The sequence below is a fragment of the Dasypus novemcinctus genome, chromosome 9 (assembly GCF_030445035.2).
Source record: "Dasypus novemcinctus isolate mDasNov1 chromosome 9, mDasNov1.1.hap2, whole genome shotgun sequence".
Classification (NCBI taxonomy): Eukaryota; Metazoa; Chordata; class Mammalia; order Cingulata; family Dasypodidae; genus Dasypus; species Dasypus novemcinctus.
This window is the reverse complement of record NC_080681.1, coordinates 12505383-12649561: the sequence shown is the minus strand read 5'-3', so window position 1 is coordinate 12649561 and position 144179 is coordinate 12505383. Positions and strand designations below refer to the sequence as shown.

Here is a 144179-nt window from a genome sequence, read left to right as displayed (position 1 = left end):
TTGAAATGAGAAATCAAATCATTAAAATATCCTTATCATCAACTACATTAATCTGATTATGAGACATTTCTAATATCTTTTTCTGTTTATTCTATTTCTAATGATATATTACCTTTATGACCTATCAAATGATTTTTAATCTTTTCCCAGTCAAACATAGAATTATTATAAGTGGAGTAATACAAAAGTTACTTTCATTCCAATCACATTTCAATCCTCTAAGTAGATTTAGGTTATATACTTGATATCCCAGATGTAAAACTGCCTATTCTAAATCATTAACTCTATTGTTTAATTCTTCATCAATATGTTCTTGACTATGCCATAAGTCACTAGCATTCTTATGCCAATCATGCACGTATTGTTGAGTTTGCACAGTCTCATGCAAGGCCACGATAGGTGCAGCAGCAGCTGCAATGACACCAATCAGTCCTAACATGCCAGCTATTAGCAGTCCCACAAATTGCTTTGAGCACTTCAGGATTTCTTGAGCCATATGGAACAGCAGTTAACTCTCAGGTGACAATTGCCAAATTTGGTTCAGTTGCACTGGGATCCACATTACCCACCACCTTCGAGCCATTGTAATGAAATCTCCATTCCGTAAAATGTTCTCAAACAGGTATGCAAGGCCCCACTTTTATAAAATAGAGCATTCTCAGTTATAGTTAATTTTCCTACCACAAACATGTAAGGATCTCTTACACATGCTTGAAAATGATGAGTTTGATCGAAATGCAGATATTGACCATTCTTACTATTATTCCCAATCCATTCTATAGTAGGAGCTATTCCTAGAAAAACTTTGCACAAATTCTTCTGTTTATGTATAGATGTAATGTTACACCATGGAGAAGGGATCCATTTCCCTTTACACTTCCAAACACTATTATTTTTAGTAAAAATTATTTTTTCATTCAATTCAAGGGATTCATGAAAGGGATATTGCAAATTACTAACTTGCTGTCCTTTACTATTTAACCCACACCAAATAAATCTGCCATTATATTTAGTGGGACTCCCCATAGGGGCACTTTCCCACACTATTCCATAGGAATCATTAAAAATGACAGATCCTCTTCCTATATGGCACTCTTGCCATCCTTCTTTATCCCTACTGTCTTTTTGTGGACAATCATAAGTAGGATTTTCAGTCATCATAAAATTGTAAGAGGGAAATAACACCACAATAAACTGAGTATTATTATTTTTGAAGGTAATCATGGTCTGATTTTTAACATACTACAGGAAGGATGGTTACTAATGCATAAATGTTGATAATCAAATGGTAATATGAGATTATAGATTCTTTGTCCTTCCTCATGGGGTTTAATTGGTAACTGATCATCAATTGGTCCAGGGAATATATGGGTCTTATTCAGATAAATAGGAAAGAATGGATCTTTCCAGGTTAACACTCTAAGTAATGGGGGGTTAAGTATATAGGCCCAATAGTGTAATTACTTGCAGCTTCCTCATTACTTATGATCACCATCATCAGAAGTTGTAGGAGACTCCATCTCTTCATTCCGAGGTTTAATCCTCTTTGCAGGTAGCCAAATTTGCTCTCCATTTTCTGAAATGACAAGAGCATAGCTTCACCCCCATACTTTGATCCTGCCTTTTTTCCATTCATTGCTTAAAATATCTTTCCAGAAAATTGGTTGATCTTCATTTCCTGCATCCACTGTAGATGTTTGACATTTTCCAAAGTGACATTCCACAGGTGTCAATGAATTATAAACATTAAGAAAATTTAAAGTAAATAAAGCTTTTGCTAATTGATCTTTTGGTGTTATAATACCATCATCTCCCCCTTTTTGTTTTAAAAGCATAGTTTTTAGGGTATGATGGCTGCGTTCAACTATGGCTTGACTGGTAGGATTGTAAGGAATGCCCATAACATGCACAATAGCATACATAGAACAAAAGGAAGTAAAAGACTTACTAGTGTAAGAAGGGCCATTATCAATTTTAATTTTCAAGGGGCATCCCATCACCACAAAAGCAGACCACAAATGGGAACGAACATGATGAAAACGTTCACCACTTTGTGCAGTAGCCCACAAAAAATGAGAGTAAGTATCAATACAGACATGGACATATCGTAATTTACCAAATGATGGTATGTGAGTAACATCCATCTGCCACAGTTAATTAGGAGCCAGGCCTCTGGGATTAGTCCCAGCCTGAAAAGGCACTGTGGTTAAGGGTCCACAGGTGGGACAGGTGCAAATAATTTCTTGAGCTTCATGTTTTGTTAATTGAGGAAATTTATGTCTAAGTCCCTTAGTATTAATATGAGTCAATGCATGATATTTACTGGCATTTTGCAAACATCATACTAATAAATTAGCTCTTGCATTTTGGGTAGCTAGAGGACCACGAAGGGAAGAATGAGACTGGATATGAATAATATATATGGGTTGACTTCTTTGCCGAATGAGTGCTTGAAGGTTGGCAAAAGTTGAGACAATTCATCAGTAATAAAAGTATGAGCTGTTTTCAATGTGACCTACAGTTAAACACACATACTCGGAGTCAGAGACAATATTCAAAGGCTCTTGAAACATTTGTAAAACCTTAATGACAGCTGAAAGCTCTGTGCGTTGAGCAGATGAATAAGGAGTCTCAAACCTGTTCTTTTTGAGAGGTAACATATACTGCTTTTCCATTACTACTACCATGAGTAAATACTGTACATGCATTTTCAATAGGAACAGTTCTCACAATTTTTCGTAAAATCCAAGTGGTTCTTCGTAAAAACGTTAACAGTTTGGAAGTAGGATAATGATTATCAATAATGCCTTGAAAATTACTGATAGCAATTTGCCATTGAGGATTAGTTATATACAAATGTTGAATTTCTTCATGAGACAGATCACAAATAATTTTATCTGGATCAGACCCCTTTAATTGTTAACAACCTCACACGGCCTTTTGCTAGTATAGAAATAATTTTTGGGAGATACGTTTGCAATCTCTTTTGTTTATTATTAGGTAAAAAAAAAACCATTCCAATATACCTTCTTGCCAAAATAAAGCTGTAGGAGATTGAGGGGTTGAGAAAATAATTAAATCAACAGTTTCGTCAGGGTCTATTTGTATTAATTGCCCTTGAGAGATTCGATCCTCTATCAACGCCAATTCTTTTTCAGCCTCTTTAGACAAGATTCTAGGGCTAGACAGATCAGAATCTCCTGTTAATATTTGAAATAAATGAGTTAACATATAATTAGGGATTCCTAATGTTGGTCAAATCCAATTAATATCTTCTAGCAAATTTTGGAAATCATTTAGAGTATTTAACTTGTCCCGGCATATTTGCACCTTTTGTGGTGTAATACGTCCATTAGCCAATTTCATACCCAAATAACAATATGGTGCATTCCTTTGAATTTTTTCACGGGCAATTTGCAAGCCATACTCAGGAAGAATTTGTTCAGCATACTGAAATAACTGTTGCAGTTTGTCATTTGAAGCATGAGCAAACAATATATCATCCATATAATGAATAATCATTGCTTTTGGAAGTTTTGCTCTCAATAGTTCTAAGGGTTGATTACAAATAATTGACATATAGTGGGGCTGTTCATCATACCTTGAGGCAACACACACCACTGACATCTTTGCATAGGTGCTTGATTATTTATAGAGGGTACTGAAAATGCAAATTTTTCTGTAAGACAGATGTAATGGAATGTTTTAAAAAAAACCTTTAAGTCTATAATAATTAAAGACCAATCTCTGGGAATCATAGAAGGTTGTGGTACCCCGGGTTGTAATGCACCCATAGGGCTCATAACCTTATTTATAGCTCTTAAATCAGTTAACAATTTCCACTTTCCTGATTTTTTCCGAAGTACAAAGACAGGAGAATTCCAAGGACTTTTAGAAGGTTCAATATGTTTTTGAGTTAACTGTTCTTTCACAAGAAGACAAAGGGCATTAAGTTTCTCTATTGGAAGGGGCCATTGATCAACCCATACAGGTGTACCAACCAGTGAGCCAAGTTATCGGCATCAGGTAGCCCTTCCATTCAATGGCCCCTATGGTAAATTTTCTTGGCTGGAATTTTGTTGATTCAGGTCAAACCCAAGTCCCTTATGATCTCCCTTTTTTTCTAGTATTGTATTGCATGTCCATATAAAAAGCTTTTGCTTGTTCTGACAAAGTAGGAATTTGAATAAAAGCTCCCCATTGGCTAAGCAAATCACATCCTCATACGTTAAGACCCATATCAGCAACATAAGGTTGCAAGGTAGATTTTTGTCCATCCAGACCCAACATATCAAATATAGTTGTACTTTGATATACATCAGTCATTGTCCCAATTCCAGTAAACACAGTGGGTACTTTTTGCAATGTCCAGGATTGAGGCCAATAGCGCTTAGCAATAATAGATACATCCGCACCCGTATCTACCAATCCAAAGAACAGTTTCCCATTAATGGTAATAGTGGTTTCTGGTCTATCATCACCCACAAAAGTCTGACAATAAATTTTACTTCCTGTCGATCCAAAATCTCCTTTTCTATTAAAAGGAAGGGTGGGTGGCTTATAGTACGGGAGCAGCAATAATTGAGCAATCCTTTGTCCCACATTAATCTGAACTTGGCTTACAGATTGCACCATAACATTTATCTCTTCTTTATAATCACTATCAATGATTCCAATCTGTACTAACAGTCCCTTCATAGTCAAACTACTTCTTCCTATTATAAGACCAACAGTCGCAGGAGGCAAAGGCCCTCTTACTCCAGGAGATATAGTTTGCATACCCATTCCTGGTGATATAAGCTTAGTTTCCATAGAAGGAAGATCTACGGCAGCACTGCCTCTTGTAGCAGCTCTTAATTCAGAAATTGGGATGCATGTTGCTGGCCATTGCTGATGGGATATTGTTCGGCCAGGCTCATGTTGTTTGTCTAAGGGCCCTGAGCTAGGCCCACAAAGCAGTTTCCTGACCCGATTGGAGTTCCATTTTTATGAAATTTAGATTTACAGTCATTAGCCCAATGATAACCTTTCTTACACACAGGACATATTTTAGAGGGATTCTGTTGTCTTTTACTATAAGAAGATCGAGTTAAGTAAGATCGACATTCTTTCTGATGGTGGCCAGGCTTTCCACACTTAAAACAATTCCCTTTTTAACTCTCTTCCTTTGCACTACCTTTAAATGCTGCGGCCAATACTGCCATCTGATGAGCTTAGAGGTAGTATCTTGGCACGCTTTAATATAATCTTGAATTGAACCTCCCACAGCCTTTAATGGTCAGATTGCTCTTTTACATTCATTGTTAGCCTGGTCAATAGCAAGTGTTAACAAAATTAACTCTCTTGCTTCTGGTATCTCAATTGTTTTCATCAAAATGTCAGTTAATCGGGCTACAAATTCTACATATGGTTCATTAACTCCTTGGATCACTTTGGCAAAAGATTGAGTAGGTTTGGCAGGTGCACAAATCCACTTTCATGCTGCCAAGCATGAATCGCGCACCTGGGTTATGGCTTGATCATCATATTGGAGCTGACTTTGAATTCCAGACCAATTACCTATACCCAATAACTGTTCAGCAGAAATAAGAATGGGAGGATTCTGTACTGCATTATGACGTGCTAACATGTTAGCTTCATCTGTCCACCATGTTTTAAAATTGCAAAAACTCAGCAGGGTTTAAAACAGTTCTAGCCAACATGTCCCAATCCCAGGGGATAAGTCAGTCAGTTTGAGCCATCCCCTGCACTAATCCAAAAGTATATTAGTTCCAAATTGTGCACAAGCTTGTTTAAGTTCTTTCAAAATTTAAATGGCAAGGGTTCATGATGAAAATTATATCCCCCTTGAGAGTTATCTACATCCGGAGGAATTTGTTGGATATTTACTGGAAAAGCTGTCAATAGTTGCATTGCTTCTGGATCCCCCTCCTGAGATCCTTGTAACAGGCAATGCATCAATGGAGTAGCTGGAACTGGATTAGGTACAAATATATATTTTGTATATGGACTGGTATCAATGGCATCTGTGAATATTCCTGGGGCTGTAGGCATTGTAACTGGTGGGACTGTAGGAGCTACATTACACAAATTAGGGTAAATGCTAGCTTTAGAAATACTCAATTTAGACATTTGCTTAGGCAGAAAGGGGTTAGTTTCTTTTTCATCAAGATTGCCCGTGTCATGGGGCTCTCTAGAAAAAATGGTAATTTCTTCCTCCTCTGCTTCAGACTGCAGAGGATCTAAGGCTGCTGCAATCTGTTGCCCTAAAGCCCACACTGACAGTGGTATAGTTTCTCCTTTTTGGTATGCTCTACGTAGTGCCTTCATTACCTGTTTCCACTGTTTAAGATTTAAAAGATTCTTTCCTTGTGGCTGAAACCAGTAACAATGTTTTTGTACTAAAGCAAAAAGTTCAAGTAAATCAGCAGTTTTTACTGAGACTCTGACAGTATTTAAAAGAGTTTTTAGTACCTGTGAATATTCTTCCAGATGTCCTGGTTGATAACCCATACCCTGAAGCTAGTGGAAAACAAAATTAATTAAGATTCTTACCACTCTCTTCTCAGACTCAAGTCACCTTCCGATGGACGTGTCAACCTTTCAGGACGGTTTTCAGTTTCCATGTTCCAGACACTGCCGTGGAAGAATCTCTGTTGTAGTCACTGCTTCAGGCCCCATGTTGGGTGCCAGATGTCAGAGTCGCGGACCCAAAGGGTATCAGGAATGAAAGACAAAGAGAGATTGGGATCAGGGGATCTGAGAGCATTGAAGTCTCAAGCTCATCAGATGAATTTATTGGTCTCAGGGGCTTCCTTATATACCCCAACAGATCATGAGAAGCAGCAACTATTCTAGATAACTATTACCATTATCTTATTCTTAATAACACAGTGGATTAGATAGTAACCAACACTCACAATGTTCTATTATGTTATTGAAACAAATACACTCATAAATCTTGTTGCCCAGGTCATTCCATTCTAGCAAGTCCTGGTTCCACCAGAATGTTACATCTCCCTGAGAGATTTATGACCTGCACATATATCTCTAGGGACAGCATGACCCAGTGGTCAAGGAAGTAACTTGCTATTATGGAAACAACATGCCTTTGTTTCCCACAGTCAGTGGCACCAGGAATCTGTGTCTCTTTTTTGTTGCGTCATCTTGCTGCATCAGCTCTCCAAGTGTGCGGCACCACTCCTGGGCAGGCTGCACTTTTTTTTGCACAGGTGGTTCTCCTTACAGGGTACACTCCTTGCATGTGGGGCTCCCCTACGTGGGGGACACCCTTGTGGGCAGGCACTCCTTGTGCACATCAGCACTGCATGTGGGCCAGCTCATCACATGGGTCAAGAGGCCCTGGGTTTGAACCCTGGACCTCCCATGTGGTAGGTTGTATGCGCTTCCAGTTGAGCCAAATCTGCTTCCCAGCAATCACTTTAGTACCTCTTGTAAGTCTAGTCTTTTGTAAGACCTCAAGTTTTGTTCGTCTGTGAAGGCTATACTTCTTTGGTTAGATTGATTCCTGGGTGTATTAGTCAGCCAAAGAGATACTGATGCAAAATACCAGAAATTGGTTGGTTTTTATAAAGGGTATTTATTTGGGGTAGAAGCTTAGAAATACCAGGCCATAAGCATAAATTACTTCCATCACCAAAGTCTATTTTTCACATGTTTGAGCAAGATGACTGCCTGAACCTTTGCAGAGGTTTGCAAAGGAACCCAAGTTTCCTGGGTTCCTCTCTTCCCAGAGCTTGCTTCTTCCTGGGCTCAGGGTTCCTCTCTTCCTGGGGCTTGCTTCTCTTTCCTCTGTGAGCTTACTTCCCACGGCTCCAGCTTAAGGCTTCAGCATCAAACTCCAACATGAACACTCCAACATCAAAACCCTCCAACTCTATCTTTTGCCAAACCTTTTATCTGTGAGTCCCCCACCAAGGGGTGGGCCTCAATGTCCTAATGGTGTGGCCCAATCAAAGCCCTATCATAACCTAATCACACCCAGGTACAGACCAGATTACAAACATAATCCAATATCTATTCTCGGAATTCATAACTATATAAAACTAGTACACTCCACCCTCTGAATTCCAAAAAGACATTACAATATTTGAAAACCCTTAAATCAAAAGCAATGCAAGTACTAAATCATGTCACAATCAATTTAAAGAAATACAGTTTGTCTTGGGGCAAAGTCCTTTCTGCTATAGAACTCTGTATACAAAAGAATTAATCTGTTTCCAAAACACAAATGGACAAAGGATAAAGGTTTTCATTTCAATATGGAGAAATTGTGTTTTTTCCCCCTCATCATAGGTCCTAAGAAGATGAGCAGTGATAGGGCTGAGCGGAAAAGAAAATTACTTTGTACCACCATTGGGCAGCAAAAATGAAATAATAGGTAAAAATGAGAGTCATATTCACTTTACTGATCTTGCTAGGGAATATGGTATGCCTAGAACAATGGTCTCCACCATCATTACGAGTAAGGAAATGATTAAAAAGGCTCATTTTGCAAAAGGAGTTAAAGTGGTAACAAAGCAGCATTCTCAAATACTTGAGGAAGTTGGAAGGCTGCTGTTAATTTGGGTAAATGAATAGCAGTTAGTGGGTAACAGTGTATCAGGAGGCACTGTGAAAAAGAGGAGATGTGAAAAAGTGCAAGTGTTGTATGCCAATTTTTAAAAAACAAACCAGAACCAAGTGATGAGATTGTTGAAGTTTTTAAGGCCAGCCAGGGCTGGTTTGATAATTTTAAAAAGAGGACTGGCATCCATAGTGTTGTGAGGCATGACAAGACAGCGAGTGCTAATAAAAAGGCAGCTGATGAATTCATCAGTGAATTTTAAGACTAGTTGGAGGCTGAGGGTTTTATTCCCACCAAGTTTTTAACTGCGATGAGACTGAAGCTTTTTAGGGAAAAAAATGCCAAGTGGAACCTACATCACAAACGAGAAGGCATTACCAGGGCAATCCATGGGTCTGGAGATTGATGCTGCTGATGAGGTGTTAGTGGAGGAACATCCTGAAGAGCTCAGCACTGAGGAGCTGCAGGAACTATAGAAGGAGCAGCAATAAGAGGTGGCTGAAGAGATTTATTCAGGTGAGGAAGAGATAAGGGAGGATGTCCCCAGTTCCTTGATAAAAGAAATGTATGCAAAATGGGCAGAAGTTCAAAATGTTGTGGAGAAGGACCATCCAGACAAAGTTCTGACAAACAGGAATGTGAATTTATTGAGTGACCAATTTCACACTTTCAATGAATTCTGAAAAGAAGACAGAAGCAGTCCTCATTGGATAAGTTTTCAGTGTAGGTGATAAAGAGTATGTCAGAATCCGTGGTGCAAGTTGAAGAAAAGACAAAAAAAAAAAGAAAACCTGAAGAGCAAGTGGCCAATGTTCTATTGGAGGGGCACTCCAAGCAACACTCCATGTAGCCTTTCTTCCTCACCACTCTCCTCCCACAATTCCATTAGGCCAGGGACTCTTGTCAGTACAGGTAAAGTACAGTTTTCATTTTATTTAATCTAGTATTTATTAATTTTTAGGCTTATTTCTCATAGAAAGTAATGATATACAACCCTATCATTTTACATATTGCCTTAAAAATGTGCATTGTCTTTGATTTGGGAACATATTAAATTTATTTACATTATTCCTTATAGGATAAATTTGTTTGGTACTTGCCGTTTTTGGTACTCATCATGCCTCCCAGAACCAATTAACAACTACTATCAAGGTACCACTGTAATGTGTTTTTTTTATCTCACCTATCATGCCTTTCATTCCCATGATCTCTGTTACCTTTTCATTCAGGTTTTCAAATTTTTTGTGCTTTTTCATGGTCCTCTCGATGTCCTTCCTTTTTAGCCATATTGTCTTCAACTCATTAATTTGATTTTGGAAATTTGTGTGTATCTCATTGTCAGTTGTCTCAAATCGTATGTCTCTTCTGGGGCTTTGATACATTCCTTTTCTCCATTTTCTTAGTACGGCTCATAATTTTTTCCTGATGTGGGCATCTGATTAGGGCAGTGAGTTTACTCAGATACTTGATTTCTCTCTCTTTCATAGGTTTATAATGTTGGGAGGCTGTGTGTTACTGTTGATTCTTGATTCAACTTGTTCTGGGTCTTCAGGATTGTCCCTGTTAGTTGATCAAATTTGGACCCTGGACCCAGTAATGGGTTGCAGACCTACTTCCTAGGGTTTGGGGAAGGAGGCTGTAAAGGCCAGAAAAAGGCCTCTCTTACTTTTAATTTCCTCATGCGCAGTTCTTTGGTCTGCCAACAATGAAGTTTTGTCCACCCTTTCAGTTCAAAGCCTGGTCAGAATGTTTGTTGCAACATGGACAGAATCAATGTGACAGGCCCCTACCTGGAGGCTAAGAGCCTCGTAATGCAAACTTTCTCAGAGGCTATTCTCCAACCTTTGTTAGCAGCCCCCTCCCTTTTCCCAGTAGGAAGTAATTCCACTCCCTCTGTGTCCTCAACTACCAGTCCTGGTCAGTAGAGAGATTGAGAGGGTCAGATCTCTTTAGTCCCTTGCTGGCTTCCAAGGGAAACATAGCATGGCTCCACTCAGCTTGGATGTGCTCATGGGACACCACAGACCAAATTCATGGGTCAAAAGCTGAGTCAGGCTTAGGGTGCCTCTTTCTCTCCCCTTTCCTGGAGAGGTGGATCCCTGAGAACCCCTGTGCAGCTGCAAATCTCAAGGTCTGAGAATTCAAGACTATCTATAATGTGAGGGAAGGTGTCAGCTTTTGCATCTACAGCTTTTAACTCACAGTTTTGCCGTTGAGATTCTTTTCCTTTGCCCCTCTCTCCTCTGGGCAGTACCCAGACTTCTCCTGGTGTCCTAAATCCTAGAAAAAAATTTCCAGGCTGTATCTGCTTGTTCTCTAGCTATTTTTCTGGAAGAAAAGAGAGTCCTGTGTCGTTCTAGCCCACCATCTTCCCAGAAGTCTTCTCTTTGATTTTTATTTCAATTTGTCCTAAGTCTTTAACATTTCCAAGCTTACATTATCAAACAGGGTCAGGGCCTCACTAATAGGGTGTAGACAAGCTCAGGGGGACAAACGATACCTAAAAGTGTTTTTTCTCCTTGCAGTTTCCTAGTCAGTTAGCAGATGGAGCTAATCTGAGAATCTTTCCACAGAGGTGACTCTTTAAACCTCTACTTGACAGTATTTCTGGACTGGCCAAAGTCGAGATTCAAAGCTGGCTCTGCTGGCCAAATCCACTGAATAGAAACCACTCTTCATCCTCCATCACACTCTCTCTCTTCCCAGGGAAGATGTCTATTCCCCCTCTTAGCAGCTGCAATAAACCACAGGATTTATCCAGGCTGTTCACCTTGAGGGTGGGAAATTGGTGCCATTCCCAGCTGTCAAGGCTAGTAACTCATGGTTTTCATTTCAGCTTATTTGTTTCTTTGTCACTCACCCTACTGGTGATATGTGAAGAACTCTCCTGGTCTGCAGAGCCCCCAAAGCAGTACCCTAGACGAGTTTTCTGCCCATCTCCGGTGGTTTTCATGAGAAAGTTGTGCCCTTCCTACCTATGCTGATATCATCTTCCCAGAAGTCTGTTCTCCTCTTTATTTTCTGATATTAGTAAATTTGTGTCTTTTCTTTCATTTTTTTTGGTTAGCCTGGCTAAATGTTTATCATTTTTACTGATTTTTTTTAAAAGGATCAACTTTTGGTTTCATTGATATTTTTTATATTGATTTCCTGCTTTCAATTCCATTGATTTCTGCTCTAAGTTTTATTATTTCTTTTATTCTGCTTGCTTTAGGCTTTTATTGCCCCTCTTTCTTTAGCTTTATAAGGTGGGCATTTAGATTATTAATTTTATATCTTTCTTTTACTCATTTCTTCAATGCTATAATTTTTTCTCTAAAAAATTTTTGCTGCGTCCCCCAAAGTTTTATTAGTTATATTTTCATTTAGTACAAAATATTTTTAAGTCTCTCTTGAGACTTCTTCTTTAACCCATGTTTTTATTTAGAAGTGTTTTGTTCAATCTTCAAATATTTTGGAATTTTCCATCTCTCTTTCTATTATTGGTCTCTAGTTTAATTCTGTTGTAGTCTGAAATCATACTCTGTAGGCTTTATAGTCCTTTAAAATTTTTAGGTGTTTTACAGCTTCCAATATGGTGAATGTTTCATGTGAGCTAGGGAAGAATGTGCATTCTACTGCTCTTCAATTATGTATTTTATAAATACATAATTTGAGATCCAGTTGATTAATGGTGCTGTTCAGTTCAATTATATCCCTACTGATTTATGCTCCAATTATAAGAGTGAACTCATTTATTTCTACCTGCAGTTATATCCCTTTTTACCTCATTTTCTTGAAATGTTGTTAGGCAAGTTTAATGGTGACAAATTCCCTTTCTTTTCATTTGAGAAAGTTTTTGAAGGATAATGTCACCTGATACAAAATCTAAGTTGGTGGGGTTCTTTCTTTCAACACTCAACATTCTCTTCTTGCTTGCATGATTTCTGAAGAAAAGTCCAATGGATTTCTTACATTTGTTCCCCTGTAGATAATTTTTTTCACCCCTTTTGCTTCTTTTAAGGTTATTTCCTCTCTGGTTTTCTGCAATTTGAATATTAGGTGTTGGGGATTTAATTGTACCCCCATGAAGACATGTTCAAATCTTAACCTGTGTTCCTCTGGGTGTGAACCCATTTGTAAATAGGACCTTGTAACATGTTATGTTATAAATGCTTATATTTTAAAAGAAGAGCTAAAATCAAAGACCTAACTGCACACCTAAAGGAACTAGAAAAGGAAAGAAAAAGCTAACCCAAAAGGAAGTAGAAAGAAGGAAATAACAAAGATTAGAGCAGAACTAAATGAAATTGAAATTTAAAAAGCACTAGAAAAAATGAAATCAAATGCTGCTTCTTTGAAAAGATTAATAAAATTGATGAGCCCTTAGCTAGACTAACAAAGAAACAGAAAAAAAGAGGGAAGTTGTAAATACATAAAATAAGAAACAAGGGGCAATATCACTGCTGACCCCACTGAAATAAAAAGAGTATCATAAGATGATATTTTGAAAAATTGCATGCCAACAAGATGGATAATTTAGAGGAAATGGACAAATTCCTAGAAACACACAAGCAGCCTACACTGACAAAAGAAGAAATTGATGAACTCAACAGACCAATCACAGGTAACTAGACAAAATTAGTCATCAAAAACCTCCCAACTAAGAAGATCTCTGGAGCAGACAGCTCCACAGGTGAGTTCTACCAAACATTCTGGAAAGAAATAACACCAATCCTTCCTAAACTCTTCCAAAAAAATAGAAGTGGGGGGAACATTGCCTAACTCATTTTATGATGTCAACATCACCCTAATACCAAAGCCACACAAAGACACCACAAGAAAGGAAAACTACAGACCGATCTCTCTGATGAACCTAGGTGCTAAAATCCTCAATGAAATACTTGCTAATTGTATTCAACAACACATGGAATGAATTATACCCCATGACCAAATGGGTTTCACCCCTGCTATGCAATGATGGTTCAGCATAAGAAAATCAGTCAAAGTAATACACCACGTAAACAGATAGAAAGGAAAAATATCACATGATCATCTCTATAGATGCAGTAAAAGCATTTGATAAAATATAGCACCCTTTTCTGATAAAAAACACTGCAAAAGATAGGAATAGAAGGAAACTTCCGCAACATGATAAAGTGTATATATGAAAAACCCACAGCTAACATCATATACAGTGGTGAAATCCTAAAAGCTTTCCCTCTAAGATCAGGAACAAGACAAGGATGCCCACTTTCAGCGCTCTTATTTAAGATTGTGTTAGAAGTACTGGCTCGAGCACTTAGTCAAGAAAAAGATTTAAAGGCATCCAAATTGGAAAGGAAGAAGTGAAAATCTCACTATTTGCAGATGACATGATCCTATACCTCAAAAGCCCTGAGAAATCTACATCAAAGCTTCTAGAGCTTATAAATGAGTTCAGTAAAGTGGAAGGTTATAAGATCAACGTGCAAAAATCAGTACCATTTCTGTACACCAATAATGAGCCATCTGAGGAGGAAATCAAGAAAAAAAATCCCATTTACAATAGCAGTTAAAAGAATCAAATACCAAGGAATAAATTTAACTAAAGATATAAATGACTTACATGCAGAAAACTATTCCTTCTTTTAGGAATCAAAGAAGAATTAAATAAATGGAAGAGTATTTCCTGTTCATGGATAGGAAGACTAAACATCATTAAGACATCTACCTTACCCAAACTGACTTACAGATTTATTGCAATCCCAATAAAAATTCCCACAGCATTTTTTATGGAATTGGAAAAGCTAACTATGAAATTTTTTTGGAAGGGCAAGGGGCCCTGAGTAGCCAAAGATATATTGAAAAAGAAAATTGAAATCAAAGGACTCAAACTACCTGACTTTAAAATATACTACAAGGCTACAGTGGTCAAAACTGCATGGCATTGGCACAAGGATAGACATAATGACCAATGGAATTGAATTTAGAGTTCTGATATAGATCTCCACATATAGTGTCATCTGATATTCCACAAGACCATCAAGCCCACTCAACTTGGAAAGAATGGCCTCTTCAACAAATGGTGCTTGGAGAACTGGATATCCATATCCAAAAGATGAGAAAGGATTACCACCTCACACCTTATCAAAAAATTAACTCAAGATGGATCAAAGATATAAATATAAGAGCTAAGACCATAAAGCTCCTAGAAGATAATATAGGGAAGCATCTACAAGATCTTGTATGAGGAAATGGTTTCCTGAATTTTATACCCAAAGCATGAGCAATGAAATAAAAACTAGACAAATGGGACTTCCTCAAAATTAAAACCTTTTGCACCTCAAAGGAGTTTGTCAAGAAAGTGAAAGGCAGCCCACTCAATGGGAGAAAATATTAATATTTGGTAACCATATAGATGACAGGGGCTTAATATCTGCATATATAAAGAAATACTACACCTCAAAAATAAAGACAAACAACCCATTTAAAAAGTGGGCAAGTGGTTTGAATAGACATTTCTCCAAAGAAGAAATACAAAAATGGCTAAAAAGCACATGAAAAGATGCTCAATATGACTAGCTATTAGGGAAATGCAAATCAAAACTACAATGAGATATCACCTTACACCCAATAGACTGGTGGCTATTATAAACACAGAGGACTACAAGTGTTGGAGAGAATGTGGAGGAATGGGAACCCTTATCCACTGCTGGTGGGAATGTAGAATTATGCAGCCACTGTGGAGGACGTTTTGGTGGTTCTTCAGGAAACTAACTATAGAACTGCCATACAATCCAGTAATCTCACTGCTGAGTATATACCCAGAAGAATTGAAAGCAGGAACATGGGCAGATATAGGCACATTAATGTTCATAGTGGCATTATTCCCTATTGCCAAAAGCTGGAAAAAACGCAGATGTCCATCAACAGATGAATGGATAAGTAAATTGTGGTACATACATACATGGGAGTTTTACTCAGCTGTAAGAAAGAATGCAGTATTAACACCAGGATAACATGGATGAATCTTGAAGACCTTATGTTGAGAAAAGGAAGTCAGGAACTGAAGGACTAATATTATCTGACTTCACTGATAATAATTAAGCAACTTGAGGAGGTTCACAGAGCTAGAGTCTGGAAGATAGGTTTACAGGAGACAGAAAGGGAGAAGGTTGTTAGTCAAGGACCATATGGCAAAAATAGATAAGGTAGAAGGGTGTAGTTGTGCAATGAATGGGCATAACAATGGTGCAGTGATGCTATTGGGCTGGGCGGTGCTATTTTGTGAGGGAAATATAATGGGAAGGGTGGGTTAGACAGTCCATGGAACTGGGGTGAGTGTTGGGGGGAGGGAGCAGGTGAACTCTGGGGATATGCAGGTATGTGGTTGAAACTACAATGCTGGGACCGTGGGGTTTTTTTTGGCAAATATGGCTGGGGCCAGTTACTGGTTTAAGGTGTTGGATGTGGGGGGCATGTGGGACAGGTAATACCTGGGCAGCCTTCTAGGGAGTGTGTAGCATTCATCTTGACAATGTGACAATGTGTTGTCCAGGAGCTGGAGACTCACATAATGAGTGGGAAGGTATTGAGCTCCCGTCCTGGGGAGTCCTGCTATGATCTCAAATAGAGGGGTGGGAGTTTCTCAAGAGCATAGACTGTCCCTGATAGGGAAGGACAGGTCAGTACATTAATCCCTCAATTATGCTGCAATAACTATGAATCTGGTCTGTCAATGAGTTGATCTTGGTAGTTACCATGGGTTCCAAGGGGAGAGGGAGGGAAGAATAGAATGGATGGAATTGTTCTACATGATCCTGCAAAGGTGGATACAGGCCATATCAAATTTCATGAAAATCTAAAAAAGTGTACAGTCCAAAATGTAAACCACAATGTAAATAATTGTCCATGGTTAGTAATAATGTTTCAGTATTTGTACATCACTTGTAACCAAAATACCATCCACATATAAAATGTTATTAATAGGGGAAAGGGGGAAAGGGAGAGGACATTGAGTGTATGGGGATCACCTATATTCTGTATATGACTTTTCTGTAAACTAAAGCTTTTTAGAGGTCAAAATGAAAAAAAAAAAAGACATTGGGCAAATAAATGTAAGCAAAATATCACTGTACATACAAGACAACAGCTCTTACGGTGATGAAAGACATAATGCTTAAAAAATTAATTTTATATGTTTATATTTATATTATTTCAAAGTTTTTAAAATTTTTCATATTTTAGTCATTATTTTTAAAGTCATCATTATTATATAAATTTTCCTATTAATTGTATTTTTTTAATTGACTTTGTAATAATATTACATTAAAATATATATGTGAGGTCCCATTCAACCCCACCCCCCCACCCCCCCTCTTCCCCCCCCCCAACAACACTCGTTCCCATCATCATGACACATCCATTGGATTTGGTAAGTACATCTTTGGGCACCTCTGCACCTCATAGACAATGGTTCACATCATGGCCCATACTCTCCTCCATTCCATCCAGTGGGCCCTGTGAGGATTTACAATGTCCGGTGATTACCTCTGAAGCACCATCCAGGGCAGCTCCATGTCCCAAAGACGCCTCCACCTCTCATCTCTTCCTGCCTTTCCCCATACCCATCGTCCACCATGTCCACTTTTCCCAATCCAATGCCACCTCTTCTATGTGGACATTGGATTGGTTGTGTCCATTGCACCTCTATGTCAAGAGGAGGCTCAGATTCCACATGGATGCTGGATGCAATCCTCCCATTTTCAGTTGTAATCACTCTAGGCTCCATGGTGTGGTGGTTGTCCTTCTTCAACTCCATCTTAGCTGAGTGTGGTAAGTCCAATAGATCAGATTGTAGGTGCTGGAGTCTGTTGAGGCTCAGGACCTGGCTATCACATTGTCAGTCCAGAGATTCAAATCCCCTAAATATATCTTAAACCCCAACATTAACTGCACCTCCAGCACATTAGCATGAAAGTCTTATGAAGGGAGATCCCATCTGAGTCCAGATTCATCACACATAAACACCATTTCCAAAGAGGGGCCATCTGCCCTGGTAGTTAACCCCATCGGCCATGACCATAACTCCCATGGGTCTCTTTAGCCCTCAAAGGAACCAATATCTGGGGGTTGTATCTGCTTTATCTGTCTCTCTGACTCTGCTCAGTTGTGCATGAGGGCAATCCTTCTGCCAGCCTCCAGACTCTTTTTTAGAAACTCGTAGCCATATAAACTCATTTCTCCTTTCCATTTCCCCCTTACTTTAGGTCAAACAGCATTTTAAAGTCATGGTATTTTATGTAGACGTGGATATTCTGCTGATCCGCATTGAACCTTCCGTATAAGGTCATTTTCCAGTTGCATCATCAGTTGGTAGTTGATAGTGGTCCCTCGTTGCCAGGGAGGCTCATCCCCGGGTGTCATGTCCCACGCTGGGGGGAAGGCATTGCATTTACATGCTGAGTTTGGCTTCGAGACTGGCCACATTTGAGTAACATGAAGGCTGACAGGAGGAAATTCCCAGGCACAATGTTGCTCTAGGCCTTGTTCTTATTTTAGGTTTATCAGCTCACAAGCATAGTCATTAGCATCAGGGGCTCACTGTTGAACACTCACTCCCTCCCGGTCCCCACCACTGTACCTGGGAGACTGTTGCTGCTCCCCTAGGGACCACGACAGAGCACCACCGGCCAGGAACCCAGTAACCCCCCTGCTGTGGTTTTTAATTGTTGCAACTATGAGTATATCCAAACATTACCATGCACCCTGAACATATGTTCTGTACAGCTCCCTGTCAGCCATATATCACCTGTCATTGGTATCCCATACCAGTATCCCTCCATTGCCATTGTTGAAACACTCTGTGATCCAGAACTCCCCGAAATTTGAAGCCCAATATAATGTCATGGTCCCTTACTAGGGAATGGCATATAGCGATGGGTTTAAAGGATAGATAAAGAACTTGGATAAAGTTAGATAAAGAATTTAGATAAAGAATGTTGACTTGAAAAAATTCCACATCCTATCTTTTTCTTTTTTTTTTTTCCCCCCCCCCTAATTATTCAGCTTTTCTTCACAGGAGTCCTAGACCACAGCAATGTATATATATAATATACAGCACTCCCACACATCCACCAGAAAACCTTTTCCCTTCCACAGTGATACTCTTACGCCCTATTCATATCATATTTACTTAAAGTGATGTACAGAGTCTGAGACATTAGCTTTCTAACAAGGTAACATCTGTGCTTACATTATGGTGCATACTTTAGGATACACAGTTCTTTACATTTTTAGTTATCCTATGTTTTACATTATGGTTTACATTATCAGTCTGTCATCTCCTATATGTTATGGTGTAATATTACATGTTTTATATCCATCCTTGTGTACTCTCAAGAAACTCCTCTCTTACCCCCCATTTACTTTGGTTCCACACATTTAACGTCCATTTTCCCTTCCACCTTGGTGCCCACAGTGACAGCCAACCTCCGTTTCCTGAGGAGCCACTTCCAGAGATAGATGGAATAGTGTTCAGGGCCTAACTTGCTCAACTGCCCCAATGCCCTGGGAGCCACCCTTTCTCTCGAGGGATACAGTTCCCTCTATTTGATGGCATTAGTCCTCCCCAGGATGTGGGTCCACCCCCACTCTCACTACTTGGGTTTCTACCCCATGGTGTCACCCACTCTGGCAGAATGAGCATTTAGACATTCCCCAGGAGCCCGTCCTGCATCAGACCCTCCCCTCCGAGCATTCTAAACAGGTAACCCTCTTTATTATATTTTGATATGATTTTCTCGGCATTTTACTCTCCACCAACACCTGACCCTCTCCTGTGTTCGTATGCTACCCCTCCCTCCCCCCACTTTTGGGCAACATTACCCATCCGTCCCTCCCCAGCCACCCTCAAACCCGCAAAGCCCCAACCAAAGGCAACCCCTTGCCCCCCTTTTATCTCTTCTTTGTGTTCATACTTACTACCATCTCGTCTTAAATTCCACCCTTGCAGACATCGGCTCATATCCTTCCTCCACCCTCCGATTTCCTGTAAGCCTATCGTTCAGTCTCTTGCTATCTAGGGCAGCTTGTTTATTTCATATCATTGAGGTCATGTAGTATTTGTCCTTCAATGTCTGGGTTGCTTCACTCAACATAAGGTTCTCAAGATTCATCCACGTTATCACATGTGTTTGTAGTGTGTTTGTTCTTACAGCCGAGTAGTATTCCATTGTGTGTATATACCACATTTTATTGATCCACTCATCTGTTGATGGGCATTTGGGTTGATTCCAACTTTTGGCAATAGTGAACAATGCTGCTATGAACATTGGTGTACATATATCGGTTTGTGTCCTTGTTTTCAGTTCTGCTGGGTATATACCCAGCAGTGGTATTGCTGGGTCATATGGCAAATCTATGGCTAGTTTTTTGAGAAACCGCCATACTGTCCTCCAGAATGGTTGGATCCTTCTGCATTCCCACCAGCAGTGGATGAGTGTTCCCCTTCCTTCACATCCTCTCCAGCACTTGTATTCTTCTGTTTTTTTCATAGCTGCCAATCTTATGGGTGTAAGATGGTATCTCATTGTAGTTTTGATTTGCATTTCCCTGATAGCTAGAGATTTGGAACATTTTTTCATGTGCTTTCTTGCCATTTGTATTTCTTCTTCGGAGAAGTGTCTGTTTAAGTCTTTTTCCCATTTTTTAAATGGGTTGTTTATCTTTTTGTTTTCAAGATATAGGAGTTCTTTATATATGCAAGTTATAAGTTTCTTATCAGATATATGATTGCCAAATATTTTCTCCCACTGTGTGGGCTCCCTTTTTACTTTCTTGACAAACTCCTTTGAGGTGCAGAAGGCTTTAATTTTGAGGAAGTCCCATTTATCTATTAGTTCTTTTGCTGCTCGTGCTTTTGGTGAGATATTCATAAATCCATTTCCTATTACAAGGTCCTGTAGATGTTTCCCTACACTGCTTTCTAAGGTTTTTATGGTCTTGGCTCTTATATTTAGGTCTTTGATCCATCTTGAGTTGATCTTTGTATAAGGTGTGAGATGGTAATCCTCTTTCATTCTTCTACATATGGCTATTCAGTTCTCCAGACACCATTTGTTGAATAGGCCACTCTCTCCCAGTTGAGAGGGTTTGGTGGCTTTATCGAATATTATGTGGTTGTACATGTGAGGTTCTATATCAGAGTTTTCAATTCGATTCCATTGGTCTATGTGTCTCTCCTTATGCCAATACCATGCTGTTTTCACCACCATAGCTTTATAGTATGTTTTGAAGTCAGGTAGTGTGATTCCTCCAATTTCGTTTTTCTTTTTCAGTATGTCTTTGGCTATTCGGGGTCTCTTTCCTTTCCAAATAAATTTCATAGTTAGTTTTTCTAGATCCTTAAAGAAGGCTGCGTTGATTTTTATTGGGATTGCATTGAATGTATAGATCAGTTTTGGTAGGATAGACATCTTAATAATGTTCAGTCTTCCTATCCATGAACAAGGAATAGTCTTCCATTTATTTAGGTCTTCTTTGATTTCCTTGAACAATCTTGTATAGTTCTCGGTGTATAAGTTCTTTACCTCTTTAGTTAAATTTATTCCTAAGTTTTGATTTTTTTATTTACTATTGTGAATGGTATTTGTTTTTTGATTTCCTCCTGATCTTGCTCATTATTGGTGTACAGAAATGCTACTGATTTTTGCGCATTGATCTTATAACCTGCGACTTTACTAAACTCATTTATGAGTTCTAGAATCTTCGTTGTAGATCTCTCAGGGTTTTCTATGTATAGGATCATGTCATCTGCAAATAATGAAATTTTGACTTCTTCCTTTCCAATTTGAATGCCCTTTATTTCTGGTTCTTGCCTCAGTGCTCGAGCAAGTACTTCTAAGACAATGTTAAATAGGAGTGGAGACAGTGGGCATCCTTGTCTTGTTCCTGAGTTTAGAGGGAAGGAGTCTAGGATTTCTCCATTGTAAACAATATTGGCTTTAGGTTTTTCATATATACTCTTTATCATGTTCAAAAAATTCCCTTGTATTCCAATCTTTTGCAGTGTTTTTATCAAGAAAGGGTGCTGTATTTTGTCAAATGCTTTTTCTGCATCAATAGATATAATCATGTGATTTTTTTCCTTCAATCTGTTTATATGGTGTATTACGTTGATTGATTTTCTTATGTTGAACCATCCTTGCATACCTGGGATGAATCCCACTTGGTCGTGATGTATAATACGTTTAATGTGTTGTTGAATACGATTAGCAAGTATTTTGTTAAGTATCTTTGCGCCTAGGTTCATTAGAGAAATTGGTCTGTAATTTTCCTTTCTTGTGATGTCTTTGTTTGGCTTTGGTACTAGGGTAATGTTGGCATCATAGAAGGAGTTGGGTAATGTTCTTTCTGTTTCGATGTTTTGGAATAGTTTCAGCAGGATTGGTATCAGTTCTTTCCGGAATGTTTTGTAGAATTCACCTGTGAAGCCATCTGGCCCTGGGCTCTTCTTAGTTGGGAGATTTTTAATAACTGATTCTATCTCTCTGCTTGTGATTGGTTTGTTAAGATCATCAATTTCTTCTTTTGTCAATATGGGCTGCTTATGTGTTTCTAGGAATTTGTCCATTTCCTCTAGATTGTCATTGTTGTTGGAATATAGTTTTTCAAAATATCCTCTTATGATAGTCTTTATTTCTGTGGGGTCAGTGGTGATATCGCCTTTCTCATTTCTTATTTTGTGTATTTGCATCTTCTCTCTTTTTTTCTTTGTTAGTGTCGCTAAAGGTTTGTCAATTTTGTTAATCTTCTCAAAAAACCAGCTCTTGGTCTTGTTTATCTGTTCAAGTGCTTTCTTATTTTCTATTTCATTTAGTTCTGCTCTTATCTTTGTTATTTCCTTCCTTCTTCTTCCTGTTGGGTTACTTTGTTGTTTTTTTTCTAATTCCTTCAAATGTGCAGTTAGTTCTTCAATTTTTGCTCTTTCTTCTTTTTTGATATATGAATTTATGGCTATAAACTTCCCTCTCAGTACTGCTTTTGCTGCATCCCATAAATTTTGGTATGTTGTGTTATCATTATCATTTGTTTCAAGGTAGTCATTGATTTCTTTTGAGATTTCCTCTTTGACCCACTGTTTTTCTAAGAGTGTGCTGTTTAATTTCCAAATCGTGGTGTGAAATCTGGGCTTCTGTCCCTTGCAAATCTCCAGCTTGACTCCACTGTGGTCAGACATAATGTTTTGTATGATTTCAATCTTTCTGAATTCATTCAGCCTTTCTTTGTGGCCTAGCATATGATCTATCTTGGAGAATGATCCATGTGCGCTTGAGAAAAATGTGTATCCTGCTGTGTTTGGGTGTAGCAATCTATATATGTCTATTAGGTCGAGCTCCTCTAATATACTATTCAGATATTTTGTTTCTTTGGTGATTCTCTTTTGAGATGTTCTGTCCAGAGTTGATAGTGGTGTATTAAAATCCCCCACTATAATTGTCGATGTATCTATTCTTTCACTTAGTTTTTCCAGCGTTTGCCTGACGTATTTAGAGGCACCCTTGTTAGGGGCATAGATATTTATGATTGTTCGATCTTCTTGACAGATTTTCCCTTTGACTAAAATGTAGTATCCTTCTTTGTCTCTCACAATTGTTTCACATTTAAAGTCTATTTTGTCTGATATTAATATAGCTACTCCTGCCTTTTTTTGGTTATTGTTAGCTTGTATGATTGTTTTCCAGCCATTCACTTTCAATCTCCATGCGTCTCTGGGTCTAAGATGTGTCTCTTGTAGACAGCATATGGATGGGTCATATTTCCTTATCCAATGTCCCAGTCTCAATCTTTTGATAGGTGAGTTTAATCCATTGACATTCAGTGTTATTACTATCAAGGAATTATTTGTGTTAGCCATATTTTGATTGGATTTGTGTTTGTCATATTTTGTTTGTATATTTTTTTTTGTCTTTTTTGTTGTTGTTGTTGGTCTTATACTCTCCTCCAACTTTGCCTTTCCTGTTTTTTCCTTTCTTCCTGCAGAACTCCCTTTAGAATTTCTTGAAGGGGAGGTTTCTTGTTGGTATACTCTTTCAGTTTCTGTTTGTCTGCTAATATTTTGAACTCTCCATCATGTTTGAATGCTAGTTTAGCTGGATAGAGTATTCTTGGTTGGAATTTTTTTTCCTTTAGTACCTTGACTATATCATACCACTGTCTTCTTGCCTCCATGGTTTCAGAAGAGAAATCAGCACTTAATCTAATTGAGCTTCCCTTGTATGTGATGGTTTTCTTTTCTCTTGCTGCTTTTAGGATTTTCTCTTTGTCTTGAGCATTGGATAATTTGACAAGTATATGTCTTGGGGTGGGCCTGTTGGGGTTTATGACTTGTGGAGTGCGCTGTGCTTCTTGGATATGTACATCTGTCTCTTTCAGTAGATTTGGGAAGTTTTCAGCCATTATTTCCTGCAACACTCCTTCTGATCCCTTTCCCTTCTCTTCACCTTCTGGAATGCCTATAATACGTATGTTTGAGCATTTTGCATTGTCATTCAGGTCCCTAAATCTGTTGGCCTCCGCTGCGGCACTGCAGGCGGGTCACTGCAGGCGAGTCGCTGCCGGGGATCGGGCCTACGCCACGGCCTGACCGGGGCGGCAGCGGGCGGCTCAAGGCTTGGTGGGGACGCGCGGTTCGATGGAGGAAAAACCACGGAGACGAGGTCTATGCGCAGGTCTGATTTTATTCGGGAAGTACATGGGGTTTTATAGTGTCATGGAGGCGGGGAGGTTGTGGGAGGGGCATGTCCACGGGGCAGCTGAGGATTGGCTGCAGAGGCAAGGGCGGACCTGCGGTTTATGACGTAAGCCATTGATGGCAGAGGGGGTTGTTTCCGAGGTTGTGCCGGGGCGGATACGGGATGAGGGCGGTTGAAATGAGGCGGGGAGAACAGCGATCGGCTGGGAGGGGGAAGATAACAGTGGCTGGGAGGAGGGGCAGAGGGAGGCAGCAGCACAAACTGCTGCTGAGAAGGGCCATAATGCAGGGAGGTTACGAGGAACAGGCGGGCAAAGTGTAAGGAAGCGAAAGGCAGGGTGGGAGCAGGGGACATAAATCCTAATTGGATTTTTTCTATCTTCTTATTGACCCCTTCTACTATCTGTTTGATTTCTGATGTACTGTCTTCCACATCACTAATTCTCTGCTCTGTCTCTTCTAGTCTGCTGATATTTGCTGCAAGTGTATTTTTGATTTCTTGAACTGTGGTGTTCATTCCCATCATATCTGTTATGTTTTTGTGTATGTCTGCAATTTCCCCTCCAAGTGATGTCTTCATGTTGTTAACCTCTTTCATTACTGCATCAAATTTGTCGGTGATAAATGTTCTGAGATCTTTCATTGCTTGTGCCAAGTTTTGCTCCCCTTCGTGATTATTGGTTTGTTGATTGGATTCAGCCATGTTTTCCTGATTATTGGTTTGGTTTGTAGATTTTTGTTGCTTTCTGGTCATCTCTTTATTTTGACGAATTTAATCAGTTCCTTAGCTTCTTTGTCTGCTCTTGGAGGTTAATTAGTTGTTATTTTTGCATAGGTGTTATCTCTTCTCTTTGTCACTTTTTTCTTCTTATTCTAGTTACTTGTTGTTGGTTAAGTTCACTTTAGAGGAAAGTATTAGTGTTGGGGAAAGGCAATTGTGTAAGCAAGGGAAAAGTGTAAAGTAGTATTGGTGATGTATGTTAACAAAGCAAGAATATGAGATCTGGGAGGATGGAGGTTAGATTCATGTAGATTGTATAGAGTTATAGCTGTAGGTAGAGTACCTTTTATGAAGTAGATGACTGAATATGGGAGGAATATGGTATGAACTACAAAGCTATTGTTTTCATGAGAGAGGGAAAAAGAAAAGAAAGGTAGGAGTTTCAAGAGTGGATAACAGACAGAAAACAGAACAAAGGTATTAGAAATTAAGAGTTAGACACTTTGTGGATCAAAGAACGGGAGGTGGGGGGTGGAATATAGGAGAGACAGTAGATGATAGTGGATATCAAGATGCAGGGGAAGGGGGATAGTGTAGGTAGCCTAAATCAGTTCACACAGAAATGAGGCAGTGGAGGATGGGAAAACCCAGCAAATGTGAGGTGTTCCCTGTAGCACCTATTGTATACTTGAATTAAAATAAAATAAGTGGAAGATGAGGGACAAGAGGGAAAGAGAAAACCGAAAAAAAAAAACTAATTATAATAAAGAAAAAAAGAAAGACAAGAAGAAAGGAAGAAAGAAAAAGAGGATGGGCAAACGGTGGGGAACGGATAGGGGGAAGAGAGATACAGGTATACACGTGTCACAATTGCAACACTATCTAAAACAACAACTTCCCCCTGCTTTGCCCTAAAACCCCCTGTCTGTCTGCCCAAATGGGTCTGCAAGCACCTCCCTTCCCACAAACCCCCAATAGGCCGCCCAGGGCCCACGAACTCCCCAGTACTGCAGATGCTCCAAAAAAAAAAAAAAATTAAATAAAATAAATTAAAAAAAAAAAAAGAAAAGAAAAAAACAAAGAACAGAAACCCCTCCACAGGCCCGGCTCCGCCCGCCGCTGCCCGCCGCGGAGGCCTGGACCGGCTCTGCCCGGCTCCTTACGCCGCCGCGGCCTGGCCTGGCTCCGCCCGGCTCCGCTCGCTACAGCGGCCCAGCCGGCTCCCGCGTCCACCTCCCGCCGCTGCGGCCTGGACCGGCCCCGCCGCGGCCTGACTCGGCTCCGCCTGGCTCCACTCGCTACAGCGGCCCGGCCCAGCTCCGGCATCCGCCTCTCGCCGCCGCGGCCTGCACTGGCCCCGCCTGGCTCCGTACGCCGCCGCGGCCCGGCCCGGGTACGCCCGGCTTAGCTCGGCTCCGCTCGCTACAGTGGCCCAGGCCCGGCTCCGGCGTCCGCCGCCCGCCACCGCGGCCTGAACCGGCCCCGCCCGGCTCCGCACGCCGCCGCAGCCCGGCTCGGCCCGGCTCGGCCCGCCCAGCCCTGCTCGCTGCCGGCGCAGCCCAGCCCGGCTCCAGCGTCCGCCACTGCGGTTCGGCCTGGCTCAGCCCCACCGAGTGGGGCTAGATGCCTCGTCTCCGCCTACCCAAGGAGGGAATCCTCTACAGGTAGCTGGGATCTCCGTGTATATTTCACAGACGGATCCTCTCTGTTACCTTCCCTCCAAATCGATGTCCAGACACCTCCGGACCAGCAAAATTCCGAAACAATCCGGTCCCAAAGAGTCTCCAACGCCGCCCAGCCGATTCCCTGCAGAAGACCCCAACAGGGATGTTCACTCAGCCGCCATCTTGCCCCCTCTCCCCTATTAATTGTATTCAGTTGTTTTGTTGGCTTCGATTTTGAAGAAGTTTTTGGATCACAGAAGGGTTACAACTTGGCAGGGGAGGATCATTCATGTGGGATGTCAGAGATGGTACTGCATGGGAGGAGGGTTACCTGGGACATACCTATAAGGCATATGAATGTGTTCAAGTCTTCATGGAGCATTGTCACAGTGGGTGGAGATCCACACAAAATCAAAGACATATCGAATTCCCATCCTGAAGCTCTGCCACATTCTCTAATGGGACAGCAAGAATCCCTGAGTACCAGGGCAGCGACAACTGAAAGAGGATGGACCATTGATGGGCCCTTGATTGTGATGACTGTACTTATGAATATTTATTTTTGAAATGGAAACAGTATAGTATTACAGGGTGCCTAAGTATCACTTCCTGAGAGCCTCCTTGTTGCCCAAATGTGGCCTCTCTCTAAGTCAAAATTCAGCATATAAATGCATTACCTTCCCCCCAGTGTGGAACATGACTTCCAAGGATGAGCCTCCCTGGCCCCAAGGGATTACTACCAAGAACCAACTAGCAATGCAGTTGGAAAAAGACCTTTACCAAACAGGGAAAAAGGTAAAGACAAATGAGTTTATATGGCTAAGAGACTTCAAAGTAAGTTGGGAAGTCATTTCAGAGGTTGCACATATGCATGCCTCAGCAGTTATTCATTGACTGCCAGAGTAAATATTACCTCAACTAGCAGTGCTCTTGAGGGCTCTGGAGACATCCAGACACTATATGCAGGGCAGACAGCTCAGGAGTCTGGCCTTCTGCCAGTGGGCCCTACTTTGGAATTTACACTCCCCAGTGCGATAGAGTTGGAATCAGTTGTGTTTTCCCTGCACATGGCTCTTCTGCCTCTCTATTTGAGCCTAGAGTTAGCACTAGAGTTGATAGCTGTGTGTTCAAGAGAATTAAATCTTTGGGCTGTTCATGTGCCAGACAGGGCCTGAAACTCTACAGACTTGCAACAGCTACTCTTTAGTTCATTGGCCTCACCCAGGACAACTAAGAAGATGATGACTGACAACAACCATCTCAAGAAACAGAGAGAGTCTGCAACTGTAAGCAAGAAAGTCCCATCCATCTGCCCCATGGAATCTAAGCCCCCTCTCAATTAGAGATGGAGTGGGCATCACCATCCAAGAATCCTCAGGATTGGGGAATGGATGATGGACTAGAGTAAATTTACAGTTGTTTTATTGTAGACTTGTGATCCTAGCAATGGAAGAACTTTTATCATGGATGTGGAGGCAGTGGCCACTGGAGGTTCTGAGGAGAGGGAAAGGGAAAAATAGGTGTAATTTGGGGGCATTTTTGGGACTTGGGAATTATCCTGAATGACCTTGAAATGACAGATATAAACCATTGTATATCTTGCAATAATTTGCAAAAATGTGTGGGAGAGAGTGTAAACTACAATGTAAACTATAATTATTGCTCAGTGGTAATGCTCCAAGATATGTCCAGCAATTGTGGCAAATGTACCACATTAATAAAGGATATAATTGATATGGGAAAATGTGGGAGGACTGAGGAGTGGAGTGTTTGGAATCCCCTATATTTTTTTGTGTAACATTTATGTAATCTAAGTTTCTTTTAAAATAAATAAGTAAAAAAATAAAATAAAATAAAAGCTCAGACCCTTGTCTCTGCCTAGTAGCCCCAATAGGTGATGGGTTTGTTGAGCGTCAAGCCCCAGGAGAAATTTACCTTGAAAAAGGAACAGGATCCAAAGCCAAAAAAAAAAAAGATATTGTGATATTATGTTATTAGTTAAGGTGCAGACTCATTTGTGAATAGAATCTTCAAATAGCTTATTTTATATGAAACCAAGTTGATTCAAGGTGGGCCTTAGTCCATATATCAAGAGGCCTTATAAAGGGAAGATTTGGATGCAGTCATTCAGAAGAAACAAGTGAAAGCCAGAGGCCATAATAAAGGAGTGAGAGATTACCATGTGATGAAGGACTGACATCACCATAGTCTCACCAACCCCAGGAGAAAACATGGCCTTGCTGACATCTTGATTTTAGTCTCTAGTCTTCAAAACCATGAGACAATCAATGCTTGTTTTAAGCCAACTTGTTGTAGGGTATTTATCATAGCAGAACTGGCAAATTAAGCACTAAGTGTATATTTTTAAAGTATTCATTATATTTGGTTCTCTCTGAGATTCCTAGATTTGTGGTTTTGTTTCTGTCATGAATTTTGTAAAATCCTTCACCATTGTTATTTCAATTATTTCTTCTGCTTCTTTTTGCCTTTTTTCCTTCTTCTTGAATTTATCTTACATGGATGTTACACATTTTGTAACTGTCCCACAATTCTTGGACAGCTTATTCTATCTTTTCCATTCTTTTTTCTCATTACATATCATTTTTTAAAATTTCTATTAACATATCTTCAAGTTCATTGATTCTTTCCTTGGTCATATCTAATCTGCTGATTAATCCATTGAAGGTATTATTCATTTCTGTTATAGTGGGTTTTTTTTTTATCTCTAGCATTTCTTTCTAATTCTTTCTTAAAGTTTCCATCTCTGCTTACATTGTATATATATCCTGATTTTTAATATTATGGATATATTTTGCCTTTTTGAGCTTTATATGCCTACAATTATACATAATATTGTTTTAACTTGGCTCATTTTACTCAACATCATGCTCGCAATATTGCATGAGGTAATAGTTACTTTTATTGCTATATTATCCTATTGGTGAATAAAAAATAATATGAAAATATTGTTGCATGATGTAATGTTACTTTTATTGCTATATTATCCTATTGGTGAATAAAAAATAATATAAAAATATATTGTTTGACATATTAAAAAATTCTCTTCTTGCACATATGCATAGATTTCTGTTGAGTAAATACACAAATGTTCATTTCTGAATCCAAGAGTATTTGCAACTTCAACTTTAGTAGAAAATGCAAACCTATTTTGCAATGTTGTACTAATTTACAATCACACCGGCATCTGCTCCACATATTTGCCAACGACTTGTCACTTTGTTTAATTGCAGTCATTCTTATGTGTGTTCTGGTATCTCCTTGTGGTTTTGATTTTTTTATTTTCCTGATATCTAATGAAGTTGATTACCTTTTCAAATGTTCACTGGCCATTTGGGTTCATGACTTTCAATTTTTATTAATTTATAGATTGTCTACATACCCTGAGTATGTGCAAACATAAATGACATTTTTACTGTCTTAAAAGGTATTTTGTTGAACAAAAATTATTAATTTTGAAGTCTAATTTATGATTTGTCTCTTTTGATTAGTGCATTTTGTATCTTGTGTATGAAATCTTTCCTATATAAGGTCATGATGGTCTTCTCCATTTTATTTTTAGGACAATTTTTGTTTTACCCTTAATATTTAGATCTTAAATTTACCTGGAATTGATAATTGCAGATGGGGAAAGGAAGGGTTCAAGAGTCTCTTTTTTAATAGCATATCTTTTGACACTGAACTGTTCGTTCTTTCCTCATTCACAAGGGTCATAAAATCAACTGTCTATATGTGTGAGTCTCTGTGTAATCCTATTCTGTTTTACTGATGTTTTTGTTTATCCAAGGGCCAATGCCAAATTCTCAAATATTTTATGTCTTTATATTTTGTGGAATAAGTCCTCCTGTGGTATAAGTCCTCTTACTACTTTAGTTGAGGTATTGATTCTACAGATTTGTAAAACATAGACAGTTTAGAAATAGTGAGTCTCCAATCTATGACTATTCCTCAGTCTATTAAGATTTTAAGGGAAGCAGATGTGGCTTAACTGATAAAGTGTCTGCCTACCATATAGGAGGTCCAGGGTTCAAACCCAGGGCCTCCTGACCTGTGTGGTGAGCTGGCTCATATGCAGTGCTGCAGTGCACAAGGAGTGCCCCACATACAAAGAGTGCACCCCACAAGGAGAATTGCCCACATGGAAAAAACACAGCCCTCCCAGAAATAGCACCATACACATGGAGAGCTGACACAGCAAGATGATGCAACAAAAAGACAGATTCCCAGTGTCACTGACAAGAATCAAGCAGACACAGAAGAACACACAATGAATGGACACAAGAGAGCAAAAATGGGGGAAGGGGGAAGGGGAGAGAAATAAATAAAATAAATTTTCAAAAAAAAGATTTAAAAATCTTTCAAAAATGGTTTATAGTTTTTTGGTTAGAGTCTTGTATGCTTTTGGTATATTTCTTTGTTTTGTACCTTTTTATTTTTTAATAATATTTATGCAAATTATTTTTCTATAGTGATCTTGCAAATTTCACATCATTTATAATAGTTTATTTCAAGGTTTTTATTTCTAAATATACAATCATGTCATGTGAAAATAAAAAATTTTGTTACTTCTCCACCAATGTGATATATTCCATCTGCTTTTCTTTCTTGTAATTATGTAAGGATTTTCAGCATAATATTGAATAGAAGTGGTGATATCAAATACAATTATCTTGTTTCTGATCTCAGACAGGAAGCTTTCAACATTTTAACATTGAGAATGATGTTTGTGGGAGTGTTTTGAATATACTCTTTATCACATTAAGAAAGTTCCCTTCCATTCAAAGGTTGCTAAGAATTTATACCAGGAATTGATGTAGAATTTGTCAAATGCTTTTTTTCACATTTATTAATACTATTTAAATGTCTCCTTTTTTGTATCAATATGGTGAATTGTATTGACTTTTGAATGATAGCATGATGTTGAATTTAAGGAATTTCATTGTAATGGAACTTTATGTAGTATTGGATTTGGTTTTTTAATTTTTTGTTTAGGAAATGTGTGTGAAAAATCACAAGAGAGATTGCCTAATAATTTTCCTTTCCTGCAATGTTTTCCATTTTTTGGTAACAAGGTTATGTTGTCTAATAAAAGCATTCAGGAAATGTTTCTTTTTCTAGCCTCTGGTAGACTAAGAATGTTATATTTTTTCCCTTAATTACATGATTCCTGGAAATCTTAGGATCTGGAATTTCCTTATATAGGGAGATTTTAAATTTTTGAATCAATTATAGGACTATCATATGTTTAATTTCTTCCTGTTTCAGTTTTGGTAAGTTACGCATTTCCTGGAATTTTTCTATTTCATATAAATTTTCAAATGAGTCCTCATTAAGTTGTTCCTAATATCATCTGTGACAGTTTGAAGTTCTTTTTGAATCCCAAAAGATTATATTCTTAAACTAATCTATTCCCATGTATGTGGGGCCCTTTGTTTGCATTGAATTCAGTTAAGGGACCTTTGATTAGACTATTTAATAAGATCCATTTAGGATTTCTGATTGGATGTCAGTGAGGTGTGAGTCAGCCTGGGTCTCTGCCCTCTTGCTTGATCTGACATAAGTGGAGAGAAAGAGAGAGAGAGAGCAAGTGAGAGTGTGAGAGAGCCATATTGATCCTGGCATGAGAGAGGACTGAAGGAAAACAGAGAAGCCCCAAGAGGCTGAGAGAGTCCCAGAGTCTGGAAAAAGCAGAGCACAGAGGCATGAAAAGAGGTCCCTGAGGCGCTGGGCCCACAGAACAGCTCAAGGCTGAGGAGACAAGCCCTGGTATGTGGCTGATTGCCATGTGGCAGGACACCAGGATTATTGGTAGCTGACTTTGGTGAGAAAGCATCTCTGTTGGTGCCTTGATTTGGACATTTCACTGCCTTGGAACGTAAGCTTTGACCCTAAATTCCCATTATAAAAGCTAACTCATTTCTGGTACATTGCATCAGCAGCTCTGTGGAAAACTAAGACATCATCTAATTTCCATTTTAATGTTGGAGATCACTAATGATGCCCCTTTTTATTCATGATATTGGTTATTTGGGTCTTCTTTCTTTTTATCCATTTCCCCAGATGTTTATCAATTTTATTAGTCTTTTCAAAGAATTAAGTTTGGTTTTGTCAATTTTTCTCCATTTTATCTGCTTTTTCTATTTCATATTTTGTGGTTGTATTTTTAAGTTTCCTTTCTTCTATTTTATTTTCTTTTTGTTCAATTTGCTATTCTTTTTCTATGTTCTTGAAATGGATGCTTTATTGATTTTCTAATATATGCATTGAAGCCTGTAGTAGCAGTTTGATATTATTAATTCCAAAAAGAAATATTGGATTATGTTTATAACCTGATCTGTACCTGAGCATGATAGAGTTATGATTATGGTATTGAGCCTCCACCCCTTGGTGGGTGGGGACTCACAAATAAAAGCCATGGCAAAGAACAGAGTTGAGGTCTTCTGATGTTGGAGTTTTGATGTTGGAGACTGATGCTGAAGCTGGAGCCCCAGGAAAAGAGACAGAGCTGTTCACCTGATAGTCTACAGCTAACATTGTGGAAAGAGGCAAAGCCTAGAGAGCTTCATAATCTACAGTTGACCTTGTGGAAGAAACAGGAGCTGAGCCCAGAGGGCCTGAACCCTTGCAGGCATCAGCAGCCGTCTTGCTCCAACATGTGGAAATAGACTTTGGTGAGGGAAGTAACATGCTTTATGGCCTGGTAACTGTAAGCTCCTACCCCAAATAAATACCCTTTATAAAACCCAGCCAATTTCTGGTATTTTGCATCAGTACCCCTTTGGCTGACTAATACAGCTATCAATTACCAGTAAATACAGCTTTAGCTGCAACATGTAAGTTTTAATATGTAGCATTTATATTGATTCCATTTGTTTCTAATTTTCAATATGATTCCTTCTATGATCCATGCATATACAATATAATCTGTAAATTATATTGCTTGATTTCCAATATTGCTTAATATTCTTTTAGTTAGCTCTTTACTATTGATTTTTAGCTGTGGTGAAAGAATATACTCTATATTGTTTTAATCCTGCAAAATTTATTGTAATTCTTTTTTTTAAGATTAATTTTTTATTTATTTCTCTCCACTTCCCGCCCTCCCCCAGTTGTCTGCTCTCTGTGTCCATTCACTGTGTGTTCTGTGGCTGCTTCTATCCTTATCAGAGGCACCGGGAATCTGTGTTTCTTTTTGTTGCATCATCTTATTGTGTTAGCTCTCCATGTGTGCGGCACCATTCTTGGGCAGGCTGCACTTTCTTTCGTGCTGGGCGGCTCTCCTTATGGGGTGCACTCCTTGTGCGTGGGGCTCCCCTATGTGGGGGACACCCCTCCGTGGCACGGCATTCCTTGCGTGCATGAGCATTGTGCATGGGCCAACTCCACACGGGTCAAGGAGGCCCAGGGTTTGAACCGCGGACCTCTCATGTGGTAGATGGATGCCCTATCCATTGGGCCAAGTACGCTTCCCATATTGGAATTCTTTCTCACCCAATATATTGTTTGGTTTGGTAAATGTTCTATGTGCACATGAAATGAATGTATATTCAGAAGTTGTGGAATTCAAGTTATTTATTTCTATCTATCTCATTGTATTTGTAAAATAAGTTGTTCAAATATTCTGAATCTTTATTTTTTTGTCTGCTCATCACATCTGTAACTGAGAGAGATATGTTGAAGCCTATGATGTGTTTGTCTATTTTTCTTTTCAGTTCTGTCAAATATTATTTTATGTATTTTGAAAATATATCATTGGCACATACGAATTTGGAATTATATTTTCCTATTGAAATTCACCTTTTATCATTATGAAATGTCTTTCTACAACTTTTTTCCTTTAATTCTACACTCTCTGATATTAGATTTATATGCTTAATTTTGATTAGTTTTCTTGATTTACACTTTTGATTCCCTCTTCTTTAAACTTTCCTATATCACTGTGTTATAGTGGATCATGTATACACAGCATATCATTTTTTCCCCAGGCTGACAATCTGGCTTTTCTGGGGAGCAGAAATTGTTTTATAAAATGTCAAACTTGCACTTACTCATTTGCACAATCCTAGAACACACAGAAAGTGGTTTCTGAATTGGAATCTCACACCACTTGCAAAAAGAAAACTTATGATCTGAAATTTGATAATTTAGGAATCTTTCATTTTTAGGGAAAATTTACATCCAGTGAAATACATGCATTTTAAATATCCAGTTTGGTGAATTTTAACATTTAATGTAATCCACAATTCTATTAAAATATAGGCTATTACAAATACACAAGAAAATTCACTTGTGTCTCTTTCCAGTTGAACCTCCACCAGAGGCCACCACTTCTCTGATATTTTTAATAGATTAGTTTGCCCACTTTATAATTTTATATTTATGAAATCATAACATGTGCTTTTCTGAGTCTCACTTCTTAGAAAACACCATTTTTGAAGTTCAACCATGATTGTGCATCAGTAGTTTGCCACCTTTTATTGCTCAACTTTATTTTAATGCATCCATTTCCCTGCTGATGGATATTTGGGTTGTTTCTATTTTTAAGGTATTATTAACAAAATTGATATGGATAGTCCCGTACAGTATTTTTGTGGGCCTATGTTTTCATTCTCTTGGGTAAATACTTAGGAGTGGAATTACTGGATCATAGGTAGGTATATGTTTAACATCATGAGAAACTGCCAAATTATTCTTCAATATGCTTGTAAAATTTTACACTCCCACCAGGAGTGTACACAAATTAAAGTTGCTCCACATCTTCATCAATATTGGTGTCAGTCTTTCAAATTTTAGCCATTTTAGTGGGTATTAGTGGTGCCTTATTTTTAAAATTTGCATCCCATATTAATTAATGATGCTGTACATTTTTTCCTATAGTTTATGGGACATTCCATAACTTCCTTTGTGAAATTATCAATCAAATTTTTGCTAATTTTTCTAACATTGTTCACATTTCTATTATTGAGTTTCAGACTTTGTTGTTTAATGAGAAAATTTATTGTTCATATTTATATAATTATTCATATTGGGTTTAAATCTATGAACAAAAATATATTCTCTTTTTCTCTGTATTGTTACTTTTTCAGTTCTCTTGCCTTCTTTGGGCTTAGGAATTTTATTCTTCCATTATTCCACTTATTAGCTTTTATTTATGCACTTTTGGGAAACGGACTTCGGCCCAGTGGTTAGGGCGTCCGTCTACCACATGGGAGGTCCGTGGTTCAAGCCCCGGGCCTCCTTGACCCGTGTAGAGCTGGCCTAAGCGCAGTGCTGATGCGCGCAAGGAGTGCCCTGCTACACAGGGGTGTCCGCCGCGTAGGGGAGCCCCACGCGCAAGGAGTGCACCCATAAGGAGAGCCGCCCAGCGCGAAGGAGGGAGCAGCCTGCCGAGGAATGGCGCTGCCCACACTTCCCGTGCCACGGACGACAACAGAAGCGGACAAAGAAACCAGACGCAGCAAAAAGACACAGAAAACAGACCACCGGGGGAGGGGAGGGGAATTAAATAAATAAAAATAAATCTTTAAAAAAAAAAATGTATGCACTTTTATCAATCTCTTTGGGGTTCCATAGAGATTCCAGCACACACCCCTTGACTTATTAACATCAAAATCTTGTATCCATTTCCTGGGCCGTTTAAGGAACTTCAATGCTTTTAACTCTATTTATCCCTTCCTTAATTTATGTGTATTTTTCAAGTATTTTTATTCTACATATGCTTTACACTCCAGAAGATACTATTATTATTTTATACAGTCAACAGACATCCATTTATTTTTCCATTCTATTATTGTTTACTCTTTCCTAATGTACAACAGTATCTCTGGGATCCTTTTCCTTTTCTCTGAGCACCTCCTTTACTATTTCCTTTAGAGTAGGCCTAATGGTAAAAAATAGTATCTGCATTTGTAGATCTAACATTTTCATTTTTGTTTTGCTTTGATAGTTTCACTTGATACAGCGATTTATATTGACATTTTTCTCTATTTATTCTCTGAATACATTATTCCAATATTTCTGTTGAGCTGTAAATTTTTAAGTCTTATTTTCCCTCCTTTAAAGATGTGCCTATTTTGACAAAGGGGTTGATGTTGGATATGTGGGAGTACCACATATTGTATATGTGAATTACTGTGATCTAAAACTTATGTGAAGACAAACTTAATAATTAGAAAAAAAAGAAAGGATGTAGACACTGAGGAAGAAATGGAAGAAATTGCCTTGCCACTGTACATACAGGGCAACACCTATAGCAGTGATGTAAGGCAAAATGTCAAAAACAAAGCTTTTTCATTTTTTCATTTTTTGATACCGCAATTTATTTTTCCTTTATTTAATTTTTCTAAATTACCATGTATTCTATATCTAACCTTTAAACCCATCACTATATTCCATTTACTCTTAATGGAACCTGGCAATATTTTGGGCTTCCCTTTTGAAGAAGTTTTGAACCACAAAGAGATTCAACTATGGTGGGGAGGAGCACTTGTGTGGGGTGTCATTTGTGGGGGTACATGGTTGGGAGGGAGTTCTCCAGGGCAAGTATACAGGGTATATAGAAAGGTTTGGGTATTTTCATAGTGGTTTCAGTTGGAAACGACAGCTGAGAGAGTGCTGAGTTCCTGGCAAGGGGAGCTCTATCACATTCCCCAATGGAACAGCAACAATCCCCCAAGTGCAATGGCAAAGACCAACAAAGACAGATGGTCCAATGATGAGCCCTTGATGCCGATGGCTCTGATTATGAGCCTGTCTGCCCAAAATATGAACTAGGCCTAAAGCTGTGGGGTGCCTAAGAGTTACCTTCTGAGAGCCTCCATGTTGCTCAGATATGGCCATTCTCTAAGCCAAACTCAGCATGTAGATGCATTGCCTTCCCCCCAGCATGGACATGATGCCTGGGGATGAGCCTCCCTGGTGCCAAGGGATTAATACCAAGCACTGGCTGATGATGTAACTCAAAAAAGACCTTGAATAAAGGGGTCAACTCAGACTGGCAGACTATCTCAGCCTACATGTAATATCAGGTGTTAAAAACTGCTTTTTGACTTTGAATAAAAGGGGGAAATGGAAAGGACAAGTGAGTTTATATGACTGTGAGTCTCCAAAAAAGTTGGGAGGTCATCAGAAGGGTGATGCTTATGCATGCCTCAGCAGGGTACCAGAGACCGCCAAGGTAGATGGAAACTGAGGTGCTGGTTCTCCTGAGGGCTGCAGAGACCCACACGTTCTATGGTCATAGCAGATGGCTCTGGAGTTCAGGGCCATGTCAGTTGGCCCTACTTTGGAGTTTGTGTTCCTGAGTGTGATGGAGTTGAACTCAGATATGATCTTTTTACACATGCCTCTTCTGTTACTTCTACTGGACCTGTGGTTGGCATTTCGATTGGTGTATACTCAGTAGATCTGAATCTCTGGACAGTCCATGTGATGGCCAGGCCCTGGGCCTCAGCAGACTTGCAGCTCCTACCCTCTAGTTTGTTGGACTTACCCTGGCCAGCTGACAGGGAGTTGAAGAGGGTCAACCACCACACCAGGGAACCAAGAGTGCTTACAGCTGCAAGCAGGAGAATTGCATCCATCATCCATGTGTAATCTAAGGCCCCTCCTGATGTAGAGTGTGACTGGACATAACTATCCCAGGGTCCACAGGATGGAGGAATAGAGTATGGATTAGAGTGGACTTACTGGTGTTCTGCTAGGGAACTATTGTGATTAGTAAGGGAAGAAATTGTAATAGTGATGTGGAGAGGGTGGCTACAGTGGCTGCTGATGGAAGGGAGAGAGAAGAGATATGGTGGGGGAGCAATTTCAGAATTTGGAGTTGTCCTGGGTGGTGCTGCAGGGATGGATGCTGGACATTTTGTGTTCTGCCATGGCCCACTGGGTGGACTGGTGGAGAGTATGGACTACAATGTGGACCACTGACCATGTGGTGCAGCAGTGCTCCAGAATGTATTTGCCAGGTGCAGTGGATGTGCCACAATGATGGAAGAGGTTGTTGATGTGGGAGCGTTGGGGTGGGTGGGATGGGGGTTATATAGGGACCTCATATTTTTTTAATGTAACATTTAAAAGAAAATAAAGAAGAAAAAATATTTTTAAATAAAGGTGTCTGTGCACATGTATGCACACACACACACACACAAAGATGTGCCTATTTTGCCTTTGCAGTCATTCTCCTTGTCATTGATTTTTAGCAATTTTACCAAAATGGTTGTCGCTGAATTTATCCTGCTTTGCATTTTAAAAACTTTTGAATTTGAGAATTGATATCTTTCTTCAGTCTTGTAACCTTTTTTAGCAAGTATTTTTAAAAATATTGTTCAATCCCTTTCTTTCTCCAACATCCTTCATCACTGGAAATACACATTAGTCTTTTCACTATATTCAATGCATATCCTATGCCCCTTCCTCTAATATCCATCATTTTGTCTTTCTTTTTTTTTTTCAAAGTATCCATTTTTAAAAATTTTATTTTATTTATTCACTTTTTAAAATATATTACATTCAAAAAATATGAGGTCCCCATTCACCCTCACTGCCCCCAGCCCACCACTACCCCCACAGTAACAATCTCCCCCATCACCATGACACATCCATTGCATCTGGTGAGTACATCTCTGGGCATCGCTGCACCCCATGGCCTGGGGGCCACACCACAGCCCACACTCTCCCACATTCCATCCAGTGGGCCATGGGAGGACATACAATGTCCAGCAATTGTCCCTGCAGCACCACTCAGGACAACTCCAAGTACTGAAAATGCCTCCACATCACATCTCTTCCTCCCATTCCCCAAACCCAGCAGCCACCATGGCCACTTTTTCCACACCAATGCCACATTTTCTCGATTATTAACCACAATAGTTCATGAATAGAATATCATTAAGTCCACTCTAATCCTTACTGTATTCCTCCTACCTGTGGACCTTGGATTGTTTGTGTCCATTCCACATCTATGTCAAGAGGGGGCTTAGATTCCACATGGATACTTCATGCAATCCTGCTTTCAGTTGTAGGCACTCGAGGCTCCATGGTGTGTGGTTGACCTTCTTCAACTCCATGTTACCTGAGTGGGGTAAATCCAATAAATCAGAGTGTAGGAGCTGAAGTCTGTTGAGGCTCAGGGCCTGGCTATCATATTGTCAATCCAGAGATTCAAATGCCCTAGATATATTTTAAACCCCAGCATCAACTACAATTTCAGTAAAGTAGCATGAAAGGCTGGTGAAAAGAGATCACATCTGAGTCCAGCTCCATCATGCAGAAACACCAGCCCCAAAGAAGGGCCAACTGACAGGGCAGTGAACTCCATCTGCCATGCCCATAGAATCTGTGGGTCTCTTTATCCCTCAAAAGAACCAATACCTGGGGTTGTATCTACTTTATCTGTCTCTGAGACTGCTCAGGTATGCATAAGGGCAATCCTTCTGACAACCTCCAGACTCTTTTTTAGAGACTCATAGCCATATAAACTCATTGGTCCTTTCCATTTCCCCTTTACTTTAGGTCAAACAGTATTTTTAACTCCTGTTATTATATGTAGACAGGGATATTCTGCTGGCCCGCGTTGAACCTTTAATTCAAGGTCATTTTCTAGTTATGTCATCAGCTGGTACTTTGTAATGATCCCTCGGCGCCAGGGAGGCTCATCCCCAGGTGTCGTGTCCCACGCTGGGGGGAAGGCAGTGCATTTACATGCTGAGTTTGCCTTTAGACTGGCCACATTTAAGTAACATGGAGGCTGTCAGGAGGGAACTCTTAGGCACAGTGCTGCTCTAGGCCTTGTTCTTATTTCAGGTGTATAGGCTCACAAGCATAGTCATTAGTATCAGGGGCTCATTGTTGGACCCTCATTCCTTCCTCATTCTGGCTGTTGCACCTGGGGGACTTCTGCTGCTCCCCTAGGGACCATGACAGAGCCCCCCCCCCCCCCCCGGCCAGGAACCCAGTACCCCCCCAGCTGTTGTTTATAATTGTTTCCACTATGAGTATATCCAAACATTTCCATGCACCCTGGACACATGCCCTGTATAACTCCCTGTCAACCATATGTCCCTGTCAAGAACATCCCATACCAGTATTCCTCCACTGCCATTGTTGAAGCACTCTGTGGTCCAAAACTTCCTGAAAAGTGAAGCCCAATATAATGTCAGGTTCCCTTAATAGTAAAATGGAATATAGCGATGAGTTGAAAGGTTAGACATAGAATACATATTGATTTGGAAAAATTCTACATCCTATCTTTTTCTTTTCTTTTTTCCCTAATTATTGAGCTTCTCTTCACAAGAGCCTTAGATCACAGTAATTCATATATACAATATGCAGTACTCCCACATATCCATTACAAAACCTTTTCCCTTCCACAGCGATAATCTTTTAACTTATTCATATCATATTTACTGAAACTGATGTACAGATATTGAGACAGTAGCTTTCAAACAAGGTAACATTTATGTTTACATTGTGGTTTATACTTTAGGCTATACAGTTTTCTAAATTTTTAGTTATCTTATGTTTTACATTATGGTTTACCTTATTAGTCTGTCGTCCCCTATATGTTTTTGGTGTAATATTACATATTTTATACCCATCCTTGTGCACTCTTGTGAAACACTTCTTTTGCCCTCACATTTACTTTGGTTCCATCTATTCAATATCTATTTCCCCCTCCCCTTGGGGCCCACAGTGACAGTCAGTCTTCATTACTTGAGAAGCCATGTTCAGAGATACTTGCAACAGTATTGAGGGCTTGACTTGCTCAACTGCCCTAATGCCCTGGGAGCCATCATTTCTCTTGAGAGATACAGTTCCCTCTATTTGATGGCATTAGTCCTCCCCAGGTTGTGGGTCTACCTTCACTCTCATTATATGGGTCTCTACCCAATGGTATAACCCGCTCTGGCAAAATGAGCATTCAGATATTCCCTAGGAGTCTGTCCTGCATCAGATTATCCCCTTTGAGTATCTTAAACAGGTAACTTTCCTAATTATATTTTGAAAAGGTTTTCTCAGCATTATACTCTCAACCAACACTGACAATCTCCTATGTTCGTATGTTGCCCCACCCTCCCCCCAATTTCTTGGGCAATATTACCCATCCGCCCATCCCTAGCCCCCCTAAAACCTCCAAATCCCCACCCAAAGGTAACCCTATGCCCCCAGTTTATCCCTTCTTTGTACACATACTTACCTCCAGCTTATCATAGATTTCCCCCATGTAGATGTCAGCTTACATCCTTCCTCCACCCCCCAATTTCCTGCAAGCCTATCTTCCAGTCTCTAGCTCTCTGAGGCACCTTCCTTATTTCATATCATTGAGGTCATGTAGTATTTGTCCTTCAATGCCTGGGTTGCTTCACTCAACATAAGGTTCTCAAGATTCATCCATGTTATCATGTGTGTTTGTAGTGTATTTGTTCTTAAGCCGAGTAGTATTCCATTGTATGTATATACCACATTTTATTGATCCACTCATCTGTTGATGGGCATTTGGGTTGATTCCAACTTTTGGCAATAGTGAACAATGCTGCTATGAACATTGGTGTGCATATATCGGTTTGTGTCCCTCCTTCAGTTCTACTGGGTATATACCCAGCACTGGAATTGCTGCGTCATACGGCAAATCTATGGTTATTTTTTTGAGAAACCGCCAAACTGTCCTCCAGAATGGTTGGATCTTTCTGCATTCCCACCAGCAGTGGATGAGTGTTCCCATTTCTTCACATCCTCTCCCGCATTTGTATTCTTCTGTTTTTTTCATAGCTGCCAATCTTATGGGAGTAAGATGGTATCTCATTGTAGTTTTGATTTGCATATCCCTGATAGCTAAAGATTTGGAGCATTTTTTCATGTGCTTTTTAGCCATTTGTATTTCTTCTTTGGAGAAGTGTGTTTAAATCTTTTTCCCATTTTTTAAATGGGTTGTTTATCTTTTAATTTTGAAGTTGTAGGAGTTCTTTCTATATGCAAGGTATAAGTCTCTTATCGGATATATGGTTGCCAAATATTTTCTCCCATTGTGTAGGCTCCCTTTTTACTTTCTTGACAAACTCCTTTGAGTTGCAGAAGGCTTTAATTTTGAGGAAGTCCCATTTATCTATTTGTTCTTTTGCTGCTTGTGCTTTTGGTGTGATATTCATGAAGCCATTTCCTATTACAAGTTCTTGTAGATGTTTCCCTACACTGCTTTCCAAGGTCTTTATGGTCTTGGCTCTTATATTTAGGTCTTTGATCCATCTTGAATTGATCTTTGTATAAGGTGTGAGATGGTAATCCTCTTTCATTCTTCTACATATGGATATCCAGTTCTCCAGGCACCATTTGTTGAATAGGCTATTCTCTCCCAGTTGAGAGGGTTTGGTGGCTTTATCGAATATTATATGACTATATATATGAGGTTCTATATCAGAGCTTTCAATTCGATTCCATTGGTCTGTGTGTCTCTCCTTATGCCAATACCATGCTGTTTTCACTACTGTAGCTTTGTAGTATGTTTTGAAGTCACGTAGTGTGATTCCTCCAATTTCATTTTTTCTTTCTCAATATGTCTTTGGCTATTCGGGGCCTCTTTCCTTTCCAAATAGATTACATAGTAAGTTTTTCTAGTTCCTTAAGGAAGGCTGTGTTGATTTTTATTGGGATTGCATTGAATGTGTAGATCAGTTTGGGTAGGATAGACATCTTAATAATATTTAGCCTTCCTATCCATTAACAGGGAATATTCTTCCATTTATTTAGTTCTTCTTTGATTTCCTTGAACAGTCTTGTATAGTACTTGGTGTATAAGTTTTTTACATCTTTAGTTAAATTTATTCCTAAATATTTGATTTTTTTATTTACTATTGTGAATGGTATTTGTCTCTTGATTTCCTCCTGATCTTACTCATTATTGGTGTACAGAAATGCTACTGATTTTTGCACATTGATCTTATAACCTGAGACTTTACTAAACTCATTTATGAGTTCTAGAAGCTTTGCTGTAGACCTCTCAGGGTTTTCTATGTATAGGATCATGTCATCTGCAAATAATGAAATTTTGACTTTATCCTTTCCGATGTGAATGCCGTTTATATCTGATTCTTGCCTCAGTGCTTGAGCAAGTACTTCTAAGACAATGTTAAATAGAAGGGGAGACAGTGGGCATCCTCGTCTTGTTCCTGACTTTAGAGGGAAGGATTTTAGGATTTCTACATTGAAAATGATGTTGGCTGTAGGTTTTTCATATATACTCTTTATCATGTTCAAAAAATTTCCTTGTATTCTGATCTTTTGGAGTGTTTTTTCTATCAAGAAACGATGCTGTATTTTGTCAAATGCTTTTTCTGCATCTATAGATATAATCACGTGATTTTTTTCCTTCAATCTGTTTATATGGTGTATTACGTTGATTGATTTTCTTATGTTGAACCATCCTTGCATACCTGGAATGAATCCCACTTGGTCATGGTGTATAATTCATTTAATGTGTTGTTGAATACGATTAGCAAGTATTTTGTTAAGTATTTTTGCGTCTAGGTTCATTAGAGAAATTGGTCTGTAATTTTCCTTTCTTGTGGTGTCTTTGTTTTGCTTTGGTACTAGGGTAATGTTGGCATCATAGAAGGAGTTCGGCAATGTTCCTTCTGTTTTAATTTTTTGGAAGCGTTTCAGCAGGATTGGTGTTAGTTCTTCCTGGAATGTTTTGTAGAATTCACCTGTAAAGCCATCTGGCCCGGGGCTCTTCTCAGTTGGGAGGTTAAAAACTGATTCTATCTCTTTACTTGTGATTGGTTTGTTGAGATCTTCAATTTCTTCTTTCATCAATATAGGCTGCTTATGTGTTTCTAGGAATTTGTCCATTTCCTCTGAATTGTCGTTTTTGTTGGAATATAGTTTTTCAAAGTATCCTCTTATGATAGTCTTTATTTCTGTGGGGTCAGTGGTGATATCTCCTTTCTCATTTCTTATTTTGTGTATTTGCATCTTCTCTGTTTTTTTCTTTGTAGTCTCGCTAAAGGTTTGTCAATTTTATTGATCTTCTCAAAAAACCAGTTCTTGGTCTTGTTTATCTTTTCAAGTGCTTCCTGATTTTCCATTTCATTTAGTTCTGCTCTTATCTTTGTTATTTCCTTCCTTCTTCCTGTGGGATTATTTTGTTGTTTTTTTCTAATTCCTCCAAATATATAGTTAGTCCTTCAATTTTTGCACTTTCTTCTTTTTTGATGTATGAATTTATGGATATAAATTTCCCTCTCAGTACTGCTTTTGCTGCTTCCCATAAATTTTGGTATGTTTTGTTATCATTATCGTTTGTTTCAAGGTAGTCATTGATTTCTTTTGAGATTTCCTCTTTGACCCACTGTTTTTTTTAGGAGTGTGCTGTTTAATTTCCATATCTTGGTGTGAAATCTGGGCCTCTGGCCCTTGCAGATTTTCAGCTTCACTCCACTGTGGTCAGGGATATTATTTTGTATGATTTCAATCTTTTTGAATTCATTAAGACTTTCTTTGTGGCCTAGTATATAGTCTATCTTGGAGAATGATCGATGTGTACTTGAGAAAAATGTATATCCTGCTGTGTTTGGGTGTAATGATCTATATATGTCTATTAGATTCAGCTCCTCTAATATACTGTTCAAATATTTTGTTTCTTTAGTGATTCTCTTTTGAGATGTTCTCTCCAGAGTTGATAGTGGTGTATTAAAATCCCCCACTATCATTGTAGATGCATCTATTCTTTCACTTAGTTTTTCCAGTGTTTGCCTCACGTATTCAGAGGCACCCTTGTTAGGAGCATAAATATTTATGATTGTTTGTTCTTCTTGACAGACTGCCCCTTTCACTAATATGTAGTATCCTTCTTTGTCTCTCACAATTGTTTCACATTTAAAGTCTATTTTGTCTGATATTAATATAGCTCCTCCTGCCTTTTTTTGGTTATTGTTTGCTTGTAAGATTGTTTTCCAACCATTCACTTTCGGCCTCCATGAATCTCTGGGTCTAAGATGTGTCTCTTGTAGACAGCATATAGTTGGGTCATATTTCCTTATCCAATGTCCCAGTCTGAATCTTTTGATAGGTGAGTTTAATCCGTTGACATTCAGTGTTATTATTTTCAAGGAATTATTTATGTTACCCATATTTTGATTGGACTTGTGTTTGTCATATTTTTTTTCTTCATTTTGTTTTTTCTGTTGCTCTTACACTCTCCCCCAACTCTGTCTGTCCTGTTTTTTCCTTTCTTCCTGCAGAACTTCCTTTAGAATTTCTTGAAGGGGAGGTTTCTTGTTGGCATACTCTTTCAATTTCTGTTTATCTGTAAATATTTTGAATCTCCATCAGTTTTGAATGCTAGTTTATTCGGATAGAGTATTCTTGGATGGAAATATTTTTCTTTTAGGACCTTGACTATATCATACCACTGCCTTCTTGCCTCCATGGTTTCAGATGAGAAATCAGCACTTTATCTTATGGAGCTTCCCTTGTATGTGATGGTTTTCTTTTGCTGCTTTTAGAATTTTCTCTTTGTCTTGAGCGTTGGATAATTTGACAAGTATATGTCTTGGGGTGGGCCTGTTGGGGTTTATGATGTTTGGGGTGCGTTGTGCTTCTTGGATATGTACATCTGTCTCTTTCAGTAGATTTGGGAAGTTTTCAGCCATTATTTCCTGCAACACTCCTTCTGACCCCTTTCCCTTCTCTTCTCCTTCTGGGGTGCCTATAATAAGTATGTTTCTGCATTTTGCATTATCATTCAGGTCCCTAAGTCCTAGGTGGATTTTTTCTATCTTTTTATCGATCAGTTCTACTCTGTTTGATTTCTGATGTACTGTCTTCCACATCACTAATTCTCTGCTCTGCCTCTTCTAATCTGCTGCTATTTGCTGCGAGAGTATTTTTGATTTCTAGAACTGTGGTGTTCATTCCCATCATATCTGTTATCTTTTTGCGTATGTCTGCAATTTCCCCTCCAAGTTTTGTCTTCATATTGTTAACCTCTTCCTTACTTCATTAAATTTGTCTGTTATATATGTTCTGAGATCTTTAATTACTTGTGCGAAGTTCTGCTCCCCTTCCTGGTTTTTAGTTTGTTCATTGGATTCAGCCATGTTTTCCTGATTACTGGTTTGGTTTGTAGATTTTTGTTGCTGTCTGGTCATCATTTTATCTTGATGGGTTTAATCAGTTCCTTAGCTTCTTTGTCTAGTCTTGGGGATTAATTAGCTGTTGTTTTTGCGTAAGTGTTATATCTTCTCTTTGTCACTTTGTTCTTTTTATTCTAATTTTTTATTGCTGGACTTGAATCTTCTCCTGGATCTCTCAGGTAGGTTTCCAGCTACCCTCTGCGAGTCTCCTCTGATCGCAGGATCTGCTCCGCGTCCCCCACCAGCGGCCTAAAGGAAGGCTGGCTGGAGGGAGAGCCATTTTGTCTTTCTGCTACACCTACTGAATATTTGCTTCTGATCTCTTCCAGTTAACTTTTTTCCTCTGTCTTATTTGTTATTAAATAGATACGGTAATTTTAATTTCGCTTTAGGCTTAGAATTTCCATTTGATTCCGTTATATGGTTTCCAGTTCTGACAAATGTCTCCATCTTGCATTTAATTTTACTTATTTTAAAGCAGGGGTTCTTAATCCCCTGTGGGGGTCCATGGAAAGATTTCAGGGGATTTGTGAGATTGAATTGAAGATTCAAAAAAACATTTTTGTGGGGACGTGTTGGTGCAGGTGTGATATATTTATTAAATAATACACAGTATAGTGTGAGCATAGCATGATTTTTATTTTAATGTAGTGTGCTCTGAGTGTAGTGGATAACTCCTGCAAAAAGGACAGTGGAGATGGTTATATGATGCCAAGGGAAAACTCAAATTTCTAAATGTTTGCCATAAATGACTGTTTGAACAGATGTTGAACCGTGTTAGGTTATTAGGTATTGAAATTATAGGGAAGTTGTAAAACGTAATTTTGAATAACCCTAAAATTTAATTTAAAGACATGCCAATGTTGAGCGCCATAAAACTATCTGCCGCTACATTCTGAAAAGGGGTCCATGGTTTTGGCCTGACTGGCAAAGGGTCTGTGGGGGAAAAAAAAAAAGGTTAAGAACCCCTGTTTTAAAGTTAATGTCTATGAATTTCATTATTTGTCTTTTCTGGTGGTCTAAAATGTTTTCTTGGTTTTTGTCCAAGTCTTGGCTTCCTAAATATTCATCTGATCACCAGATATTTTAATGTATGATTTAATATGAAAAAAAATATAGCTACATTGTGACATTCTATATGATACCTCCCTGCAGAGGGGATTTAATCTTGCTTCTGTTAGGCAGACAGGCTAGGTAAGGAGAAATCAGAGCTTACACTGATCCATTCAAGGAATGTGATTTTATGATGTGCTTTAGACTTTATGAGGCATAAGTTCTATATCTACTTCATCTTAATCCTTTCATAGACCAAACTGAATGTTGGGATTGTTTGCCAAGGTTTTACCTCCTTCCTAGGTCAACTACTCCAATATTTGTCATTGTCATACCATGACTCTGCTGAACATGTTCCTTGGTTCCTCACTTTATATGCACCTACTTTCAGAATTGGCTACTGCCTCAAGTTGAGGAAAATGCAGCAGCAATGGCAGGTCCACTCCTTTGGGTTTCCCTTCTTTCTAGTTTGGCCCACAATTCATCAGTGCCTAGGCAGTTGTCTTATGACTTCTATCAGATTTTTCTTCTTTAAAACTAAAGTTTATTGATGCATAATCCATATATAATAAGTGCATCCTTATAAGTATAATTAGATGACTTTTGACAAAGATATGCAGCAATATAAGCATCATCAGCATCAAGAATTTCAAGTATTCCATATACTCTAAAATTCCCTTTGTCTCTGTAGCCAATCCCCCCTTTCCAAAGCCCAAGCAAACTGGTTTGCTTTCTATCATTACAGACTTTTTGTCTTTTCTAAAATTTAATGTAAATGGGATCATATGTGTTCTTTTGTGTCCAGCTTCATTTACTAAGTAGGATTTTGAGTTTCATCTACATTTTTGGATATATCAGCGTTTGTTCCCTTTTATTGATTAGCATTCCATTCATATAGCATAATGTGTTTATTCATTCACTGGTTGATGAACATTTGGATTATTTCCAGTTTGGGACTATTATGAATAAAGCACAAGTCTTCAAGCACAAGTCTTTTTTTTAAGATTTATTTTATTTATTTCTCTCCCCTTCCCCCCCCCACTCATCTGTTCTCTGTGTCCATTCGCTGTGTGTTCTTCTGTGTCTGCTTGTATTCTTGTCAGCGGCGCTGCAAAACTGCATCTCTTTTTTGTTGCATCATCTTGCTGCATCAGTTCTGTGTGTGTGCGGTGCCACTCCTGGGCAGGCTGCACTTTTTTTGCACAGGGCAGCTCTCCTTACGGGGCGCATTCCTTGTGCATGGGGCTTCCGTATGAGGGGGACACCCCTGCATGGCATAGCACTCCTTGTGCCCATCAGCGCTGCGCACAGACCAGTTCACCACATGGGTCAGGGGGCCCTGGGTTTGAACCCTGGACCTCCCATGTGGTAGGCACATGCTCTATCAGTTGAGCCAAATCCACTTTCCTCAAGTACAAGTCTTTGAGTGGACACGTGCTTTCATATGCTGGTTCATATGATATTTATTTGTTTATAAGAAACTGCAAAGCAATTATTCAAAATGGTTGTATCATTTTATATTAAATAGATATGTATGAGAATTCAAATTTTCCCACATTTCACCTTAATTTGGTATGTCAACTTTATTAAGTTTACCAACTCTAGTGTAATTATATTGCTATTTTAAATTGCATTTCTCTAATAACAAATAATATTAAGAATCATTTAATGAGCTCATGTCAATTTGTTTACCTTATTTTGTGAAATTAAAAAAAAAATCATTCCCCCTTTGTAGCAGTTTGATATAGTTATAAATTCCAAAAATAGATATTGGATTATGTTTGTAATCTGGTCTGTACTGGGCATGATAGAGTTGTAATTAGGGTTTTGATTGGGCCATGTCATTAGGGTTTTTGGTCCCCACCCATTGGTGGGTGGGGACTCACAGATAAAAGGCATGGTGAAGGACAGAGTTGAAGCTTTTTGGTGCATGTTGGAGTCTGACGCTGAAGCCTTAAGTCTGAGCCCCGGGAAGTAAGCTTAGAAGCAAGCCCCAGGAAGAGAGGACCTGAGCCAGGAGAAGAACACAGAGGAACAGAGATGGCTACTTAGACATGGCAGAAGCCCAGGGAAGAGAGACAGAGCCACTTGCCTGATAGTCTACAGCTGACCTTGTGGAGAGAGGCAAAGCCTGCAGTGCTTCATAGTCTATAGCTCACCTTGTGGAGAAAATAGAGGACCTGATCCCAGATCCTCTATAAGATATATAGCAGGGCCTGGGAAGAGAGGAACCCTGGAAGCTTGAACCCTGACAGACATCGGCAGCCATCTTGCTCCAACACGTGAAAATAGACTTTGGTGAGGGAAGTTAACTTATGCTTATGGCCTGGTAACTGTAAGCTCCTACCCCAAATAAATACCCTTTATAAAAACCAACCAATTTCTGGTATTTTGCATAAGCACCCCTTTGGTTGACTGATATACCATTCTTTAAAAGATCATTTTACTACTGGATTGTAAGAGTTTCAACATATATTTTGGAAGCAAAACCTTTGCAAGATATTTTTGTTTAATATTTTGTCCGATTACATAGTTTTCCTTTTCCTTTTCTCAAGAGTGCCATTCAAAAACCAGAAACTTTTAATTTTGGTAAGTCCATTTTTATAATTTTTAATTGCTCATGACTTTTATGTCTTATTTTTAAAATTTTGCTTACTTTGAAGTTACTAAAATTACTTATATATATGCTTGTAGAAATTTCATAGTTTTAACTTTCATGTATAGGTCTATGATCCACTTCAAATAAATTTTTGTTTGTGGTGTTGGGTAAGGTTTAAAGTTCTTTCTCTCTTTTTTTTCTTTCCCATTTAGATATTCAATTATTTACGCACAACTTGTTGAAAAGACTGTTTTGCCCAATCAATTTCCTTGGCACCTATGTTGAAAATAAATTGATCTGATTTGAATGATGTTTATGATTTGTGTAAATATTTGTAAAGGAGAACTCATTTACCTATATTCTCATCCTAAATGTAAGCTTATCTTAACACACTGTTTTCTCTCCATTTCTCCAAACTCTAAACATGGAGTTCTTAAATGTCTTGGAGTGTACTTACTTCCACAATGGCAGAGTTCTCACAATCAACTCCTCCATAAAAGGAAATAGTACACTGGCAAAATAATCAAAATCAACATATTCAGTACTCTGAAAATGATCCAAAGGCATAGAACAATATGAAGAGGATGTACTCAAGAAAACTGGCTGAATCTCAGTAAGAAGAGTGAGATTTGCTGCATTTTAACTTTCCTTATTCTCATCATTCTCACTCCTGATTTATGTTGGTCTTGAAAACCAGCAGCTTCAAACCATAATAGCTATGAAAAACAGTAGCCTAACACTGGAGGGGGAAGAATTAGTTTATAAGCCACCAACCCCAGAGGACTGTCATTATTTTACCCCCTTGGCAGATCCCTAAAAAAATCCATTCACAGGGCATGACTTTATTTGAATTGACTCAGAGCTCACTCAGTGAGGAAAGCCCTGTCCCCAGGTTATCAGTCAAAAAGAATTAATGGCAATTGTTTAACATCAGCTTCCTGAAGCAGAAAAATCAAAACATAAAAAGTAAACTCTGGAGAATGAAATGTCCATAAGGACTTTGAAATGCTTCAAAAGCAAGTGGTGTGTATCACCAGGCCCGTGTACCTGTCCCAGAACATCCGAGAAGGCCCTAATCTTTCACTTCTGACCAATATTGCAGCTCTTTGCAAGCAGGAAGTAAAAGCTAAGGCAGAGCTGGTAGTAAACTATCAGAACATTGCAGGCATGTCTCAACACATACACAAAACCTCTCAACAAAAGGCAGAAGACTTCTTTGTTAAAGGCATTTAAGAAAGTCTCTGCCAATCACTTGTTGAACATTAGGCTGAGTATAGGCTTTAGTGGATAATAAAACAAAGAGTAGAGACTTTACAGAATTAATATAAGCAATTCACTGAATAAACAACATAAAAAAACCAAAATTTACAATAACAAACCTTGGGTAGGTGGATGATCTGATTTCCAGAGTTGTCACATTATATTATATAAAATGTTCACTTTCCAACAAAAAATTATGAGAAAAGCAAAGAAAGAGAAAAATATGCCCCAGATACAGGGGGAAAAAAGCAGTCAACAGAAACTATCCCAAAAGATCCCCATGTTAGGTTTATTATGAAAAGACTTTAAGACAGCTATTATAAATATGGTCAATGAACAAAAAAAACCATGTCTAAATAATTAAAGGAAAGTATTAAAATAGCATCTCACCATACAAAGTATCAATAAAGGTAGAAATTATAAAAGAGACAAAATAGAAATTCTAGAGTTGAAAAGTAAATAAATGAAATTTTAAAAATCACTAAAGGGGCTCAATAGCAGATTTGAGCCAGCAGAAGAAAAAATAAGCAAGATAGGCCAATTGAGAGTATCCAATCTCAGGAACTGAAAGATAAAAGAATGAAGAAAATAGAACAGAACTTGAGAGACCTGTTAGACACCATTAACTCTACCAAAACATGCATAATAGGAGTTCCAGAAGGAAAAGACAGAGAAAGGGGAAGAAAGAATATTTGAAGAAATAATAATTGACTACTTCTAAAATTTGATGAAAAGATTAATCTAAATATCCAAGAATATCAATAAACCCAAACTCAAAGAAATCTATGCCTAGGCATACCAGAGTCAAACTGTCAAAAGACAGAGAATATCTTGAAAGCAGCAAGAGAAAAGTAACACTTCATAGAAGGATATGCAATACAATTAACCCCTGCCTTTTCATCAAAAGAGCATGGAAGCCATCAGGCATGCAGTGACATATTTAAAGTACGGGGGAAAAAAGCACAAACAACCCTCTGGCAGTTTGAAATTATTTTATGAATCCCCAAAAGGGAAAGATTATGTTTGTAAACTAACCTATTCCTCTAGGTGTGATACCCTTTGATTGTATTAAATTCAGCTGAGGGGTCTTTGATTGGATTACATGTTAAAACTGTTTACTGTTGATCTTGCCAACAGTGAGGCAGGACTGAGGTTCAGTTCTTGTCCCCTTGTTGGGTCTGACATAAATGGACACTCACTAAGACAGACACAGGAAGAAAGAGCTCTGCCATTTTTGATCCTACCATGAGATCAAACAGCTTGGGAGGCCTTGGGAGAAATGAGCCGTTTGCCTGATAGTTTGCAGTTGAAATTAGAAAGAAAGCAGAGTAGCCAAGACTGATTAAGAGGTCCAGAAAGAAACAAGCCATATGCTAGGAGAGAGAGGACCACAGGATCACTTAAGCACAAAGCCTCAAGAGGCTAGAACACAGAGCTCAAGAGGACAGGGTGAGCCCAGAGGGGAAGGCTGAGACCTGGGCAGATATCTGAGCCATCTTGCTTCACCACATGGCAACACATCAGGATCAACAGTAGCTGACTTTGAGGCACCATCTCTAATGGTGCCTCAGTTTGGACTTTTCATGGCCTTGGAAATGTAAATCAAAGAAACCCCTCTATGAAAGCCAACAGATTACTGGTACTTTGCATTGGCAGCCCTTTGGCAAACTAAAACAAACCCTGTCAATCAAGAATCTATATCCTTCAAAACTATCCTTTAAAACATTAAGGTAAAATTAAGACACACCCAGACAAACAAAAAACTGATAAAGTGTGTGACTAGCATATGGCCAAATAAAAATACTCAAGGGCAACTTTCAGAGTAAAATGAAAGGATAAAGAGTAATTTGCATTCATATGAAAAATAAAAGCGTATTGCCTAAGGAAACTATGTAGGGAAATATAAAAACCCTATAAACGCATTTTTTGTTTGTAATTCTTTTACTCTCCTATCTGACTTAAAAGATAGCCACATAACACAGTGTGGTGGTTTGAAGCTGCGTGTATTCCAGAAAAAAAACATGTTCTTAAATATAATTCATTATTGTGGGTATGAACACCTTGTAAGCAGGACCTTTATGAAGTTACCTCAGTTAAAGTGTGGCCCACCTCAATCAGGATGGGTCTTAATCCTGTTACTGGAGCCCTTTATAAATAGAGAGAAACTCAGAGAGAAGGCCATAGGGAGCTGACAGAAGGTGAAATTCAGTGGAACCTGGAAGAGAATGGAGAGGCCAAGAAAGGCCAACAAGTGCACTGCTGTGTGACAGAGGAGCCAAGGACCAAGCACTGCCAGCAGCCGTCCCCAAAATGCCAGTCTTTGAAGGAAGCATCACTTTGATTTGGACTTTTGTCTCAAAACTGTGAGCAAATAAATTCCCACTGTTTAACTGAAACATTTCATATTTGCTTGAGCAGCCCAGGAAACTAAAACACACAGTAACTATGAAACTGTGTTGATTAGACTTATAAAGATGTAATATATATGAAAATAATAGCACAAAGGAGTGGGAAGGAAATGAAGCTCTACTGGAGGAATGTTCTTGCAAACAGTTAAAATTAAATTGGTATTAATCCAGAGTATTTTAAGATGTTAATTATAATCCCTAAGGCAACCCTAAGAGAACATAATTATATATATAGTAAATGAAAAACAAGAGAAATTAAAAGGTAAATTAGAAAATATCTATTTAACACAAAAGAAGGCAGTATTAGAAGAATAGAGGAACAAAAAAACCCCATAAAAATGTAGAAAATAAAGAGTAATAAGCAAGGTTTATACACTACCTTGTCAGTAATTACATTAAATATGAATGGATTAAACACTCCAATCAAAAGGCAGCGATTGGCAGAAAGGATAAGAAACATGAAGTAATTATATACTTTCTGGAAGAGATACGCTTTAGTGCTAAATATATAAATAGATTCAATGTAAAAGGATGGAAAATATGTATCATACAAACAGTAACCAAAAGAGAACTGAAATGCCTATACTATTATCATAAAAATACTTTAAGACAAAAATTATCACTGCAAACAGAAAAGAATGTTTTATAATTGGAAAAAGATTAAATTGTCAGGAAGATATAACAAATGTAAACATATATGCATCTATTAACAGAGTCCCAAAACACATGAAGCACTAACTGACAGAACTGAAGTATCAAAGAGGCAATTAAACAATTATTAGTGGAAACATCAATTAGTGGAAACTTTCAATAATGGATAAAACAACTTGGAAGAAAATTCACACAAAGAAACAGAAAATTTGAACAATACTATTAAAGCAACTAGATCTAACAGACATCTAGAGAACACGCCACACAACAAAAGTAGAATGCACATTCTTCTCAAGTGCACTTGGAAAACTCTAGATAAGAAACCATACTTTAAACCATATAATAATTCTAAATAAATGAAATAATACGAAGTATACTCTCTGACCATGCAGAGTTATACATCAATAAGAGAGTGATATTTGGAAAATCCAAAAATTACTCCCAAATGATCTCAAATGAATAATCTCTCCTTCTACTTTAAGAAATTAGAAAAAAGAAGGAAGTAAACAAAAAGATCATGGTGGAAATAAAAGAAATAGAGGAAAGAAAATAATGAAACAAAAAGATGGTTCTTTGAAATGGAAAAAAAATTGACAAACCTTTAGCTAGACTGGACAAGGAAAAAGAGAGACAATTCAAATTATAAAAATCTGAAATGGAAGAGTAGACATCACCATCAACCACATAGCAAGAAAAAAGAATTAAAGGGCCTACTATGAACAGCATGTCCCTAAATTAGACAGCCGAAGATGAAATGGACAAATTCCCAAAAGATACAAACTGCTAAAACCAGCTCACAAAGAAATAGAAAACCTGAAAAGCCTTATTACAAGCAAAGAGATTGAGTTAGTAGTAAATAAAGCTTCTTACAAAAATGGCTTAATTGCTTGATTTTACCAAATGTTCCAAGAATTAATATCAACACTTTTCATACTCTTCCAATAAATAAAAGATGAGTGAACACTTCCCAATTAATCCTATGAGACGAGTCTTACTCTGATACCAGAACTAGATAAAGGCATTATAAGAAAATTACAAACTAATAGCCTTTATGGATGTAAATGCAAAAATCCTCAACAAAATATTAGCAAACTGAATCTAGCAATCTATAATAAGGACTATACATCATGACCAAGTGGCATTTATACCAGGAACACAAGCATTTTTTAATATCCAAAAATCAGTATTTGTATCCTTGGGTCTAAAGTGAGTCTCTTGTAGATAAGATAGTCTATAGATGGCTCATATTATCTTATCCATCTTGCCAGTCTGTCTTTTGATTGCGGAGTTTAATTCATTAACATCCAATGTTATTATTGTAAAGGCAGTTCTTATTTCACTCATTTTGACCTTTGGGTTTTATCTGTCATATCTTATTTTCACCATTCTTTTTATACTTTGTTACTTTTACTGATATAATTTTCATTTCTATCTTTCTTCCAAGCCTCTCCGTCTCTTCAGGCTGGAGCATTTCCTTTGGTATTTCCTGCAAAGCTCTTGGTTTCAAACTCCTCAGTTTCTGTTTATCTGTGAAAATTCTAAACTCACCCTTTTTGAAAGAAAATCATGCCAGATATAAGATTCTTGGCTGGCAGTTTTTCTGTTAGTATCTTAAATATATCATACTGCTGCCTTCTTGCCTCCATAGTTTCTGATGAGAAATCAGCCTTTTATCTTATTAGGCATCTCTTGTATGTGATGAACTGCTTTTCTCTTGTTGCTCTCAGGATTCTCCCTTTATCTTTGCCATTTGACACTCTGATTAGTTTTTGTATTTGGACTGGAGTATCTTGTACTTCTTGGATATGGATAGCTTTCTTTCAATAGGGTTGGGAAATTTTCTACTCTTAATTTCCTCAAATATTCCTTCTGCCCTCTTTCTTTCCTCTTCTTCATCTGGTACACCCATGTCAAGTATATTTGCATGTCATTTGCCACCATTTAGTTCCCTGAGCCCCTGTTCATTTTTCCCCCCATTTTCTTCATCTCTTCTTTTGTATGTTCATTTTTGGGGACCCTATCTTCAAGCTCAGGGACCTTTCTTCTGCCTCCTCAAATTTGCTGTTATATGCCTCCAGTGTATTTTAAAATTTCATTTATTATGCCTTCCATTCTCATAAGATCTGATATTTTTCTATGTATGCTTTCAAATTTTTCTTTGTGCTCACCCAGTGTCTTCTTAATATCCTTCATCTCTTTAGCCATCTCACTGAATTTAAGATTTGTTTGAACATCTGTGATTAGTTGTCTCAACTCATTTATGTCATCTGGAAGCTATTTGTTCCCTTGGGCCATATCTTCCTGTTTCTTGGTATGGATTGTAATTTTTTGTTGGTGTCTTGGCATCTGTCTTACTAGATGTATTTATTCTTGGCCCCTTTTCTCTCTTTAGTCTAGGGCTTTCTATTTGACTTTGTGCTACAGCCCCTCTTTGATACTTGGTTCAACTTATTTTGGAACTTTATAGTGGCTTGTGTTTAGCCGATCTGAAAATTTTCAGCTTTTTCATCTGTTTCTTACTCTTTCTTCCTTGCTGGTTATGGAATGGAGGTGAGGATGCAACTGGCACTATAAACCATGGGCGTGAAACTGCCTGTGTTGTCCCAGGAACTGATGAAGCCTCTCTCACCTTTCTCCCCTGTCAGGGATAGAGATGGAGCCACAGCCATGTGCAATAATCCAAGCTGTGCAGACCAAAATCATCTGTATTTGTTTGGAGAGACTGATGAAGTTTGATGCCCATTTCTCCCCTGCCTGGACAGGGATGGAGCTACAGGTGTGGGCAGTGAACCAATCTATGTGGGGCAAAACTGATGTAGTTACCCAGAATGACCGATGAAGCACTGGTCCCCCTCCTCCCCTCCAGAGGCAGGGATGGACACACAGGTGTGCACAATCATGCCCATGCAGGCCAAAAGTGACTGCAGTTGCCCAGAGAGGCTGAGGAAGCCTTGTCTCTTCTCCTGCCATTAGGTGTGGGTATGGAACCACAGATGTGTCCAATGCTCTAGTCCATGTGAGTCAAGAGAGGCTGCAGTTGCCCAAAAAGGTTGAGGGAACACCCTCCCCCATCCTATTGGGGCAGTGACATAGCCACATAGGTGCCCAACAACCTAGTCCCTGTGACCCAAAAGTGACTAGAGTTGGCTGGAGAGGCTGGTGTAGGTCCCTCCAGCTTCCACCCTGCTGGAGGCAGGGCTGGAGCCCAGGCTAGGGCAACAATCTGACCTGGGTAGAAATATGCCAGTCCCTACCATCACTGTGATTATCATCCCCATTTCCCCTCATGCTGGGTGTGGAATTAAAATGGAGGCTACTAGCCTCTTTCTGATTCAGATAGGTCTAAACTTTAGCTGTTCTTAGTTCTGGACTTTAGCAAGCTGAATTTACTAAGCAGTAGTTGAAGTTGGTGCCTGACCATCTCTTTCTCCCCCATTTTTGGGAAATGGAGCTTCCAACTCCAGCCAGGGAATAGCTCCCAAGGTGCCTAGCACCATCAGTGGGGGATAGGTACTGGCCTCCATGGTGTGCGGTACTCCACTCACAAATCTTCGGTGCAGATGGGCAGCCTCCTCCTTCCATTCTTCCAAGGACATTGCAGGATGCTCTTCTAGTTGCCTGTGCCCCCAAATAGGTGACTTAGAGAGCTCTGGCTGATTACTAACTGCATTGTAGAACAAGCTGATTCTTGAAGATCCATACTCTGTCACCAATTTGCCCCTTTTTGCCTCCCAAAAATTTTTATGGAAAATATAGTACTATTTCCAACCTTAATGTTTGATAGAATTCACTAGTATAGAACCAAGGCCTGCAAGCTTCTTTGTGGCAAAGTTTGTGATTACAATTTCAATATTTTAAAAAACATGGGAGTTATTTTCATGTCTTCTGTTTCTCCTTGCATCATTTTTGAAAAGGTGTGTTTTAAAAGGCATTTGTCCATTTCATTCACATTGAATTTATTGGCATAAAGTTGTTTATAACATGTCATCTTTATTGTAAAAAGATTATGTAATGATTTCCCCTTTTTCATCCCCAGTGTTAATAACTGTGTTTTCTTTTTTTTACTTGGTCTTGCTAGGTGTTTATCAATTTCAATTTTGAAAACTAACTTTTGACTTTTTTCTTTATTTATGTGTTAATGTTCTCATCAAATTTGGAAATGTTTTCTTCATACATTTCTTCTCTATTCTTTCCTTTGGGACTCCAATTATAAGGATGTTAGGCCTTTTGCCTTCATATCTCAGATCTCAGAAAAAGCTCTATATTTTTCAGTTTTTTTCACTTTATGGACCTTCAAACAGTCCATCTTCAAGTGTATTGTTCCTTTCTTCATGTGCAGGTTTAAATCAGCTTTCAATTCTAAAATTCTTGTTTCCATTCCTTTACTGATATTCCCCATCTCTTTAGACATGTTTTCCACTTTTCACTAGATCCTTCAGCTTTTTTATCAATCATCAGCCCAATAATTCCAATATTCATGCAATCTGAGTTCACTTTTACTTACCATTTCCTCTCAACCAAATTTTCCTACTCCTGTGCATGCCTTGTAATTTTTTACTGTACGCTGGACATTTGTATAAAGAACAGTAGAAGTAGAGTCAATCTGATCTGTAGTTGAACTAGAGTTGAGCTTTATTGAAATTTTAGTTTGATTCATTTTGCCATTGGCTTCATTCATTTTTGAGTACAGGGTCAGGATTTCCTTTAAGTAGGACCTGGGATCTGGACATAGGTAAGATTTTAGTGGAATCTTTGTACTTCTTAGCTGAACTACCACTTTCCAAATAATGGAGGATTTCTCGCTGTACTACATTCCAATGCATATGTTAGGGGCACTGGGCATTCTCTTTATAATCTACACATGCCTTCAGCTTTCTGCCCCACAGACCCTCTCTGTCATATCACTATGCTCTTTAAAGGGCACCATTAATTACAATGTTAAGATCCAGAATGCCTCAGCAAAACTTTTCCTTTGTTTTATGCCTGTTCTTTATTCTTACCTTCCCAGTATGTGAGTAAAACCACCTTAAATAAGTACTCTGGTTGGATGAAAAGGGGTAAGATGAACATTATGAGACTTAGAGATGCACTATTAAGCCAGTATTTACTCAACTTTTATTCTGCACTGTCCATACTGAGCACTGTGAAGAAATAAGAAAAACTGTCTCTCTCCTTCATAAATTCACTGAGCATTCACAATATGCGACACTATTATAAGAATCTACAATATAATTTTACTAAATGGTGTGGATTTAAATGAGTTCCTGAATTACATTAGATCTCTAGGTTTTTCTAAAATCTGATTAAAAGTGAACCAGTTCAGGTTCCTTCTACCTCGTGATTCTGCCACCTCCTATATCCTTGTTGTCATCAAAGTGCATTTGGTGCTTGGGGAAAAAATTAGGGAGTGTTCCTGCTTCTCAAATCCTTTAGATGAAAATAACAAACATAATCATTTCATTCACACTCCACTGGCTAGAATTCAGGTTCATGCCTGTATCTAACTGCAAGAGAGGCTGGGGAATGTAGTATTGCTATGTAGCCAGTACAAAGAGGAAAGAGTTTTTCCCTTTTAGTTAGCAGTATCTGCTAATTTTGTTAGCTTAAGAACTCATATTTAGAAAGCTAAAAATTCAGCATAAAAGTGTTGAATGAACCAAACAGAAATGCCATATCAGTTCATCCAAGCTAAGGTATCTGAAAGTGAAAAAAGGCATTTTTTTTTAAGGAATTAATGGGGATTGAGCATAGGACCTCATGCATGGGAAGCAGGTGCTCAACCACTGAGCTACAGCTATTCCCCAGTAAGATTTGGTTTTCTCATTTTTGTTTTTAGGACATATGAGAGATCAAACCCAGGACCTCATACATGGCAAACAGGCACTCAACCACTTCAGCTATATCTGCTCCTGGCACATTTTGAAGAAGGATATGGTTGTCTTCCACTATTTAGTCTTCTTTTTTTTTTTTTAAGATTTACTTTTATTTATTTCTCTTTCCTCCCCCCCTAACCCCAGTTGGCTGTTCTCTGTGTTCATTTGCTGTGTGTTCTTTTGTCTGCTTCTGTTGTTGTCAGTAGCACGGGAATCTGCGTCTCTTTTTTGTTGCGTTATCATGCTGCGACAGCTCTCCATGTGTGCGGTGCCATCCCTGGGCACACTGAACTTTCTTTAGCGCTGGGCGGCTCTCCTTATGGGGTGCACTCCTTGTGCGTGGGGCTCCTCTACGTGGGGGACACCCCTGCATGGCAGGGCATTCCTTGCACGCATCAGCACTGCACGTGGGCCTGCTCCACACGGGTCAAGGAGGCCCGGGGTTTGAACCGCAGACCTCCCATGTGGTAGACGGATGCTCTATCCATTGGGTCAAGTCCGCTTCCCGCTATTTAGTCTTAAGATCAGGGATGAACACCTATTCCATATTTTTCTTTATTTATGATAGGCGGTTATCTTAACCCTTCTTGAATCTATTTTTTTCAGCCTTTTACTTGTAAGTGAGTCAACAGAAATCAAATGCTATCAAATTAATATTTTTGTCTTAAAACAATTTTAAATGTTCATGTACATCTATAAGCTTAATATTCTAGAACTGCGCCATCTTTCCCACACATAATTTATAATTTTATGAACTTCGATTGCATTTCCCTCTCAGCCTTGAGTCTTTACAAGCTAAAGAATATTCCCCCTTCCCACCATACTGAAGTACTACTGAATTTCAGTTACACCTTCTTAATGTACAATAGTCAGCTCTGGGTGGTTTCCCAGGTGTGGTTTCACCATGATTTTCAAAAGCATAATTTTTTATGGTTCGTTTCCCAATTCTTTTTAATGATTCATTCAATCAGCATTTATCGAGATGTCTCCATATTCAGTCTCTTGAGGTAGGAAAGACAGTGTTTATTTTATTCCATTTTGTCTTATTATTCCAGAACGCCTTCAGAAATATTATAGACTCTTATACTCAGCAACTTATTCCTAATTGGGATGATACATTGTTTTGTAAGTATTTTCTCTTAACTTGCTCTTTCTTACAATTTAAATTTTTTCTCAAAACCATTTTTTCCTAGCCATATAACTTTCTCTTCTAAAAAGATAAACCTGTTAATCTTCTCAAGGACCAGTAAAGGCTTTATCTGCACAGACAGGGATCCAAGTAGAAGCTATCTAGCTACTTGTGTGACTAGAGAAAAAGAGCAAAAATTGTTTAGGTAATACATGTACCACTGTGATTTAATAACCAGTTTCTTTTTCTATTACTGAATTTGTTTGTTAGAATTTAGGTTCTGCAAAGATCACATCTCCTTAAAAAGGCTCAATATTTGCCTGCTTAAGACTATTTTTATAAGTAACTATAATTTGCAATAAATCAAAGTCTAAGAAGCTCTCAACTGCAATTTGGGATGAATTTGGTATCAATCTGTGGTTATTCACAAACTTCTCAGCCTTGTATATGAACACTAACCTTTGTTTTATGTAACACATAATTGCAGCAAATCTCTTACCTATTGCTACCTCTCTTCTTCATTTGATTAAAATCTCACACCAGACATTAAGCTTCATGAAACTACTCCAAGCATTTAAGATAGCTCAGTTAGCCTAGTACCTGGCCAAGTGGCAGAAATTAAATGAAAATTCACAGACTCTTTTGTGGAAAGCTTAAGCAAAACATGGATTCATATGAATTCACGTCTGCTTCTCGTTATAAGTGGCTTCTAGAACAAAAAAACTAAAATGACTGTAAAACATGTCTTCTTGACTTTTGGGAGAATACAAAACCTGAAAGAATCTTCTTTACTATTTTCCTACTAAAGAAGTTCCCAAATCCATAAAGTTCCTGACTGCGCAGATGAAGAGATGTAATTAATAAGGTATATCTATTGCTTCAAAATTCAATGCTAAAGAAATTACTGACCAGTACTGATTATTTGGGGTCCTGAAAAATATCTCTCATAAAAATGCTCCAAACAAAAAATGCTTTACCATGCTTTACAAAATGTGACATGGTGGGCTATGCAGATTGCTTAGTGTACTTCTGCATGATTCTGTTAAATAAAGTAGAAAAACTATAATGTTGCAGTCCTTTGGCTTTATTTTCTGGGATAAAAAAACATATAGACATGTCTTTACATGGTCCTCTTGATGATGTCCTTTAAAATAACTTACCAAATGGCTTATTTCATGTCTCTTGATTATCATTATTCATCAATGTCCTGTCAGCCTTGATTAATTGGTTGAAAATTTCAAAGCAGAATAAGTAGCTTTGTGAATGTTTCTCCAATCCCTGAGAATCATAATTGTCACACAAATATTTGATCCTTTCATCATAAATCTCTGGAAAGTAGTCGTGTTCGTTCATTGTTAACAGGGCAAGGAGCAGTGTCATAGAGTGTCAATCCTTGTACATTGGCTTCCACTCGTAAAGATATTTTCTGGAACAGAAAAGAAAAGTACATATATTCTAGAGCTATCATATGTAATTAGGAATGTAAATCGATTTCAATAGGTAATATGAGTGAGGCAGCTGTTGAACTAACAAAAGTATCATCTCTAGTATCAATTGATCAGGGAATACCATGCTTTTCTGTTTCAAAAAATTCCCTGATGTCTATTAAGAATCCATGAAAATAAATGTCTAAGGAAGGCCTGTATAAATATAAACAGAGTTGATGAAAATTGTGTGAAAGAATTTCTCTGATTTTAATTGCTTTACAACCCTACTTTTAAGGCTAACCCTTGCTAGTAATACACTACTCCAAACACAGTAACAATTTGACTCAGGAGTTACTCTTCTGGCCTCACTGCTCATGGTACCAAAAAGGCTGGAAACTTGCCTATGGAAAGTTCTCTCATTCCACTTCAAGGAAGTTTGCCTCTGTATAAATCAAAGTCTACATTTTCTTACCTGAAAATCACGGATATAAGTTAGGAAAAAACCAAAGAAGGAAAATGACATAGACCATTCTGCTGCAGTAGTGATCATGTGAAGCACATAACCCTTGAGTGAAGCAGGAAAAAAAAGTTTGGTGAAATTTCATACAAGTGATCTCTAATTTATCTTAAATTAAAAAAAAAAAAAAAGAAAGAAATTCTTATAAACCACTTTGCCTTCTCAAAACTGACCCTTTACTGAACCTATCTCAACAATTAAAGGGCAGATAATAGGAAAAGTTCTTCTAAATGATATTAGCTATCTTGGTTTCCTCTAGAACAAATAAAATTTCCATTTGAATAATAAGACAGAATTTCTACTCCATGATCAAGAAATTTTTGCCTTTACCAAAGCCTTAAGATTCATAAGATGCCACTAAAAAATAGTTTAAACAATGCTCTAGATAAACTTAGTAAGCACTATTTTTATAGTATTAAATCATATATGGATTTATATTAGAATTTACTAATTATTTCATTCATTCATCCTCACAAACACATCTGATTCTGAATGACTTTTAAAAGACGACTTAAAATACCCAAATATATATATATATAAAAAATACCACTGAGTTGTTTGTAAAAATAAATGAATTCATTTTATTATCTATTTAGTATCTGTCCCTCCTCTTTTATTCTTGAGATCAAAGATGCTGTCTCCATTCATCTACTATATTGGAACCCAAATACAGTATTCAATAATGAACTTCCAGAAAGCAAAAAATGGGAAATCTTTTCAATGCATAAATGAATATCCTAATAATAAAAGACTCAGTTAGGCTGGGTATATTACATACTATATTCACATTTAGGGGAGTCAATTTCTGTGAAGCTCTTGGTCATTATAATTCTCTTTATGTCTTGAAAATGTCCACTGATCACAGGTGACAGAATATGAGTGGTTCTATAAACACCCTACCATATGTAGACAATATTCCCAATATATAACTGACTTTCTACTTAAATTTCATTGTTAGTGTTGAAATGAAAAATATAGAAAAATCAATCAAAATAGGCATCTTTAATATAAAACCAATATAGACTCTAAGTTCTTACTTTGTCCTCGGGGTTCCAATGAAGTTTCTGTACTATATCAGTGCCAAAATTGCCATTGTACAAAAGTGATGAGCAAATCAGCACTATAAAGAAATAAGTCAAGGAAGAATCTCAGAGAATACACTTATATTTAAATTACGTTCAAAACAAAAGTCACCTTAAAGACCCAAAAAGATTATTCATACATTTGTTGCCAAACCAGTTTTCTTAAAGACTTAATGTTATATAGCAGTAGTAAAATTCAAAATGTACCCACAGATCACTATCAAATGGTTTCTCATAGCCAGTCCCACTACTTTGCCCAGTAAGTTAGGAGTTCCATCATAAGCTTCTGCTGGATAATTGTTCTTAGATCGGGCAATACCTCAAACTGCATTCCTCTGATATAAGTATGCTCAGCTTCAACGTTATCTTTGTTCCCAGCTCAATTACCAAGATCCTATGAACAATCTGACTTTCATGTTTCAAACCCTTTAATTTAGGGTTACTAACCCAAGAATCTTTATGACCAAAAGGCTGCTAGCAATGTGCCAAGAGTATTCACTTTAATTTTGTTATTCAATTCCCCTCTAAGTGTAGCCACATTTTACAGTGAAGGATACTGCTAAGTGCACTTACTCCACACCAGATAACCACCAGTAGTCGGATCCAGAAGACTTGTTTGCCATGAATTTTGGGCTGCATTTGGTAGGAAAGGATGGTCTGAACAAACATATATAATGAGCCCAGACCAAAGGTGAGTACAGCTCCACTTACATGTGCAGCAAAAAGGGTGGTTTTCTGAGAGATAGAAAGAAAAAATAAATAAAAGAAACTCAGAACATACTGGCAACACAACATTTTAAATCAAAACCCAGAGATTTCAACAGGGCCTTCATTGAGTGGGAAAGCACTACAGATTCTGCAAATAAATAAATCACTTCCTAAAGTAATTTCCTGTCATAATACTCAGCAAAAACCTAAGGATACCAGTAAAACCAAACTATTGCATACACCACCACTGAAAATATGATAGCACTTATTCATTTAATAATATATTTAATGGGTGGCTATTATGTGCCAGGCACTAAGTCCTCGTATATATTAGTAAACAAAACAGACATAGCATTTAATTCTAGTGAGGGCACATAATAAATAATAAACTTAAAAAATGAGTAAATTACATAGTATGTTAGAGGGTGATAATCACCTTCTTAGAAAAATAATAGTGCCAGATAAAGAGGACTAGGAAGGTTCAGAGTACTGGGGGTAAGGAGTTTAAAGTTAACTATACTTTAATGTACTTTAAAGGCTCAAGAAATTAAAATGTTCTCTCGCTGGCTCTAGTTTGATCAAGTATGCAGATTATCATAAAGCATAACTTTGTTTTCCTTTACTTACTCTTATTGGTATCCATTTACATTTTACTTTTTAATTTAAATATACCCTCTGCTTAAAAGTGATGACAGTAGGTCTCTAAAAAGTCTATAGTTAAAGGTTTTTTTGGTTGAGCTACTCTATTTTTCTCAACTGGTGCTGTCTGCATTTCACTTGGTTGAGAGTCTACTGTACAGCACTTAGTACACAGGGTGCTCATTGCCTAGCGTGGCAAAAGAGGTCAGGGCTTGGTTCCCTGCTTTTACAAGCAACTATGCTAATTAAGAAACACTACTAATGGTTTAGAATCCAGTTTTTTCAGTATAAGACTATACAGGGGATTCCTAGTATGAAGATGATTTATTTGCCAAAGGTGGTGGATTCTAGTGAGGGAGAGAAAGAACTATATCAGTATGATTGGGGTGTTATAATTGGCAATGTTATGACTATTGGGAAGGGAAAAAAACATTCATTTCTTGCTACCACTTTGAATAATAAAGAAAAGAAAACAAAATTCAACACCCATAAAACATAATACGAAATTATAATTATCTTCTTGGCTCATAATTATGTGAATTTGTCTATATAAATGAATAAAGTCTGGAAAGGTATAGGCAAAAATGAAAACTATAATGTTAGGGCTAAGAGGGGGAATACAGATGAATTTTCCCTTAATATTCTCATATATACTGATTGAATTAAATATAAACATTGCCTAATCTGTGCCTAACTATGATTGGTACCAACAGTTTCATAGCAAAACCCTGTGCATTAGAAAGCAAAAATAGTGAAGGGAGAACATTTACTATATTTAAATAACTGAAATGGAGATATTTAAAACAATTGTTTTAATTAGCAGTATTTCTCATTAACATATTTAATTTCATCATTTTAGAGAGTGTAGGAAAAAATAGTATAAGATTTTGAAATAGTGAAGAGATTACTGACTATCCTTTTAGTGGAATTCTAGAGGAGGGTGAGTCTTTATTTGGCTTTGGTAAAACAGAAGAAAGGTCTATAAGTGATGTGTACATACAGAAATTTAACTTATAGAAGGCTGATAGATATGAAAATAATTCCTACCTATCCAGAGATGCAAATTCTTTCTTGTTAAATACAATTGACTATCACCCTGTGGATATTGACCAGTTTTACTAGTTTTGCATCCATTTGTAAATTCATTTCAGAATTCCTTATCTGACTACAAATATGTGGTATTTTACTTTTGTTTTGAACTGGTTTGTAATATCTACTGGTTCCCTCATTAATGAATTAAATAAAATCTTTGGCACATGTACAAGTCATGATTTTATCCTTCAAAAAATTTTATCCTTCAACAAAATAAACAAGAAATTATAGTGGTATGTATAGTCAGGAGTGAATGTTTGATATGTAAGTTTTAAGTTACACATTCAGTAATACATAATATTTTCCTAAAACCAGTTAATGAAGCATAGGAACTAATCTGCCTACTGGAGTCAACATTTACTTATCCTTTCAAATGTTTCCTTGAGGATAAGTTTTCTCAGAATGGAGTTCTCTGGTGGCACTAAATTCATTGACAACATATTTGTTTGCTGAGTATTATATGCATAATTTGCTTCCAAAGAAATTCAATTTATATTTTTAAAGTAATTTTTCAGGTACCATATTTATCAATTTTAAGCATCTCTTTAAATGCAAACAACCACAGTCATAGCAAAAGAATTTTTTCTAGTTTGCTTAGATCTTTAGTCTCTCTCAGTAAATTCCCTAAATATTTAATGAGAGCAAACTTGTGGCAAGTACTGTGTTAGGTGCTGGAGAGACAATGGTAAAGAAAGCATTGTGTTTTATAATCGATGGTGAAAATACATGAACTTAAAAAAGAAAACAAAACAAAAAGACAGATACAAAATTACAGACTATAATAAATGCTTTGAAGAATCAAGTTTCCAGAGGTTTAGAGAATATATGAAAAAAGAAAACTTGAAATATATTAGAGGAAGAGCTCACAGAAAATATTTCTCTAAGGAACTATAGTCTGCACAGAGATCTTAAAGATGATTAAATCCCAACGGAAGAAATGGCATGTGAAACGGAGTTAAATAAGCTTATCTTATTTAAAGAATAAAAAAAGGCCAGTGCATGTACAATGGAGCCATGCAGAAGGGCAATGATGCAGAATGAGGCTGGAGAGGTAGACAGGAGCCAGAGCAGCCCAGACCTCTGAGTTAATTAAGAGTCTGGCAGTTTATCAAATTACTTTTCTCTCTTGATTACATCTCTTTTCATGCAACTTTGGAAGTCTAAAGCTTTAAGCAGGGATACAGGGAAACAGATGTATAGACATTTTTGAAAGATCACTTTGGCTGCAATATGAAAAACTGATTATATGTATGTAAGAGTGAAGACAGAGAAAACATTGAGGACGCTATGGCAGTAGTCTAGATGAGAAAGATAAAATCTAATTTGGTTGACAAAATTAGATGTGGAAATGGAAAGAAGTAGATATAAACAAGAAATATTTTAGAGGGAAGACCAACAAGTCTCTACTGTGTTTAAAAGACAGGGCTAGCTTCTCTTCCAAGCCAAGCCCATAACTACGAGTCATTTATAAAACTGGTATGTACAATTCTTCCTGTATGATTTCACTAGTTTGTCTCTATAAGAGAAAAAGGGGATAAGAGGAGGCAACACCCTCACCACTTTACATAAGTAGCGTTAAGTTTACAAGAGAAAGGAAGAGAACTGCTTAATATGCAGGCAATGTACAGAGTCTGATTAGAGACAGGGCCCAGCAATGAGGCCATCAGTGAAAGAAGAAAAAGACATGCAACAGGCCCAAAGCTGCGTAAAAAATGTAATCCAGAGAGAAAAAGTAATTTGATTCAAAGTGACAGAAGCAGTAAGACCCTGTGGGGAAGGTGAATTAGAATAAAGCATAAAACAAAACACAAAGAGATGATGTAACTATACACTGACTTAGTAGGTAAACTGAAGGTAGAAAGGCTACTTGGATGGATCCTTTCAGGAACTGCTGTAAAGATCCAAATTGACTAGGTTGTGTAAACAATATCAGTGATTAATAAAACTATGATAAATGTGGAGGGCATTTTGGGATTCAATTTTAAGCGTACAGGAGATAACATATATTGTTAAATGGATCAAGGGACAATTGGAGCAAAGAATCACTACTATACAGTGAAAATTCCAAAGAACATTTTTCTTCTTTTTTTTTTTTTTTACACTGAGCTATAGAAGCTTCTTGTTGCTCTTCCTTGGGGTAGACAGGATCTTATTTGTGGCATAGACAGCTAGTTAACTATCCACCCAAAAATGTGTTCCTCCCCTCAGCACAGAGTTGTTCCTGGGAACTGATGCCTGGTAAGATGACATCTGCATTTCCAAGTCCCCCCTGCATCTAGCAGATGCATACCTATGAATGGGGTGAGGCATTCCGGCGTGAGGGTGTTCTAAGGACAGATGTGGTTTCTGCATGCCCTCGACTACCATTTCAGGCAACTGGATACAGAAGACAAGGCCTTAGGCAGTGGCAGAGGCCAAAGGTGGAAAGGCCCTGGGCCGTAAATCACCTGCCATCCAGAACACCTGTGCTGGATTCATGTTTGTGAGAAAGAAACCTCTCTTATGGTAAGAGACTCAACTTAGGGGGGTTTATTTGTTACCAGAGCAAGCTTTACCCTAACTAGTACACAACTGGATTGCACTTATAGGGATTAATAGTATTAACCTTTAATAAATTAAAAAAACAACAGGAAAACTAAAGGAGACTAATCCGAAGCACTTTAGGAACAGAGGAAGTTGTATAACAAAGAGAGACAGACAGAATATACCTGTATATGTAGATTTGTATGGTGAATGTATGTTTATATGCCTGAATGGTTATCAGATGTCTGAACAGGTTACTAAATGTTTAAGCTGAAACTATAAAGAGGTCCATAGTGATTAATCGAAAAGCACCAAAAGCCCAGGATACAGCCAACAGTAGTAGAAACTCATCTGAAAAAACATCAGTAAAAGAGAATGTCGAGAGCTTGCAAATACTTGAAGGTTAACTGCTACTTTTATGTAAAGAATTCCCTGATAGAAACGTGCATGAGCTATAGATCCTCCCTTTACTTCCTCATGTATGGGGCTGGGCACCTAGGAATGCAGGAAATCAATGGAAACTTCTAAACAAGTATGTAAAATAAGTAAATGAGTATACGTAACTTATTAGGCATGTTTAAAAAATGTTTAACTCAGTAACAATATCACTTACAGTGAAAATCTCCCTGTTTGGTCTTGTGGATAATCCCTAAGTAGTAATAAAGAGTCTAATAATTGTCCTGTGGGTCCTAGAAAAAAGTTAGAATACTTTATAGTTGTTTTTGATTAAATTATTGAAAATGCATTGTTCTGGGGTGGCGGACTTGGCCCAGTGGTTAGGGCATCTGTCTACCACATGGGAGGTCCGCGGTTCAAACCCTGGGCCTCCTTGACCCGCGTGGAGCTGGCCCATGTGCAGTGCTGATGTGTGCAAGGAGTGCCCTGCCACGCAGGGGTGTCCCCACGTAGGGGAGCCCCATGCGCAAGGAATGCGCCCTGTAAGGAGAACCACCCAGTGCGAAAGAAAGTGCAGCCTGCCTAGGAATGGTGCCGCACACACAGAGAACTGACACAACAAGATGACGCAACAAAAAGAAACACAGATTCTGTGCCACTGACAACAGAAGCAGACAAAGAAGATGCAGCAAATAGACACAAAGAACAGACAAGGGGGGGAGGGGGAGGAGAAGGGGAGAGAAATAGAGAAATAAATAAATAAGTCTAAAAAAAAAAAGAAAATGCATTGTTCTAATTATGAATGCAACTGTTTTGAAGAGGATCAAATAATTTAAAGGCAATGGTACTATTGTGTTAAGGGAGGAAAACAATAACAGCATGGAAACGAATGTTTCAGATTACCTTTTTTAACATGTATATTTATGTATTTCAGGAAAATATGCATGCTGGGTTAAAATACAAACCTGGAAGTTTGCCACAATTGAAAGTCCTAAGCAACTCAGTAATCCAAGCACAAGGCCAACTTTGTTTAATTTGATGATACGACTTTCTTCAGGATTCAGAGCATGAACTTGCTTGTAACGAACATAAATGGTAGCAACACCTGGGAAGAGATAATCCAAAAAACAACAGAGTAATAAATGACCAAGGAATAAATTTGCCAATAAAGAGTTCACAAAGATTCCAGCTGCATGGAAACATATTTTCCTTTTAAAGTTAGTGTCAGAGAAGGATAAAAACAGCTGTAGATTTTAAAGAACTTTTAAGGTTGCATTAGGGACCTATTGATACCATCATGTGACTGAGCAAGTCATTTGCCTCATTTTTATAAATATTTAGGATAACATTTAATAGGTAAGTTTTACGTTTTCTGAAAATCTCTTAAATGTATTATATAAAACAAAATATTTTATATGATTACTACTAAAGTCAAAAGTAACTTGTGGGGAGTGGATGTAGTTCAAGTGGTTGAGTGCCTGTTTCCTATGTACAAGGTCCTGGGTTCAAGCCCCAGTTCCTCTTAAAAAAACAAACAAATAAAAAAACCAACTCTCATTGGGGAGTGGATATAGCACAGTGGTTAAACACCTGCTTCCCATGTACAAGGTCCTGGATTCAAACCCCAGTTATAAAAAAAAGAAAAAGAAAAAGAAAATGTAACTTGTTCTACAATATAGGTAAAATGGTTATAGACAAAAGTAAAACAAAACAAAAACCAAGAGTGATGGTGATGCAGGGATGTGAGTGAGGTCAAAGGTGCTGGAGTGCAAGGGTGAGCAGGGCTGGGGGTGTGTGTTGGACTATCCCCAGAACTGGGGGAAGTGCTGGAGGAAGGAAAGGTGAGCTCTGGGGAGGTGGAGGTCTGTGGCTGAAAACACATTTATGGAAATGTTCTTTTGGCAAATATGGCAGGGGAGGGTCACTGGTGCAGGTGTCAGCGGTAGGGGGACGTGTGGGAAAGGGTACACCTGAGGCATGCATCTATGGAATAGAATGTGTTCACGTGGTCACAGGGTATTATCTCAGTGCGTGGAGATCCACACAATAAACAACAAAATACTAAACTCCCATTCTGGAGTGTCCTGCTCTGTTTTCAAACAGAGGGACAAGAATCTCTTGATTCAAATGTGGCCTCTCTCTAAGCCAAACTCAGCAAACAAATACACTGCCTCCCCTCACCCCCCACCCTGGCATGGGACATGACTCTTGGGGATGAGCCTCTTGGCACCGAGGGATTACTACCAAGCACCAACCAGTGATGCCTTTGGAAAAAGATCTAGACCAGAAGGTGGACACATCAAAACACAAAAGAGTTTTTATGACTAAGAAATTTCAAAATGAATGGGAGGTCATTCCAGAGGTTATGCTTGTACCTGTCTCAGGCAGATTTCACTAATTGCCACTGTGAGCAAAGCTTTAAATAGGAGTGTCCCTGAGGGCTCTAGGACCATCAGGATACTGTAGGCAAGGCACACGATCCCTGTCAGTGGGCCTTATCTTGAAATATATGACAACCTATTTCTCCAACATAACAGAATTAGACTTATTTATAATTTTCCTACACATGATTCTTCTACCCCTTTTATCTGAGCCTATAATTAGCACTATACCCTTTAAATATGTCTCAGAGACTTAAATCTTCAGTCTGCTCATATGCTGGTTGATCCCTGTATCTCAGAAGAGTTGTGGCCAACAAGTACTTTCCAGATCATCGGACTTGCCTAGGAAAACTAACATAATTATGATGATGGATAACCACCATCCCAAAAACAGAGTATCTACAACTGCAAACAAAACAGTTCCTTCCATTGGCCCCATATGATCTAAGCTCCCTCTCAATCTGAGGCAGAGCAGGCATCACCATCCCAAAATCCTCAAGGTTGAGTAAAGAACAAACGTAAGGGGGGGAATGCAACCACAGACAAAGTAAACATTAATATTATAGTAATGGAAGAACATGTAACATTATTATAAAGATAGTTACCAGAGGTTCTGAGGGGAGTGGGAGGGATAACAGGTGGAACATAGGACATTTTTAGGGCATTGGAATTAAGTGTAAACCACAATGTAAACTACAGACCTTGGTTAGAAACAAAGCATCAATAGTTATTCACCAATTGTAACAAATTGTACCACACAATTGTAAGATGTTATTAATAGAGGAAGATGTGGGAGAAGAAGGGGATGTACATGGAAATCCCTTATACTTTCTGTGTAATTTTTCTTTAAAATCTCTTTAAAGTTTACTATATTGGGAAAAAAAAACATTCAGTTTAAAAATAAATACTAAACAGGAGTGGATTATACTGTAGTAAGAACTCCATTCCTTTGAAGCTAGCATTTCACTCAAAAATCAAGACATGGTTTTATCTCTACTCCCAAACTTCTAAGTTGTTTATCTTAAAGCGATTTAGTTGGAGTTAGCTGTAGACAGTTACCTTCACAGCTCCTTGTCCATTACAGCCTCAAGGAATATTTGGTCACGTTTTACAACTTTTATTTGGATTAGTAGATGAATAGCCCTATAGATAATTTTTAATGGTTCATTTACATAATTTATTATCCCTAGAAATGGGTTTTTCAAAAGAATATCTGTGATCAATAATTTCATGATAACATTCCCTCAAGCATAACTAAAAGGTAAAACAAGTAACACAAGAGTCTTTAAAGAACAAAATAGCAGTTAAGATATTATTTTTCAATGTTAAGACCATTCTCATTACTTACATAAAACTGCAGCGACATTTAACATCGCCCCAAACAAGCATTTTTCTGGAGCTACTGTACCAGTGTCACTGAAAGAAAAAAAGAAGGTACATGGATTTCTCACACTAGATATACATGCATATTTCTCTTAAGGGATAAGAAGTAAATGGAGTTATTTCAAACTCTTGATCTTTTATAAGTCCCTAAGTTCAACTCTGATATCTCACAAATATTTGCCTACTTTACTTTTTGCCATCAAATCACTTAAGACGATTTCTTTTCCACATAATGAAATCAATATAAATTGATAAAACCACAAAGCTATCCTTGGTATGTTAAGACTGTGGTTATTGTCTTACCTGGCAGATGCATTTATCTTTCACACTAGAAAATTCCCTAAGCACCACAGGCCTTCTCACAACTTTTTTGTACCTAGAGTTGACTCTCCCTGGAATTCAATTAATATCTATTCATTCAGTGATAAAAAAACAAAAATAAAAATAAATTATCAAGCACTTATGATGTGCAAGGCACTATTTTAGGGATAGGAATATAAGGGTAAGTAAAGCAAAGACCCTGCTTCTCACGGAGTTTACATTCGATCTTTGAACCCCCTGCTTTCTACAGCCTTTATCAACTCCTGTAGCAGATAATCAGTGACCCCTCCAAAGCATTCTACCCACACCTCTGTCGAAAGCCCTCGCCCAGCTGTACTGAGGTGTATCTGTTCACACGCCATCTTTCAGGCAGCTTTTTCAGGCAGCGTGCGGAACACAGACCCAGATTAAAGGCCACCATTTAACTGCCCGACCTTGAAGACTTTCTCTTTTCTCCCTAAGACTGTTTCTCAACTGCAAAATGGAACTATTATTCCTCTCTAAGTCTCATAGGACGAACAAAAGGGTGAAATGAAGCATGTGGTTGCTATATGTAAACTATCTAGCATAGTATCAAGCACAAGGGAGAGAACCTTAAATTTTAGTTCTTTCCCTTCCCTCAAAGATTAAAGCGACTACAAAGGTTAAAAGACAAAGTCTTTGGCCTTGCAGTCAAGTAATAAAGGAAGGAGATAATACTGAGCTCACCCAAGGCAACGCAATGAGAATAAAAAAAGAAATGGAGACTCGTGTCTACAAAAGAATCAATAAGATATGACCAGCATTTGGATTAGGGGGTTTAGGAAAAGAAAAGACTCAACAATGAATTCTAAGGATTGCTGCTTCTTTGTTGAAAAACTTCATGAGTCTTTCTCTCTTAATAAATACAACTCTGCAGTGAAAATGGAAAAACAATTTGTGAAGGAATACCAATAAAAGAATAATAAAATGTTTCTTCCAGACACAAAAGATTTTGTTACTCTGATTCTCTTCAAGGAAAAGGGTTAGATTCTTTCCCTTCTTCCTTCCAGATTTTTAACAATGTATTGAAAATCTTATTCTTATAATCAGAAAAAAATCCATAATTTTAATAGTTATATTCCAAATGATGTTTCTGTTTTGAATTAGCTCACAAGAAAGAAAATTCTGCATTTCAAAGATGGCTGCTATGGGGCTCTTTCCTTTAGCCCTGGAAAAGAATGACATAAACTGACCGATGAATGAAAATAGCCATGCCTATGATCTCATCAGCAAGATACTTCAACCCAGTGGTCACTAAACTATTTTGATCACACACTATCAGAAAATATGTCTGAGCACAAAACCTCAAAATACATGTATTTTATATATATTAAATATTAGTAAAGTTTATTTTTAGATTAAAAAATAAACATAATATTTCAACATTTTCTTCTTGTATCCCACTGGAGAGTCTCAAGCTGGGCATCCACTACTTGAACCAGCTAAGAGAACACCTGAGAGGCACTTGCAGTGGAACTGCCTTTGAAGTGAACCTGACCTTTGGTGATGTCCTTTGGAGCTATCAGAGCTAAACCTTTTGGGTAGGGTCTATGAACTGAAAGGAGCTTTGGAGATAATCTAGTTTACTTCATCATTTTGCATTTGAAGGAAATGTGCCTAAGAGAAGTAAAAATAACTGCTATTGGGTTTAAATGCACTAGAATGTTGAAGAAAGATTCCAGGGAAATACTAAGTTTATTAGCAGGCAAATAAAAGCAGAAGGACAGGGCAAAAAAGGAAGTGTGTCCTATGCTGTCTAGAAGAAAATCACATGCAGTACCATCAGAGAACTGAAACTCTGAAAAGGAACCCAATGACTTCTTAAACAAATTATTAAAAGCTTTTTAAAATGAAAGCAGACAAGTTCTCAGCAGGAGAAATAAAAATACAGAAGGGCCCTCATGAATCCCAGATATTTTATCCTCTCCTAGAGTTACTAAAGATTTGACAGGCTCCTTAAGCTAAATGTTTATCTAACAGTGGTAAACAGTGGTAATTATTTACCAAATTATTCCTACAATTGGAACATTAAATTCTAAAACATTCTAGAATTTTGTAAATCTTTCCAAAGTGCACCTAATTTATCTCTTTCGTGCCATATGACACCATTGTGGAGACAACAAATACAGAATGTAATGCCTAGATTTTTTTTTTTTCAATTTAAGAGGATAAATTCAATTTCTGGTTTATCATTCTTTAAAAGCTTGTTATTTTCTGTGCTGGAAAGGTTATTTTTCAGAATAAATTATTAAATGAAATAACTATAAAAACAAATTAAAGGATAGTGTTAAAAAAATACAGCAATTCCTTTGGCATCTCCATGGAGAGAGGATGTTTCAAAGACATCATATGGAAGCTGAATACTTTTTAATTTCGGGGGGACCTAACCATATCCCAAGAGATTACAGAATTGGGAATTGTTTGACCATGTTTAATAATGGTATTTTAATGCCTAAGTTTTTTTCACCTCCCCTAAGTAACGCTTGTAACTTTTATGTAAAAGCTTAAACCTTAGTATCTGTAGTCATAATGACCCTGATTTTTTCTCATATGCTCTCTATGAGAGCATAAATTGATATAACCATTTTTAGAGATATCTGAGAGTGTTTAATATAAAAATTTGATATCCACTACTTATAAGGCAATCTCACTTCCAGGAATCTTCCTCACATTAATATTAGTACAAGTATGTAAGGTAAGATTTAAAAGGCTCTTCACTACGGCACTGTTTGTAAAAGAAAAAAAAATAGCAAACGGCAATTTGTATATATCAACGTATTATTTTTTTATAAATGTAAAAAGTCAAAAAGAAAAATACTCCAAAACATAAAGGTGAGAAGGAAGGAGGAAGGAATGGAGAAGGACACAGAGAAAGAAAGAATTTTGTAGAAACACAGATGATAAATCAAACCAAACCAAACTCTGGATAGAATCCTATCAAACCACGTATCACCTCAGGGGGTCAGGAGCTAGAAGGGGGTGGGAAGGAACTTTCACTTTTTATTTCTACAATAACTCTGGTAATATTTAACATTTGTTATAATAAGCCCATATTGCTTTTGTCACTGAATAAAAAAACAGGGGTCATGGACACAGCATAGCATATGCAACTTAGTAGCCACACTTGCAGTACTAGTTGTCATGAAGTTTCAAAAACATTACCAAGAAATTTTGAATGTTGGTGTAGAAAGATCTAGACAACATGTTGTAAAGAGTAAGAGCCAGCATTCTAGAGTCAAATTGCCCAGATTTGAATCTTGGCTCAAACACTTAAGAGTTATGCCCTGGAACAAATAATATAAGTTCCCTGGAACTCGTTTCCTCCTCTCTGAAATAAGGTTTAACAGTTCCTACTTCGAAGAGCTGTTGTAAGGATTCAATTATTTTAAGACATGAAGAATGTAAAAATTTATTGATCTATGTAACCGGCACACAGTAAATAGATCAATAAATCATTACCTTTTAATGTTACTATTGTTGATTGCAGCATTTTTTAATTTTAAAAGGAGAATAATTCTAATTCTATCTTCCAGGACAACCTCAAATACTTCTTTGAAAGAGAGCGCACTGAAGTGCTACAATTCACTAACTGAATCTTATCCCTCTGTCTCAAACTCACATTTCTCTGTCACACAGAGGCAAATACGAGTTCCTTTTTAGAGTGTCCCCCTTTTTTTTGTAATGCCAATGTAAAATTTGAATTTTAAAATGTCGACATTAACTGTTGGCTTCAATGTTAAAATATGAATGAGACATGAAATAAAGATTCTCTTATAAAAATAATACTTTCCACTGACCTGATATAAGGCAAAGCAGGATCAACATGGTGGAGAGTTATTGCAGTAATGTATGAAAGGATAAAAGCAGCAGCTGTCCAAATCACAAGGGCTGAAGGGAGGAAACTGAGGCCTTGTTGAAACCACCACATCTCAAACAGGTCTTCTGAACTAGAAGAATCAAATTAGAAAAGATAATGCACAAGGGTTCCCTATATTCCACTTTAGTCATCCAGTCCTTCAACCTTGGTACTGACCGCCTTGAACTATTCCACTTCTGAAATCAGCCCCACGCTATCCCCCAATACCTATTCTCCTTTACTTTCTCAGTAAATGGAATTAGGATTCACCCACTTATCATATAGCCAGAAACTTTGTGGATCACCCTCATCTTCTCACACATAATCAAACAGCAAGTACTGTGGAGTCTACTTCCTAAATTTCTTTTAAATCTACCCCTTCTCTCCATCTTAATGCCACTACCCTATCTAAGCCACCATTATCTCTTGACCAAATTATCATCACCTCCTAAGTGGTCCTCCTCCTGTCCTGACCACAACCACTAGAGTCACCATTACAACAGAGTAACCTTTCTAAAAGGCCAATCTAACCACTTCACTCTCCTTTGAAGAGTTCTTCAATGGCTCCCCTGTGTCCCTGCAGACCTTAACATGGTCAACTAGGGTTTTGCATCACCTGGTCTCTACTTACCTTTCCATTTTCATTACTGGCTACTCCTCATCTGCACCCAAATCCTTGCTCTAGCCACCAACATCTTCACCATAATCACAGGAGCAAAGTGTTTACTATGTGTCTGCAATGTTCCTAAGCACCTTAAGTACATGATTTCATTTTTCTCCTCTCAACAGAATTATAGAGGTTAAAAAATTTACCCAAGATCACAGGACTGAAAAGTGGTAGAGGCAGAATTCAACCCAGGCAGTCTGATTCTAACACCAAATCACTATGCTATACTGCCATACCAAAATCTTTCAGATCTTCAAAGGTTTCATGCTCTCTGGCACATATTTAGAACTTCATACAGATTGTCTATCTGAATGACTAGGCTACAATGTATCACCCTGCCTCCCAACAACCACTAGTAAACTCCTACAGATTTTGCAAGGCCAACCCTTATTCCCTTCAATTGAGTGTCCCTGCTTTGTTTCCAATAGCTCCCTTTACTTCCTCAACCAGGACACTCATCAACACACCACACTTCATTGTTACTTATTTGATTTTATCTTCCTTATTAAACTTTAAGTTCTGTGAGAGCAGGAACCAAGTGTTTTGTTCACCATTATATTTCCAAATCCCATATAAGGAGAAAAAACAAAAGAGAAAGCCTAAATATACATATACCATATATCACTCCTTTCTTCCTTAAATTCCAGACTGAGGATATTATAAAATAATGACTCAACACTGTGAATTAGAAAACATTACTATATCTTTATGAATTTAATTTTTAAAATTAAATATAGAAAAATTCACTCTCAAATTATATAAAATTGCCCCTTTGCATGTGAGAATAACTTACATATTTGGAGGAACATCTTTTCATGGTTTGATGACCTAAAATTAAGTAGCTCCTATGAACTTTGTAAAGATTTACTCCAATCATCTGACTTGCTACTAAATACATATATTTGTGTCTTACTAAATAAGTTTCTTTTCCTTTATCCCTCAAGTCATCAATTTGCAATTGAGTAATTTCCTATCTGAAATATGGTAATCTCTTTTTTTCTGTTTTTTTTTTTCCCCTTGTCAGTTCTTAAGACCCCATGAACTTTTCTCCCTTCTCATTTAGTTGATCAAGAAATTGTCATTCCTTGCCAAGACTCTATAGTGCTTTCCCCAGTACAGTTGTCTGAGACAAAAATATTCAAATTCTATTACTTTTTAGATCACTTCTGAAATCTTTATTTTAATTGTGCATCTTTTTCTTTCTAAACATTGTTGTTTTCATTTCTGCTTCTGATAATTCCAATCTAAATTCCTTAGGAGCCTAGTTCCATTACTGGTTGGTTCTGCTGACCCTTGTACATTTGTCTTAGAGTTTCTTGATGTGAGCTCATATTTGAATGGTTTTAATCTGGGGGTATTCAAAAAGGCTTAGATTAAGGTGAATCATTCCAGAGAGGGTCTGTGTTGTTTTTGCCAGGCACCCTGGCACATTACCAACCTCAGCCAACTTTAAGTTAACTTCTTGGTTTCCAGGTTTTTAAAACCTGTAGGTAGCAAATTTGGATCCTGAATCTGAGTGGACCTTGTGGCTCTAATTGCTAAACCCTCTGGATAGGATCTATGAACTGAAAGGAGCCTTGGCAGACCTTATAGTTTCAAGTTCTCAGGTGGGGTTTTTATTCCCCCACCTGGAGCTGAAGTGAAAATGAACGCATTTCCTTACCATCTCCCTTTGCCAGGAGGGACTTATTGTTCCAAGGCATGTTTCACTAAGTGTGTAGACTTTTGAAGCTCCTGGCTGAATTTGGGGATGTCGGTGCACCAAGGCCATGAGCTGTACAGTATCAAGTGGAAATATTTACATTTTACTTTATGAAAATATCACCCCCGGAAACACAGGTGTCATTTACATAGACAACCACATGAGGCAAAAATGAGGACAGAATGGTAGTGAGGCAGGTTAGTACAGGAAACAGAGGAAAAGACAGCCACGACATGGCCGGCAGACAACACGGCTGCAAGGCCTCGCTGAGACCTTGAGGTCCCAGTTTTTCTTTCTGGGACCTCCCCTTGGTCCCAGATATTCTAAACAGGCCTCACCACTGGCCCCCACATTGGTGGGTAACCAGTAACAGCTGGGACCCCTCCCCTTAGCATTAACAAGGGGAGGGGGGAGATCATTAGCAGTTTAAAAGGTGACCACCCAAGGCAGAGCTCCACACCCAATACTGGTGTGTATTTCCAACTTTCTCTCCAATTTCTCAGCAAGCTTTGTTCTTTCCCCCATTTCCCAATAAATTCTTTTTACTGGTCTAACTAAACTGGAGCATTCTTAAATTCACTTATGCAACGTAGCCAAGAACCTAGAGGAAACCAACACTTCCCTGTGACCAGTGAAGAGAATATAAGCTTTGAGATCACATTTATCTAAGTGCAAATACTCATTTAACTACTTCCCAGCTCTATGATTTCAGGCAAGTTATTTAAGTTCTCTGAGCTTATTTTAATCTGTAAAATAACAGTATTTTAATCTGTAAAAGAGCTATCTCAAAATGGTGTTCTTTGGAGTGCAAGAGTTTAAGCACAGAAACAACGAGATCAGATTTATCAATTCTGTACGGCCATAACTAGGCAGAGTTATGGGCAGGAATGACATTTTTCTCTGTTTGAATCACCTTGGAATCATATCTCAAAAGACTTTGGAGGTTCCAATTGTTTAAACTGACAATTTAAAGGATAAAGAAGGCTTGAAATGGTTTACCGGTTTGCTAATGACAACTGAAAAATAGAAGTGCAGGATTAAATGAGGAAGACCAACTCTCTGTCACCTTAGGAAGTCAAAGTAAGGCGCGGGGCAGGGGACGAAGCACTCCCGCAAATGCTAACCAAGCAAAATTGGAATTCCGATGGTTAAAATCTCAAGAAACCTTTCAAAATACTTGAAAACATGCAGGAATAATCTTCGCATAGTAGCAAGATTGTTTACCAAAAATGTTCTTGCATCAGCACCTACCTTGTATGCTTTCTTTGAAGTTGCATCAATTAGAACTCCCGTTACAATTTTTAAGTTTCACAAATGTTTAAATGCCACTGATAAAGATGAATTCCTCATGCTGTCTCCTCTTCCTGGTGACTGCTGAGAAATAACAAGAAAGTAGATTCTGGACATCCAAGCAAACAGAAGGAAAGCTCTTAGCTTCTTTTAGACCAGGGGTTCTTAACCTTTTTTGTTCCATGGACCCCTTTGCCAGTCAGGTGAAAACCACGGACCCCTTACTAAGTCCACACTGTACTGTGTATTATTTAATACATTTATCACACCCATACCAACACATCCCCACAAGAATGTTGTTTGTTTGTTTTGTTAAATTTCAATTCAAGCTCATGGACCCCTTGTTGAGAACCCCTGCTTTAGAGACTCACAGAACTGTCAGGCCCAAAGCAATAGCATAACAGAAAGAAACAGTGATTTTTCCCAAACTCTAACTTGGTCTCTTGAAAAAAGTAAGATTCTTGTTGAGGGTAAATCCTAACGAATCCCGAAGATTAAGCAACTTTTTAATCAACTGGATCAAATTCTACATGGAGAATCTGATGATGAAGCGCAAATCATTGAGCTGCATCTGGATATCAATTTACAAATTAAAATTTGGGAGAACTGGAAAAATTGTTTCTATTGTGTTTCCTGTGTTTTTCAAATGTATCCTAGCGTAAAGCACGGTTACGTGGATACACAGGAGTAGCGATTCACCGTTGCGTATCGGGACCACCCACCGGGACAGAACTCCGCGCAGCCTGAGCAGCGTCTACACAGACACAAGGTCACCGCCGATCTCAGTTTCAAAACCCACCCCAAGAAGGAATCGAGCCCGGGGTGAACTTGGAAAGCGCACTCAAGAGCAGTTTTTGTGAGCCTGGGGCGAAGGCTCTTGGTAACAGGAAAAAGGTTAGGTGCCACTGAAACAAACGCACAGGAATTTTGGAGACCTTTGCCTTTTCCGGGGCGGGGGACGACCAGGGGTCTGGGGGGGCGGGGGGGGGGGGGGACAGGGGTCGGCGCAGAGGCCTGAGACAGCCTGCACGCGCCCCACCCCCCGTCCGCACCCGAGCCCCTCCGCGGCCCCCGCCACCCCTCCAGGGTCTCGCCCAGTGCAGCCCCTGCGGAGGCAGGGCGAGCCCGACAGGGATCGGGGCCCCGGGCTGCGCCCACTTTCCCGACCCGCCCGGTCGCACCCCCTGACGCCCCCCTCCCAGGGCCGTGGCCGGGCTCGCATTGGCGCCTCCACCTGCTTTCGGCCTACCTTGCCTGGGTGACCCGGCCAGCGCAAGCCGCGGGCTCCGGAGCCGGCCAGCAGAATGGGGAAGGGGCGGGAGTCTGCGGCGCGCTCCCGACCGGCGCGGCCAGCCCCGGGCACGCGCGCCCCCGGCCCGAGGAGCGCGCCCGCGCCGCCTCGCGTTCCGACTCTGTCTCCCTTTACGGCAACTGCGAAAGTGTCGTGAAAGCGCTGCCGTCGATCAGAGTCACCCAGTCGCTGGAGGCGGAGGTTCTTATTATCTAGAGGTGTGCCTCGGAGGGTCGGGGTAAGGCTCGCGGGTTGGGTCTCGGGAAAAAGGCAAGGATGTGAAAGATGGGATGGGGGCAAGAAGAAAGGGGTGGAGAGGGGGCCGGGTGCTTCGGGCTGGGTTTTGAGGTACAGCCGTGCGGGGCTTCGGGCGAGGCGGACACCGTCCCTCTCGCGCGGGTGGCCTCGCGGCGGGGCGCTGGAGGGCGAGGGGCGGCCCTGCTCCGGGCCCCGGCGCAGAGGCGGGGGTGGTGGAGCGCGCGCGCCGTAGCCGGGCGCTGTGCGTGGGCGCCGAGGGGCGGGGGGTGGGGAGCTCCCGGGGTCGCTGACCGCGCGGAACCGACCTTGTCTGTCCGGTCCACACCCTCCTGCTGCCTAGTCCACCGACCGTGCTGCGTCTTGTTCCGGGGTTGCTTTCACTTTAGAGTACGGTGCTGGTGTTTCGTGGGTGGCCCACGGTTCTTGGTCAGCAACTTTTCTAGAAAATTTCAGCCTCCATTGACAATCTCTGAGATTGCCGGCCAGAGCTCATTTCTTGGAAGGACAGGAGACTTGCAAATGTTTGCCGGTGTTTGCAGAATTTTTACATTTAGCAGTGTTTATCTTGCTTTCAACTATTCGGTGCTTGGCTTTTTTGTGTCTTTTTTTTTTTTCTATTTGGCATCATTGGTATTGAGTATGTAACTCGGCTTGATGTGTCTTAGTTCATCAATGAATCCATATTACTATAGTAGCTGAATTCATAGCTGTTCTTCAACAAATTCTTAGTGTCTTGTCTTGTATGTGGATGAAGAATAAGGATTAATTTCCTACTCTCAGACTAATAGGCAGGTGTTCAGTTTGTGCGTTTTGAATTGCCTAATTTACAACCCAAGTTAGACTGTGTAAGGACACAGAGCACTGCTAATTTAGAATCATTGGTGTTCTCATAAAATTCCAAAGATTCAAATTCTAAAATAATTTTCCTGCATATTCTGTGTGGAAAAAACTTAGTAAAGTTCCTTGTCACAACTTGTCTTTAAATGTAACCCTTCTATTTAAGAAATAAATTAGATAAATGTGCCTCTAGTGGTAACCTGTTCAGTCTTCTGGCAGAGGCTTCTTTATTTCTTGTCTAGTTAATAGATTATTACTGAGTAATTACAACTACTGTTTAATAAACTCATTCTTCTTTCTCACATCCAGTCTCTTAAAATGTACATATAAACATTATAAAATGTTTGAAATATAGCTCCAAACTTTTCTTTATAACTCCGATTACTTTTTATTCCTTAGTTTTATTTTCTTCACAGCAGTGGATTTGTTTTCCAAACTGGCTAATGGTGATGTTCCTTTTGAGGGTCTCTTTTAAAGAAACAGGATAATAGCCTATGAAGTGTGAGGTTTTGTGTTTTTTGTTTTTGTTTTGTTTCCCCTGGGAGTTGCTTTTTCCTCTTTTAAAAGAATATTTTGCTGAAGATTCACTTCAGCAAAATACCAGAAGTGAATTGAACAGTGCTGTTTTTGCTTCCAACCCCACTGAAAAGGCTTTTGTTTTTGTAAACTTGCTCTATGTATCACTTGTTAAATAATGCTAAATTTAATCGCGTGATCCTTTTAGTTTTCTTTTTTTTCCTCCTCTTGCTCTTCTTACTTTTCCCTGTTCCCTAATAGTGTCAACCTATAGTATATCCCTTTAGTGCTGTAGATATTGGAAAGTTCTATCTAGTACCCAATACCCTGTGGAGGGACTACTATCCAAATTTCTAATCCTCAGACATGGAGGGTGGGAATTCCCAAATTCACGCTACAGATTGGATACAGTATAAGTTTACCTTATGCTCTGCTCAGCAACAGTAGTATTTTGTTTTGTTTTGTTTTAGTGTATACTTGTCAGATGTTCCCCAATCCAGAAGTTCACACAGGAGTAATTTAGGCAGCATGCCATTATCCTCTGCCATTGTAAGCAGAGATGTTCTACATCATAGACTTTTTAAGACCTACAAATTGTATGTAATTTTAGTAAAGATATTCATTAAATATTGCTGATTATATTAAATATGCATGCCTGCACAAATAAAATTCTTAGACCATATGTGTTCCCCTCCTGTGTACTCCCACAGTTTGCTCAGCATAATTTGACTTTTTACAGGACTATTTTCCTGCGCCCACCCTGCCCCAGTATTCAACAAATGAGCATTGATTATCAGCTAAGTTCTAAATATGGAATGAGATTCTGGGGAAAGAATGTTCACAAGGCCTTGGAGCTTACAGACTATAGTGTAGAGAAAATAAAGTTCAAAATGTGCTAAGTGCTATGAAAGGAGCAGAGCACTAGCGCCAAGTTACAACGTAGGAGGGGAATTTACTTTTAAAGTGGAAATGTTGCAGTAGCTATAGGACTGTGATCAGTATTATTGAAAATTGAGTTATAGGTGATGGGAACTTTTTATAGTTTAAAATACTCACTTTTACCCTTATGATTTATGAAGACATGTCCTCAATTAACGAATAGGTTGTGCTACAGAAAATGTAGATTTCTTAAGTTTGTTGGTGGCTTCGCATTACTGAGAACAAAATCTTAACTCCCTGCCATGTTTATAAATTTCTGCATTGTTGGTTCTTTAAACTTCATTGTATTGCACTCTTCCATGTAATTTACTACCAACGAGCAATAAGGATCTCTCAGGTTCCTGAACCCGACAAGGTCTTTTTTGCCTCGAGGCCTCCCCCTACTTTTTTGGATTGTTTTTCTTCCTGAACTTGGAATGGCTGCCTCCTTCACTTCCTCTGATTTTGGTACAAATGCCACCTCTTCTGAGACTTCATCTTCTATCTAAAATACGTACCCCCGAGTACTTTCTGGCTCAGCACTTTGTGTGTCACAATGTGTAATGTTATTTGGTTGTTTACCTGTTTTTAGTTGTTTTCCCACTGTACGTGAAAGCTGGGATGGTGGCTGTCTGGTTCACTGCGCTCAGATATTTATTTAATGCATTCGGAGCTTGAAATCCATTTTCCCATAAAAACTCATGACGGTGGCTAGGTTCCTAGGCTAGCTAGCAATAATTTTAATTTCTTAAATGAATTTTTTTAGTTCCCTGTAGTGTAGTAAGAAAAGGATGTTTATCCATACTCTTTTAGGCATAGTCTTGACTACAGATAAAAATCCAATGTAGCTGAAATAATCTTTGTAATATTTTAACCTCCTTTCCATATTCCCATTCCTCATCCTTTTTTCCCCCTTCTTTCCATATAGTCCTGATCTTCCTAATATAGCTACCTGCCCTATTGTAGACCTCCTCTCCAGAGATAGGCTTGCTTTTTGCTGAAATTCAGAAGCCCCTGTTTTTGTTATAGTTGTCTTAGGTGTGAGGGGAGGAAGGAGGAGTGGAGTGACAGCAACCTCTGTGGATATCTGTATGTGTTGAAAGCAAAGTAGTCATTTATATATCAGGGGCTACGTGTATCAGAATTTATATTTGCAGTGTTGTTAATAGCTGCACAGAGACAATGTTGCCAAATTAAAATGGTGGCAAAGAAAACCTTCATAAAACTCATTGGCTCATTTCATGTATAAATTATATAATGGCTAGACCTAGAAAGGTTTGTTAAAATGTAGATTTTTCTAAAAAAGAAATAAAAGGTAAAAAAAAAAAATCTAGGTCAGAGGGGGGAAAAAACTCAGAAGGAAAGTATCAGTTTATCAAATAATCCTGCCAAATGCTCAAACTTAAAACCATTAGGATCAGTTGCTTGTAGCTAAACTAGTGCCAAAAGCAGGCCAAAACCCTCAATATATCACCTTTTTAAAAAAAAAAAATTAGGAAAATGCAACATTGTAACAATAAAATATAGATTAAATTAACTAAACTTTTTATTCCCTTATCATAAGAACTGATTATAACTCACCAAATAGGGAAATGCACCACCCATATAGACTCATAGAAGATTTTACTACTATAAAATTAAGTATTTTGATAGTTATTGGTCTGGCATTTGGCCTAAAGTTGTTTGATATTATCTGAACATTGCTTAAAAAATTTAATCAGTAGTTCTCCATTAAATGTGTGTAGCAAATTCTTTGAAATAATGAAAATTTAAATTTGACTTACTTTCTTGGTTTGAAAATTATTTTAATATTATTTCAGAATACTTTAGTTGGCTAAAGTGTGGCGCTAATGATTCTTTTGAGATTTTTGAAAATTTGTTTAAGTAAGTTAACTTGACTATTGCAGTAATGCAGGGGTTCTTAACCTTTTTTTGTTTCACAGACCCCTTTGCCAGTCAGGTGAAAACCATCCCTTCTCAGAATGTAGGGACAGATGCTGGCTGAGCTAGTGTCGGGTCTAACAACTCAGGTCTAATAACTACTGTAATTTCGAAGTATGGATGAGCATAAGTGATTTTTTGAGATACACAACAACTGTAATGTGATATGAAATGAATACTACTATAACTTATTGCATACATTTATAAGTGAAGGAAATTCTAGATTTCAGGTAGAGGTTAGAAAAAAATAAAGATAATAAGTTGATTTTTTTTTATTCAAGACCCTCTTAAATCTTAACCATAGACCCCTGGTTAAGAACCCTACAAGTAATGTGTTTTCTGAACCAAATATTGAAATACATGATCTGACAGAGAATCAGAATGCTACTTTAGACCGTTAGTGACACTAAAACTTAGAATTTGATATTTATAGGGCAGAGGGATTTCAGAAGTATTTGAACTCCTGGGCTAGTTTTGATACTAGGTCCTGGATCCTCTCTATCATATTTTATATTCCTATAGTGCAGTGTTTCTGTGAGAATTTTATATTGCTTTCTGAATACTTTATGACCAGAAGATACATCTCTTGGTTCAGTGCTACTATCTTTTTAGTTCTGTTAAGATTATTCCTTTAAAAAAAAAAAAATCCTCTTACGGCTTCTCTTCCTTCTCTGGCCCCTAAACAAGGGGTTTCCCACAGTTACTTATTTTTTCCCTTTCTCTCCATACCTAATTCTCTCAAGAACTCTTCTACTTTCTAATTGCTAACTTTAGCTTGTAAGTTTATTTAAACTCCTGTCTTTTGTTTTTATCTCAAGCATCTCTATTTAAAAATTCCAGGTATGTTTTTCCTTCCTACCCTTATCCTGACTTTCCACTCTCACTGTGCCCCTCCAAAGCCAAAATACCAGACTGATTTTCTTTTCCAGTAGTACCACTTAGTCTCTGGTGGTTGACACCTTATCCTTCATATGTAATCCCTAAGCACTTTTTGCTGATTCTTCCTTCTAAATAGACTTACAAGTTTGATTGTCTTTCATATTTCCAGTTTTATCACCCTAATCACCATTTCAAACCATTGATCTCTCCATACTAATTTTTAAGAGTTCTCACTACTTTCTCCATTCTGATGGATACACATAGTGGTCTTCTTAATCTCGAAAATACTCCTGTTATTATTTTCTTATGCTGGTTAATAATCTATAAAAATTATGTTATCTGTAATCTTTTTGAATCAAGTGTCCATATTCCAGTGGTTAAACTCAGAGTCCTTTATTAACAATCATTGCTTAGCTCACTTATACTTTTTCTTACTACTTCCTCAGTTCATCAGGCCACTCTACTAGTGCTTCTTTAAAGTTAATCTTTTTCTTTGTTGTTTAATCCCACCGCAAATACCATGTCACCCCTGTACCCCAGTAAGAAGTTTTATCGTTCAGTTTAGTTTAAACAGAAACCTTGAATTTGTTTGAATACTACCTACCTGCTTTGTGAACTTGGGCAAGCTAATTAACCTCTCTGTGTTTTAATTTTTGTTTTTCTGTAAAAATAGGAATAATTAATAAATTCTTCCTTCTAGGGTTGTTGTGAAGATTAAATGAGTTAATATATGAAAAGTGTTTGACATTTTTGGCATATAAGTGCTCTCTAAATGATAGCTGTTATCATTAAATAAAAACCTAGTTTACTACCCATGTTTATCCAAGTCATTCTTCTGATACTAATTTGCTAGGTATCTCTGGGTAAGTGTTTGGCCTGAGTTTTCTTATCTGTGAAAAGATTGGATCATATCTAAGATTTGTTTGATTATACTACTGAAAGCAGTGTGAGATAGAAGAAAGAGTAAGAATTTTGAGTTCAGACAGGCCATCAGGTAGCAGGAAGATATTACTATTAAAGTCCCTTAATATTTTTTACTTCACGGTGAAGTTATATGACTTCTTTGACTCATACTGTCAGTAAAAATGAGAACCTAAAGCAGGTCCCTGGTTTTCTGATCCCTGTTTGATGTTATTACTCTATTAATACCTTTTAAAAAATGAACTGATATTGATATAAGATATAAATAGTGGCTGACAGATGTATTTTATTTTGTTTCTTTTCAGGCAAACACAGCTACAAAAGCTATAAAGAAAACCACAATCCATGAGTGGGCATCGATCAGCAAGGAAACGATGTGGAGATTCTCACCCGGAGTCCCCTGTGGGCTACGGGCATATGAGTACTACAGGGTGTGTATTAAATAAATTGTTTCAGTTACCTACACCACCATTGTCAAGACACCAACTAAAGCGGCTAGAAGAACACAGATATCAGAGTTCTGGACGGTCTCTACTTGAACCTTTAATGCAAGGGTATTGGGAATGGCTAGTTGGAAGAGTTCCTTCCTGGATTGCTCCAAATCTCATTACCATCATTGGACTGTCAATAAACATATGTACAACTGTTTTATTAGTCTACTACTGCCCTACAGCTACTGAACAGGTGAGAGGAGTTTCTTAACAATACTTTTTATTAAGTAAAGTATGTGGTATTTGTTGTGTACCAGGAACACTATTTGGGATTCTGGGTCATTTTAGTTAAGATAAGATTATCTGACAAGTATCTATCAACTATTTTTAAATATCCTATCATGCATCCTCTTGATAAAGCATATACCGATGCTCCTAACGATAATCTGCTTTATTTACTATTGCTTCTTAGAAACCAGAGGCAGGCGATAAGTTCTGATCATAGAAGATAAATTGATGATAGCAGGGATTAGCCTATAAAATATTTCCTTTAAAATAAAAAATTTTCAATTCTTTGCAAAGGATTTTTATCCCATTTTTTTTAAAAATGACTGAATAAAGTCTTAGAAAAATTTTAAATGGTCAAAGAGAGTGTTCTCTTACTAGATATGGTATGGCTGGAAACCAGTCTAACCAGAAGGGTGTTTCACTCCATTCCATGGAGACTGTTGACCATCCCTTTTCTCTTCCTATAAACCTGTGTGGCTCATAGTCCTTAGGTATATGTTTGTTATTCTAGCAAGGCAAAGGAAGTGTAAGAAGTTTGAATATATTTTCTATTCTGCATCCTGCTCTGGCTGCCATTAAGAAAGGAAGCATGGTATTGCTTACTAATACTCTCCCTAACTCTTCTCAAATCCAGATTTCTCTACTGCTGTCACTATAGCCATTAAAACCAAAAACAAAACTAGATATCTTGTCCTGAATGGGTAAAATGATGTTTATTTCTTTGGTTTCAAAATGTCCTTGTTAAAATGTGACCTAAGATACATAGAGGAAGAGAATCAGAAACGTTGGTTGGGACTCTGTGAATCAGAATGTTAGGTCTCAGGTACCCCAAGAAGATAGAAAGTAACCCTCCACTAAAGGTGTCAAAAGTGACTCTTTGAACCATAGAGAATAATGTGGGCCCCAAGATTCCTTGTCTTGCTTTTAGTTTGAATTTATTTAAAAATTTAAAAATGTGTTTTTTGGATGATTTGTCCTTTGAGATAAAATTACTGCCATCTAACCCACTATCACTTTCTGTATTTATCATTTGTTTCCACAAATATCTCTTGAAGTGAATGGCTTTTGAGAGTCAGATTTACCTATAAAACGTGTTATTTTTGTCTTCTTCCAGGGGCTTATTTCTCCTTATCCTTAAATACTTTTATATTAATTTTTTTTTCTGTACAAATATAGTCCATATAAATCATATGGATGTTTTTCTGGTTTTCCCTTATTTTCTTAGCTATCTTGCTATGTATCAGTCAGGAAACATAAAGAACAAAAAGCAGTATGATTGTTTAGATATGTCGTAGGGTCCTTTATCATGTGTTCTTTGAGCTATTTCACCTGTGGCTTCCCTGAGGTCCTAACAGCTACTTCCAGAGAAATTTGGTCCAGATTTCACACATCCTTAGAGATATAGAAGAATAACAATAATGTGGATTGATTCCACTGGAAGTCCTCTAGTAGTTCCAAGCTAGTTCCAATATGGGGATTAGGAAGTGAGAGCAGGTTCACAGGTAGCTCAGCCACTACTTGTCATTCATTGAGCATCCAGAGTATACCAGGCACCATGTTCCCTCTACTTTTCCTGACCTCTGTCCTTAAGTGTTTTGGAATTACTGGAATAACCCTAGAATTAATTAAAGTTTTAGGGGAACTTCCACAATGGGAACTACCCTGATCACAGAGTATATTTCAAAATTGCTACTGGAAAGAATCAAAGTAGATTGTGACTGTGCCACTGTTTGGTACTCTACAAGTGAAGGTAATGCTAGAAAAGAATATACCTGGATTTTTTCATATCTGCATCGTAGAACTCGTTTGGCTCAGATCAGAATGCCATGGCTGTCTTCCTGCTCTTATTATCTTTATGATCAGTAGAATATGTAACTTTGCTAAGTCATAGTTTATTTATCCTCTTAAATCTTATTTTGCAGTAGTGTTGTGAGACTTTAGAAAGATCATGTGTGTATAAAACAAAGTGCTAAACAAAGTGCCTGGCTTAAAATGCTCAGTAAAGAGATGATTGTTATTACGTTGGTCAAAAAGATTCAGGATGTAATCTATTCTTTTTCCTCACAGTCCCTCTCCCATTCCTGATTTCCTCTAATAATACCTTAGAGAAGAAGGATTTATGAATTCATCTGAATCCTTATTTCTTACTTATTTTTTTCCTTTACTGGTTTTGAGGAGTTAAATGCATCCACAAATTAACCACTCAGGAAAATTTTCATTCATTGTAGTCCTAATTCTTTTGGGCCTTAGAATAGTGGGCCATCATTAAATTTTATGTCTATCTGTATTACAGATTTTTCCATATAGATATTACTGATTTTTTTTTTAAGTACACCAGAGTTTTAGATCCCCAATCTTTCTGATAGAAAAGAATGCCACTCTTAGAGGTTACAGATTTTAGCTAGGTTTGCCTTTTTTTGTTGGAAAAAACAAACTTTCTAGTGGATGAGAAAGGAAAATCACCTCCTATTTTTCAAATTCCTAGGGTAGAAGTGTGGACTTCTCACCGCCCCCCTTTTTTTTTTTTTACTTTTGTTCTTTTTTCTCTTATTGTACTTCTCCCTTTTTGGAGAATGAAAATACCCTCGTAATCTTCTTATGTTACTAAATATTTAAAGCCCATTTGTTAATTTGAAACTTGTCTTACAACTTGATATGTTATATATGCTTGTTACCTTTGCTCCATCAGACAGATAAAAGAAGTTGGTGTTATCCATTTTACATATGCAAAAACCAGAACTGAGTGATGCTATTAACCAGTAAAAATTCTATCAAATTTAAATACAACTTTCTGGAATGTGATCTTAAGAGTTTTTCTGTAAATGCTTGTTTGTTTTTAGATTGCTAAGTTTAATGCTTTTAAGTCACTAATTAAAAAAAAAAATCCTTGGATATTTCTTTAAATAAGAAAAGTGGAAAGAAAATTCAAATGGCACATTGTCCCATAATCTCACTCCATAGTTGACTCCTATGACATGAGTAAGGAGAGGGTAAAAATAACAAAGAAAAATTCAAACAGAAAAAGATATAAAGCAAAAAAGTAAAATCTCCCTTTTACCTGCCTTTCCTTCCTAGCACTGTCTCCAAGTCCCTCTTTAAAGTTAACAATGAATGTTTATCAATTTTTTTGGTGTGTAGATCCTTCCAGAAAAAAAAAAATCACTCTTGCACCACCATATATATATATATGTGTGTGTATGTAAACTCCTCAATTCTGTTCCAAAAGCTCAGTAAAAATGACATTTCTTAGAATTTTCTCTTGAGTTGGCTCACACATAAGAACATCTCTGTAAGATTTTGCAAGTTAATTGCCAGATTATGATAAGATTATTTGATTACCCCATTTCTTCCCCACTTGCCAATCAGGGTGTAATGATTTCCTAATTGATACATGAGTTCATTCATTCAGTGACTTTCCCAGATTCTTAACCCAGATAATATGATACTTACTCCTGAGAAGACTTTCTTCTTAAAACACCTCTGAGGTTGTGAAATAATGAAACAAGAAAGAAATATATAAATAGTAATGTAGTGATCTACAGATTCACAGGAAGAAAGGGCAATCCAAAGAAGACAAGAAAGCTTTACTGTCTTTTTTTATATATAATTATTACCTTTTTGCTGTCTGGGATTGTGTGTATACTAATAGTTGAAGTTGTCTCTGTTCCACAGTAACACTTTGCCTGTTAAAATTTTAAATTCAGACCCCAAGAACTCCCTATCATCACTAGTATTCTAGAGCAATGCTATTCACCAGAACTTTCGGTGATGATGGGAATATTCTGTGTTTGTGTGGTTCAATATGATAGCCATAGTCACATATGGCTAGGCAACTGTGGAAATGAATTTTTTGCTTTATTTAACTTCAATTAATTTAAATTTAAATAGCCACACATGGCTAATGGCTGCTGTATATGCAGGACAGCGCCACTCTAGAGAGTTACTGAATTCCGTTAGCAGCAAGAAATAGTAGATCAATCCAAACTCCAGAAGATGGCGTTCTCAGTCACACAGGATTAATTACCCAGTCCAGTGTGCTTACATGTAAAGTCTGGTTACATAACCCCTGTCGATACTTACAGGGTTTGTAACTGGCTTAGGGGAAATATAGACTATGATCCTATTAATAGTCTCAATGTCCTAAACCATGGGATACCATGAAGATGTTTAAGAGAGACACTTTACCTTTTAATAACTGAGGTTGAAACAGAGCTCTAGGAGGAAACCCTTTTCTATTGAAGGAATCTTTTGCAGTATAAAATATACAGAAAGTTATTTGCTGCTCTGAGTAATTTTAATTTGCAGCTCTGTGAGTTTAGTACATTTTAACTTGGTAACCTATATCTGAGAAAATATCTTGTGATTATTAAAGTTTCTTCATGGCCTGAGCATGGGAACATAGCAAAAAGTGATAAAACAACACTCTCCTAACAAGTTTAAGGATAAATCAAATAGAAGCTCTTTTTTATCTTAAAATATTTAAAGTCAAGACCAATGATTCCGTTTCTGCTTGGGAAAAGAGAATTGTTGCTTGAAAATATTTGAAAATTAGTGTTCTAAATTTTGTGTGTACTAAAGTATCATTTCCCAAAGTGTTGTTCCATGGAATGTTGAAGAGGTATGTTTACAATAAATTACATGCTCAAATAAATTTGGGAAGAAGCAGCATATTGTGTCCCTCTTTTTAGATAGTCACAATATGCATTGGCAGTATTATGGATTGGAAGAAGTCCAGTTGTAGAGAAATCTCTAACATTATTTAACCCACTGTGTACCACATGAGTTAAGCATAGAAAAATATTTTCATGTAATATTTGTAAACATCTTGAAAGACACAATTGGGAAATACAGTACTATTTAAATGTCATTAATTGACAAACTAAATGTTGGGAGGAATTGTATTATAGAAGTTATCTAGTCTAATCTCCCATAGGATTTCTGTAATTTCCCTTGGAAATACTTACGCATCATCTGCTTTAGCACCCTTATTAGGCAGGGAAATTTAATTCTTTCACCTTTCTAATTAGTTCAAGAAGTTCTTTATTATGTAGCACTCAGATCTTCTCTCACATAGCTTCCAATCAATGGTACTTCTCTGGAAAATGAAGATAAACTATTTATAGGTAAATAGTAGCTAATATGTCTTAATACTCTCTTTTTTCTAATTTTATTTCACAGGCACCTCTGTGGGCATATATTGCTTGTGCATGTGGTCTTTTCATTTACCAGTCTTTGGATGCTATAGATGGAAAACAAGCAAGAAGAACCAATAGTAGTTCTCCTTTAGGAGAACTTTTTGATCATGGTTGTGATTCACTATCAACAGGTATTGTTGAGTTTTAATGTTAATGATTATTTACAGTGATTTTTTTAAAAAAGTAATAATGTTAGAATAAGAAATTTATGGTGTTGCACTACTTTTCAGAATAAGTGGTTTTGTGTTAAATTTTAGTATTTTCAAAAGACTGACTGAATAATATTTGTTCATTATGGGCAGAATTGGGAAATTTAGAAATTAAGTTCTTTTCTATTTAAGTTATGTTTAACCCTGAATATTACTGTTTTAGCATCTGCTCATTTCTAAAGTTTTAGGGGATAATTGTCATCATTAGTATATGACAGTCCAGTAGTGGGAGACTAATATGGTAATTAGTAATCTGTACATTTAACTTAATATTCTTTAGGCATCTAAATTTATGTTATAAAGACTTCATAACTGTGATCAAGGAATAGGGTAAAATGACTAGCAAAAATATTCATTAAAGGACTAGCAGTTGATGAGTTCCCATAGTTATATTATGGCGATAGGCCTTTATTTGTACTATTTTGCAAGTTTTAAAAGTAATATTTTAGTAATTTTTCGGAGTGGTAAGAGAGATTTAGAAACTAAATGACAGCTTCTACCTAATCTTACTGATAGGAACTGCCTTCTCCCCTTATTTTTACATACTTCTTCAATTGGTTTCTTGTCATTTAGCATACCATTTTAAAATTTAAGAAGAAGCAAACAGAAACCCTTGATCATTTACCTTCTGAACCCAGATTTGCATATGTAGGTGCATGCTGAATTCATTATTTCAATGTTCTTATAGTGACTTGCTTAATAGAGGAGGAGGAGCAACTAAGCTATTACAACATTTAAGACCTCAAGTCAAGAAAAACTCAAAATTTCCAAAGTAAAAGCTGGTTGGAAATTTGAAAGGCTGTTACAGTTTAACCAGGTGACTGCAGAATGAAAGGTATTTTAAGTGACATTTGGGTTTCCATTATAGTATGTCACCCATAATGATAAACTGCTAAGTAAGAAAAAGCATCTAATATTTTAAAAATGCTAAAATATTTTAGTGGCTTTCAGGAATTTTAGTATTTTAAGTGGTTTAATGAAAGAAGAGATTAAAATTATGGGGTAAATGATAATGTCAGGATTATATCCTACTTCCCTGTAATAGTAGAAAACTGAAAGCAGATTGTACATTCATAGCATATCTTCTCTTTGCCTAATCTAAAATCCTTTCCAGCACAGTTAATGTTTGCTATTCAAAGTGTTCAGTTTTCATTGTGCTCTTTCTTCTGCAGTTTTTGTGGTTCTTGGAACTTGTATTGCAGTACAACTGGGGACAAACCCTGATTGGATGTTTTTTTGTTGTTTTGCTGGGACATTCATGTTTTATTGTGCACACTGGCAAACATATGTTTCTGGAACATTGCGATTCGGAATGTAAGTAACACTTAGTGTGTTTTTGTTTTCTTTCTCAAATATGGAGAATGTTGCTTCTAGGTATTTTGAGTATTGGGAATTGGTCAAATTACCAAATTAATTTAATAAATAAAAGAGGTTTAAGTGTTTATTATTATAGCTATTAGCTAATAATCTCTGTCATATGTCCCTGTGTCATGTCATAGGAAATAATACCAGATCCTTCTAACCAATATTTTTAAAAACCATTTAAAAAGCCGTCACCCCTCCTCAGTCTTCTCCAGTTGTCTTTTTTTCCTTTTATTCACCTTACCTCTGTGTTTTATTTTAATATATGAAAATGCATTTTCAGGAAAAAGAAGTCAGTTCCTGAGAGCAAAGAACAGCTCTTATCTCTAATATCATGGCTTATATTAAGTTCTATTTTCACATGGTTTTCTTTATTTATTGAATTTTTTTTAAACTGTATTTTGAAATAATTTCAAACTTATAGGAAAGTTGTAAAAATAATACAAAAACAGTACATAGAACTTCAGTGTATCCCCTATCAACTTTTAACATTATGCCACATTTAATCATTTTATCTATCTTCTAAACATTTGAGTAGGTTGCATACATCATGCTCTTTTACCACTTCACACCTCAAAGTATATTTCCCAAGAACAAAGATATTCACTTATATAACCACAGTAAGTAAGGTTATCAAGTTTAAGAAATTTAACATTGGTATAAAGCATACAGTCTATATTCCAATTTTTTAAATTGTCCCAATAATGTCCTTTTGGGCATTTCTCCTTCTTTATTAGATCCAGTTAAGGATCATTTGTTAAATTTAATTGTCTCTTTAGTCCCTCTCTTCCTTTTTTTTTTCTCATTGTAGTAACAATATATACTACGTAAAATTTCCAGTATAACCACTTTCAAGCACACACTTCAGTGGCATTAATTAAATTCACAATATTCTGCTACCATCCATTATCAAAATCTTTCCATTACTCCAAACAGAAACTCTGCACCCATTAACATTAATTCTCCATTCCCCCTCCTTCATGCCCCTAGTAACTTGTAACTACTTTCTATCTATATGGATTGTATTTTCCAGTTATTTCATATAGGTGGAATCGTCTAATATCTGTCCTTTTGTGTCTAATTTATAATACCAGAACTTAATTCCTTTTTACAACTGAATAATACTCCATTGTAGTAATCTACAAAAATCTAAGCCCATGATAATTCATTTGAGCACACTATATGGATTATTACTGCTAATGAAATTCTGGGAATTTAAAAAATGAAATCTAAATGCCTTTCTTTGAGTAGTTCCTCCCTGGTGATTAAATTTGAAAGAGTAAAACCAGTGTTGGAACAAAGTTAAGGATGGTATTCACCAATTGGTGTTTAATTCGGTATGACATTCTATTTACACTGCTCAAGTTATTCTTTTTTTCATGGCCAAGAATTCAAAGAGAAAGGACTTGAGAAAAGACTGGTATATTCCATGAAATGTCAAAATAAAATTCTTTGGCTATGAAAAACAGGAGAGCATCTTAACCTAGTCTCTAATTAAGCTGAGTCATTAATGAATTTCTTTTAGTTGAGATCCCTAGTACATTTAGTTTTCTAGGCCTTGAAAAAGCAGACTGCGGGGCAGTTCAGCTGTTCAAGTTCATGTCAAATTGATTTTTGCTAAACTTATTCAAATAGAGTTTAAGCTGTTCTTAATATGGCAGTAACTGAAAGTTAATACTTTGTATGTTATCTATTTAAAAGACATATATTAGAATAATTTCAGATTACCGGGGTTTAGGGAATATATTTAAGCACATCTTAAGGTGGTATTCATATTATAGAATCAGTGGGAGACCTGAATGTCTGTTTCAAAACTGTATGACTGTGGTTTCATCAGCAGTTGATAAAATGATCATTGCTTAGAAAATATCAAAGATTTCTAATACCAAAAAAAAAGGCAGCAGTTGAAAATACTATGTGCTGATGTTTTTTTCTCAATATGTCTTGTTTCATAGTCTTTCTCTGCTCAGATAAAAGCACAAAATGTCATGGAATCATAAAGATAGACTTATAAGATCGTTTGGTTTGTCCTAATTTACTTTTAACTTTTAGAGCTGTTACTGTTTTCAAAAATAGCAGAGTTTATAGTTCGGGATTTCACATGGTTTATGTTTCATTGGCTGTTATCTTACTGCTAACCTTCTAGTTCTTATTTTGAAAGTTTACTCATCATCCAGCCTTAATTTATTCTATTTCTCTGAAACCATATGGGCCAGGAACTAAAGGAAGGGGAGAGAATAAAATCATGGGAGTAGAGGAAGAATAAATAGTGTTTTTAGGAATGATTTGATATCACAGTTTTCTGTTTGTCAGTCTTAGAATTACTTCATGGTGTGTTTCTTTATGTTTTTGGAGAAGTGCATACAGTTCCTCCATGTGGTTGGGTAATAAGATACCTGTATGGGAGTAGTAGAAGATAAGGCTGGAAAAGATCTATAAAGTCAAGGTCCTTCTTTGCTCTTCCAAGAAACTTTGGGCTTTTATCCTGAATCTGTGATGAGCCTTTGCAAGTTCTAAAGCACAGAATGACAAAAATACCTTTAAGAAGAATCAATTTGGCAACATTACAGAGGGCAAATTGGAGTGGTCTATGACTGAAACAGGAAGTTCCATTAGGAAGCATCATCATAATTAGGGTGAGACATGATGAAGCCCGAACCAACAGTGCTACCAGAGAGAAGGGATAGGCTGGGGAAGAAGAGTTAAGGGGTAGAAACCATGGGACATAATCTCTATTTGGATGTGGAGAATATATGAGAGGGTAGCAACTGGAATGACCCCCAGGTTTCTAACTGAGGTGTTTGAATGAAAGGTGGAAAAAGGTACTATGGAAAGAGGAACCTGTTTGATGGGGGATTTGTATTTATATGTGAGGGGTTTTAGGCTTTCAGAAAGACTGAGAATAGCAGAAGACTTAGCAAATCTGGAAAAAAACACATGAAAGTTATTGAAATAAAAAACCAGGGTAGAAGGAGTCATTCCAGAGTGAAAAGCCAAGAGGGGAATGAATTTCAGAAAAGAACAATTAAATGCTGCAAGATTTAAAATGAGGACAGAAAAGTATACCTTGCATCCAGAGTAGTTTTTCTATAGTGTTGGGTAGAAACCAAATTGTAGGAGGTGAGATGTGAATGAAAGGTAAATAAGTAAGGATAGTATGGTTTACTTACCTATAAAATGCATGGCTCTGATGGGAAGGAGAGAAATACTGGTTAGAGGAGAACTTGAGTTCAAAGGAAAGGAGGATTTTGTATTTTAAATGAGAAAGGTTTGAACATACAGAAAAAAATCCAATAGAGAAGAAATTGAAGATGGCGGGAAAAGAGAGGATGACTTACGGAGTAATGTTACTGAAGGAGTTCCAAAGGAATTCTAAGGTAACAGGTAGAGGTACTAGATAGGAAAAGGATGCTCTTCCACTGAGACTGAAGTGTTTCCAGTCTTTTTATGCTTCCATTGGTGTGTAAGAAATACCTGAAACTATTGGGGTCAGTTTGAATTTAACATCTACATTTAAATTAAATATTAATATAAGCAGTTGGTTTTGATTTGAGAAAATTGTATGATTTTCTGAAATCTTGTATTCACATTAAAGCAACATTAAATTTCTTTTTTTAATTAAAAGTAAACTACAGATAGTCATAGAAATATGAATGCTGCTAGTGCTTTACATGTAAAGAAATATTTATCTGAATAGTGAGGCAATGGGAGACACAAGGAATACATTATGCAGATACCCCTAAAGAAGTCTTAAAAATGCCCTTTCAGATTTCACATATTTTTTCAAGAGCAGACAAAATAGGTGAAAATATAATAGGGAAAAAAAAGAAAAAAAAAGTGTAATATGTTAAAATAATAGTCAAGTTTATATGTGTTGAGAAAGGCAGGATTTTGCTTATTTAAGAAGAACAAGGTCAACTCTCAAATGACTTGAGCAAAGAAACTTTAAAATCACTTGATTTTTCTTATGTTTTCTTGAAGGAAAGTGAAAGCAGCATTAGGTACATTTACGAATCTTTATTTTAAAATATTCTTATTTAATTTGTTTTATTTTGATATTTTTACACACAAGTGAAAAAAATCAGATTACTCTTAAGTCTAATAATTGAGGTTGATATACCTATAATAACCTTAAAAAATAGAAAGTTGAAGAAATCTTTGTTCTTGTTATTCTTTTTAATGTTACTTTTGTTGTAATTAAGTTTGTTCATAGTGTGTCTCAAACAAAAATAGGCACAGTAACTTAATTCATCAGGAAGTAGAATTTTAGCTTTGTGAGAAAGTAAATATGCTTTGGATACATCTTCCCTAAAATTATGAGTTGAATTTTTCAGTACATTGTTCTGAGCCCAGCGAAAGCTGCTTTGCATGGAGAGATTAGTACCTTTCACATCTAGACTGACAGCTGTCCTGACTTCCTCTGGACTGAGCGAGTAGAAATCTAATGGATGAACCCTGTTCATTGGTATCCTTCCAGACCTAGCTTAACCCTGTGAAGTTTTTATTGGCCTGAATATGAATGATTGGAGAAGGAAATAGGGTTAGAAGCTAGAAGTTCCTAAAAGTATTAGGTAGATAAAAGATCAGAATTTTGACCTGAAGCTTATTTTAAAACATTGTTAAAAATGTTTATGGATTGAACTAAATGAGTCCATGTTTCTTTTCATAAGGCCTAAATCTATATCTAGGTATTTTTAAGTACACAACTGGTATATATGTATAATCATTTTTATGAAATACTTAGAAACCCTAAATAATCTTTAATTAAACTATATTTGTGCAAAACATGAACCACAGGAATTCTATCAGGTTGTGAAAGGTAGAACCCTTATTTAAATTATCTTTGGGGGGAAAAAAAGAAATTATAATAACAAATTGCACTCAAGCCACTGTGTCTTACTTTAAGTCTTCTCTCTAAATTGTCTTTTATATACATACTAGCTTCAGGAAAGACTATAACTTTTATGGGCCTCATTTTCTAATTTACTAAATAAGAGTTTGGATTAAATAATTTCTGAGTTCCCTTCAAATTATAAAATCTGTGAATCTCTTAATTTTACAGATGTTATTTCTAACATGTTATTTCCAAATTATAGCAGACAGAATATTGATCTTCACTTTTATATTTTTCAGTTTGTGCTTCTAAGGTTTCATATTTACATTAAAAATGCCACAAAAAGTTTTTTCTGTATAAGTAAATAACATCCCACTTTTCCTCTAGTTAAATGACAAAAGGTGACAGGCTATGTATTCTACTAGTAATCTGACAAATCCAGTTTGTCTTCCTAGTAATTAGAAAATGTTGTCTCATCATATATAATCCACTTTTTGTGGTTAAAGATTAGGAAATTTCCCATTGAATGCCTCTATAGGATCTGCATATTTTTAAATGGTTAAGATTTATCAGTGAATTATTAAATATCAGATTTTCCTTTTAGTTTGTAGTTCCCTGTTTATGTTTTCTCTCAGCAATGATTCTCATTCATTTGGGCCCCAGTTCTGCCCATTTAATTTTATCAAATTGTTATAAATAGTATCTTCAAACAACCAACTCTCAATTTTTGTTTAAATGTATAGCCTAGATTGCAGTTTGGGTTTCAGATCATTGAGTAAAATCATGGACTTTATATATCCAATTAACACTCCTCAGCTCTTTTTTTCTGTCAGCATCTGTGTTCCAAAACTTCTTTAGTGGTTGTACTGGATGTTCCCTCAGCTTGACCACTAATAAACTAATCCAATCTAGTAGACAGTTACGATGCTGGTGGAAAATTGAGGAAAGAGTAAGAGGAAAAAGGAAAAGATTCTCCTCTAGTGCTTATCAGGAAAGAAAACAAGCAGGTGGCCAGTTTGGCTTTTGCCCTAACCATATCCAAAAGAAAGTTACTCTAGGCTAGATCCTTCCTCACTTCCTTTCTACGTACATGTGTCATTTTCTGAGATAGCGGAGGTGGAAGTATGATAAGGTTTGGGGCAGCTGAATGGGTTGCAAAATGATGATGGGGTTCTCAAACACATAAATGACTGTACATCGAGTCTTCTGAGAAGCAGTCTTAGCCACAGAGAAATTTGGATATAGTAAAGGCACAGAATGGACCTGTATCACAAATGATAGGATTACTGGCCAAGTGGTAGCCACAACTTCTAGGGAATTGGTAAGCAACTGCATATTTAGTATCGGTGTTCCATCTGCTTATCTGCAAGTCATTTATTCACTGTATTACAGTTTAAATTTTTTAACCTTTCTATTGTTTTAATTTGGTTAAGAAGTATACCTGTATGTATAAGGATAACAGTAGTACTGTATAAGTTGTATCATTGAAACTTTGGTGTCTTTATAAGGAGAATGCTACCTTTTAAATCTGTTTTTGCTACCTACTCCTTAGCAAAAACTCTAAATAAAGTTATTGTGAAATGTTTGTTTCCCTGTGCATAGATTTGATGTTACAGAGACCCAGATCATAATTATAATATTCCAGCTTCTCACAGGAACCCTGGGGCCTTGGTTCTGGAACTTCACGGTAACCGTTAGAATATCCTTGCTGCCCAATGAACAATGGCGTGAATTCAATCAAGTCAGCACCTTTGTCATGCACAGAGTAATTAAAAAGTGAAAACTCAAAAGTCTTCCTGGTGGTGTTTCACAAACAGGTTATTAGAAAACAAATATTTTAAAATAAATAATAGGGCAATAAAAATCCACCCTTTTAAGCAATTTTTTTAACAAGTAGTATTTCCAGTGATTTGATACCAAAAAAAAATTCTTTTGTCCTGTTTACCTGCTGTACCTAATAACATTTTTTGCTGTATGTAATGTTTTTTTAAAACAATTACCTTTCCACCATTAAATAGATTTTTTTCTATTTCTATTTTGAAAACAGAAGATAACAAGCACAGTTTTACTTAATTAACTTAGATAATTAATGTAGGAAAGATTCTTATTCTAATTGCTTTAACATATCCTTAAAGCAAGCTAGTACTAGTCTGCTTGGGTTTTCAGTGATCTTGGTTTTTCTTTAAAAATTAATGCTAAAAACTATTCTCATTTCTATTTGTTTTGTTCACTGTTTTCCTTTCTAAATTGTGCTTTCAAAACTAAGTATCCTTAGCATTTCTTATCCCTATCATCATCCTTCAAACACGTTTAAAAATTTTTTTTTCTCTTCTTTTTTTTGGTGAGGTGTAAATACGTGTTCCCTTAACAGAGGACTAAGTTTAAGTAATATATCTTTTTCCTCATATTACAGTTGTAATTTTCACCTTTTGGCTTTTAAAAGTTCAAAAAGATTTATTAGGAAATATTTTCCCAATGGGATAGCCCAGAACCCTTCACACTGTAATATGAAATTGTAATATGTTATTACAAGTAAAACAGAGCTTAGATTCCATTTATTTTGATGTTCAGGGCATGTTGGAGAGTGTTCATACGAAAACCTGATATTCTAGCAACATAAGGCTGGACTTTCTACATTGTACTTTGCCTTACTCATTCCCCCCAAAATAATTATAAACATTTTCATATTGCTTCTATAATGTTATAGAAATGGTAAATCTCTTGGTAGCAGAGTACATATTTTGTTATTTTGCAGAGTGGTTAATCCATTTATTCAGTGACCATAGTGATAAATCTGGAAACAATAATGACAGTTATATCTGTATCCTTTTTCCATATAAACTTGAAATGGGAAAAATACTGGGAATTACTATAGATTTGGTTTAGTAACAAAACTAAAGCCCTTTTTGAATTGAATTCACAATATATTTTGCATAACTATTTATGGGATCCTCTAATAGGCTAGAAAAATGTGCAGTGTTCAGGATGTGTTGCCCTCAGCAGCCCTTTCCCCTTACCCTTTTTGGTTTGTTTTTTTCCCCCAGAAACATATAGCTTTGTGCTCACTGCACTTGTCTAGAATGATATTCTTTGATAGTTCATTTTTAATTTTTATTGACTATATTTACCAATGTTCTTCTTCCCCTGTGTTCTTAATGAAATTAATTGCAGTACTCACTGTATTGCTTATTACTTTCACCTTGTTTCTTTATGGTATCAAAATACTCTGTATTAATAGAACTATTAAAATGTTTCTGGAAACAAATGCATTTTAACATCATGAAAAACATTTTTTAAAACATTTACTCTCTACTATCTTCACTATTATCATTTGCCAGCTTGCAAAGATTTGCTTTTGCTTTTGATATTTACTTAACTGATTTGATCCTTGAAATGAAATTGATTGATAGGTGTACTTGTTTTTCCAAAGTTCAGGGGAAAAATAAGCTTCAGAAAGAGTTGTTCTTTCTCATTTATTTATTACCATCTAAACTTCCTTGGCCAGCTATTGCCTGATGTATTCTAGTATTTCAAGTAAAATTGTGTTAGCATCTTACAGCTACCATCCTGAAATGTATAGACATCTTAGCAATAGCAAGTTAAAGGCTTATGTTAAGTGTTTGCCCCCAATTGATTGGGAAGCTAGAAATTAAAAGAGTTTTAACAAAGCATAGGAACTACACTCTGAATTTTTTTCAGGGCTCTTTTACTTCTTACATCTGTAACGTTGAAAAAGTCATTTAACCACTCTGACTGAATTTTCTCATCTATAAATGATGATAGTATTTCCTAACTCCTAGGTAGTTGTAAAGATTAAAAGGGCTAACTCCAGGTCCTACAGTAAGTGTTTATTATCATTATTAAAATATTAATTTTAAGATCTAGATTAGTAATTCCCAGTAACTTCCAAGATTTCTTCTAGAATTGATTGTGCTAGTTTGAGAGGAAGAATAAGCCATGATCCCTTTATTTAACTCCAAGATTGTTACTAAATGAGGTGAGAGGATTCTCCTTCCAGTTCTTTTCTCCTGTTTTCCAAAGATAATCAGAATAGGGTGGCTCTTAAAATTCTAGTTCCTCTTATGTTAGAGGACTTACTCTATTCTAGTATGTGGATCTATTTTTTTTTCTCTTACTCGAAGTTAATCTGTGGGCATTTTTCTTTTTAGTCTGTTGAGATAATCTGAAGATCCATATTGTCATTCATGTAGTATGTAATAATACTAAAAGATGCTGTTTTTATCAATTCAGCTTATAGCATAAATAGATGCCTAGAATTGTCTGTTTTCTCTATACATAACACTTATCTTAAAAATAATATGGGGAGAGCAGATGTGGCTCAGGCGGTTGAATACCTGCTTCCCAAATGGTTCGGTCCATCCCTGGTGCCTCCTAAAAAAAAACAGAAACAAACAACAAGCAAACAAATGAAAATAAAAATTCGAGGTAGTTGATGTGGCTCAGTGGTTGAGCTCTGGCTTCCCACATACAAGGTCCCAGGTTCAATCCCATGTACCTCAAAAAAAAAAAAAGAAAGGAAAAAGATATATATATATCACGGTTATCACTTAACTGTACATTTATTGTTATTTAACATTAATCTAAGCCTGCCACGACCACTTTGCCCCCTATCAAAAGTAGAAAGTAAAATTTTGGAAGGTAGTATGTTCCATTTCAAGGCTCATCTTCATTCCACTCCCCAACACCTCCCACGCCCTTTGTATTTCTGGTAAAGTATACAGTGCCGTGCTCTAGTTACACCTAATTTTTTCAGAAATTCAGATCCACTTAAAAATAATTGTAAAATCTGTGGTTTATCAATTGCCCTAGGATTCAAGACACCTTCAAATGATGACTTTTCAGACAAAATATTTCTTCTTAAAATAATAGCTCACAAGCCAAATAATACAGTTTCTTTGGCATGGTGGTAAATTTATCCCTAGTCCATAGTCTGTGTTAACCTAGCTAATAAATAGCTAACCCAAATTACAGCAGAATTATATTTACTATTTATAGTTCAACAAAAAACATTTGTGTTTACAAATTAACTGCTAGTATGTCTTGAAATGCATATGCCACATATAAAAAAGATTACATTGTCTTATTTCTGATTTTAGAAGAGAAAGGCATAAAAAGTTCTGGAAAAGGATAATTAACATGCTTATCAACTCTCACAGAATGTCACTTCATCTCTTCACATCCTTAGATTAATACTGAGTCTCGTTTGCATTCAGACCAAATACATTTATTAGATATTTCTCTGCACACTGAGAAATAGAAACGAAACTTTCAAAACAGTCATATTTTCCTCATAGTTATTAGCTCATTTAGATTGAAGTGGCAACTCTCCTCTGTCACTTTTAAAATATGGAGAATCCTTTTTGTCCTTTGCCAATCTAAACCAAAATAAAATAGAAATAGAATATCATCTTAAAGCAAAACCAATTAAATGTTTAAATGCCTTCATGGTTACAGAAAAATTTTTGTATCATTTAATTTTCCCCCTCTGAAACTTTTAGGCAGTGGAAATCTAATGCTTTAGATATAAGTTGTTTTCCCATAATTTTTTAATTCATTCTGGTGTTTGGCAGTACTCTTCCACCACCACCATATGCCTTGCTTCTTTTTGAGGACTATTTGAAGGGGTTTCTGTTTTGGTGGTGGCAGTGGTAGTGGTAAGTTTATTTTTTTATTTTTGAGGAATAGTCCCAACACTTGAACTCTCCATTTTAAAAATCATAATTTTAAAAAAGGAGGTAATTACACAAATCCCAAATTCCTTCCCTTTATATAATATATGCTAGTCTGTCTTCTAAATAGTTATTTCTTTCCTCCATGGCCAGAAAGATTAAAATGACTCTCCTCCTAATATGTGTTCCAGTAACTTCAGCCTATGGTGATAGATTTGTTAGTGGAAAAGGGGGAAAATGGGCTATCATATAAGTAACTCTCTTGTAAACAGAATCATACTCTTGTTCATTCTTAATCACTTTTGCCATCTCTCCCCTCTTAGCTTGCTCTAGTCCCTGTCCCAGGGAATTGCCTCACACCTTCACCTTTTTCATTAACTGTGGAGGTGAGAGCCCCACCTCCAGGAGTGTTATAGGCAGTTTTTGTGATTCAGCTTTGTGAGAGCAAGAGGGGCTCATCCCAGAGTTCAGAGGATTACTCTAAATCACATAAGGAAACAAGGAAAGTATTCCTAATTAATTACCAACTGGTAAGTAAATTTTGCCTGGTCCTCTCTCCTAACATTAAGGCATTATTAATTGAAATATAATGACAGTATCTTGAATGATTTAGAAAATTCTGTCTTCCAAAATTTCCAAATAGAATACTCCATAAAACCTTTCCTAGGAATCCCAGTTCGGGGCTTTCTAAAGATTTCTCATGTTTTCTATTCTCTTACATTCATCCACAATACAAGATTAATTGCATGAGGTTCCCTCCATTTTTATTTTGTAATTCTATACTTCTGGCCCTTCCCCTTCCAAAAGGCTACTTCATATGTCCAGCAAAATGTTGTAAGATGTCTGCCCTCCTCCACCCAGGACAGAGTCGATCATCTTTGACACCTGCTTAGTCTCCTGAGTCTTCTACTGAGTCTAATCCCCCTTATTGGCAACACCACTCACCAGGTCAGCTCTACAGATTCTTTTTAGCCTAATGCAGTCCTTTTTTTTTTTTAATAAATGTGTATATCAAGATGACAACATCACTGTATGTTTGCAGGTTAATAAACTTCTGTTTAAAAAACATTCTTCAGCAAAGATCAGTTTTTTTAGTTGCTAGAGACTGAGTTCAACCCCATTATTTATTATGAGCATGAGAGCTTAATCTCACATTATAGATTATCTGCTTTAAGTATCAGTTTGAGAAATGGGGCTCTGTTATATGCTCTGGGAATTGAACCCCCTTACTCTTGTTTCCTGCTGTTCTTAAACGGATTACCTTTTTTTTTTTAATGTCGTTCTTGGGTGAATTATTATTCACTTTGTTCAAAAACTATCATAATAAAAATTGGCATACTGTGAAGAGTCTCCTTCCCATCGTTATTGTCCCTCTACCCAGTTTCTACGCTGTCTTCCCCAAGGTAATCACTGTTCTTAGTTTGTAATGTATCCTCCCAGAAATTTGTTATGCATTTAATGGCAAAAATAAAAATAGAATACTATTTTTCTCATTTGCACAAAAAGTGGCAATATACACTAGTCTGCAGCTTTTCACTTAATATGTCATAGCTGTAAGGAATTGCTTCATTCTTTTCAAAAGTTTCAAAATACTCCATTACATGGAAGTACCATAATTGATGTAACCACTCCCTTATTGAGAAACTTTTAAAAAAATTTTGCTCTTATAAATAATACCAGAATGGAATAGCCCTGTACAAACATTTGGTATAAGCTTATCTGTAGGATAAATTCTCAAAATTAAAAGGAACTTGGATTAAATTATCAGATAGTGATAATCATAAGATTATACAAAGCACTGTCTACAACAGGAAGGGAACACCAAATTTTACTCTTCTCCTCAATCTTTTTGCCCTTTTTTTTCAGACTTTCAGACTTCTAATTTCTACTGCCCTGTTTTTGCATCAGGTTTGTTTGTCTCTTCTCCACTATGAGATCATTTTCAGCAACCCTAAAGCTAACTCTTGGCTGCTTTCAGTATGTTCTTCCAGGAATCTTAAGGTAGTTTGCCTAGTAAGAATAAGAATTTTATTAAGAATTGGGTGAATCTTTTTTTCATACGAATACTATGGGAGGCATTTAATAGAAGATATCTAAAGGGCAGTAAGTTTGCAAGGTCTGAGTAATTTATATTACTTTTGTGAAAGTTCATTATTTCTTCCATTTAATACTTCAGGATTTCATATTATGTAGCAGTGTGATATAATTTTCTCCTTGACACTCAAAATAAATCCCCTCCCCTGCCTTTTTAAAAAAATTTTTTTAATCTTTAATTTTTTTGGTGGGAAAGGTGAAGCTATAGTTTCAGCCCAACTTCAGTGAATCAGAAATTTCCTTTGGAGTGGAGGGGTTTTTATTGCTCTGTGAAATTCATCAAATTAAAAGGCCTTCGATTTTATTTGATTTTGCTCATAACCAATTTTTGACACTTCCTTTTCCCTTTTCCTCAATATTTTGAGTTTTTTTTCTATTGTGCATGATAGAGGAATGCTGCTAAGCTTGCAAGTAATTAACTTGAAATTGTTTTGAGTAATTCTGCTTTTTTGGCTTTTTATACCTAATCAGAATTGATGTGACTGAAGTGCAAATCTTCATAATAATCATGCATTTGCTGGCAGTGATTGGAGGACCACCTTTTTGGCAATCTATGGTAACTTTGTTTGCATTGTTGTATATTGTATAATGCATGCTATGTCATTTGCTTGAATTTTCTCATGCAATATAATCCAGTTTAAGGGTAATGTATAAAATTATTTTACTCTTTCTGAAAATGGAAAGTCACAGCAAGGTAGGACACAAACTTCTGTTTACCGCCTGGTGAATTTTAGTACTTGGAGTTATGTGGTACGTTAGTTTCATTGCAGGGCTATGATCTCTGAAGGCCGTTGAGAATCTGAGTTGTTATTGTCATTATTTTACAGATGAGGAAACAAGTAGTGTAGCAAGGTAACTAACCAGTGACAGTATTAAATCAGATCCTTTATTTTCATTCTGAATTATGTGAGTCTACTAGTTTTTCTGTCATTTGCTTGAAGCTGCGTAACAAATTTGGGATAGTAAATTAATTCTGGCCTTAAAACAGGATAAATGCTTTTTGAAATTAGTACCATAAGATTTATTTTAACAACCAAGACTGTTTTTCAGCTGGACTTGAAATGTAATCACCCTTCCAAATACACATTCTTGGCTTCCTCCTCTGTAAAACTAGGATGGTAATAATACCTAGCTCATAAGGTTATCATGGGCATTAAATGGGTTACTACAGGTAAAGTTTCAGGATTCCTTAAGTAGGACTGAAGAGTTACTATTTAATATAACTTATTTGCATCTCATCCTTGAACTAAAAAACTTTAGAAGTGCCCCTACGCTTAAATAATGCAGACATGGTGATTTTCCTAAGACACTAGGTGGGGACTGGTAATTAAGTTAATATTTGCTGTATTTTAGTGTACTTCATTTACAGTCAGTTGTCATTATTTGCAGCAGTTACAGCTATTAATAGTTAAATCATCATGAACACTGAATTGGTGAATTACTGATTGATTGCTCTTAGAACAAATAATAGGATTAGGTTTCTGCAAGCCAATGGCCAAAACATTTTTTACCAACCAGTCAAAACATAACATTGATTTATGTATGTTACTGTTTTATTAAAAACACCTTATTTAATATATATTGTTTATTCATTAGCATTGAACTCATGGCCAGCAGCACTATAACTCATGCCTGAACCAAGCTCATCTAACACACATGTATTTTCTCCTAAGGCACCTCAAAACTTTTTTACATTTAGGAACACTAGATAGCACTGTACCACCAAGCTTGGGGGCCATTTTAAACACTGAAAACACCAACAAGTAACACAAAAATGCAAAAAGCATGGCACTAAATATACCATAAAAAGGACACTTGTTTACAGTATGAATGCTTCAGTAAGAAAGCAGAGCTTCACCTTATTCAGCCTCAGCTGGGAACGTGTGCCTTGGTGACTCAAATTTTTCACCACTCTGCACGTCTGCCAATGACCACAAAAGCATCACCAGTGGCTCAGGTGACTGGGCTCCTTGTCTACCACACGGGAGGTCGCTGGTTCAGATCCTGGTGCCACCTAAAGAAGACAGCAAGCTAGTGCAATGGGTAGATTGGCAAGCTGACACAACAAGATACACAAGAAGAAAAAATATAATGAGATATCCAGTAAAGCAGGGAGCAGAGGTTCCCAGTGCCTCCTAAAGAAGACAGCGAGCTGATGCACAGGAGATACAAGGAGGAAAAACCTAATGAGAAACACAACAAAGTAGGGAACAGAAGCAGCTCAAGCAATTAAGCACCTCCCTCCCACATAAGAGGTGTTAGGTCCTGCTCCCAGTGCCTCCTAAAGAAACAATGAAGATGAACAGACACAGCAAGTGAAAAACAACAAGGGATAGGGAGAAATAAATAAAATCTTTTCTAAAAACAGCACCAGTATTTGTTTGGGGCTTAAAAATAAATTTTAGTGAGTAGGCAGATTTGCAATGATGAAATCCATGAGTAATGAGGATCAAATTTGTATTATATTAACAAACAGGCAATCCCACACTCTCTGGAGGAGAGTAATCTCAAAATGATACCATTTCTGTGGAGCAGGTATAGCCCAGTGGTTGAGTGCCTACTTCACATGTATGAGGTCCTCAGTACCTTCTGGGGAAAAAAAAAGAACATTTTGGGGAGCGAGTGGAGCTCAGTGGTTGAGTGCCTATTTCACATGTATAAGGTCCTAGGTTCTATCCCCAGTACTCCCCTCTCCCCCAAAGCAATACTATTTCTACTGAAATTTATAACACCTGTAAGGAAATTTTATTATGCCCATAGGAAAACAAGTCTTAACAGCATAATAGCTGAATTCTGCGAAAACCCAAACAGTTGAAACAAAACATAATGTCTTGTAAAGGTGTTGAGAATTTAAGGTGTTTTCCGCCCCCCATCTCTAAACTTCTTAAAAAATGCATTAGATTAGATTTATATGGCCTGGGTACGTCATTTCTTGGCATGAATCCAGAGGGTTTTCCTTTGGCTCTAAGGTAGACCCCATCATCCAGGGAAATTTTTATTATCCCTGAGTCTCAAAGACCACAGAAGCTGTGTGTAGACCTGAGATAAAGGTGACTTCAGTACAGCTCTCTGGCTATTTCTATAGGGTAGATGCACTTTGGCCATCTTGGTTGAGTTCCACAAGGGATGCTGCCGAAAGAACAAGATTGAGAAAAGCAGAATGTGCCCATCTTTTTTGATTTTGAGTGTGGGAGGAGAGTAAGAGTGAGGGAAAAGACTTTCTTTTATCCAACAAATGTATCAATATACCTACGCCTACAATATCAGAACTCAAGAGGAAATAGAAAAATCAAACAAAATCCTGCTCTCAGTTGCTAATGATTTGGTGTGCATGGTTATCATATGTGACAGAAGTGATGAGAACCGTAAGAATGTTATACTTGCTAGGTCTATAACTTGCTTGCTTGCTTGCTTGCTTGCTTTGTGGTCCAAGACGTTTTTCCAGCTTTTCTAATGTTATCTATTTATTCTTTCAAAGGACAACGATTTCCATGATCCTAAAACAATGTCACCAAATTAAAAATACAGTTTTGATGCTCATTTACTACATTTGTGGCACTGATTACTGTGTTAAAACAAGTTGGCACTCCTTTAGTACCCCAGCTCTAATACAGGAATGCCCCTGTAATGGATTAATGCTTCTTCTGGAATCTGGGAGAGTGTAGTATTTCTCCCTTTGCCAGAGAGGTCCTTTGTCTTTCTGAAGAAGAAACAAAGGGGGTGGGAGTTAGAAAACTGGCCAGAGTATTGAATTTCAGCCAGGTGCCTCAGATTTAGATTGTCATGCCCCTAGTTCCCTGAACTGGAGCAGAAAAATCTATTTGAGTTCAAAGCAACCAGGGTATTGATTTTCTCCTGTATTGAAAACAAGTTTTGAATTTGGTGTGTGGGAGTTAGAGATTAGTTAGGGAAGGAAGAAGACAAAACTTAGGATGCTCTGTAAAGTGCTGGACTTAATTTTTAAGTTGACCTATTTCATTTTAGAAAATTAAACACTGTTTAAACCATTGATTTCAATATATATTTTTTAGACCTGCAGTTTGGCATGAGGTCATAGAGTTGTATATACAAGCTGATTTCTTTAGAATTTTCGAGAAATGGGCCATTTAAAATTTGCCGATTTTACTGAGGGTTTATACATACAAAAAATAGGAAATGTCATGTTTCCTCTTTGATTTTAAAAGTAAAAGTAGATGACAATGCTTAAAAGTATAGAGAGTTCTAATTTAAAAAAATTTTTTGTAAGAACTCATTCCCCTAAACCATTGTGGGCTTTTGGAATCCTGTTCCTATAGTCATTTATTTCAGCAAACTAGAAAATATCACTTTTTTTTACAAAATTTGAGGCTTCAGAAAAGCTAAAGGGGAGTGCAAAACGGAAGAGAATCTTAAATGATTAAACATTTCACTAGAAGTGTATTCCATTTTAAATGATGGGTATTGTGCTTGCATAATTGAGTATATGATCTCGATCCACTCAGCCTCTCATTAGGTAAACGAATTCACATCTTCAGAATACTATAAGAAAACATTGTTAAAATTTTGGATACATAATTGTAGAGCTGTCCCTGTTAGTTTGTACTTGACATGTTTTTCTCCTGTATATAAATGCCTTCTTAGTTGCCCTTTGCTTTTACCAGCTGCCTGTATCCTAACAATTTGGAGTTGGAAACTCTTCTGAGTAGAACTTTTATCTTTCATTCTCCATTTGCAGATTTTTTTTATCTAATTGCAAAATTTCTCTTTTATGCTCAACACTGTCTCTCACAGCAATTAATAATGAACTGCAGGGTTAGAGGTAGAATTTTTTAAATACACAAAGAAAAAAGGCAAGGTACATACCTTTTACAAATAGGCCAGAAGACAGTTTTTAAAATGCACACAAAAAAAGGCAAGGTACACACTCCTTTTACGAGAAGGCCAGAAGACAGCCTGGCTCACTGTTGCCAGACCTCTCGATTACATTTGAACCCTTCTTAGTTTGGTTGGATCAGTCATTTTTTTAAAAAGTAGTGTCAGGAGAAGTGAGGTTAATTTCTATGTATATAGCCTCATCTCTTGAAACTCACTATATTGCTTATAATGGAAAAGAGGAAATCATCCATTATTTTAAGTATTTACTAAACTGGAAGAGATTGAGAATATTTGGAAATATGAATCAAATATTGGAGTTAACTGTCTTTTTGTTTTAGTTTGTACATATCTTAATTGTTCTCTCTCTCTACCCATTAAAGATTCCAGTGCTGAATATTCAAATGAAAATTTTTCCTGCACTTTGTACTGTAGCAGGGACCATATTTTCCTGTACAAATTACTTCCGTGTAATCTTCACAGGTGGTGTTGGCAAAAATGGATCAACGATAGCAGTAAGTATGTCTTGGTTTATGAGTTCCAGCAGTTGTTTACACTATGACTTGGTTTTTGGTTGATTTGTTTTTCATTTGAAATGTGTGAAAGTATTGGTTAGAGTTTCTGCTTAACCTTAAAAAACAGCAATGCCCCAAACTTCTCAGTTTCGTTTATATATACATGCATTTATGTACACATATGCATATATTTGCACTCATATACACATGCATGCAAATGTGTGTATGCACACTTATATACACATATACCTAAAACGTATGACCTGCTTTATAAAATAAGCCCAGCCTCTTAGGTGAAATCCTCAGTTTGTGCCTAACCAATCCATGCCACTGCTTTTCACTAGCCATTCTGGTGTTCAGTTAACAGATACTGCTTGCTGTCAGGTACCATGAGGTTCTTGAAAATTTCAGTTGATCTGTCTTAACAAGATCAATATAGGTAGTATCTGATGAGTGAATATACTATTAACTCTTCTGTTCTCTTCACTCTGTACAGGGAACAAGTGTCCTTTCTCCATTTCTCCATATTGGATCAGTGATTACATTAGCTGCAGTGATCTACAAGAAATCAGCAGTTCAGCTTTTTGAAAAGCACCCCTGTCTTTATATACTGACATTTGGTTTTGTATCAGCTAAAATCACTAATAAGCTTGTGGTAAGCACCTAAGGTTTGGTTTGATTTGTTTGTAATTTTCATTTTGTTTTGGTTTTGTGGCATAGTTTTCATTCTATAGCTTCCTAAGCAGTCCTAGAGTTTACTGTACTATCAGACTCTCTTGACATCAAGGTGGGAGCTGTTTTTACTCTTGTGAAGTTATAATGTGAGATTACCAAAAGTTCTTTGAGCCTCTGCAGCTTTTCTGTCTTCTGCCCACAGTTTAATTGTTTGGTTTATCTGCATTCGTCCATCTCAGTCTGGTACTCAAATTAAGGATTCTTATGAAAAGCATCGTTTGGGGGACTTAGTTGACCTCTGTCTTTGGGGCATAGTTCATACTTCATGTTGTTATCGTTTTTTTTTTAATTTTGGGAATTCAACAAATCTTGCTAAATCTTGAAACTTGATATTTGAGTACAATACTGATCTTTGTAGTTCACAGTTGCTCTAATATGAAAATGCCTACATCATTGATTCTGTTTTATTCATAGGTTGCACACATGACGAAAAGTGAAATGCATTTGCATGACACAGCATTCATAGGTCCAGCGCTTTTGTTCTTGGACCAGTATTTTAATAGCTTTATTGATGAATATATTGTACTTTGGATTGCCCTGGTAAGTATTGTACCATGTCTTATTTCATTATTTGGAGGCTACCTGCTTTCTTTCAGGGGCCAGTCCTGAGAGAGAGAGAATATAATCATAATGGTTTGGAATGTCAGAAAACACATATATGGGATTTTGTCAGGGTTCCCTGTGTCTTTGAGCCATTTTTTGCATTTTTTCTTCTCAGTCCTACTTCCATCAAGGCTCATAAATTCCAAACTTCTGACTTTGTAAAGCAGGAGTTAGTAAACATAACCTGATAGGCTAATGACTATTTTTATAAATAAACTTCTATGGGAACACAGCCGTACTCATTCATTTATGTATTATCTCTGACCACTCTCCTGCTCCAATGGCAGACTTGAGCACTTGTGACAAAGATAGTATGACCCACAAGCTTAAAATAATTTACTCTCTTTTTTTTTTTTTTAAGATTTATTTATTTATTTAATTTCCCCCCCCCCACTCCCCTGGTTGTCTGTTCTTGGTGTCTATTTGCTGCGTCTTGTTTCTTTGTCCACTTCTGTCGTCAGCAGCACGGGAAGTGTGGGCGGCGCCATTCCTGGGCAGGCTGCACTTTCTTTTCTCGCTGGGCGGCTTTCCTCACGGGCGCACTCCTTGCGCGTGGGGCTCCACGTGGGGGACACCCTTGCGTGGCATGGCACTCCTTGCGCGCATCAGCGCTGAGCATGGGCCAGCTCCACACGGGTTAAGGAGGCCCGGGGTTTGAACCGCGGACCTCCCATATGGTAAACGGACGCCCTAACCACTGGGCCAAAGTCCGTTTCCCTTTACTCTCTTTTTTTAAGAAATTTTGTTGACCTTTGGTGTAAAGGAAAGGGCTGTGAGGACACTTGAGAATAAGTCGTATAGAATCAAAGATATATCTGAGGAGAGGAGAAGAAAGTCAGAGGCCACTCCTCTTTACTTTCCAGAAGCTTAGGGAAGATCTAAACATGTCTTGAGAACCTAATAGTCTCTTTTTTATTTCTAGGTCTTTTCTTTCTTTGATTTGATCCGGTACTGTGTCAGTGTCTGCAATCAGATTGCATCTCATCTGCATATACATGTTTTCAGAATCAAGGTCTCTACAGCTCATTCTAATCATCATTAATGATATAATTGGTGTTATATAGGAAACTCCTGATTTCTGCAGGAAGAATCTGAACATATTAAGGAGAAAGGGGTGAATAAGAACAAATATAATTTATAATAATCAATGTTGTATACCATTTATTCTTTGTTACTGGTAACACTCCTTAGCGATCCTTCATGAGAATGGGAATTTCAAGTCCCATCCCATAAATTGTACATGTTGTCACACAGGGTTTGGTCCAAGAAAGCATGCAGGAAAAAATTGCCATTTGTAATTATCCTGGATTCAGAATGAAATTGTCATGAGGAACAAATCCCCCGTGATGGGAGATTTCCAATGTAAAATATTTGAAGGCCAAAAGATGGTTGTTTTAAAATTTTAACAAATCATCTTTTAGTGATATCCTTATTTAGTATATTCTCAAGCTTTCTTTCCTAAGGAGCTCAGTTTGTGGCACAGATAAATCTCACCTAGCTGGTGTGGTGAAACTAGTGATAAAGATCTCATAGTATGGATTGAAAAGTTTCCTATCTTTACATTATTGAGGAAGTCATTTTTTTATTGCTTAAAAAATGATATCCCTCATGGGCTTGGAAAATCCTGTTAGCATGCCGAATAATGTGGTAACTTTGTTGATCCATTTTATTTTTTTAAATAAATACATGATCTGAAAGCCAGCTTTTTTCTCAGTTTTATTTCATGGCAAGGTAAACTGTAAGTTTTATTGTCATTTTTTAATTTAATCAAAATTTCTTTTCTTTAATAAATAAGGAAATTCAATCAGCTGCATTGTCATGATGTATCCTGTGACCTTTCTATTTTGTATAAACTGTTTAGCTTTAAAAAGAACTATGTCAATAAGTTATTTTTGTTGTAGTCATCACCCTTGTATATAGATAGCTCAATTGCTTGAATTGAGAGGGAGACAGCCGAAAAGATTTAAACTAGCTAAAATGAGGTATCATCTTAATGATTTTTATATATACTCTATCTGTGTAATCATGGATAAAGAACAGCTATGCTGCCTTGCCTTGCAACCAGAACTCTGCTTTCTTGTACTATTAATGGTTCTGGAAATCTCATGTAGATCTATACTGTCAAAGATATTGCAGCTTTTAATATCTTTGCTAATCTATAGCAGGAAAAGGAATCTCTCTTCTCACCTTTCCTTGCTTACAACTTCTATGGCATCTGGGATAGAGACATGCATGCAGGAAACTGCTAAGGCAAATCAAGTTTAGAAAGCTAAGACAAAGCAAAAAAAAAAAATGTTTGATGCATTTATACTTATTGGCTTATTTGATTATCAGAACAAACATAGCCGGTGTAAATTTCCTAAGTGAAAATTGAGGCCTGGGAAAAATTAAATGACCCACCTTGTCACACAGTAGCGACTTGTGAGAACTAGAAGCCATATTTTCTTAATCATGATCTAGTGTTCTCTCCCTCACCATAATGGTTGTATTTGTTTTTTTCCCCGTTTTTTATTGAGATATATTCACATACCACAGTCTATCCAAAGTTTATAATCAAGAGCTTTTAGTATAATCTCAGAGTTGTGCATTCATCACCACAAAAAATATTAGAACAATTTTATTACTCCAAAAAGAAAAACCTCACACTCCTTAGCAGTCACCTCTTAATCCCTCTGTACTTCCACAGCCCTGTATAACCACTCATCTAATTTCATCTTTATAAATAGATTTCCATTATATTTTATGTAAATGGAATCATACAATATGTAGTACTTCATATCTGGTTTAGCATAATGTTTTGGGGTGGGTTTTTTTGCCTGATATAGCTGTCTAGCATAGTAAAACCACATATGAACTATGAATATGGATATGGGTAATACTGCATAAATGACTGTTTTTCTTTGAAACCGAAAAAATGTTTTGTATGCTATATAGTCCCATGTTACATTTTTTAGCTTTCCTTTTAGTAAGACATATGATTTTAGTCTTTCCCTTTCAACCACTTATACCCAATAATAGCTGCTAGTTACAAACATTATGCTGTGCTTTCACCTTTTCTATTCATTTCCAAAGATTAACATGCAACCTTTTTACCAGTTCTGCACAAGTTAACCATCAGCTTTCCATTCTCTAAACTCATTCCCTTTTCTGGTGACCTATATTCTAGAAATTAACTCCATGAGTTTACACAGTACACTTAGTTCATAATAGCACGGTCATCCAGTATTTGTCCTTTTCTGTCTGGCTTGCTTCACTCAACATAATGTCCTCCAGGTTCATCCATGTTTTGTCATATGCTTCATAACTTCATTTCTTCTTACAGCTGCATAATATTCCATCATGTGTTGACACCACAGTTTGTTTATCCATTCATCTGTTGATGGACACCTGGATTGTTTCCATCTTCTAGCAATCATGAATAACACCACTATGAATATTGGTGTGCAGATGTCTGTTCATGTCACTGCTCTCATTTCTTCTGAGTATATACCCAGTAGTGGTATTTCTGGGTAATGTGGCAGATCTTTATTCAACTTCTTTAGGAACTACCAAACAGTTTTCCACAGTGGTTGTACCATTCTGCATTCCCACCAACAGTGATTAAGTGTTCCAATGTCTCCACATCCTCTCCAACACTTGCAGTTCTCTATCTTTTTAATAGTAGCCATTCTAAGAGGTGTGAAGTCATATCTCATTGTAGTTTTGGTTTGTATTTCCCTGATTGCTAATGGTGTTGAACAATTTTTCATGTGTGTTTTTTTTTCCATTTGTATTTCCTCTTTGGACAAACATCCGTTCAAGTTTTTTGCCCATTTTTTAATTAGGTCGATTATCTTTATTGTTGAGTTGTAGCATCTCTTTATATATCATGGATTTTAAACCCTTACCAGATACGTGATTTCCAGATATTCTCTCTGATTGAGTCAGCTGCCATTCCATCTTTTGGCAAAGTCCTTCGAGGTGTAAAAGTTTAATTTTGAGGAGGTTCCATTTATCTATTTTTTCTTTGTTATTTGTTCAAGGTTCAAGAACCCACCACTTACCACAAGATCTTAAGGTGTTTCCCTACATTTTCTTCTAGTAGTTTTATGGTCCTGGCTTTTATAGTTAAGTCTTTGAGCCATTTTGAGTTGATTCTTGTATAAGGAGTGAGATAGGAGTCCTCTTTCATTCTTTTGGTTATAGGTGTCCATTTGTCCTAGCACCATTTGAAGAGACCATTCTGTCCCATTAACATGGACTTGGTAGGTTTGTCCTGTCTTGTATCCTGCCACTTTGCTGAACTCTTACTAGCTCAGATAGCTTTATCATAGATATTTCAGAATTTTGCAAATATAGGATCATGTTATCTGTGAAAAGTGAGGGTTTTACTTCCCTTTTCCTATTTGGATGCCTTTAATTTCTCTTCTTGTCTAATTGCTCTAGCTAGACCTTCTAGCACAATATTGAATAATAACAGTGGTGACAGTGAACATCCTTGTCTTGTTCCCCATCTTAGAGGGAAATTTTCAGTCTTTGCCCATTAAGTATGATCTTGGCTATGGGTATGCCCTGTATCATATTGACAAATTTTTCCTACTATTCCTATCTTTCAAAGTGTTTTTATCAAGAAAGGATGCTGGATTTTGTCGAATGCCTTTTCTGCATTGATCAGGATAATCATGTGATTTTCTTCCTTCAATTTGTTAATGTGGTGTAGTACATTAATTGTTTTTTTTATATTGAACCACCCTTGCATACCAGGAGTAAATCCCAGTTGGTCGTGGTGTATAAGTCTTTTGATATGTTATTGGATTCTATTTACAAATATTTTGTTGAGAATTCTTTCATCTGTTCATTTGAGAGATTGGTCTGCAATTTCCTTTTCTTGGAGTGTCTTTGTCTGACTTCAGTATTAGGGTGATAGCGTCATAAAATGTGTTGGGTAATTTTCCCCCTCTTCAGTTTTTTTGAAGCGTTTATACAGAAACCCTTGGTAGAATTCACCTATGTAGCCATCTGGTCCTGGACTTTTCTTTGTTGGGAGATTTTTGATGACTGATTCAGTTGCTTTAGAATATGATTGGCTTGTTAAATTCTTGTATTTCTTGTCGAGTCAGTGTAGGTTTTTTGTGTATGTTTAGGAATTTGTCCATTTCATCTAAGTTGTCTAGTTTGTTGGCATACAGATTCTCATACTAAAACTATAAACTGAGAAATTGAGGGTTAATTGAAGTGTATATATTCTCCTAGAATCTTTTTCAGCATGACAGGAATCTAAAATGCACTCAGATATTTGGTGTGTGCTGTCTTCCACTCTACATAGAATCAGATCAAGGGCACATTTATAGTAAAGCCCAGCTGGTCCTGATTCTTCTTGTGTGTTCATATACATTGACTTAATTTGATAACTGGTTTTTAGTGCCCTATATCAAGTGGTTCAAAAATCCGGTTGTATATCAAAATCACCTGAAGAATTTTTTTTAAAAATACAGAATCCCAGGTCCTATCCCTAGATAGGATTCAGTAAGTTTGGGATGGAGTCTCAAACTATTTTCATAAGCTTCCCAAAATTTTAGTTTCACTTCTGAAACCTTTCGAGGTATAGCTAAGGTTAGGAACCATGGCCATAATCTACCTCGAGATGTAATAATGATGCTTAGAAGCTGTAAAGAATAGCAGTATATTTAGGGGCAGTCGGTGTATGACAGTGGAACCTCTGCCACCTGCAAAAGATCTCTGCACCCCCAAAATCAGATTGCATGTAGGCTTTAGCTTCAGCTTGGCAACCCCAGTTCCCTGTCCTACTCTCCAAAAACATTTGTGTTCTTTGTAATTTAGGGACCTCTGAGGGCCACCCTCACTAAATTCCATGGTACATTAAATACCTTAATTACATTATGTACTAAATACATTGAAAAGGCAGAATTTGAAAGACAAGACTCTTCTCAATAAATTTCCTATCTCTTCCAGTGTTTAAACAGAAGATGTCATTAGAAGTATAGCAGGAAGATGGACTGCACGATCACTAAACTCATTTGGACTCTTACGCTTCTCTTTTCTCAAAGAGAAAAAAATGTCAGTGCAGGGGTGCTGCCCACCTTTAGATAAAGAGTTGAACTTGGCTTCTCAAAATAATGACCAGTCGCAGATAGGCTGTCTAAAACTGGTGGTAAAAGACAAATCCAAACTGGGAATGAGAGGTAAACAGACATGTTTATGTATGCGATGTCATGTTCTTCACTGGCTTCTGTTGCCAAAATTCTTCCCCTTAAAGTTTGCCCTAGTCTGAAGCTGCTTCCCTATAGTTAGCAGCCTCTCCTCCCAGGAGGTTGAAAGCATACTTGACTTGAACCAAGGCCTCTCCCCAGTGCTGTTGCTACTTTCACCAAGATTCCTTACCCTCCTTTTATCGGAAGAGGAGCTCCTAGCCCCTGTGAGCTACCACTCCAAACTACAGCCCAGGGCTCAGGCCATTATGAGCAGGTCCTCCACTATTCACATCTATTGCCGTGTTCTCCTTGTTCTCGTCCAAGAGTGGAAGCCAAAGATATAGACATAAATAGTAAGAAGATTTCCATCTTTATTCTCATTTTCACATGTCCACAGACCTTTTTTTTATGTTGAGTTGCTGAGTCTTTGGGCCACAACTGCTTTCTCCACTTGGAAGTTTAACAGTGGTTCCTGGGAGAGGATAGTTGTAGACTTCTAAACAAGCCTGTGTAACACCTGTACTACTGGTTCCCTGCTCTGTGTCACCTCTGCAAACAATGTAGCTGTGAATCCAGCTCTGTAAGCACAGGGACCAGAGCCCTCCAGAGTCCTGAGAAAGCTGATTCCAGGGATCCCAAATTCAGGTACCGGCTCGAAGCAAGACCTGGTTGCCAGGACTTGGAAAGAGGTGGTGAATGCTGGGGCTGAGTGCTTCACTGATCCTACCATGCTGGCAGGGGGCGAAGCCCAGAACCGGCCTATAGGTTTAGTCTCTTCAGTTCACCACAGCTCTTACTTCACAGTCTTGTCTCTTGATTTCTTCTGTTTCTTCTGTTCCTCATATTCAAGTATTTTCTGTTGGAAGTAGCCTGTGGGTTTAGATATGGCTACAGATTAGATGGGCAGACTGAGAAGCATAGGGTAAAGGTCAGAAATATCCTTTGCCTTCCATCTCCCCCAACCTCAGACACACCCATCCCTGCCAATATTCCTTCACAGGCCTCTGGAGAGCCAGATACTCAACTTGACCCAGAAAGGGGCCCACAAACAAGGGTAAGGAGCAGAAAGTAGCCCCAAACTTAAAGAGGAAAGGGGCCCAGTCCAACTGGCTGTGGAACAGAGCAACCTTTACAAAATGTCAGCCCATAAGGCATTTTCTTAGGTTTCAGGTTATTTCCTTTCAGTCCCACTGATAAAATTACAGCTCTTTTCTGGGCCTCTAGAGAGAAATACTTCCTTTGCTCCTCTTCATTCTTCATAGGGTCACACCTACTTGGAGGAGGTGACCCTCTCTGGGCTAAGGCTGACAAGGGCCCTCACTGTACCTGCAGGAGGGATTTTGCTCTTCTCAGCTTCCTGGATGAAAAGAGAGAAGAGCTGTGTCTTCACAAACTTCTTCACGAATCGGCGGTTGGCCTTAGAAGTCAGAGCCTTACAGAAGGACCGTTCTTGGAAGTGGCCTTGCCCATTGGCTTCCCGTTTGATATAGGAGGCATAGTGGCCCACAGTCTTGACAAAGAACTGCACAAAAGGGCCTGAAACATGCTCGTTGATTTGTTCTGAAGCTGCAGGGGATATAAGAGGCTATCTCAGAGGGTTGCAGAAGGATGAAATTACCCCTCCAAGTATGGCTTTCAGTGTAGGCTGAAAGCTCCTGGGGAAAGGGATGGGTAGGGTTCATAGTTGCCGATTGAGATGGGAGACTGCAATTGCTTAGGGAGAATAAAATCTCAGACTTGCCCTAGGCTCTAGGCCTCTTGGCAGCACTGTGCTGAGTGAGTTCATTTTAGTTTTAGAAAATGGAGTGGTTGGAAGTCATGCCCTTGAGCTCCCTGGAGAAACCCAAAATAAGGAGCTTAGGTCTTACTTTTTAACTCATTGATCCCCTGACCAAGAGAGTATAAGATTTCATCTTGAAGCTTAGGTGGTAAAATGTCTTTTTCATCACCGACCTAGGAAAGAACAGAATCAGCTCAGAGGTCAAGCAGGACAGAGGTGAAGGGAAGGGTGTTGGCAGAACATAAGGTGGGCATGCCATTTTCTACTCCCACCCACAAATAATATGCCACATAGGAGAGAAACAACTCTCTTAAGTCTTCATTAGGAGATACTTGGTTTATAGCCCTGGCTCGAAAGGCACTAAAACACTGGTTGCCTTGTAGTGAAGTCATCCGTATCTTTGACTATCTCTGAATTCCTCGAGGGAGGGGTGGTGGGAGGTGGGAGGTCTTATTAGCATGAGTTCTAGCTCAACAAAAGCACTTAATGCTTGTTGAAATAAGTGGCTAGAGTGATTGAGTTGGTGGTGGGCCTTCCAGGGATCTGAACCCAGATACTTACGGACATTAAGAAAGTTCTTTCACAAAGATTGACCAGCAGGACCTGAAATCAAAACAGAATAACTATCTCTTAGCCTTTCTTCATAGACTTCAGGAGGGCTTACCATGTCCATTTCTGCCTGGGATTGTATCTTTCAGACCCCATAGCAACAAAATCAGCATTTTCTATTCCCATTTCCAGTCTGGCACTCTCCTTCAGAAACCTCAGTTCCCTTCCTAAAATGAAGAAGCTTGGAAAGGTGTGTGTGCACATGTGTGTGTAGGAAGGGAGTTAGTGGAGAAAGGCAAGGTAGAAAGAAAGAAAATATGGGAAAATCATAGCCAGTTACTGCCTTAATAAAACAATGATCATCATAACTGATTCTGCCTATCAAACATTTACTACATGGCATTCGATAAGCTTTGCACATATTATCTCATTTAATCCTAGCAACAGTCCCGTAAGGCAGGCAGGTAATATCCCCGTTTGCAGGTGAGAAAAACAGACCCTAATAAATTAATTTGCACAAAGTCATATTGCTTGAAAATATTACAACCAGCTTCCAAGCCCAGGTTTCACTCTTCTTGGGATTGCCTTCCTCTCTTTTACAGGCTTCAACTCCCTACTTTCTAATGGATGTGACCTTTTGATCCTTGCAACAGCTTTACGTACAACTGCCTGGGGCTCTACAAAAGCCTCAGAGATCTGGGCCTTCCAGCAGGAAATTCAAGAAGAGCAGGAAATGAGCCCCATGTCAATAGAAGGAAGGATAGGAAGTGAAGAGACCACATGTCTGCAGGCTGCAGGTGTGACAAGCATAGGGTTGGAATCTGGAGACCTTGAATTCTAGTGCCAGCTCCATCACTGCTTCATGGACCTTAAATCTAGACCAGAGATTACAAATAGGCATTCTGCTAGCTGATTCCAACCTGTAGATCTGTTATTTGATCCACATAGTATTTTTAAATAATCAAATTCATTTCCAGTATTCTAATGGAAAAATTTCACATAAAATTTGGATTTCTGGTTTCTGAACAATCAGGAGCTTACAACACAGGTTCACATTTCTAATGGGCAACATTCAAATGGAGCAGAGTAACAGCTGCCACCTGTAGGCAAGACATGTGCTTGCCAGTTAACCATAATTCCCCAAAGCCTGTGTTGGTCACTTGAATGCCTTCTGGGCCTCTCTCCACTTTTCAGTTTGTGACTTTGGTCTTGACAATAGGGTAAATGATCCTTCCACATTTCCTTTTTCCAAATAAAGGAGTGACTGGAAAGTATACAAGACAGAGCAAGGGAGAAAGGTTGAACAATATGAACTAGTCCATGCTTGAAAACTGCTTTCGTACATGGGCTCAAATGCCTTCATGCAGGGAAAGCTGTCTGGCCAGTTGGGAGGAAAGCTTCTCATTATTTGGGTATACAATTGATTGTGGAATAATCCCTTCTTATATGGGGAGTCAGGGGATACCCCAGCCCACTCTGGCTCCATGGCCTTCCCCTTTGTCAGCCCCTACCATTTCAGAGAGCAGCTGCTGGGGAATTAAATAGGCCAAAGAAGACGCTTGGGGAGCAGGAGCCAGAGTCTGGCTGGACTTCAGATGTCTTCCCAAATTGGCAATGGGGGGAGGAGCCCCAGCTTCTGAGGAGCTGCAACTGCAGAGTCAGGAGGTTTCATAATTTCTGGGGTTGGGACATTTTAAGTTATTGCTCCACATAGGGCTAATACTCTGTCCCAGTTAGTCACAAGGCTGGGCTGGTTCAAAGAGCATGTGTACTCAGCAGTTCTGAGGGAGGGTGGGAGGGCCAGGGGAGCAAGGAAGGGAAACAGCTTGCTCCTTTCCTTCCCAGCAAAAGTCCTGGGCAATGGAATTGCTGCCTCCCTTTATCAGAAGGCCTTTGGTCTTATGTGTGCTAGGGTTCCATTATTGCCTGGGTGTCAATTCAGTTCTCTGAGCCTCAGTTTTCTCTTAAGTAAAATGGGAGAAATTCACCCACTAGGGCTGGCTTCATATTGCTTTAGTTGCTTACTTATAAATCCTTCTTTCCCCCTGATAGGCCCTCTGCATAGAGTAAGTTAATCATGAGCTCATGTACCTAAGAAACTTCTGGCTTAAGACATAGTAAGGTACACACACACCTTTGAAAACTGCTACTGGCACCTCCCCACCCACAACTCAAAGCAGAGCAAAGTGCTTTAAGTTGGTTTTCCAACACTGGGGATGTATTTCTGCTGTGAATGCCCATTTTCACAACTGAGCCCTCTGGAGTATCTGGGGAATGGCCTATACCCAAGAAATCAGCTAACTCAAAAGGGATTTTGGACCTATAGTCTTCTCTTTAGCCAACTGGGCTCTGGTCTGCTGGGCTTATCAGAAAGATGGCTCTTGCTACACAAATCTGCATTTTCAGGGATAGCCCTCAACCAACACTCATGGTTTGCAGGAGAGAGCATTAGCTCACTTCCAAGGAACTTGAAGGAATTCCATTAGGGCTCGCTGCTGTAGGCCAGTCTTATGACTCCCCAATAAGCTATGTGCTATTCCTTATGCCCCAAGGGAAATCATTCAGGAGAAGGGAGCAAACGCATAACTGAGCATCAACTCTGTGTCAGATACTGGGCTAGGAGCTCTGTGGAGGTGATTTCCCCCAGACTGTTATCCCCATTTTATAGTTAAAGCAGTTAAGTAACTTGCTCCAGAAGCACACCACTGTTAGAAGCAGAGCTGGGAGCTGAACTCAGGTCTGCCTGGCTCCAAACCAGGCACTCGTCTTGCCGCATCATACCTCTTCCATGGGACTGTCCACAACCTCCTGCCGAAACCGCATTTGTACTCCCACCATGAAGGGCGTGGGGCAGCAGACAGTGGCCAGAAGGCTCTCGGGGACCACGGGAATGTAGGTGTGAGCCCAGCTGAAGGGGTAGAGCAGCGCAGCAGCAGCGTGGATGCACTGGGACAGGGTGCTGGGGACAGAGAGAGAGGGGAGTCAGAGGGGCCTCTGGTGCACAGCTGAGCCTCTGAGGAGACGCCTCCCTGTGCCACCAAGCCTGCACACCCACAGAGGCCACCACTGAAGGTCTGGGGCTTGCTGGCTACGGAGCTTGTGACTAGTTGCTGGGAGGGAAGGCCCAGCAACCAGGAGAGGGGGAAGCTCCACTATCCAGGGAGGACTCTGACCCTTCTTCCCAACTGCTTCTACTGGCTAAAAGCAAAAGTGCCTCCAAAGGAGGGCTGGGGGAGGAGAGAGGTCTTCACTCAAACGAGTAATGGACTGAGCCTCTCCCGTGTGCTCAACACTGCGCTAAGGAAGAATGAGACGCTGGCCCTGCTTTTAAAGAACTCCTAATCTGGGCAAGGAGACAAACATGTAAATCATTTAGGCTCCAGTGTGAAGGAAGGAAACAATGGATGCTCTGGGAGTGCATGGAGGGGCAACGCCTTTTTTCCCCCTCATGTCCATCCACCCTCACGCACCCTTTACCTCAAAAGGCTCCCTCTGGCCACTCTAGGTCATTTTAAAGTGGCCAGATTGGTGCCTGAGTTAGCTTGGGAAATTCCTAGATTCCAGGAAACTCTGCCCAGCAATTCCTACACGGAAAGTCCCACAGAGGTGTCTCCTCTTCCCAGCGAGCCACCCCCTGTGTAATTACTGCCTAAGTCACAACCCAACCCTCACCCCACTGACCTCTCCACACACGACCCTACTTCTCAATTCTCTAGTAGCTTTCATGGTCTTAATTTCTCTGGCCAAATTGTCCCAAAGCCAAGGCCAATAAAAACAGATGCGGAAAGCCTGTTTCAATTCTTGGTATCACATTAGCACTTCCTGAGTTAGAAAGACTGAGCAGAGAGTCTAGCCAAGGCTAAAGCTGACTGGAAGTTCCCTCCCTGCCTGGCCTTCAGGGCCTTGCAAGGACTCAGTGTGGAAAGGAAGTAGGGAGTGGTGGGATCTCCTCGGGGAATGCCAGTGCCTGGGCTACTCCTCACCACGGCAGATGGGCGTGCTGTGCTCACGTCCGGGCTACCTGACCACTGGAATCCCCTGCACTTCCCAGATGCTGATCCTAGGCAGACGGGCCTCATTTCCATACAGAGAGTGAAAGAGCTATTTCTAAAGCAAAAGAGTACGCCACTTCCCTCTAGGATTAGCTAATGCTTAACTAAGTCCTTTTAATCAGTCTCATCTTGGCAAACTTTCCACTCACAGGCCCCACACCCTGTCCAAGCTTCCTTTTCCCTAAAACCTATGACATTCACCCCACCCTCTGACTTCTGTTGAACCCCTGAAAGATAGCGTTGTGGCCCCATATTGTTGGCTCTCTCCCCCACCCAGATATAGATCGCATGTCAGCCCCCTCCTGATTTATGACTTTTTTTCCTTCTCCATTCTACCACACCGCTCAGGTCCTTCTCAGACATGAAGCCCCTCAACGGTAGAGATGAAGCTGTGACAGTGCCCTTCTTCAGGGATCCACAGGGACTCACACACGTGTGAACACGTAGCTGGCTCTTACTGGCCGCTGTGTGCCCAGCAGAGTGTGAGGTGCCTAATGGGCATCATTTCATTTAGTCCCCGCCACAGCCTTACGAGGTGGGTGCAATCACTATTTTGACTATACAGATGAGGGTCACATGCCTTCAAGAAGTTAAGAAGCTAACCTAAGAGTAATCGCACAGCTGAAGGTGGCAGAACAGGATCTGAGCCTGGTTCTATAGCTCTGAACACCTCTGCTTTTGACCACTACATGATTCCACATCTCCTTCAGATCAAGGGCTATGTTATTTAGCATTATCTTCCTGATGTTTGCACTTGGCATAAACTGACCCAATAAATGTTTGTTGAATCAGTGGAAAAATGGATAGACTGGAGGTGTCTGCCTGGAAGGATGATGGGCTTAAGCCCTCTAACATGTGAGGCCTTCCTGTCCTGCCCTGTCCTCCGCACTCCTTCCTTCCTTCTGCCCTTCAAGGGCAGAGTCATGTCTGCATCCACCCTAACAGGTTCCTCCTGGGCTGTCTCAGGAACACATCCTGTGCTTCTTAGAACTAAGGAAACTTCTCTAGGCCCACGCAGACATCACATATTGGAGGCAGGAGCAGGAGGTACCAGCAGTGGTTTCTCTAGGCTTAAAGTGCAGATCAAGGAACTGGAAGAAGGTGAGTGAGCAGAGCCTGATTTCCTTGGAGAACCCTCCAGTCTGTTCCCTTGAACCCAGGGTTGCCGGCCAGGTTAGGTGAGCCACTCAGTGGCTGGGCCCACCTGAGGCCTTCTGCCAGGAAGATGATTCTTCTCTCCAGCACTGCAGAGGCAAAGATCTGCAGAATCTGCTCAATACTGAGACAGTGCAACAGAGAACTAAAATCCACGTGTTCTAGGTGGGAGTCCAGGGGCCGTGTCAGTGAGATGAACTGTGGGGAAACCAGAGAGGGAGAGTGTCACCACGCTGCAAACTCGGCAGACCTCAGAACCTGGGCCTCTGCTGCCTCTACTCCATTCTCCCCATGGGAATCAACTAGACCTTGTCTCTCCCCTGCTGAAAACCCACGGAAGGGGGAGTGGGTGTCGCTCAAGTGGTTGAGCACCTGCATCCCACATACAAGGTCCTGGATGCAATCCCCGGTACCTCTAAAGTAAAATAATAAAATATATAAAATAAAATGAAATAAACCATGGAGTCCTCCCTCTCCTCTAAGGATAAAATAGGTTTAATCCTTAGCATGCCGACAAACTCCTGCCTCCTGTCCCGCCCCACTGAGCACGCACCGCCTCCCTCAACTGCAGGCACATCGACTTCTTTCTGTGCCTTCTGTTCTTTCTGCTATTTCCGACCTGAAGTCCTTCCCAGGTTAGCTCCCCCCGGATTGCTCTTCTCCTTTCATTTCTATCTTCCTTCAGGTCTCAAAGGCTTTCCTTGGATACCCAAAATGACCTGTGTTCCCCCATATTTTCTCATGGAACACCCTGTTTTTTGTCTTTGTGTTCGCCACTTTATAATAGTACAGTGCTTGGCACATAAACATTCAATACTTGTTTTTGGAGCAACTGAAAAAACCTCGCCCCTCCCGTTATTTTTATAAGGGGCCACCAAGGTTCCAAGGGGTACTGAAGTTATTTGGAGTGCCAGCAGCGGGACTAGAAGTCTTGGGACAATGTCCTACTGCTTGCCTAAAGCAACAGCAGCCCCATGTGGCATGGGTGGGGATGGGTGATGAGACATAGGCGGATGAAGACTGAAAGTTAGAGAGAAAGGAAAGAAACAGGAGGCTAGGCTAGGGTGTGGGAGCCAGTTGCCGTTTAGGGTCTGGGGACAAGGTCCTCTAGTACCAGAGGCCTCATCTTACAAGGTAGCATTTATTAGGAGTCAACGTCTTGGTAGCTTGAGTAGTAACTAGGTCTTCCAACCTGGGCATCAGGTTGGAAGGATCAGAAAATTGAGTTCGGATTTCCAGGCCTGCCTATAATTCTAAGCAGGCCTCAGTCCCTGCCTGGCTCAGGTTCTCTGCATGGTAACCTGGCGAATGGAAAACAGTGGTGAGCGGGGCCCCAGGAGACTGCCCTCCCTCGGCAGGGCCGGGCTCCCCTACCTCAGTGCCGGAGTCGGGGATGAAGCTCTTGAGGGTGACGGTCTTCCCAGGAGCAGGGAAGGCTGCCTCTCGGAGGCCCTGCATGAACGGGTAGATGACTGCCATGGAGATCTGGTGCCTCTTTTCCACTTCATCCAGAATCTGCACGGAGAAGGACCACGTGGGGCCCGGCTCAGCGGGATGCTACTGGGTGGGTGGCAGAGAACCCACACGTCCCTGTGCACGGCGAGGCCTCTGTGCCGGTCCAGCCAATCCTCGTGTATCTTTGAGGCCCTTCCACCAACCAGTTCTCTCTCTCTCCCTGGCAGAGGTTGGTCTCATGCCAGATAATCTGCTGCTTATCTCCCGCAAAAGACCTGCTCCTGCCTAGCTTTCTTCTCATCCTTGCTGCCCCCCCCCCCGCCCCACCATAGTCCTCCCTTCACCAAACACCAGCATAGAGCTAACTTCCCCAGGAAGTCATGCGGAGTGCACTCATCATCTGTGATGGTAGCATGTTCATTTGTACTGCCTGGAAGTCTAAGCTCTCAGATGCCACTTTTTTTTTTTTTTCCTATGAGATCTTGGGGGCCGGGGATGGAACTCCAGACCCCATGTGAAGCTGGGGCTCAACCACTGAGCCACATCAACTCCCACTCAGATGCCACTTCTGCCCTCCGGGGTCCCTTGGAGCCCCCCCCAGGGCTCCATCCCTCAGAATACAACACACATGAACATGCCCCCCTCCAACACAGGCTGGCAGAGAGTCCTCCCATCCTCCTCCCAGGGCCCTGCTGAGGGAAGACAGCACGGAACCCCTTTTGTGGCCACCAAGACATGCCTCATTCATTTTGGGGGATTCCTTGACTCAGGTATCCTGACACTCATGTCAGCTATAGCAGAGGAAGTCTGGGGGACCTCGACTTCTCTTTGCCCTAGAAGGAGTCCTTCCAGGGACTTCTGGGACCCCTGTAGTGTCATAATTGCCTTCATATTTGTGGAGTGAACTGCATTTTATACGGATACTTCTCATATATCACCTCATTTGAGCCTCACACCAACCTGCAGGCAGAGGAGGAAACTGAAATCCAGGACAGAAGTCTGCCTGATGAATAAGCTGGCGTTCTTCCCGCTATCCTGCTTCAACTCCCTTCTTAATACACTAAAGTGAGAAAAACCCCGACTCTCTGCTGGAGAGACTCCCTTAGGTTCATTTCCAGCTTCTCCCTAAAATCAAGTCCAACACGACCCTCTCTCTGCCTCAGTTTTTCCAAGTGTTCCTCAGTACTGTCCTCGGCTATGGGAAAGGAGCTCCATTAAGGCATCACGCCTCACATCAGAGGCAGACAGCCACAGAGTCCACCTGCCGCACAAGACTAACTGGCCCCCAAGGAATCCTGTTTCACCCTACCTTAGAGAACAAGCCGAAGCAGCCGATGCAGCTGATGATGCAGTAAACTTTGGGAAGGCGAGGGCCACGGCCAGCAGGCTGGGAAGGGACAGACAGGCTCCTTCAGTGCTGTGGCTACCCCAGGAGCTTCCCCCAAGAAGGGCCAATGGGTACAAGGCTGGTGGCTGGGACAGGGGTGGGGACTGAGGGTGAATGGTGGGCCAGATGGAGAAAGGCCCGGCTATGCAGCAGTCCCCTTCATGGGACAGGCAGCAGGGAGGTCAGAGCGGCCACCAAAAGAAGACCTTGATGGGGTCAGGCAGGCTTGCAGACAAGCACTGCCACCTTCAGTGCCAACACCATCTGTGGGTCAGCAAAGAGAGGAGCAAAATGTGCTTTAGAGATGAGGAAATGCCTAGGGAGAAGGTGCTATAGGGGCGACTTGGAGACTCCTCCTAAGAGCCGAGAATTAAACCAAGTTTTCCAAATCCCAGGCCATGCTCTGAGAGGCTCCAAGTGCCATGACAACCAGGCCTGGATAGAGAAGGCAGAGAAAGAGGTAGTTGGAGCCTCCAGCAAGGAAGGGAGCTATTGAAAGCTGGGGAGAGCAAAGACAGGTGCAGAGGGACGGGCTCCGTGCCCTCGTCCTTTGGGGCGCAGAGGGGGCACTAACATGGCAGCAAGAGCTGGCTCTGCTCTCTCTACAACCTCCACTGCCAGGGACCCTTGGCTTTTGCAGCTGAGGTCTGAGCAAGCCCAGCTGGGGAGCCAAGCAGGATGCAGAGAGGAGGGGGCAGTTCTGAGCTGCACAGACCAAGAGTCGCCTGCAGTAGCCAATCTTCCTGCTCCCATCCACGTTGGTCAGCACGAAGGAGAAGGTCTCCCTGAAAAAGAGCAGCAAGGTTTGGTTTGCATTCACTCTCGAGAGTCCAAAGCAGGAGCTTTAGAGGTAGTCAGTGTCAGAGGGGTTGTAACGGGTGGAGCCGTGGGTACAGGAGACAAAGGAAAGCTGCTGATGAGTCACGACAGGGGTCTAACACCAGTAATTTATTAAGTGCTTCTTAGGTGTCAACCTCTGACTGCATCATCTCATTTAACTCTCAAGGCAACCTTAGGAGGTTGGTACGACAGTTATCCCCACTTTAAAGATGAGGAAACTGAGGTTCTGAGAGGGTGTCTCTTACCCAAGGTGACTCAATTCATAAGCAGTGATATGGAAACTCAGACACAGGCAGCCACTTCCAGGGCTCATGCTGCCTTGGACTTCGCTCTCTTCCTTTAACCACCTCCAGCTTCTGCCGATGGCAGAAACTGTAGAAGAAGGGAGGGCAGGGACTATAAGCCTAGGACAGGGGAGAGAATCTCACCCTGCTCTGGAACAAGGTGACAGGTCAAACCAGAGGCTAATATCCTTGGCAAGGTGCTCATAAATGAGTCAACCCCATGGGAGGGAAGCAGGTGGGAATCCGCATACACACCAAGTGCGGGTGGGGCCATGGAGCCACGCGGCCATCCCACACGTTGGGGCATCACTCACGCTTGCCCCTTCTCTCTCTCGATCCCAGAACCCCTGCCCCAGGCTGAGCAATTACCTGGGGTACTCGGTGAGTGGTGCCCACTCACTCCCATCTGGGAAGCAGAACAAGGGGATGGCACTGAGCAGTCGCTCCTCCTCCTCCTGTTGGCCCCGGAGCAGGTTCTCCCGCTATAAGGAGAAGGAAAAGAGAAGAGTCGATGAGGGAGCTGGGGGCAGGGGACTCAAGGGCTGGGGAACTTCTTCTAAGCCTCTGAAGCATCTTTTTCATTTTATTTCATTTTTTATGTTCTTTTGTTTTTAGGAGGTACCAGAGATCGAACCCAGGACCTCATACATGAGAAGCAGACGCTCAACCACATGAGCTACATCCACTCCCCATCTGAAGCATCTTTTATTTTTTTAATATCATCGTGGTAACACAGAGACAACACAAAAGTTCACATTTACCCACTTCCATGTACAATTCCGTGAGTTAATTCCATTTACAATGTCCTGCTACCATCACCACCCTCCACTACCAAGGCTTTTCATTATCCCAAATAGACATTCAATAACTGCTAAACAGTAACTCCCCATTCTGCCCACTCCCAACCCAGTGTCTGGCAACTTACAATCTACCTTCTCTCTCTGCCTTTGCTAATTCGAGGTATTTCATATACATGGAATTGTACAATATTTGCCTTTTGTGTCTGCCTTATTTCATCCATGATGTCACCAAGGTTCATCCATGTTGTAGCATGTATCAGAATTCATTCCTTTTTGTGGCTGAATAATATTCCATGGTGTGTGTACGTGTGTACATATCTATCTATCTACCACATTTTGCTTATCCATTCTTCTGTCAGTGAACACTTGGGTTGCTTCCACCTTTTGGCGATTGTGAATAATGCTGCTATGAACATTGGGGTACAGATATCTGTTTTCAGATCTTTTAGGTTTCTACCTAGACGTGGGATTGCCAGGTCACATGGTGATTCTGTGTTTAACTTTCCGAGCAACTGCTGAACTATTTCTGACACATCTTGATAAGCATTTCCACTTGCATGGGGCCCGAGGTATGCCAGGCACTCTGCACAGGGGCCTCGTCCTGGGTCCGCCTGAAACTCCTCCACAGCCAGGACAGCCCCTGCCCGGCCAAGCGCACAGGAGCCGGGACTGGATTTCAGTCCCTCGAGGCGCACGTCTCAGGAAGGGTGTCAGGGCCACGCTAAATACAGACAGGCCCTGAGGTGGCCCAGCCCCCATGCAGGAACACGTCAGAAAGACACCACATCAGAGAGGAGAAAAGCAGCCAGCTCAGGCGCTGAGCGGCCAGGGCTGGCGAGATAGATGCCCTACCCTGGCCCCTTCACTGGTGCAGGATCAGACAAGAAGGAGCCCGAGGCTTGGGCTGTGGCCCCAGCGCTGAGCCTGCCGCCTGCCTGTGTGCCCGCCCCGCCTTCTCCTTCCCGCACACCTGGGAGGGGATGCTTTCACGGAGGTCTGGCGGAAGGTAAGCTCCCCGGAGGAGGGTGACTGCTGATGAAATGTGAAAGAATTAGGAGGTCCCAAGAGGGGCCAAAGAACTGGGTTAGCTTTCCCGTTGCGAACAGGCTGAGGCCACGCTGGGAACCCAGGTCAGGGCCACACAAAGGAGTCAGACCTAGATTCTGTAGCTGATACTAGGAAACAGGGCTGGGCGAAGAGAGGGAGAGCAGCGAGCTCAGGGCGGCTCCTGACCGCAGCACCGGCTGGGGTGAGGGGAGAGGAAGACCAGCCCCCACCCCCACTCCAACACCCCGGTGCTTTCTCTGCCCTCTGCCTTCTCCCTTCACCCTTAAGTCCTTACCTTGGGAAACTGGTAGGTGATGGTGGGCTCGTAATCATCCCCGGAACGCTTTTTGTTGAGAGAAACCACGAGAAGGTATTCAAAGAAGTGCTGTCCACCCGCAAAGTTGGGCAGGGGCTGCTCCCGGGCCCTGTCCACTTCCTTTACAGCTTCCCCTGGATTTTCCTGGGGAGGTTCTGAAACGGAGACCCAAGAACCCATTCAGTACATCCTTGCGCCATGCCCAGGGTAGAGTCCGAGGGAATCCAGGCTACCTCCAGCCCTCAAGGCTGCCTTGCAAATGGAGCCCTGTTCATAAAGAGCACCTCAGGTCACCGAGCAGGATCAGAGCCAATGCGGCAGTTTCCGAGCTGCCCTGAGAGACTTGAAACCATGAGGAGTCAAGAGGGAAAAAGAAACACTGACTCGGAAGCCTAGGTGGTATACTGGCGAGGCCAGGTGGGTGTCCCTCTTGCCCCCTGGCGACTCTACCCACAGGGTGCCCAGGGCTGGCATGTCCCAAAGAGACGTGTACTGAAGACATCACAGCAGGCCCCCATCACACGTGGCTGGAGCCACACCAACCCCGACGGAGGGCCCTGCTGCCTCTGGAAACCAGCAGGGGAAATCTCCCGGCCCGGTCACATGAGGGACCACGTGGTGGTCAAGATGTAAAAGGAAGAGGAGGAAGGGGCATTTCAAGGAAGAAACAGACCCATCTCAGAGGGTCACCCTGGAAAAAAGGAAGTGGGCCAGCCAGACCTGCTCGCAGTCGGGGCAGCCGGGTGCGGAAGAGCCTGAGAGCTCGCCCTACGGCTCGTCCTTCCATCTTCTCGCGCCTGCGGGGCATGGGCTGCTTCCTTTTCCTCCAGCCCAGGCTACGGAAAGTCTGAGAAGGGGGTGTTGTTTCAGTCTCCAACTACCCCTCTACAAAGGCGAGCCACGCACTGTCTTCCAAAGAGGGGGGAGCAGTTTCCATCCTGTGCACCTTGAGGTTGAGCAAGAGGGGGGTGACGGGACCCAGGAAGGCGGCCGAATGCTGCTACCAACAGCGCAGCATCCTGGCACTGCAGGCTCAGCCCTCGGCTCCTCCCATGAGCAAACACCTCCGAGGCCCGGCTGCTTCTAGGTTAAGGGCTTTGAATTCTGATCTGTAGATTGTGCAAAGCGTTGATGTTGCAACCTCTGGATGATGAAGAATGCCCGATGACATCGGGCGCTAGAAACGCTGCGCTCCCAGGACAAGGATCTCACATCGCCCCAACTCTGGTTCCTGACCTTTCACCTCTTGGCTTGGTCAACAGTAGCCAAGAAACCCTGTAACTCCACCTGCTGTTCTCTGGAACTTCCAGTATTTCAGGGCCCTAACCAAGAGCATGAGACCAAACACACCCTGCTGCCCGCATACCAGCTGCCCACCCCTCATTAAGATAAGTAGGCTTGGCCCAATAATTATCTCCATGGATACATTGTTCTGGCAAGAGAAGAGAGACCTGGAAATCAATACAGACCTAAAAGCCTCCTCTCCTGGTGGTAAAATAGAGCACAAAGTCCATCTCTGAGCTGGAGAGCTGATATTTCAGGAATACCTACAGCGGAGCATCGCTCACTCCCTACACTTCCTGGGTTAAGACAGGCAGTTCCCGTACTGGGACCTGCTCCGGGGCTCCAGCAAAGAGCCCTTCTTCCCAAATAGGAAACACTGACTCAGGAGACTCTCCCTGAGCTGCATCGGCAGCCCGAAGGTCAGTCCATGTCCGTGGAAGGCATGGGATGATCCTTACCCCACCCCCATTCCAGCTCAGTTTTTTCACTGTTGGGTGCTGTCTACTTTTCTGTCAAAGCTCGGAGCAGAGGAGCTGGCTCACTGCTGTGCCTGGAGACTGGGCATGGCAGGAGGAGAGGAGGCTCCTCATCTAGGATGCTCACGGAGACTCTTGTGTGAGTAAATGCACAGGATAGGAGAGAAGCTTACCAAAGAGGAGGCTGGGGCATGTGGTTTGGGCCGAGTGTCTGCCACGCCTGCAAGGAATAAGCAGCCCTCTGGACGGGAGGGAGACGCCGGAGTAGCAGAGCCGGCTGCCTTGCTTCTGAGAGCTCCAGCCCTGCCTTTTGTGGCACTAGTGTAAACAAGGGCTCAGTGGCCCAGCCGTGACTCCTGAGAGGAAGCCCCAGTCACAGAAAATAAGGATGTAAACATGCCACGATGGGTGACCCACCAGCATACCCAGGGCCGTCACCACACCTTCCTGGCAACCTACACGAGCCCGTTGCACAATCCTCACCTCCTGCCTGAGGAACAGGCATCTGCCCGTCAATACAGGGAAACCAGGTGCCGAGTGATTCAGGGGCTGGTCAGGATTAACAGGACCCGGTGGGGGTGGACACAGGAGTGCTTCATGGTCAAGCCCTGCCTTCCAGATGCATTACAGCTCGAACATCACACAGAGGTGGGATGTCTCCTGTTGGCCAAGAACTTTGAGAACGGAATCTCTTCACCCATCATTCCAGAATCTCGGGAAATCACTCCTTTCCCTAAATCCTGTGGGCCACACGTTCAGCCCATTTCCTCCTGCTTTGTCAGGAGAGCCAAGAAAACAGCAAACTCACAAATCCTTGACAGAAGTAACCAGGGAAAGGGAGGTTATCAACAGAAGAGAAGGGCATGCCAGAAAACAAACACTCATCAAACTCATTTGTTTCATGCACGTCATCTCATTTAATCCCCAGTTCCCTAGAAAAGAATTATTATGTTGAGCGCTTGGTTGAGGAGGGAGCCAGCCTTTCTATGAAGAAGTCTGGTTACACTTGTTCCTCTACCAGAAGGCTCCTCCCACAGCCACCTGACTGAAGCCCCAGCATTTTCTGGAATCTAAGTGAGGGGACTTTCTGGAATTTTCTCTGGAAAGCTGGCCCTATTTCTCCCAGCTCAGCTGTTCTCAACCCAGGACTCCAACCACCACACTTCCTCCCCACCAGAATGTTGGTTTTTTTTTAAAACCCTATTTCCACTTCAAAAAATAAAATAACAAATGGCAGTTTAACAAATTGTGGAAGCATGACTTTAAAAAATCCTATCCAGGGAAACGGACTTTGGCCCAGTGGTTAGGGCGTCCGTCTACCATATGGGAGGTCCGCGGTTCAAACCCCGGGCCTCCTTGACCCGTGTGGAGCTGGCCATGCGCAGCGCTGATGCGCGCAAGGAGTGCCGTGCCACGCAAGGGTGTCCCCCGCGTGGGGGAGCCCCACGCGCAAGGAGTGCGCCCGTGAGGAAAGCCGCCCAGCGTGAAAAGAAAGTGCAGCCTGCCCAGTAATGGCGCCGCCCACACTTCCCGTGCCGCTGACGACAACAGAAGCGGACAAAGAAACAAGACGCAGCAAACAGACACCAAGAACAGACAACCAAGGGAGGGGGAGGAATTAAATAAATAAATAAATCTTTAAAAAAAAAAAAATCCTATCCAGTACAGTGGGTGTAGCTCGGTGGTTGAGCATCTGCCTCGCACATACGATGTCACAGGTTCAATCCCTGGAACCTCCTTTAAAAAAAAAATCCCTGTCCAGGTACATATATTTTATTTAATCCTAAAAACAAACTTAATTGTCTCACAGTGTTCTGAAAGATGAAAAAATGAGCACAGATTGGTTAAATGACATGACCAAGGTCTCCTTCCTTCTAATGAAGAGAATGAAAGAAAAAATAAAAGAACTTGATCGTATTCCCAGCTCATAAAACTAAATCCCATAATCCTTTTTTTACCTTTAGCATTGCTCTAGTACCTTCTTTGCCTTTGCGACAAAAATATTACAATATTATTGTTAACTATAATCTGTAAATTGCATTAGTTGTATTTTCCCCACGGATCATCATATTCTTAATATCTTGCAATAGAGGAACATGAAGAACATGTTATTGAGGATGGTATGGAAGAGGGAGTAAAAAGGGTGCCTTCTCCTGGCCAGACAGGTGCCTGACTTCAGGACAGGTAATCCTGGCCGCTCACCTGGCCTCAGTTTCAGGGAGCTCCCACAGGAACAATCAACAGTGCCTGGCTGGGGCTGGGGAGGGTGGGAACAAGGGGAATGCCTCCTCGAGGCTGCCAGGAGCAGACCCCATCCACTCACAAGGAAAGCCCAGGCCAGTGTTCTCCAGGGAAGATGGCATACCGCGCCCCCTGCTCCTGGAGTCTGCTCTTGTCACCCCACAGTCCAGGCCTCTGCCGCGACCCGACCCGGTATCTGTGCCCAGCCCCCCTGGTGGAGGTGGCATGGACAGCAACTGGAGACCGGGGTTTAGGGAGAAATGCGAGGGCTAGAAGAGGAGCAGGGTGGAGGGTGGCAGAAGAAGCAGGAACAGGACAACGAGCAGAAGACTCGGAGGACACTACACTTGAGAGCAAGGAGCACTGCCTTCACCCCCCCAGAGGCTCCCCGATGCTGCGGCCCGGGGTAGGCGAGGGGCTCACGTGGGGAAGTCGGAGGGGACCGCGGTCCACTTTCCAATCTGCTTTTCTCCTGAGAAAGCCAGACCTCCAGGCAAAGAATCTAGGGGTTACGCTGTTCAGCCGTAGGACGGGTTAGGGATGGGCAACCATAAATGTGACTTATGGATGAACCAATAAAAGATGACTTCATCGGGTGCCGCGCTGCCGAAGCCCAGCTGTCCTGCTAAGAAGGAAAACTAACATTGACTTCTCCACAGCCCCGGACAGGAGAAAGCACTCCCAACTCACTGATGGGGGTGGGGGAAAGCTGGGCAACAGGAAAAGGGTGACTTGTCCAGGTCACACGCTCCAAGGCAGCTGCTGAGCCCGGCCCTGCCCCGGGTCGGCCCGGAGCCCCACTCCCCGGAGCACCTCTCCGCCCCCGAGCGGAGGTGGTAACATCCGGGAGACCAGTTTAGGGCGGCGGTAGCTGGTTGGGGCGCGGGGAGCGTGAGCCCGAGTGTCAGCCCGGGTCCCAGCAGGTGGGAAGAGGCGGCAGCGGAGCCCCAGCCGAGCCCCGGGGCAGCGAAGCGGGGCGCAGCGGCGGGGCCGAGGTGGCGCCTCGGAGGGCGCCGCAGCCTGGGCGGTGCATGCACACTTGCGGTTGCACCACAAGCTTCCTGGCTGGAAGGACACGTGGCCCAGGGGCCCCCAAACGGTTTCCTGGAGTCCGCCGCCTCCCCCAAACGCACGCTGGCCGGGCCACTGCGCTGGCCGCCTCCCGCGCCCTATCCCCCACCTGACCCTTTCGCCTTCTCTACCTGCACCCCCACCTCCAACTCACCTGACGTCTCCCCCACCCCCTGCCAGCCCCCCTGAATCCCCTGCCCCAACTCGAACTGCTCCCGGGCTCCAGCGCTCCGCTGCGCCGGCCCCCGGCCCCCCGCCCTCCGCTGTCAGCTTCTCGTCCTGCCGTCCGACCCCCGCACTGCCCCGCGCGCTGCTCCCGGCGCGCCCCGGCCCGGCACTAACCCCCGCGGCCGCGCTTCAGTCTCAGGCTGGCTCGGAGGCGGCGGCCAAGCCCATCCATGGCCCCTGCAGTGCCCGGCGCCCGCTCCCAGGTCCGCGCCGGCCCCGCCCCCCAGGTCCGGACCTCCGGGGGCCCCGACACTTTCACTTTCCCGCGGGGGGGCGGGGGACGCGGCCCGGCCCGGGGCGGGGCGGCGCACCTTCCGGGCTCCCGCCCAGCGCCCCGCGCACCTGGGCGGGCCCGCGCCTCCCGCGCCGCAGGCAGCGCGACGTGGGGTGACCGGGGGCGCTCGACGCGCGTCCGGGACGGGGCGGCGCCAGCCTGCTCCCGGCCTCCGCGGGGCGCCCCGGGAGGCTCGTCTTTCCCAACCGTGCGGTCGGGTCGCCAAAGGTGCGGAGTCGCGGCCAACGTCCCCACTGAAACGCTGCGGCAGGAACCCGGAGCACCCTCCCAGGTGGCCTCGGAATGCCGGAAAGATGATAGAGTTCAGCCTTTATCACACCTCCCCACCCCTCGCGCTCGGTTTTAGCTTCTAGCCATTTCCAGAGGCCTTGACAATTTGTCCTCCGTGAGCGCTCGCGTGTCGTCACGCCCCCCTCGCTCTCCCGGGTGCCTCTTCTGCCCACTCCTCTGACCCCAAGGAACCGCCTACGCGCTCCTGAGCACCGCCTGGGGATGTGGCTTAGGATCCTCACCCTTCCATCTAACCGCCTTCCCGGACGGATCGGCAGAATGGGGGCCCCGCCTGGTGCCTTCCCCGAGAGGTGAACGTTATGCTGCAGCTCTCCTCAGCCCCCTTCTTCTAAATCTCAGTCTCAACACCGCCTTTCAGGGCTCTCTCTCCAATATGCCCACACTTCAAACTTCACTGGTCCACCGTGGAAATTGGCGTCTGACAAGCCCCACTTCCTCCTGGGGGGATATGGCTCCCCTCTCCCTCCCATGGCAGGTACCTGGAGGGGTGAGGGGACTCGAGGGAGGGCAGAGAGGCCTTCTGAAGTTTCTCCACCTAGTGAGGTTTTTAGCTTCTGTAGGAAACAGGGAAGAAGAGACTGGCAGAAATGTGCCTGGGATCTATGGTGACCCGCAGACCTCCAGCTCCCTTCTCTCCCCGAGCCTGGCTTTCAAGTGGTGACTCTAATCACAGACCATGGGTGAACAGGAGTGGAAAATCCAGCCCTAGTATTAAACCGTCTAGCCTTGGCCCAGAGGTTCTGAAAGTTGCCTCTACCCTGAACTTGGACAATTCTGTGCTTAATTACACAGTCGGCTTCTGTTCCCATTTCTCTGTATTCCCTCACAAGGGCACATCTCTTCCTTACGTGCCTCCACTTGGCTGGCCCCGTGTCTTATATATCCCTGTGGGAGCACAGTAGTTGCTCATGATAAGCTCTCCCCTTGGTTGAATATTATTTTCCGAACCTATTTTATGGGGCTCCCAAACCTAAACTACTTACTTCCTTTAAAAACAGATCAAGAAGGATATGCACCAAAAAAAAAAAAAAAAAAAAGGTACAAGAATGTTCACGGCAACCTTAACCTAAATAGCCTCCAAGTGGAAATAACCTTAAAGATCTATCAATAGTAAAATGGAGAAATTGCGGTATTGTCTTATAATTGACTACATCACGTGGACATAAATTTGGGCAAAAGAAACCAGATGCAAAAGAGTACATAATATAAGGTTCCATTTCTATAAAGTTAAAAACAAACAAAACCGATCTCAGGTATTGAGAAGTCAGGATGGCTTTGTCTTTGGGTAGGTAGGAAGAAGGAGAGAGAATGGGATGTTGATTGTGCTCTGTTTCTTAACCTGGGGGTGGATACCTGTGTGTGCTCACTGTGCGATTCATTCTTGGTGCTCTTCACATCAGCACTTTTCTGTATGTATATCAGCCATCAGTTTGACATTTATGGAAGTAGTGAAATGGTGGAGGCAGAGGTTAGTTGAGGTGAGAAGGAATTGAGAAATTATTGGGGCATGAGGAAGTAGCAGTAGCAAGTATAATGTATATTTTTGAGAAATGTAGATAATCGGGAAAAGGAAATTGGTCCATATAAGAGGGAGATTTGTGTTTAAAGTGGTGGGTTAAGATGGGAAAAATTAGAACATAGTTGCAGGCATAGGGGTAGGAACCAGTAAGGGAAGAGATTCACAGTGCAAGAAAGAGAGTGGTAGATGGAACAGTTTGAGAGGAAAGGGAGAAGGTGGTAGTGTCGGCTTCAATTGGGAAAAGAGAACTTTGAGGGGGGAAAAATGAGACCCGTTTGTAAATGAGGAAGTGAAAATTTAAAGATACTGCAAGAGGGAGCAGGTATAGCTCAATGGTTGAGCACATGCTTCCCACATACAAGTTCCTGGGTTCAATGCCCAGTACTTCCTGGAAAAAAAAGATACTATGAGAGGCTTCAGTATCTGCTAAGAGAAAAGAGTCTCCCTCTGTGCTGTGAATCTCTGTGAATCTCTTGTGGACCCCAGAAATTTATGTTCTTAAATTGAATCTGTTGTGAAACACTGATTAGATTAGATCAGTTAGGGGCCTTTGATTAGATTGCTTCAGTCGGGCATAACCCAGGGTGGGTCTTGAGCTTCTTATTGGAGTCCTTTGTAAATGGAGGAATAAAAAGCCAGAGACATAGGGGGAGAACCCTCAGAGACAGAGAGGAACCCACTAAGCAGAGAGAACGCCACAAAAGCAAGAAGCTGAAAGCAACATGACCTGGAGGAGAA

General features: G+C 39.5%; 3 protein-coding genes across 11 annotated transcripts; 1 reads left to right on the top strand and 2 right to left on the bottom strand.

The window, feature by feature from the left end:
• Positions 1 to 61680: 61680 nt before the first annotated feature.
• DRAM2 (DNA damage regulated autophagy modulator 2) lies at positions 61681 to 83245 on the bottom strand. Of its 5 annotated transcripts, none has more exons than XM_071217201.1 (10): positions 83062 to 83169; positions 81747 to 81896; positions 80484 to 80594; positions 78095 to 78244; positions 73921 to 73988; positions 71157 to 71296; positions 65391 to 65568; positions 64789 to 64871; positions 63707 to 63799; positions 61681 to 63233 (listed from the first exon to the last, which is right to left on the bottom strand). In XM_071217201.1, the coding sequence occupies exons 4-10, from the start codon at positions 78223 to 78225 to the stop codon at positions 63126 to 63128; spliced, it is 801 nt and encodes a 266-aa protein (XP_071073302.1). In that variant the 5' UTR covers positions 78226 to 78244; positions 80484 to 80594; positions 81747 to 81896; positions 83062 to 83169; the 3' UTR covers positions 61681 to 63125. The 5 variants fall into 5 exon arrangements, with proteins under 5 accessions (XP_071073302.1, XP_071073301.1, XP_058159043.1 ...); XM_071217200.1 differs by having other exon boundaries at positions 81774 to 81896; positions 83062 to 83137; XM_058303060.2 differs by lacking the exon at positions 80484 to 80594 and having other exon boundaries at positions 81774 to 81896; positions 83062 to 83245.
• CEPT1 (choline/ethanolamine phosphotransferase 1) lies at positions 82628 to 117881 on the top strand. Of its 4 annotated transcripts, none has more exons than XM_058303059.2 (9): positions 82628 to 82706; positions 89679 to 90057; positions 95271 to 95418; positions 96669 to 96810; positions 109948 to 110032; positions 114711 to 114842; positions 115339 to 115497; positions 115992 to 116117; positions 117103 to 117881. In XM_058303059.2, exons 2-9 carry the CDS (start codon positions 89719 to 89721, stop codon positions 117220 to 117222), a joined length of 1251 nt encoding a protein of 416 aa, XP_058159042.1. In that variant the 5' UTR covers positions 82628 to 82706; positions 89679 to 89718; the 3' UTR covers positions 117223 to 117881. The 4 variants fall into 4 exon arrangements, with proteins under 4 accessions (XP_058159042.1, XP_058159040.1, XP_058159039.1 ...); XM_058303057.1 differs by lacking the exon at positions 82628 to 82706 and adding an exon at positions 83227 to 83321; XM_058303056.2 differs by lacking the exon at positions 82628 to 82706 and adding an exon at positions 83239 to 83341.
• A 4841-nt stretch (positions 117882 to 122722) lies between these two features.
• Positions 122723 to 141618, bottom strand: DENND2D (DENN domain containing 2D). Of its 2 annotated transcripts, none has more exons than XM_058303055.2 (12): positions 141451 to 141618; positions 136016 to 136191; positions 134243 to 134355; positions 133465 to 133534; positions 132672 to 132749; positions 131282 to 131422; positions 129957 to 130105; positions 127482 to 127659; positions 124713 to 124754; positions 124240 to 124324; positions 123698 to 123937; positions 122723 to 123241 (listed from the first exon to the last, which is right to left on the bottom strand). In XM_058303055.2, the coding sequence occupies exons 1-12, from the start codon at positions 141506 to 141508 to the stop codon at positions 123165 to 123167; spliced, it is 1407 nt and encodes a 468-aa protein (XP_058159038.1). In that variant the 5' UTR covers positions 141509 to 141618; the 3' UTR covers positions 122723 to 123164. The 2 variants fall into 2 exon arrangements, with proteins under 2 accessions (XP_058159038.1, XP_058159037.1); XM_058303054.2 differs by lacking the exon at positions 141451 to 141618 and adding an exon at positions 136757 to 136970.
• Between the last annotated feature and the right edge of the window lie 2561 nt (positions 141619 to 144179).

Bases quoted from the DNA above. Each gene is read 5' to 3' on its own strand.
- DENND2D (XM_058303054.2), bottom strand. From the start codon at position 136,844: ATGCCCCGCAGGCGCGAGAAGATGGAAGGACGAGCCGTAGGGCGAGCT. The intron at 136,192-136,756 runs GTCTGGCTGGCC...TCTCCGTTTCAG, and splicing joins GCTGCCCCGACTGCGAGCAG to AACCTCCCCAGGAAAATCCA. The intron at 134,356-136,015 runs GTAAGGACTTAA...TTCTCCTTATAG, and splicing joins TCACCTACCAGTTTCCCAAG to CGGGAGAACCTGCTCCGGGG.
- CEPT1 (XM_058303059.2), top strand. From the start codon at position 89,719: ATGAGTGGGCATCGATCAGCAAGGAAACGATGTGGAGATTCTCACCCG. The intron at 110,033-114,710 runs GTAACTTTGTTT...TACCCATTAAAG, and splicing joins CACCTTTTTGGCAATCTATG to ATTCCAGTGCTGAATATTCA. The intron at 116,118-117,102 runs GTAAGTATTGTA...TTTTATTTCTAG, and splicing joins TTGTACTTTGGATTGCCCTG to GTCTTTTCTTTCTTTGATTT.
- DRAM2 (XM_058303060.2), bottom strand. From the start codon at position 81,799: ATGCAACTTCAAAGAAAGCATACAAG. The intron at 78,245-81,773 runs GTAGGTGCTGAT...TGATTCTTCTAG, and splicing joins CTTCAAAGAAAGCATACAAG to TTCAGAAGACCTGTTTGAGA. The intron at 63,234-63,706 runs GTAAGAAAATGT...TTTCTGTTCCAG, and splicing joins CTTATATCCGTGATTTTCAG to AAAATATCTTTACGAGTGGA.